The sequence below is a fragment of the Pempheris klunzingeri genome, chromosome 12 (genome assembly GCF_042242105.1).
Source record: "Pempheris klunzingeri isolate RE-2024b chromosome 12, fPemKlu1.hap1, whole genome shotgun sequence".
Classification (NCBI taxonomy): Eukaryota; Metazoa; Chordata; class Actinopteri; order Acropomatiformes; family Pempheridae; genus Pempheris; species Pempheris klunzingeri.
Window position 1 is genome coordinate 10689651 of NC_092023.1, and position 124433 is coordinate 10814083.

The 124433-nt window shown below is 40.3% G+C and overlaps 4 protein-coding genes across 4 annotated transcripts; 2 read left to right on the plus strand and 2 right to left on the minus strand.

Moving 5' to 3' along the window:
• Window positions 1-1432: 1432 nt before the first annotated feature.
• Window positions 1433-49177, minus strand: srbd1 (S1 RNA binding domain 1). The gene is made up of 21 exons (XM_070841166.1): window positions 49113-49177; window positions 48599-48663; window positions 47970-48369; window positions 47397-47636; window positions 46586-46752; window positions 46158-46275; window positions 45717-45855; window positions 45220-45316; window positions 44890-45076; window positions 39307-39410; window positions 38857-38964; window positions 38444-38601; window positions 37457-37547; window positions 36651-36758; window positions 25006-25097; window positions 22345-22427; window positions 11701-11807; window positions 10381-10548; window positions 9450-9599; window positions 3838-4022; window positions 1433-2352 (listed from the first exon to the last, which is right to left on the minus strand). Exons 2-21 carry the CDS (start codon window positions 48661-48663, stop codon window positions 2060-2062), a joined length of 3060 nt encoding a protein of 1019 aa, XP_070697267.1. The 5' UTR covers window positions 49113-49177; the 3' UTR covers window positions 1433-2059.
• A 3017-nt stretch (window positions 49178-52194) lies between these two features.
• On the plus strand, window positions 52195-57378 carry cd74b (CD74 molecule, major histocompatibility complex, class II invariant chain b). The gene is made up of 8 exons (XM_070840833.1): window positions 52195-52275; window positions 52414-52505; window positions 54228-54397; window positions 54830-54900; window positions 55134-55164; window positions 55725-55937; window positions 56566-56616; window positions 56755-57378. Exons 2-7 carry the CDS (start codon window positions 52432-52434, stop codon window positions 56607-56609), a joined length of 603 nt encoding a protein of 200 aa, XP_070696934.1. The 5' UTR covers window positions 52195-52275; window positions 52414-52431; the 3' UTR covers window positions 56610-56616; window positions 56755-57378.
• On the minus strand, window positions 56880-60949 carry LOC139210705 (SLC35A4 upstream open reading frame protein-like). The gene is made up of 3 exons (XM_070840834.1): window positions 60873-60949; window positions 59870-59968; window positions 56880-59719 (listed from the first exon to the last, which is right to left on the minus strand). The coding sequence occupies exons 1-3, from the start codon at window positions 60885-60887 to the stop codon at window positions 59522-59524; spliced, it is 312 nt and encodes a 103-aa protein (XP_070696935.1). The 5' UTR covers window positions 60888-60949; the 3' UTR covers window positions 56880-59521.
• A 20031-nt stretch (window positions 60950-80980) lies between these two features.
• LOC139210995 (inactive phospholipase D5-like) lies at window positions 80981-121354 on the plus strand. The gene is made up of 10 exons (XM_070841228.1): window positions 80981-81064; window positions 106297-106433; window positions 112574-112760; window positions 115484-115592; window positions 115842-115969; window positions 117283-117480; window positions 119140-119276; window positions 119452-119617; window positions 119716-119806; window positions 120634-121354. Exons 1-10 carry the CDS (start codon window positions 81059-81061, stop codon window positions 121179-121181), a joined length of 1707 nt encoding a protein of 568 aa, XP_070697329.1. The 5' UTR covers window positions 80981-81058; the 3' UTR covers window positions 121182-121354.
• Window positions 121355-124433: the final 3079 nt, after the last annotated feature.

Consider the following 124433-nt stretch of genomic DNA (forward strand, 5'->3'; position numbering starts at 1 on the left):
CTAAAGGGAGCCCTGCATGACAGGTTGGGAAAATGTTCTTTGTTAGCTTGAACTTTAATAGTCCAGAACTCAAGAAACAAACCATCGCGAAGATGTTTCATGAGCGAAAGTGTGTCATTCATTTAATTGCTTGCTTACCATCAATTTTCTTCACATTTCACCAAAATCTCAAGGCGCACCTGAGCTCACTCCTTAACACAACAGAGAACTATACAACTACACCTGCAGCCGCTCTTCTTATCGCTGGCTCATTACTGGTCAGTGTTTGACAAAAACTCCAAGGGGCAGCAGTAGCTGGCTGCCAGATTGCCTGTCCCATCTGTGTGCTCACGTCCAGTAGAGGGAGGGAAATTAAAGGCTGGAAAAGCAGGAATGATGCTGAGGGACGCTGTGCCCTCTTGTACGAATACACGTGTTCTACAACACAAAAACACTGGAAACATTAAAACAAGACACTGTGCCAAGCTACAGTATATGAGATCAAAACAAACAAAAAACAACAAAATGACAAAGGCAGTTAATGTCAAATGAATTAAGGCACCTTGATTAGAAAATGGAATGAGTGCGTTGAAGAAAGACAATAAAATACAGAATGTAAATCTAGTTTGTATTTCTATTTTCTCAGATCATCACTAAGCAAACTGCCACTTCTGATTAATCCTGATTGAACATCTCTTTGTGTGTCTAGAATATATTCTATTTGTTCCCCCAAGGGGAGATAGTGAAGCAGCAGCACTAACAGCGGTGAGGTATTCTGTATTCAGTATAATGTTTAGCACAGGAGACCTCAGGCTTTCTCAGAACCATATTTTATGTATTTCTTTTTTATTTATTCCAGTTTCATAAAAACAAACAAATTAGATAATGTGGATGGGGAGTCTGGGATTAATTTTGAAGCAGCTGATTACTCTGTGTGTGTGTGTGTGTGTGTGTGTCTTGGGATAATTGTGTCTGGGACCATGTCTAAAAAGCCTTCAGGCTTTACTGCAGTCTGGGAGATAGAAATACTCCCCACTCCTCCTCCTCCTCCTCCCCCCATACCCGTTTCCACCCATCCTCCCAAATGCTCACTCATTCTGTCTTTTCACATTTTCCTGTTGTCTAGAAGAAAAAGTTGTTCTTTAACCAGTGTCTTCTTTCCTCTTTCCATCACTTACCACATATGCTTCTCTCTTTCTCACACCTTCCTTTTCTCCCCGTTTTATGCAGTCCTCCCTCTTTCTATTCTCATCTATTTCCTTCCTCTCTGATGTGAATCTGATCAAACTGCTGAGTGTGCAATTTGCTGAATTCTTCATTTTGCGAAAATGGACATCAGGAGTGCAAGGTATACAGAACACATTTTAATGCCAAAACCTCACCAGCAGATGAAGCCAGTATTTTAACAAAATTTGTTAAAGATTACTTGTTGACTACTAAAGTCATCTTTACAACGGTACAAAACAATAAATACCTTGAGTTGAAGGTGAATAAGAATGCAAATAATATTTTAAATGAACAATTGCTGCTCAACTTTAAAGCCATCAGCACTCCTGCTAAAGTGCAAATTATTTATTACTGTTTCATTAGTGTCTCCTCTAATGATCAGTGGATGGCAGTGTGTGCAGACTGCCAGCCAGGAAATTGACAAACAAAAAAGGACAAATTTTCAGGTTTGGTCCTAAATCCTAAGCATTACTACAACTACTCCCAATGATACACAGCAAGCATATGCAAACTGAGAGTAAGGGGAAAGTACGAAAGTATCCCAGCTGGTAACATAACTGTAAGGAGATTGATTTTATTTCACTGAACTTGAGACACCTGTTTGAGTTGGATTATTTCTTTTGATTTGAACATTTTTGCAGAACAAATTGCAGGAGCTGAATAGGAGAGAACAGGTTGCCTGCTAACTTGCTTTATTCAGCTCTTGCTTATCTGCTTATCAGATTCTAGTCTCATTCTCATCCACGTGACTGTTACTATCATGAAGTAATTTGCCTGTCAGTAGCTGTCTGTGTAATTTCCTGTCATAAATCCAGGTCAGTTGTCCAGCATTATTTATGGGAATTAAGTGAGTCTATTCCAGGACCCTGATCAGGTCCAGGCCGATTCGGCCCCTCTGAGGGTCCACATTTAGAACCCGGACCTCCACCCGTTCCCCGGGTCCCAGAGCCAGGCTGCGGCGGCGCTGTCTGACAGGGAGTTTGTCTGGGGTGATGTATTTCTTGTGGATAAGGCCCGAGCGGCCAACACCGATATCGACAAAAGCACCGAACAGAGCTGTGTTGTCCACCCGGCCCGTCAGCACTGTTCCCACCCGCAGATCGCTCATTGACACAATGCCCCGCTTAAAGTCCTCCTGCCCAAAATCTGGAGATAGCAAAAAGAGAGAAATATCAAAAAAAATGAGGGAGCTGAGAGGGAGTCAGGTATGGGTGGCAGCTAGCACAAATGTTTGGGAGGAGAGAAGGGAAAGGGGATGCAGAAAGCACGGGGCGGGGCAGAAATGACAAATAGATATTAGATTTCAAGCAGCAACCCAATACTTGTGCCTGCATACTTCCACATTTCTCAGCATTCAATTCTACCCCACTTTCCACTTGGTCTGTTCATAAGAGAGATCTTTTTCCTTTCTGTAGCATTAACACAAACAAGGAAGGCTCGCACCCCAGGAAATAGTCCGGTCCAATTATCCTCCCCACAGCACTGATTTCATGTGGTAGCCTCGGCCCATCTGTTTACTCAGCTGAGCACTGGCTAGGACGCCAAGCGTAATGTGCTGCAACCGAATAGGGCCAACCTGAGAATGAACCTTGAAGCTGTGTTCCTTAATTTTAGGAGGAGTTAGCCAGCACTGACTGGGTATCCGTCCTTGACTTTTTTCCCTGTCCACATGAAATTGTATGAAAAAGGAAAGCCTGGTAATAAGGCATGGAAATTATTTTGTATTTAACTGACAAGACTGGAAATCAGACATTAATTGTAAAAATACTTTACAAACCCAAGCTCATTCATTTTCTTTTTTTGGCAGTTGTTTTGCATGAGAACACTAAGCCAAGTAACCTTGTCTTATCTTTCTTTATGATTTAGGACAAAGCTAATTACCGGATTCTTTTTCCTGAATTGATCATTCTTAAGATCGATGCTGTCCAACAACACAGTCTGCAGGACCGATCACACTCAGTCAGAAACATACTGGCTGCATTGTTGGGCTACAGGGAGGAATCCCCAACACTGTCAGATCCTATCAAGTTACACTGCCAGGACATGCCTATTATAATAAAGACACAAGAAAAGTCAGTGTGTGTTTTAACTGGCAAAGCAGCCAAAGAACTGGACAAATACCAGTTCAACCTTCTATCAGTGGGACCAATAAATGGTCAGGGGACCAATAAAAGACATTAAAAGACTGAGAGAAGTTACTGCGACTGAAAGGTTGCAGATAAGTGCCGTCTATGAAATTTTATACGATTCAAAAACACTAAGATTTTTGTACACAAATATGCTTAGTACTAACACATGTATGACCTTAGAAGTAAGAGTTTGTGTTTTCTGTGGTTTTTCTTGTATAAAAAGAGGAGGGTGATGAACATAAACACATGTGTATAAGTGATGTATTAGATTGTGAAAGGAATCAAATAAACCATGTAGAAAATGTTGAGTTTAAATGGATAAATATGCTGTATTTTTTCCTCCTGCTGATATATTTCTATTCTTGTTTTACTTAAGAGTAAATTCTACGTATATATTTATTTATTTTCTTACTTACATATTATTTACTTCCATATTGATTTGTACTCAAAAAATGAGTACATATCAATATTTCAGCATGACCGCGAGTGGCGGGAGTCTTACTTTGTCGTATGTCGAACCCAGGAGGCTGCGTGATGCCATCTATGATGAGTTTGAGGGTCTCAACTGTGGTGTCCACTGTCCTGGCCAGTTCCTCGATACTGCTGGCCCTAACCTTGCTCTCCACACACTGTTGTAGGCCTGCACTCCCAATCTGGTCTGCACTCCCACCAACAATGGACAGAAATCTAGAAAAAAAAGAGTAAAACACATAGCATAGAGTGTGAAAATTCAACTTTTAAAACTTCAAACTTTAAAACTGACAGCAAATAAACAAGATAAACTATTTGTATGTTTTGTGAACACAAACAGTGTCTGTATTTGCTAGCAAGAGACAAAGCGTTCATAAGGGAGTTTAATACAGATTGTTGTAGTTGGTCTAAAGCACAAGCACCATATTCCTGGCCGACTGAAGGACAGACCCTGGTCTATGAGGGATGGCGTAAGAGAGAAGCAAAGAGGAAAGGATGGAGGGAGGGTGAAAAGGGATGACTGGAAAGAATGATGAGGAAAGGAAAAGTGTTACTGTTAAAAATAACAGAAGATAAAAGATAAGAAAAGCCAAGAAGCAGGGAGGAGGGAGAGAAAAGCTAAGCTAATGCAGGTAAAGTGAGTGGGTGCTGGGGGAAAGGAGGGAGGCTAGGAGAGGTGTGGGAGTAATTACAAGTAAAGCCATGAGCTGCTAAGGCGGGGCTTTCTGTTCTAAAAGCACATACAAGCACACATACATGCATTTATTTAACCCCCTATTAAATCAGGTAAATCCACAGTGGGCTGTAAACACTCTGACACCTTGTCTCATGAAACTGCCTCCACTTTCCTAAGGTTGGACTGTTTGTCCATCTGTCAACTGCCTGGAAAAATCTCCCTCTATCACTTTATTCTAGCAGGATGTCCCACCTCCAAAATGTCTAGACAGTCAGTCAGGTTGCACCACTTAAAATTAACTGAGCCTGGAATTTAAATCCAAACTAATTAGCTAGTCTAAATTCTAAATAGACTTTTAAAGCCTAAGTAACAAATGGGGTTGCGGAAAAATATGGGATGCCTGTGTCGGTGTGAGTATTGTACGTACTGTATATATTATTTACAGTAGGCACTTTCCACAGCTGGTGATAGATGTGAATGCATTTGCCTCTATGTGTGGACCAGCTGGGTAGCGTCCATGATGGATGTCGCTCACTGGCAGCCTGACGCCAAACAGACTCCGCAGCTGTCCCCCCCATGATGGACAGAACAGGTGGACGCACACATACAAGAACATACACACACGCGAAGTTGATTCATACACAATGTTGTTCAGAAATGCTCATTTGGCAGTGGCAGGGACAGTGCGGATGTAACGGGACACGGCTTGTGTACAAACTATGTATGAGACAGCTGTGAGCGGAGAGGCCCCTGCCAGCAAAGTCACCGTCTACCATCCAAAAGGGGGAGACAAGAGGAATCAATCCCTCAACACCAGCAAGCCAGATCAGTACAAAATAGAAGTTGAGTATGTGCCAGAAATGGCTTAGTGGTGAGGAAACAGCACCTTTGGACTAAAATGGATGCCTGCCTAACACTAGGATCTTCTTCGCTGTGTCTCCATAGGCTTCTTAGCTTTCCAACCATATATCTTTTTACAGGAAAAGAAATACTTGCGTCTTGGTGGCCTAGTGGTATAAGGCGCATACCACATAGCCCCGATGGGTTGAATCCAGCCTGAGACCTCCCATCTCTCTTTTTCCTCTCTTACATACAATATCTCCCCTCTCTCTAGACTCTCAAAAGTGTTGGGTGTTTAGCTTTAGCACTCACTGGAGTATAGAATTTTGCTTAAAAAGTCATATTTTTCCCTTACTGAAGTGCAGCAAGCAAAAGTATATCATAAATCAGATTTTTCGCTCCCTAACAGACATCCACAGAGTGACTTATCTAACTGGAAATGTAGAAAAAGCAGTGTATGGCAATATTACGATCAGTGCCACTGAGGATTTCAATCAAGCTTTCCTGCTCTTGTCCAATGAGGAAGAGCTCCATACTTTTCTCAGTGGATACCCACTAATAGCAGAGAGAATAGAACCTCAAACCATTCAAACATCGGACCTCTAAACATAAGAGCACACAGATCTGAGCGGGGACAGATCAGCAGTTTCAAGACTGAATTTAGGAACATCCCTTTAAGTGGCAAAAAATATAGAGGAGAGGAGAAGTTTTGGTGGGTTCTACTTTCAGGTGTGTGTGTGTCTGTGTGTGTGTGTCTGTGTGTGCATGTGCGTGGTCTTGCCCATCTCATTTTTCCAAGGGTATGTTAGTATTTAAGGGGTACCAGCAGCCCAGAGGCCTCCACCACTGTTGGGTTCATACTCCTATAATTACTACCAACACCGAGTGTGTGTGTGTGTGAGAGAGAGAGAGAATGTGGTGATGGGTGGGCTAGGATTTAGATTTTATCCAGGCCCACAGCAAGAACCCACTCTGTCTTGTATTATAGAAATATTGGGCCCCGACTGTTACATATCAGAGAAGTATTCGTCACAGAGTGGACCCCCTCTGTCTCATATCAGAGTGATACTGTATTTTTCATGGAATGGACCCAGCTGCCTAACAACAATATGCTTCATTGATATTTTGATGTGAAATACTGTAACAGAGTAGATCCTCTACAGCTGAATATTAACATTCCTTAGAGAAAAGTTTCAGCGTTACATATCAGATATTTTTTTAGGCAAACATATCCCACTATTTCTGAAACTGAGGTGGGCAAATTGTGTCCTTGTGTGTGTGTGTGTGTGTGTGTGTGTGTGTGTGTGTGTGTGTGTGTGTGTGTGTGTGTTGTATATGGTTTCAAAAAGGGGGTGATGTGTGGGTTGTGAGCAGTAATGGAGGATCCAGTTTCACTAATGTGATGAACATGATATTCCTTATACACCATGAAGAGACAGACAGACACTCACTCACTCACACACACAAACAGCATTCCTCGACAATCCTCCCTTCAGCCCCCTGTTTTCATCGGTTGTAGGTGAGGACGTGAGAAGAGCAGCGAGGCATCTCAGTGATGCCCTAACATCTAACGCTCACTGAGACTTTCATTTAGTGAGGGGTCAAATGTGCCCCATTAGTGACTCTAAAGAAGAGTGTTTTCAAAATAAAATTCACTTTCAAAATGTAACACTGACTTGCTTGCATGACACAAAGGGGGAAAAAGTCGTAAACAGTTTACTGCAATATGTTTTTATTTTAAGATCAAATTAAACCATTACTTCTTCTATGAATGACATCAAAAGTCACAAAGACAGCAAGCTTCTTTCTTAAACAGATAAGTCAACGTGTAAGATTATAACCGTTATGTTGAGGGAAAATGTAAATGACCCCAAGAAGTTTGTGCTTTTAATGCATTTGACATATTGTTCTTATAGCGTTTCCTGTGAACACGGAAGTTTGGAGTTGTTTGGAGTAAAGGAAGGAAGTAAAAATGGTGCAAATAAGACGGAGTGAAAGTAACAGTAACGGAGCACGGGGAGATTAACAAGCGTAGTAAGCTGGAACAGGAGTTTAGCTCCAGTCGAGAGTGGCAACAAGGTATATTGGATTATTAGTGTTTATTTTGTGAATTAGCTATCTTCTCAAGACTCACAGAGTTCACTTTATTAATTTGCATTTTTGTTTGTTTAATCTTTGTTTAGCTCTTACATGGTCTATGAACTACAAGAAAGTTGAATAAAGGACATTAGACCATCAGCCCAGGCTTAACTACTCATTTTTCAGCTGGGACGCTACAGATTATGTGATGAGACAGCCAAACCAGCCTCAATTATACACACATACATACGAGCACGATGGTGTATTGTGCAGAAGCCTGACGTACCCTCTGATGCAAAGCTTAGCGGCAGATGATTTATTTTCCATTGCATCAAAACTACACCACACCATCTAAATTCCAAGGAACAGCAAGTGCTGACGTGCATGACTTTTCCTGCATGTCATCAGACCTCATCCCCACTTATCATCATTAAAAAAGGGATGTGACACACTGTAAAACCACGAGACACACTTTGGGATCTTCTAAAATATTTGCTCTTCATATTCTGCAAGAGTTTGTGAAATTGAGACTATAAAAAAAATATCTGTGCAAGCACGTGAGAAATGAATTTGCACTGAAGTGAGTAAATTGCCAGACGTGGATTATATGATAGTCATAACAAAGGATACAGTATTTGCCAACACAGTGCGAAGAATACTGAACAGCAGGAAAAGTAGAAAAGCAGAGAATGATAAGTGGTGGTGGTGAAAAACAGGAGAAAGATTCAATGATGGAGAGGGAAAAAAATGGGTAAGGGGCAAGATTGGTGGTTTTCTACCACTTATGCCACCTACTTTGTAAATGTAGGATATTTAGTGTACAAATACAGCAGTCAAAATATGAGAGAGCAGAGCAAAGCAAAACATTCAGACTTATCAAAAAGGTAGACTTACACAGTCAGTCTCTCTGCCCCAGATTACATTTTTACCAGTATTCCTAAAATTCAACTGAACTAAATGGGATAGAGACTTTTTTTCTGTTTTAACTGTCAAACTTAATTGTTAAAAGTAATATTTCAAATTAAAATTCAACAGCAGATAAAACAATCGGTTTAACTTTAGCCCTGACTGAAGAGGAAGACAATTAAATTGGGACACACACACGGACACGGACACACGGACACACGGACTCTCTCTGTCTGACCGGTGTGAGTAATGGTGACTGACATTTAAGAAAGCCTCATTAGACCAGCAGCATTTGGGTACCTTACTGAGCTGTGATAAACACCACTAAGGAAGAAAGACAGACAGTGAAAAAGAGGACTGGATGGATGGATGGATGGATGAGAAAGAGAAAGGTGTTTGCACAGAAAAAAAAAAAGAATAGTAACAGAAAATGAAACAGAAATAGAAGGGGAGTTGATTTGTCTTTTTTTCTTAACAGCTCTTTGATTGACAACAGTACAGTACAGTCTATGCTGAACACACAGACACCCACAAACACACATGGTCACTTAGTTGAAGTAGGAAAGATACATAAAAACATACAAGCTTCCCATACAAGCTCCATCAATCTATTTTCACACATGTGCACATAGAGACACACATGCTCACACACATGTACTGAGGCCATTAAAGGCGCATCAACATGAGGGGAGCGATGCTTAGAGCCTCTAGTGTCAGAACGTATGTAGACTAAACACAGTTGAGTGACTACAGCTGTGGGAGAGAGGGCTCGCTCTATACCACACACACACACACACACACACACACACACACACACGGACAAGACGTATAAGTCTTAGGCAGATGCACAATGTGCTTTTGATATCAGCATCAGCACCGCTAACAATCATTTCTCACACAAGGACACACACACACAAACACACAGCAACACAGACATACACACATACAAAGCCAACGCCTCCTCTCTTGTATCCCATGTCTGTGTAAATCAAATCCGAGGCCTCCACCACCATAACCAGCCCCATATGAGACGGTGTCAAAATCAACTCCATCTTAGCCCGAACATGCTTTGGCCAGTGGGGTAGGCTGCCGCGCAAGTGTGTGTGTGTGTCTGTGTGTTTGCATGTTTGTGTGTACTGTACCTCTGTGCCACATGGTAGGACTCTGGGTGTATACAGGTCTGGTCAAGGGGGTCAAATGAGGTTGGTATGTTGACGCAAGCTTTTCCTTTGCCCTTCTTAGCTGCTGGTTTCTCTGGTGCTGCGGATGGAGGGTGAGGTGAGGATGTGGCACTGTTTTGACAAGAAAGACCGACATTTTACATTCATGAGGAAGTCCAAGTACTAGAGAGCCCTCGTATCAAAACAAGGGGGGGTCAATTCAACAAATAAAAAAAAAATTTCCTCCTTAGCTAAGAATCCTTCTTAGCTAATTTTGTTTGCACCACTCACTGTATTAAAATTTCAACAGCAAAGTGCCTGTCTAGAAACAGTGTTTTTGTTACTCTGGATAATCCAGATAATCCTGTCAACATTTATTCAGTACTATTTCAGAGCTATACTTCCAGAGTCTTAAAGTCTGTGGATCAGCCAGAGTAACTGACTCCGTATATTGCACATTCAACTACATACACTGTAAATGCTTTCATTGCATCTGTGAATTTTGCTGTTATTTCTTTGCACTAGAACTTTACATTCATAATTTACATATGTATGTACTGAATACTGTAAATTGCGTGTTTATCTAAATTTAGATATATGTTTTTATCTTTGACCTACTTTATTTTCTATTCTTATCTTTAATTTAGTTTTGTGTGTGTGTGTGTGTGTGTGTGTGTGACATGGACAGGGCTACAACTGCTTTTCATTGTGAAATCCTGTAGTTTAAAAGTAAGTTTAAGGCTTTGAGCAACACAAATGAAATTCCAGTGAGGTAATCTCAGACAAGTATATCTCAAAACCTGGGAAAATTCAATCTGAACTACTTGTTTAGCTAGATAACACTAAATGTGAAATAATGTTTTTCTGCCATTTGTGCAAGCTGACCCTTTAATAAGAACATACGAGTGTGTACCTATGTAGGGTTTGCGGGTTGATTCTAATGAAGCCAGCACACTGCTGGTAGCTCTTGGGCCCCATGCCTTTGACCAGTTTCAGTTGCTCCCTGTTGATGAAGGGACCATTTTGCTCTCTCCACTCTGCAATACTCCTCGCCCTGCCCGCATTTAGGCCTGCTACATGCCTTGGAGACAAAACAATAAATGAAAAGGGAAAAAGCAACACAACACATCATCTGTTAATCAATATCATTTCTGGAAGTTTATTTGAGGTCTGTATATTAATTTCTGAGGTCCCTGTTCTGCATGCTGATGTGTTCCTCACATTAACGTGAGGGTAAACCACAGGTTAGCTTCATTATAAGATACACTGTAACTACACAATACTCTGTAGCACTTGCTTTCCATGCGGTGCATGACAGATTTCTACAATACACACAGAGCAGATTATGCAGAATGCAACCTGGGATTTAAACAGGCAATAGCAACATTGGCAAGGGACACACATGAGCCAATATCTGATGTGTGTATTTGTCCAGTTTTTGGCCGAGCAATGATGGGAGGTGAGTTGAAACTCAATTAGGTCTGCTCTGTTAATGTCCACAGTGACTCACTCACACTAAAACACACAGCAATGTCAACACTCTACATAATACCTCAGTCATCAACACGTCTGTGTGTGTTTAACGTGTGTATGCATGTATGTGTAGCAAAACCTCTGGCAGGGATGGAAAAAGCTCACTTGCAGAGCAGACAGGTAAACAGATGACCTGATGCCTGCCCTGCAACTCATGCCAGCTCATTTTATACTGTTTGTAACTAATATGTGTGTGTATGAATATATCAAATTTGTGCACTTCATGTACTTTTAAATCATGTGTATGTCTACTGCACTTGCTGCTCTGTATTCTACCAAAGATATTATGAATATGTACATTTCTATGTGTGTTACAGTGTGTGTGTGTGTGTGTGTGTGTGTGTGTGTGTCTACCTTGCTAATGTGTGTTGATTGCAGTCAGCCTAGTAAGTGAGGCCAGGGTGTGAAGCATTAGTCTCAACAGAAAGCTGGCAGGCCATTTGTGTGTGTGTGTGTGTGTGTGTGTGTGTGTGTGTGTGTGTGTGTGTGTGTGTGTGTGTGTGTGTGTGTATATCAAGCATGCGCCTATGCATGAGTGTGAATGAAGCTTTGCCATGTTGTGACTGCTAAGGGAAAGTATGTCAGAGGTCTAAGCCCTACTTCATCTGTTTCACAATTTGCATGTGTGTATGTAGGAGAGAGTGCTGCTGTGCACACACGCAATTGGTTGTGTATATATGGATCTTTATGTGTCGCCTACCTCATCAGTGTCTCGGAGCAGATGTTGATGTCAACTCCCACGAAGCTCACACACTCCTGCACCACACTGTCCAGTGCTGCTTTCAGAGCTCCAGCTGACACATCATGCTAGAAACACATATTTAGCAAACCCACACGCACATTTACACACAGGAGACAGACAGAAAGACACAAACAGACAAGAGGTGTCAAGACGAAAGTTGCATTAGCAGAGAAAACAACATTAGATTACTGTTTTCATCAGTTGCACAGGGAGAAAACACTCTGAAACACATACAAACATATGGCATATGATCACTCTTAAAGCATTTTAGTGGTTTAAGATTTTTATAATCTTTTAGAGATGGACTCACAGTAAACAGTGGTAGAAAAAACAAAAAAAAAATTGTATTCTAAAGCTAATACTGCTGCCTTTGCCTGTTACATTGCTGTAATTTGTCATCATATTTAAACATGTCTATCCAATATGTTTTATTGTGAGCTTTTAAATGGACTTAAGATAATCATGTTCTGTTTATATAATCCCCATGCTGTATATTTTTTCACCATTATATTCCATTTTTACTATATACTACTATTTGGTCCTGTGCAGGCACAATTTCCCCTGAGGGGGTAATTAAAATTCCATCCTCAAACAGATAAACAGCAGCAGAGACGGTTAGCAATAAAAAACCTGACAAACTGAGAGGGAGATTTGATCGACAAGTAGTACGGCAACTAAAACGCAGACAGAAAAAGCAGGAGAGAGAAGGAGAGGCGAAGGGAAACTAGACACAGAGAATGTTTAGTTTGGCTTGTCAGCTATCTCTCGCTCTCTCTCTTGCTAACACAGCACTCTCATTAGTGTAGCTCGCTGTCGAGAAAGATCCTCCAAATGAACTTTTCACACTTCTCAACCATCAGCCAATCAACCATTAATCAGGATGTATTTTCCAAAAGTACATGAATCTTTTTCCTAATAAGGAGCAGGTGGGACAGCCAAGGAGAGGAGACCAGACGAGCGGTTGAATGTAACATAAAGCAACATGTCAAATGAAATTTTTGCAAATATCAAATGACAAAATATTACCAAAAATAAACTTGATCTAAACAAAACACCAAAATAAAATTTAAGATATTCTAAGAGGTCCAGCCCCAAGACAAACAGAAGCCCTGGGCTGCTGGAGGGGGCCAAAAACCAAGGAGTTCAGCTGGAGACTGATGTCTCAGCAATTGCTCAAGGATTAGATAGCAGTCTAAACTAGACTACTGTTGGGGTATACTTTTCTATGTGTGTGTGTGTGTGTGTGTCAATATGACTGAGACTGGCATGAGCTGTCCTGTAACATGATCAAGCTGTGACAAACACTGGCGTGTAAATGGATAACAACAATGCCAGCTAGCAAGCGCATCCTTCTCTGTCGGCAATAACAAGACAGATGAGGGAGGGAGGGAGGGAGAGGTATGTACAGGCGAAAGAACACATGGGACATAGGTCACATGGGACTTTGGCTTGGCCATCTAACTCAATGCACAGGTTCAGTACTGAACTATATTCACAAGTACAATCCATTTTTATGAATGAAACAATCATTGGTATGATTGGTATGGCATGTACAAGCTGTTGGTATGTTCCTATTATTACCTGAAAGACATGAGATTAGCATACTATGTGTTAATAATCAATAATAATCAAGGCACAGCTGAGAAGGAGAAAATACTCTCACCTCAATTACTTTTACTCACTTACATGTAAGAAGATCTAAAACTATTCACATTTTTTTCATTATTTAAGAAGATGTCATTGCATGGATTGGGGGCAATATAGGATGCTCAGTTTGGGTCTTGTACGCTGCCCAAAGCAGTCACCCAGAGGGGCATGTTATCAGTCTGAAACTGTGTTACAAGATTTCACTCAGGTATTTTTCAGAACTGCCAAAGCAAATAACTTCCACTCCATTTAACGGCTGTCAACAAGTATTATAATTACAGGATGAGCACATGTGGATGATTAAACATACTTCACGGATTAGATACTGACATGACATCCCTCCTCTCAACATCGCATCTTGGCAATATGAATATGATGAAAATATTTTGAAGTAATGCATTCAATATGTTTAATCTAGGAATTTAATGTAAATGAATAAGCATTGTAAGTTTTACGCTGAAATGACATAACAGAACTGAGCATAAATGAATGTGAAATCAGACAACTGAATCGGAATCATTAATAATCATTAATCATTTAAGAAACACTTCATTGCTGTAAAGAAACACCAATGCTGGCATTTTGCCCAATTACCCAAGATTCATGTATTTAATGAATCTGTTGTACTTTAAGTTTCAGGTTTCAAGTGTTGAATGAATTACTGTAGCATCCGCAACACAACAGTTAATTTAAATTGTGTGTATTGGATTATAAACACTGTGATTCAGCAGAGGTGAAGACGGATAAAAACAGTAGGAGCAATGGAGAGACAGCACAGCACCCCTGGTGACTCCTCATGTGACCTGCAGTCTGATTCTTAGTGGACAGGCAGAGGCATTTCTGAGACAATAAAAATAATTTTCCAAACAATAAGCAGTTCCCATAAAACTACGACTGAAAGATTTATGATTTTCCGGCGAGAGGATATAAAGGAAAGTGACGGAGATAGTCAGAGGAGAGAGGAAATCACCTGTAATGTCACACCGGAGAAGAATGTTTTCACACGAGAAAGGTGGAGGTGTGCGAGGCAGTGTGAGTTTTAATCTGCAGTAAAACCCTAATTAATGTGTTCTCACATTCTTCTTGAAACCCTATAGAGGTGGGAGCAGCATGAGAGGTTTTCAGGTATTGTAACTGCTAACACAGAGGGTGCACGTGTAGCTCAGTGCATCGCATCTCTGCTCAATTACAGATTGGGAAAAGCTGAACTGAAACTGTAGCTTTACTTTAATAAGTATTTACTTTTTTCCAAAGAAGTGAAGAAAAAAAAAAAAAAAAAGCCACAATCACACAGGTGACAAACACCAGACCAAATGTTTCTGGTCCCAACACAGTCCTCGCCAAGTTGGGTTTTTTTAAGCAAAGTCTACCCAATGCAAATATTTTATTCCAAATGACTAGTGTTTTTAATGTTGACCTGAACAACACTTGAATTTTATTTAACAACCCTGTGTTGTATTGTGCATAATACATGTTAACTGTTAGCAGAGTATGTATTTATGTCTGTATGTACAGTATGTGTATACAGTTTTAAAGTTAATGGTTTCCTGCGAAGCACACTGTGTTTTCCATGAAATGTGCTCTACTGTAAAAATAAAGTTTTACTTGCTTGCTGATGATTTTATAATGATTTGCTAAAAGACAAGAAGTTCAGGATTAACTTCTGCGGCATAGAGTGCCTTCGTTCACTTTGCAAAAACAAAACTTACAGTCGTGTTAGGTTAAATGTTATCCAGAGCATTGTAAACGGCCTGTTTTAAATATCATTTATTACCAAAAGAAAAAATACTGCACAAATTAGCAAAGGTGATGTCAGCGAGCTGGGAAATAACTCAAGTTTCTTCATCCTTCATTTATCACGTGTATGTTGCAAAACCCAGCTATGTATCATAAAATCACATTAGCATGTCTGGCTTTCATACTTCACTTCAAATTTACCCCCAGCCAACCACTAGCTGAGGCCAAGACTAGATTTCTAAACCAGATGTGAAAAGCTACATTTGTCAATTCTTGTATTGTAAATAGATGCTACTGGCTGATCTGGTTCAAAGATGAGTCTGACCTTAGCTGACCACTGCTACTCATTGAAAATGTATTGTTATACATGCAAATATGAAGTAAAAACAATCATAAAAATGCTGCCCAAACACACAAGACAGAAAGTAAAGGGGAAAAAAACTGAAGAAAAACAGGACAATCAAGCAAAACAACAGACATAGATTTAGAAAAGCGCATCTTTGGCACCAACAGCGATGATATACTGTGCCAGAGTCGGAGTGGAAGAGAGTAACTGTTACAGAAAACAAGCAAGTTCTGCTCTATTAAACATACTTACACACAGTCTAGTGTGTGTGTGTGCGTGTGTGTGTGTGTGTGTGTGTGTGTGTGTGTGTGTGTGTGTGTGTGTGTGTGTGTGTGTGTGTGTGTGTGTGTGTGTGTGTGAGTGTGTGAGTGTGTGTGTGTGTCTGTCCTGACATCCAGACAGCAGAGGCCCTCATGGTGCTCTACTCAGTTTACAGTGGCACTAAGTGCACCAATGGAGCATGTCGTTCTGTATCTTTCTTTCTCTCAGTGCATGTATCCCTTTTTTCTCCCCCTTGTTTTCATTAATCTCACCTAGAGGTAAACAGGATAATGGATGTCACAACTGCAACTCACAAAACGCAGAATTACCATCTTCGCCATCATTTATTTTTTCAGATGACTCTGTGGCATTCACAGACATGCTACCATCCACTTTCAGAAATCACCTCCACTCCCCCATCTCTTCCCATTGCACGGACCCCCAAACCTCAAAATCATCCAGAGCAAATGGACTGGATCCCTATGTGTGAAGGTCATGTTTGGATTGGCCGGAAACCAGCTGAAGCCAGCCAACCAATACGCAAGAACAAAGTGCTTCTGTCTGCACCTCGAGTACTTAAATGCTGCTGAGTTACCGCATGTCAATCAGAGATAGATAGAGAAAAGCAGAGTGGTGAGAAATACAGAGCAGGAGAGAAAGACAGAAAATGAAAACAAGCCTCTTTGTGAGTTATTTTGCTGAGAACCTGAAAAACATTAATATCCTTTTCTCTGATACAGAAACACATACAGGTTTCTTTTTTAAACACAAAGTATGTACTGTGAATAATCTAAATCCAAAAATTATAAATATAGCAGACGAGAAAGTGAGAGAGCCAGAGAGGAAATAGGGAGGTGAAGCAGCTGCAGTGAGTTGAGGTGTTGACTAACAAAGATCTTCAGACTGACAGCAGGCGAAATGCCATTTAAGAATGATGCCACTAAGAGACTGGCAACTGGAATCATGCTGGAGCCAGAATGGCTGCTAGTACCAAGAGCCTGAGGACAGTAAATAATGGAAGGACAACTGTAAGAGGATCACTGTAGGATCAAAGGGCATTCGGCCTCAGACATTGGGAAAATTTGGGTTATTTTTAATCTTTATTTTCTTTTCATGTGGGGTCCAGCAGCTAGTGGGATTCCTCACCCACGATTTAACAATCAGGTTGATGCAAGTTACTATTAGTCTGATATAAACACAATACACATTTTGATGAATTTAGTGTATTTTGAGGAGATTCCTTCATTATTAAATTCAAAGGCATGTTGATTTTCAGTATGGTAGTTTTCTTTGGCAATGGTTGAACACATTCCAGAAGTACTCAGAAATTTCTACATGAGTGTGACCGAAAAACACTCAACTTCCACCGTGAAGTCACCTGCTGTATGAATGTTTCCGGATTTGAGTACTGGTAAGCCTCACTTGAGAAAAGCTGTCAATGCTAGCAAGGAGCCGAAAAATGTGCCCACATGCAGTGTTTTCATAAGAAACAACTTTACAAAATATTGGTACAAGTGACAAGTGAAGCTGCAGGGGAGATTGTTCACAGGAGGAGAGAGACAGAAAGGGGCATCTGAACTCCCATAATCCTATGCAGTATGTAACTCCAGTCCTCTGGCTATAGATGTAGTGGCTTTCATGAGAGGAAAGAGTAGAAGCTGAAATCGTCCTGAGAAATGTTAGGAGTTTGCTTTAATTCTGAAGCTAAAATGTTTATGACTTCTGAAAAGAAAAAAAATAGAGGCCAGGATTTGAGGTGTATTCTCTCCAAATGTGTGCTTCATTGTCTTTGTGTGTGACAACACAGTGAAACTTCTACTTGACATATTTCACTCTCAGATAATCAATAGATAAACTAACAGGGTGCCTGAGGTTATCTGCAGGTCATGTGCTCCTTGACTGACAGCTTCGATAAAAGCCTCTGAGACCTCAAGCTGTATACAATTCCAAGCTCGTAGGCCTAGCGCAGAGTTTGTATGTATGTATGTGTATGTGCGTGTGTGTGCGTGCGTGAATAGGTGCATAGTTAAATACCAGTTGTAAATCAGCAGCTGAAAGTGATATGACAGCATGGAGATGGTTTTATGTTTTTCCAACACCTTTCACAAATGTCTAATGGCTATTTCTCAACTTCCTGCAAAACAATCACGCGCGCGCACACACACACTACCTGAGGGACTGCACAGCAGAGCATGAGAAAATAAAAACAGAGTAAGGTTCAAGCTGGGTACAGGAAGTCCAAATGACACACTGACTTGAGCAGGATTTCTGACTTAGAATAAAATAAGTTAAGGCAAAAAGAAAAAGGAAAGAGGGTTTTCCCAGTAATGTAAGCTCAGACCGGCCGATTTCAGATCATCATTCTAAACATCCAAAATACGCTTTTCATAGTACTTCTTAACTTTTTGATATCTTGTTTCACCATCCTGATAATAACCTGATTGATCTTATTTTACACTGTAAATATCTATGTTTTATCCTTCAACCACTGGTTACATTTCATTCCTTATAAACCATGTGACAACCTTGGTATTACATGCTACCCAAAAAAATAAAGGTTTACTTACTACAAACTTTACTGCTGAAACACAAACATCCTCACTCAATATAAACTGTACAGCACTAGAATTAGCAGCCTGACATGACAACAGCCGGTAAATGTTTTCTAAATTGTTGATTAAGTAGAGAATTGGCATGGGCCTACTTAGATCCATTATACCAGCGAAGATACAAGTTTGACTCATCTCCCAACCTCACTCAACACACAAACACACTGACACATGCTGTGACACACCTAAGGGAAATAATTAAAATAGTAGCAGATAATGTTTGCACCGATCAAGCCTTTAAGAGTTCTTTTTTCCCACACCTCAGAACTGTGGGGAGGAACTATCAATCACTGTCAGCCCTCCATTTCTTGCTGTCCTTCCCTCTCTCAGCTCTGTCTGCTCCTGTCTCCCCTGTGGGCATTACCATTCAAGAGTGAAACATTGCACGCTCAAGTGCACACGTACACATTTGCACGGCTGTGCAGTCACAAAGCACTATGGGCATAGCAGCTTTGGTGTGAAAAGTGACATCACTTGCACTAGCTGTAGGTGAACGCCTCAAAGTCTTCTGACAAGTCAATGGACACATGCCAGAAGTTACCATTGACCTGGCTGGCACTAAAGATAAATGTACGTTGTCAAAGGAAAAGCCCATCAACTCACCTGTGGAAATATAAAAATAACATTTTGAAATGAAACAGCTTAACATCCTTTTTCCACAAGGTCTTAAAAACGATAATTTGGCATGCAACGCCATTCTATAGGCAGATTTTTCATAAATATGCTGATATCTGCAGGTGTGTCACCACACAACTGCAGCACAGAAATGCCAAAGATATATTTTTTTGGTTAATATATTGCTATTAGTTTTTTTTTCCATGACTCTAATTGGTCTTTGCGGTTGCAGTTTCCTCGCCTGACCAGACCCTTAATTTCCTGACCACATTCGGATTCTTTGCTTCAGACCAATGACACCGTGGTCCCTTCAGCAACATCTGATGCTATCTTCTATAGTGTTTGCAGTGCATGTCCACAATACATGTTCTGCCACTTGAACGAGAGAAGAAAATACGGCATGAAAGGAAAGCAGAGGAAGGGGGAGTCATTGAATGAAAACCAAGAAACTTTTATCAAAAAGATGTGAGAGAGAGTGAGAAAGAACATTTGAAAGAGGTGAGGGAAAGAGTGACAGTTTCTTTAATATCCGGCTTGTGGGCAATGTTTTCTTACGCAGCAGTGTGTGTCTCTGTGTGTATTTTCCAGTAGCAGTTAGTTTCACAGCACTGGGAATTACCCAGCTGTCAACAGACCATAGGAACGTAAAGACCTGATTGACAGATGAAGGAGCTGTGCGAAGGCCACACCCACTAACTGGCTAAAGGACACAAGACTCCTGAAATTCTGGACCTTAAAATGTATGTATGTATGATTTATCTCAAACCTGTAGTATCAGTAGCCTGTTAAAAGTGTTGTACTGCACTATAGGTAACCATTAATATTAAAAAAAAAAAGTGTTAAAAGACATATATCTGGCAAACTTAGTATCCAGAAAAACCTGTCAGCCAGTGGTGTTGTAGTGAAAACAGTGTTCCCACACCAACAGTTACATCCAATCTGATTTTAATGGGCCTCACTTTTTTAGCCCTCAGCTCATTTCCTCCTTTCTTCCAGAGCTGTCACTCACTGGGTCAGCAGAGGGGGAGAGAAAGAGAGCACGCTGTGCCAGCTGTCTAGAGTTACATCTGCCCTTATGCTTTTTGGGTCTAATGGCAATAAACCTTCAGAAAACTCAAAATGCCATGAATCACACAAAAGAACTTGCAAGAAAAAAAAACACACGTATGCATGAGTGCACTTTTCTCACCCTCATTCTCCCGTATATACATTCACGCATAGACTTATACAAATGTATACACACACCATGCAAGCAAGCACGCAAGCACACACACACACACACACACACACACACACACACACACACACACACTTAACCCTTAGACTCTGAAAAGGGATGGGGTTGACAGTGTGTACATGTGTGTGTGTGTGTGTGTGTGTGTTTGTGTGAGCTGACATGCAGGTCAAAGTGATGTCCAATATCCTATCTGTCAGCACCCAGAGTTTATTTACCTGGTTACATTATCATTTGTTGACCTAGTCACATGATCTGAGAGCGGGGGGTGCAGAACCTCAGCCACCCCAGGGAGCCCAGTCAGGACGTGATGAGAGACACCGGCCTGTGACCCAACACATTCAGCCACACATTCGTGAGCACAAGCACTTGCACAATACGACCTCCTCCTTTCTTTCAAATTTCCACTTTACCTCCCTCACCCTTAAAGTTCCCCATCATAACTTTGACATTTGTCACCCTCTGCTGTCCTTTTTTAACCTCCTCTCCTTGTCTTCATCCTCTCATTTAGAGTGGTTGTCAATTGGGAATTTCTCTTTACACTGTTGGATTCCCTTTCTTGGTTGCTATGTCAGCCAACACCAACAAAATGGCAATGCTCTTACACACCCTGCATGTCAGATGCTAAACAGTTTGACATTGAGGAAATTTATGTTAGCTACAGTTACATGCTGTGAATAATTAGCTTAGTGTGCAAGAGGAGCATCCTATCAGTAATCCTAATGTATAGAGCTTCCCTCAATCCCTGCACTTCATTACCACCACAGCAGAAACAGTAGTCCATGATTATTAGTTGATCAACAAAATAGTTATTAACAACAATTTTGATAATAGATTAATTGTTAGTCGCTTCTTATCAAGCAAATGATCCAAATGTTCTGATTCTAGCCTCTGAGTTCTGAAGATTTTCTGCTTTTCTCATCATTGTGGACTAAAAAAGTGTGAAAAACGCCTTTTTAACCATAGAAACTAAGTGAAAAAATAAGATTAATCAATCATGACAATAATCATTTGTTGCTGCCCAATCATTAAGTGCCTTGCTATTATCTAACCACTGCATTACTTACTAATTCAAATGGCTGCCTCAGATAAAGCTGCCAGTCTGATCATTTGTCCTTATTCTAGTTGCCCTCGTCATCCTGAATCCTTTTTGTTTTGTTGCTATGTCCATTCTCTCATACCCTTTTCCCCATAACCTACCATATATGGAGAATATTGCTTTAATAGCTGGTGTAAATAGTAGACAGGCTGACCTAATGCTTGTTTTGCCTTTGTCACACAATTGCACATACACAAGCAATGAACAAAATCAACACTGAGCTAACTGTTGTTTCATCTGCACACACACTTGAACACAAATGGACCAAGAGTGGCAAGCACACTAGAAAAAATGTCCAAACATACGTCATGCCTGATTCCCTTTAATTCAATTAGCTGTCATCCGTAGCATCATCTGTTGACACAGACCTAAGCCAAGTTCATCTGCTTCCATGCTTGCCTCTTCTTGCTGAACCTGTTTAAGTTTTTCTCATTTGTGCTGTCGCATCTTCAATCTCTCACTCACATTCGCTTTATGCGTCAAGTTGCAATTTCTGCCCTTTGTTTTGGCTTAAATGCAAAAGTAAAACCTAAAATCAGCAAGAAGTCTGAGTGAAAATAATCAAAACTAACAGCAGACTGAAGCATTCTGTACATACTGTGTTTTAGGGAGACAGACAAGTATAATTTTTTAATGTTTAGTTTCAGTTTTTGTTGTGAAATACTGTGGTTGTAAGGAGTTGTAATGTTTAATGTTCTCTTCCCTTCACTACTCTTATTCCCTCTGTGAATGGTAGTTGTGTGTTGGTTAATTAAGATAGTAATGTTGCCATTTTTGACAAAGCTCTATTAAAAAGACAATAATGCTTAAACAAATAAGAGAAGAAAGAGGGAAATTTAAAAATACATATGCCGTATGCTTGCTGTTTCAGAGCAAGTAAATAACAATACAGCTGTCGGTGCTATAATAATATGAATGCAAGCGAACAAACATGGCCTATTGCCACGCACACACACACACACTCTGCTCTTTGCTTCAGTCTAACTCACAGCAGATGTTCCAGTGGCCAGGGACAAGAAACGCTCATCCACATGAACAACACACACACACTTACCTGGTATGTTCCGATGCCTATGTGTTTAGGATCAATTTTCACAAGCTCAGCGAGTGGATCTTGGACACGTCTTCCTATGGACACTGTTGACACACACACACACACACAGGGGAAACAAACATGAGATTGTATATCTCATGACATTCTGTGGTTTGTGTTTTTCATGAACTTGCTATCTGAATACACTTATTGAATATGCAAATCAATATCATTCATAATTACTGAATATGCAAATTGCCTGCATATTATCACGCTGGCCTGAGGGCAGGCCAAACCTAATTGTCATTCCTACACCCCCTATAATAATAATGATAATAATTAAAGCTGGCTTTCAACTGGAGACTTTGCACCTGTCATTTAGCTTCCTGATAGATGGTGCAGCCGTGAACCTTTAAACCTGTGCACACTGGCACACGGAGCCAAATGTAGCACACAAATAAACACACGCAGTCTGTATCCACCAAAGTAGGGTTTGCTTTTAACGATGGAGTCTGTAAGGTTTCAGCCTGCTGCTGCACATGAAGCCAAATGTCTTTTCCATGAATATGCTGGCAGAGCTCTGTGACAAGGAGAAAAATTACAAACAACCTTACTCACATACTCTTACTCCATAATACATGACATCACCGCCCAACACACACACACACGCACACACACACACAGGGAGAGCATAACAACCAAATTACTGCTCAAATGTATGTCCTTGTGAAAGACAAAGGACGTGGCAGCTCTGAGTTGTTGTTATTTTCAAAGTTGGAACGACGGTCATATATTTCAGAAAATAACTACTGGTTTGAGTTTGATCAAGAAATACGTGCATCAAATCTATGCTTCTCATACAAACTATATGATGAATTAAGAAATGACAGAACACAGTTTGTCTCCCTTCCTGTCCCTCCTGTGCTGCTGCTTGCTGCCGCTGTATGTGTGCATTATGTACATGTTTGAATTTCAGTGGTCAGCGGTGTAGTGCACTGCATGACACGTTTCAGACTTAGATCTCTGAGGCGGAACAGGCAGACAAAGAGAAAGAGCAGGATGGGATGCAACAGAGGGAGTATGTCTGGAATCAATGGCTCGGCTCTCCTCTCCTCTCTCTCCTCTGGCTGTGGTGGGAGGCTGCTGCCTGAGATAATATTTAGACAGGGATGGAGTTTCAACCCTCCAATACGCTTTCAATCTATTCTGTCTCTGACTCTCTCTGAGAGCAGCCGATTTGTAAATGGAGTCCAGCATAACTCATCAGCACTTAGTGAAAGTTTATGAGCCAAATCCAGTACTACAAAAATGGGAAGCAATGAAGAAAGCAAAGCAAGGGAGGAAGGCCCCTTTCAGACACAGACACATCGCTCAGGAGAACTGGAAGAATGTGACGTTGAGGCATTTAAGGCTAGCTGTAATGTGGCTCCACTGAATTTGTAGCAGGGTAAGAGGTGAATAAGTCTGATCAAAATAGTTCTGCTTTTGAGAAGATACAATATGGATTGCATATCATACTGCAACAGGGCATCAGTGAGTGACAGATCTGTTTCTCGGACTAATTTTTCTTTGTGGCCACTATCAACTAATCTGTTACCCTGTCTTAAATCGAAGATGAGCACAGAAGCAAGCTGCACACAAAAACAGTCCTCTTAAAGAATGGCTGAAATATGGCCTATCACCACTAGGTGTCCCTAGATTCCTCAACAATAGATGGCGCAGACAGAAGGTGCCTTTAACACACAGTTCCCAACATGCTGTGTTATATTATCATTTAGGCAGAAACACACACACACACACCCCAAAGGTAAAACACACAAACACTCTTGTCGCCACATGTGACTGTAACCATAGTGTCCTGGCTCAGCACCCCCTCTTTTTGTATCCATCCAAAGTCAAAAGCTGTAGACTTTTCATGGCTTTCATTAGGGGTATAAATATGGCTCTCCGCGGCTCTCAGTGCTGCTGACCACAGGAAACTAGTGAGGAATAATCCAGCCTTGCTTGATTTATGGCTTTTATAGAGGAAGTCTGCTGGAAACATTGGTTCTCCAAAACTCTGTGCGATTGTTTTTATTCTGCTGTGTTTTCAGTGATGTAGCATATGGACATGCATAAAGAATAGCAATGCCAGAAATTCATTGATAGTGTGACAATACTGTATGTTTACTGTAAATTAAAATGTGTGGGAGAATTTTCTGACAGAAATTTAGAAGACTGCTTGCATTAATCAAATTTCTTTAAGGCTGCTCACATTATACAATGAATTGTGATTTGTTAGTATGTAAAAAACAGAACATTTAGTGGTTGTTTTCAACTTGTCCCCATCTGTATTATCATCTCTTGGTGTTAAACCAAACATCAAAAAATAAAGTAGCATAACAATGGTCCATACTGGTCCATGGGGGTGTCTAGTGTGTTAATAAGCAATTCACTATTGGAGATGAAACAACTAAACTGAACTCAATTTCCTATAATGTTCTTTATGATTGTAAACTCATTATCTTTAGGCTTTATCTATTTATTGGCAAAACAATGAATCAAGAAAATAAGCAACAGTTTAAACAACTATTAAAATAACCCTTAGCTGTACTCATACACACAGTGTCTTTCACAACACCAGTAACGTTGACAAAGGCCCACTAAAAGCATGGCCAAGAACAACAATAATGGCCAGTGTACCTGCACTCCTGAGGTTGGGATCCAAGTCTGGCATCTCTTTGACCGCCTCAGGACTGACACTGTAGATGGAAGCTCCTGCCTCATTGGTTATACTGGGGGAAAGAAAGGGAAAGAAAGAAAGACAGGGATGAGGATGAGGGAAAGAGAAAAAGGGAGGGGGAGTTGATCACTGTTTGAAAGGCATAATGGCAACACTCTTAAGAATCTGGATCTTAAATAATCTAAAATAATTTTGTAACGCCTTTAGGATTTCCTATTCAACTGACTGGTGGTAGGTGAAAAGAACTACATGGATCCCTATTCCATATATGAACCACTGGCTTAGTATGTGACCACGAACATATTCAGAATAAGTATCTTAGTGAGGTAACTGAGTGATATAAATGTGCCCACTTAAAAGTATGGCAGTGATTAAGAGTGGATTAACAGCATCTGTTTTTCTCCAAATGTTGTTTAGAGTATGACCAGCTTTTCACACTGAAACGACTGGCAGTTTATCACACACACAACCAATCCACTCTGTCATCTGCAATGCACTCGCCATTTATGTGACACTACTGCCATCTAGAGGTCATTTGAGTGTACTGAACAGTGTTTCCCAAAACCGGCTCATTATCAGGCCTCTGCAGAGCTTGATGATGAGCTGATCATTTGTTGGAGCAGAGAAACATCTAAAACCTGCAGGGCCTCCAGGAGCAGGACTGGAAAACTCCGATCTAGAATATAATTGTCATGAGTCAGACTGAGAAATAGGTGTATGACTCTATGACTGATTTTAAAACTTAACTGTCCACCAACATTTTTGAGGTTAAATAATTGGCACCGCAGTTGCTGAATTGAAAGGTTTGTCTCTGTGGTGTGTGTGTCGTGTTTCTACAGACACTGCCTGCTGCCACAAACACATCACTGGCATTCCACCGTTAACGAAGAAACATTTTTCAACATCAATCGTGGTACATAAAAATGTAAAGATGAATGCACGTGTATAATGTTTGTCCTACTTCTACCTGAGATATTTTCTACCTGAGGCGGATGTTGGTGGAATGTTTAGGTGAAAAGAAACATTTCTGAAAGTACAATGACATAAAACGAGGGACAGGCTTAACCAATTTAATTAACCAGCTAACAACTTGGTTGTACGAGCTAGCGTTCAAGTCAAATGTTGAAGTAGGGATTGCAAAAGTGACTGTTATACCTTCATTCCTAATAATTATTCATTTTTGTGTTGTTTAGTTTAATGTACATTTTAGTGCCCTATAATTATAAAACTATTTAGACATAATTTTAGAATCTGTTTAAGTTAATACTAAAGCTGTATATTCCTGTGAACAGATGACAGGCTGGAATTTACGATCATTAGTAAATTATGTCTTTAATTCAGCTGGAATTTCTGCATTATTGGAGTTTTTAACATCTACATTTTGAGAATGAAGAAGGAGAACAGATTCTACGTGGTAACAAATGACCATTTCCCATGTTAATGTATTCAGTCTCAAGTAGGCCGCTTATCATCCATCACTACACAGACAGCATGGTGGTACAACAAAGCCACTGATACCCGTGTTAATGCTGCTGACATACAACTGAAGCTGTCATCTTGTTTAGTCCTTCTATTCTCTCGGGTGGAAGGAGAGAGGGAGGGAGGGAGGGAGAAAGGGAGAAAAGGGGGCTTTTTCCTCAAGGCTGACCAATATGACAAGGGGGTCAGCACCACCCCAATGTCCACAACTCAGAATGAGGCCTTCTTTGGTACACGCTCACTCTCACACACACACACACACACACACACACACGCAATCCCAGAGGCCTGGACCGTGCCACAACAACCTTGCCAATTACAAGTATCTTGTTAATGAGGAGTGGCAGAGGCCTTCTGATGAGAATCACATTTAAATGAACTTGTCCTCCCTCCCTCTTTTTCCCATCCTCTCTATTCACCCCATCCTCCGCCTCACTGTTCTTTTTGTCAGCTCCACATCTATCGTGCTGACAGCTGACATATCGCCATAGTGACAAACAAGCACTGGCACATGACCTTCAAGGAGGTCATAGCAGAGCTGGCCATTACCCTGACACACACTGTCTCACGCACACAAAGACACACACACACACATTAATTTATGCTGAGTAATACGCAGAGGACATAATACGAATATAATTCCAAAAAATCCACTCTACCCAAATCTCATGCAGCTCTCGCTACTCTTAAAGAGGATGAAGATAGACAGTGCTTTCAATTATGCCGCATGTTAAGAAAACACAGAACACACACATCTAACCTCCCTCTCTGCTCTCATTCAGAGACTGGGGGACAATGGAGGTCAAGTAAAAGACTGGCAGTGCTTTATGTTGCCTTTTGTTCAAGAAATGACAAAAAGACAGAAAAGGGGAAATGGGGCGGATAAAAGTAAAAAAAAAGTGAAAAGATATCATTAAGAATATAGAAAAATAGAACACAAGAGGACATGAAGAGAAAAGAAAGAAAGAAGGGCCACTAGCCCCTATCATGTCCAACTTAATTAAGGCTGCCGCTGGGGCAGCTGGGTAACAGCCCTGTCATGGATACAGCTCTGAGCCCTCATCGCCATAGCGTCCATGGCTGTCGCAATAGTGAGGGCATCATCCTGGCAGCCAGCAGAAGGTTGTCTGCTAACCAGCTCTCTGGCCTAAGTGGGTGGATGGTCGAAGCGTGGACACACACACAAAGTCAATGGTTGCCTCTTGGTGTAAAGTGATGACTTGGTGGCCCTGTAGGGTTATCATTTACTCACAGTCACACACAGACACACACACACACACACACACACACACACACACACCATTGGCCCTGTCCCATCCTGGGGCAAAGTCACAAACTGGCTCCCCTATCTATTCCCCTACCGGACGTCTTTGAGACACACCCTTGGGCCTGACACGCAAACACACACATCATGACTGCCCCCCTGCTGCCCCTCAAGAAACCTAACATCGGAAGAGATGGATACACACTTTGATACCTCATTACAGCCTTCTGGCTCACGCAGCCCTAATCTAAATTAAAAACAGCTCATCAGATCAGTCAGAAAAGAAGAAGGGCAATAATATCAGCAACTAATCTGATACACAGGACAAAAAGTTGGAGGGAGGGAGAGGGGGCAAGGGGTGAAAGGTAGTGAGCACAGAAATACAAAAATGTTGTAAATGAAGATTTTCAGGCTAAGATATACAAAAGGCCCATATCTTAATTTCTCAATGGTACTACAGTGTAAATCAGTGCTAGCATAGCACAAACGGCAATACAGTTTTTACAAGATCTGCTCCTAAATTGAAAACATATATATGTTCAAAATTGGATATGTGGAACTTTTTTTTTTTTCAAATTTAGAAGGATTAGAGAAATTGCTGTATTTATTCTGGACCCATTGACACACACAAAGGGTGAAAGAAGTTCAACAGATCATATCACAATATACACTTTCTAAAGCCCTATATTAATGATGTATCAAGTGGGTTTCTTAAACAATGCATAGAAACTAGTGTGAGAACTCTAACTGAACCACAATTTCCATTCAATGCAAAGTCACTGACAAGTGGAGTTACATGAGCAACTGAATCAAGCAAAATGTTATCTAGAAGTAATCTTCATTGGACATTATCTACTAGCCATTTGAAGTACAACATTTCAAATGGTTTAGCTCAAAGTTGGAAAGTTGAGAATTTCATACACACATACCTTCATAGTGTCATACTATAATGGCTCAATCTGCCACTTTCTTTGTCCACAACTCAGTTTGTGTTCTGGATACTTTGACTGGCCTCGTTTTACTGCCTTAGAGGGAGCTGTGATGTCACATATTACCAGCCCAAAATATATTCATACAAAAAACATGCAGACACACATAAGTTTTCTCTGTCCCAGCTGCTCAAACAGCTTGGGTCCATTGTTCAGTCAGCTGCAAAGCTTGACCTCAGGGAGGAAAATTGAGGGACGGCCCATCTCTCTGTCTCACACAAACAGACACATCGTGCGCACACACACGCACACACACACACAAACACACGTCGGGTCTGAAGACGATGACATTTTTCACAGAGAAAAGCGTCCAAATGGCAGGTGTCAAGGGCCGTCAGTCTCTAGCGAGGCGCTAGAAGGCAGGCAGGCACACGCACACACACACAAACTCCAACTGCCAGTGTGAGGCACGTCTGAAAAGAGCAAAGCCTCACAGACACTCATGTCAATCTGGTAGCAGGAAAGGCCTGCACTTGTGTCACGCACAAACGCATACACACCAGCATTCACACACACACCCCAAATCACAAATATACACATGACATGTCACACAGACTCATCACACATGTTTGTCACACGCAGGACCGTCGCAGTGAACACTGGAACCCTAGGGGAGGATGTCATGGAGGGCGGGTGGAGAGAGGGGAGAAGAAGGGACAGAGCTGACCACCAGTGAGGCATGGTGGGAAGAGAGTGAGGGCTGTGGGTGATATGGATGAGGATGGCATATAGCCACTGTCCACCACCTGCAAATGCCAAAGGTCCTCAGCCTGACACTACATCCATACCCAAGACGAGCTACACAAGCACAAGTTTACCTTTGTCAAGGAAACACTGTGCAGCGGTAAAACAAAGCTGATATTGGGCTATATACATAAAATTGACTTGACTTTTCAATTCCAGTTATCAATCATGAGGCTGCTTTTTCTAGCAATAAACTAAGCTATATATCCTTTATAGCTCCCAGAAAATGTTGCAGTTTCTTTCTTAAATTTACGTGTTAAACATTTCCAAAATGCTTTTACCTTCCTCAACCCATCCTGTATGAAGATATAACCTTTTCATGTACCCATAGGTTCATTGTCTTCCTCTGAAATGAAGATACACCCCACAGCCAGGCTGAGGCCTTTCCATGCCTCTAAATCCATCTGTCCCCCTTCTCCTCATTCTATCCAACCTTCAAACCTTCGGTGAGGCCTTAGTGCCTTGATCTCACTCAGTCATCGCTGGTCCTGCCACTGTATGTTCATCATTCACTCGGCCTGGCCCTGGGAGCATGCCTGGTCACAGGACATGACAGGGGATACACACCCCGGCACACCCGCACCCACACACAGTCATAAATACAGTCTACACCACTGTCCTTCCAGGTCCATCAGCTAGCCAGTAATAATGATCTCATCCCACCAGGAGTGAGCTGGAGGGCAAGACAGTCAAGGACTTATTGTAAGCATGTCTGTGTGTCAGTGCAGACGTACACTGTTGGCTATTTGAGTATGTTTCCTGCTCCAACGGCTTGTATTGCTCTCAGACAACTCCAAGTATGAACCAGTCAAGGAGAGAACGATGACTACTACTAGAAAGACAAATGGCCTAAACCTCTTTTCAGCTACAGGGTACAACATCAGGCAAAGACATAGCTACTTGTAGGAAACAAGCATTAATAAACTGGCAGCACAGCAGGTTACACTGTACAACGTTTATATATTGTAGTTTATATAGGACTGTGTAATGTCATGTAGTTCACTTAAAATTTGATTAATTTCATATCAATACATTTCTCAAATAATTCATTCAATGTAAACTGGATTTCTGACTTGGTCAAGAAAGTGGATATTTTACCACTTTGCTTTACCTGCGGTCCTGTGTGTATATGTTAGGCTACCTTTGATGACAAATGTCAGACCTAAAACCAATCAATTTGAGACAGCTTGTCTATTTGGGGAAGAAACCCACACATTGGTAAAACATTGATTTTTGGGTCAGTATTTAAGGTTAGGGCAAGTCCAGGAAATTAACAGAAGATGTAAATACCCCAAAAGTGACTAGTGACATGCGTGTGTGTGTGTGTGTGTGTGTGTGTGTGTGTGTGTGTGTATCATCACCATAGCCCAAAGATGTCCCTAACCTTACCCCCACATGTTCTTGCCCTGTGATATCATTAACATCACAATACTGTCAACTTGTCAGTTTTCATACACACAGCCCCAAACACACATAATCAGGACAGTGTTACTAATAAACAATAAATATGTCCTCTTACTTTGTTGAAAAAATCAGCAGTGTTCTCTGCTCTGAAAAGCTAGGGTGTGTCCGCTGAGGGCACTGAACCCAGGAAGACTGGTGTTTGGGGGTAGCCTTGTTAGCTTAACCTAGCCTAGAAACTACAGATCTAGGCTACACTAAGCCTGGTAACAAGCCTGCAGCTAAAACAATCTGGTGAGTGTCAAGGATGAGAGTCAGCACCTCCAAGTTGGAGGCCATGGTTCTCCGCCAGAAAACTCTGAATTGCTCCCAGCGGGTTGGGAGTGAGTTGCTGCCCCAGGTAGGGGAGTTCAAGTATCAAGACTGAGGATAAAAGGAAGTGGGATATGGACGGACAGATTGGTGCAGCAGTGATACAGGCGCTGTATCGGATCATTGTGGTGAAGAGAGAGTTGAGTTGGAAGGCAAAGCTCTCAATTTACATGTCGATCTACATTCCAAGCATCAGCTATGGCCATGAGCTTTAGATAATGACCGAAACAGCAGCCAAAATGAGTTCCCCCCAGCAGGGTGACCAGATGGATGGATGGATGGATGGACGGGACTGTGATGACAAGCCAAAACTAGTAAGTTAAGCTAAGTTAGGGTTGCTGGCAAGTATTTACTGCCTTCCCATGGCCGAAGCTTCTAACATAGAGGTATTCTTCGATATAGTACTGCGTAGCTTAGCTTTAAGTTTCTCTACAGACACATTTCTACTGTTGCATCATATATTAGTTCAGCACAGTGGTTGGCAGAGGTTGGCAGCAGCTTACAATACAGTTTCTAGAGATTGGAAAAAGGACTGTTAACTGCAGATTAGTGTAAACACTACCCCTTTCAGGAATATTATCTGATTCATGTAGAGGGAAACAAAGAAATGGGAGTCAACGACAGGTGGATCTCTGTGTGCTGCCACAAGATAGATCAGGACTCATAGTCGTATGTGTGTGTTTGTATGTGTATGTGTGTCTTCCCCACCAATCAGCTCCTCTCAAATCCAGAAATCTTATAAGGGTGACACAGACCACTGCACGTCATCAAGCAAAGCACTGCAAACCACACACACACACACACTCCTATGCAGACATTTGTCTGGCTGGTGCTGAGCACTCTTATAAGTTTTGACAAAGCCTGCATGCTCTGCCAGTCAGGGCTAAAGCACAATGACAGCCAAGGTCATGCTGCACTGGCCTGTCAAAGAGCCATGCACACACACACGGACACACACACACACACACACAAAAAAAAGTGGAGTTTGTTTTCTAAACCAGTGTGTCACAAACTAATGTCCAGCAGGAGGTCTTTAAATTACTGGGACACAGCTGTATGGCAAATAACCTAATGTGCATTCAGTGGGGGCCATCACAGGCACAGACAAACCTTGTCAGCTAAATCATACCTCATGCTGTATAATGTCCTGCAGGATGCTGGTCATTCATAGAGGCATTGTTCAAGCTTAATCATGTAAGGTTACTCTGTTGTAACTCTAATGGGGGATGACGAGTCGAATCTGGTGCTTTATTACTCACTTAGCAAAGACAACAGTACAGGGATATAGCAGACTATTATATCTGATCCCGTTGAAAATGTGTCAGACTTTATGCTGCAATTATACTCACCCATCTAAATGTAAAAATCTATGTCTTATGCTATCATAATATTACAATGTACATGTATTGAACTACCTTTATGCCTGTAAATAGCCATGTAAAATGTGATCACATTACTTTTTATTTCAGTAGTCTCGTTTGACTGACGTTCAAATTCTAAGCTCTGTGTATAATATTTTTTTGTGTTTTTCATTAGTGTTTCTCTGATATAAAAAAATGACTGTAATTTGAGACAACTACTTGAGCTGATTCAATTATTATTCAGTACAGCCGAGTTGATTCATACATACTAAATTAATAACGGGCTGACCCAATAGCCGAGTGGTTAGCCTGAGCAGCGAGTCCCCAGTTTGATTCCAAGTTTGCCGGACCATTTGCTGCATGTGCATGTTTGAGGGGTCTGTGATGTAGGTCAATATATTAAAATTGAAGACAAGCGAGTATTAACCCTTTGTTTGGCCAGCCACACTCCCTACAAAGTACGGAGGAGGTGACTTCGAGGTGAGCACAATGAGTCTAGTCAGACAGGACTAAGGCACTGAAAACTGCATACACACACAAACACATGCACAGAAAAGATACAAGTAAGGATATCCCGCAGGCTGCCATTTCTGGCTGTCATTCCAGCTGAGCACTGAGGCAGAAGGACAGAGAGAGAGAGAGAGACAGGCGGATGGAGAAGAAAAGGTGGAGAATGGTGGGGGTGGTGACACAATGAAGGCTCACAGGGAGACAGGAAGCAGATGGTGCAAATGAGGCTGAGGTCTTTAATGAACTACTGCGCTAAGAGGAGAGGAGAGGAGAGGAGAGGAGAGGAGAGGAGAGGAGAGGAGAGGAGAGGAGAGGAGAGGATATAAACCACAGCCATATAATACCCCTAACAGTGCGTTGACCAAAAAAATAACAAAAACCTTTCAGCACTGGCAATGTTACATTCTAATGGCTGATCCCACCTAACAAGGTAATGATGTTAAAATCCACATAAAATCAAACTCCAGTCTGGTCAAATAACACAATGAAGACAAAATATAACTTCTCCCTCTCTCTCTCTCACACACACACACACTTCTGTGGATATTTGTTTTTGAGCCAAAATACATATTTCTAAATTCATTGGCTGCTTTCAGTGGCTGAGGGTGACAAAGAGGGAGCAGAAAAAACAAGCATGATGAGGCTGAGATGGAAGGAGTCAGTGCCTTTATAAATACAGTGAAACAGGCCACCACCATGACTTCGCCAGCTTCCTCTGAGTGAGCTGCCTGAAACATTTTTTACACCTGTCGATCAAACACTGTTTGAACTGCTTGTCTATAAGGTCCGCTGAGAAATGCTCACACATATAGAAAATGCACAAAGTCACAAAGTATACCAGAAACTGGGTCAATTAATTATACTGGAGACATTCGCAGCAAGCACTACGACCCCTTGCTGTGTCTGATGCTACATAGCTATTTTCCGTCATTGCCATCATCCTTGTTTTGCCGTGGTAATGAGGTTTCCCTAATGGCAGGTCAGGGTCAGCTGTGGGTCAGTCAGCGGGGGACCAAAAACCGTCACTACTTGTGGCCAATCATCTTTCCCTGCCATCCCATCATCACCATTATGTATAACGGGATATTTTGGTCCAAATTGGCACTTTGGAGGCCATTATTCACCCACAGCAGAGTCTTACTTATATACTTTAGTAACATATTCAATGCAGGACTTTTACTATGTAGTATTTTCACAGTGTGGTTTTAGTTCTTTTACTGAACTAAGGGAGACTTAGATAAAGAAAATTAAACACAGTTTAATCAGCCACCCCTACTATATCCTTAAGAAAGGCACACACCTCCAAAGCTGCCAGGCTACTTGACGCAATGTCTGACAAACGGAATTCGTGTCTGAATTGTTATTTGGGATGTTAACGGTCAGTTTATCACCGTATCACGGTTTGAGCAATCAAGAATATATGGACCAACTTCCAGGGGGTACCATTTCCACATTCCACCATTTTCCTTTCATACTGCCAGAGTGACTTTCCATATGACAGGAAAAGAACAGTAAAAAAAAAAAAATGACAAGTTGGAAAGTGACTTTAGTTTCACCTTATGTCTGCACACCAGAAAAGCGAATACACTGCAAAACATTGCTTAATCTTTTTCATCATGCTAGAATGTTTTCTTGAATAACAACAGGCGGAGTGACAGCACATTTTTGTTTTACTTAATTGATTCAAATTAGCTTCATATAATTAATTACGATCATTAATGTGGACAAGTGACAGAGGAAAGAGCTTAAAACGTACTATACATGTGTTATTCACCACATAATGACCCGAGGACACTGGTTATTTTTTTTATTTTAGCTTTGATGGCTTATTCAAATAACAGAATAATTAACACATAATTCCCTGCATCATAACACTGAAGACTGTTTTATGGTATTCATTAATAGGTTACTAATATGATGGGCTTTGTAAATGTGATAAACAAATGTGAAAAGTGATGTATGCAATTTTAAAAGACCACCCAGTCACATACTGTATACCCCAGTGTGTGTAATGGCAATACTGATGTGCAAAATGGGGCCATTCCCCCGAGTCTTATATTTCAAAGGCATATGTTGGGGAGAGCCCTACCTCAGAGGCAACACTGGGAGTAGTTATTCAACGACCAGCATTTGGATTTTGCAGTGGATTTCAAACATGCATTTGTTTGATCAAGCTTTTATGAAGGAATTATTCGAAGGACAGTTGATGGAAACAAAGACAGAAAGAATGAGACAGAAGATAGAGAGAGAGAGAGAAAGAGGACAGAGAAGAGAAACCTGCAGTGTGTGTGTACATTTTAATACAGATACACACAGACTCTCCTTTAACATCTCTGTGTCTGAGGCTACATCAGCCACGGTCCAAAGAAACTAAAATGAGGCATAAGACCAGACGACTCCAGAGCGATATCATTATAACAACCATACTTCTTTGGCCAACGCCAAAATAACATCTCTTTGCTCCCCCTCAGTTCATGCACTTGCAAAAGCCTTCATTTCATAAACCCCATTAAGGCAAAGGCAGACCATTTACACATGTGTTATTTTCTGGAAAAATACAGTTAATCATATCAGGTGATATGGGACATTCAGCCAGCACCACATCAAACACAAGTCCAACATTCTTAAATGTTGGGAAAAGTACGAATGTCATCAGTTCCAGTAAAAGAATGAACAAGAGAGACTTTATATCAAGATATGAAATTTTGTTGCTCTGGAGGTGCTCAAGTCTGCTCAAAAGAAAAAAAAATGTCTGTCGTGAAAATAATCAAGTGGAAGTTAACTTAATAAACACCCCACTTTGAGAGTTTCTGTTCTTGCACATAGACAGAAAATTGACTTTTAGTGACGAAATGTGGGCTATTACACCAAAGGTATGACCTCTGAAGTGTACATGTGCATATGAACTCAAAGATAGAGAAAACTCTCATATGCAGACACACTCACACACAGCTCAGAATCATTCTAGGCTGTGGTCCCAATGCTAACCTCAAGTCAACAAACACACATGGAACTCAGCAGAGAGAGAAAGAGACGGAGCAGGGAGAGGCCAGTGGTTATTATGCTTGGACCGAGGTTCTGTGCTGTTGTATTCTGAAGTGTGGACTGGGCCTGGTTACAGACACAATGTGGACCGCAAAACGTCTCATTAATTGGGCCAAACTGAAACAAAGTCCAGATGGCTTTAATAGACAATATTCGCTAAGGGGACGCATTCAAATTTGTCTCTCTCTCCTTCTGTGTCCCACTCTCTCGCTCCCACATTTTCCTCTCACATTGCTAACCCCCTTTATTCATCTGCCCTTTTCTCTCCATACACTTCACCTTCTCCATTTCTGTACAGTGGCCATTATTTTTTCTTCATCTCACTGCATTCCTCATCCATACACACTTTTCTTTATTCTTCCATTTTCTAAACCCACTTATTTCTATTAAGGATTATGGGTAACTGGGTCCTGTAACACGCATTGGATGAAAGACCTTACCAGTAGGACACGTCCAGGGGGTGAAAAAAACGCCTAGAGATGAGGTCAGCGAAGAAGGACTCCGTCTCACGGCACGCCGTCCCGTTGCCAATGACAACCCTGGTACAACTAGTATGGACAAGAGGAGAAGTGCAATGAGGTTTAGGAAAGCAACCACCAGGGTTTCAAACTGATGTTAGATTCACAATTCACTTTCATCGTTTATAATTCAGCAACACATTAGAAAACAGACAAGATGATTTTGCACTCAAGTCTCATTCGACACAAACATCAACCATTAATGCTACATTTTTTGAAATACAGTAGTCCCTCGCTATAACGCGGTTCACCTTTCACGGCCTCGCTGTTTCGCGAATTTTTTTTGTGCAATTTTGCATGCATTTTTTTTTTACAGTGTATGAACGCGCATTGTGTTCTGTGTCCTGATTGGCTAAGGGACTGTAGACCAATGTCAATCAATCTCCTCCGTGTCGTGTCTCTGTACAGTACAGAATGCGTTCGGCTTTACATAAATGTTCAATCGCTAGCAGTGTGACTTTTAAGTGCTGCCTGTTTGCAAGACAAACAAACAAGTCAAACAAGAGATAAATGTGAGAAAATGTTAATGCCTGTCTGAGAAAAGTGTATAAACTGTATGGTGAGGGGTTTTACAGCCTTAGAATATATATAGTAATTGTAAAAAATAAAGCTGACTACTTCGCGGATTTCGCCTATTGCGGGTTAGTTTTAGAACGTAACGCCCGCAGTAAACGAGGGACCACTGTAGTGTACTTTAAAAGTGACTTATCACACACACGCAGTAGTACCTGTATTTCGTCATAAGGTGGCGCAGTTTGTCTGCTTCTTTTTGCTGGCCTGAATTATGCAGGTACACAACATCAGTATAGAGAATCTGACCTGAGAGCACAGAAATAAAAGACAAAGAGAAGGAGAGAGCAAATATAATGTTGCTGATAAGGTATTATATAGTATCAGCTAACAATTCTCTGCTGAATGACGCAGCAATGCCGTAAACACAAACACACACACACACACACGCATCTCACGGGTGTAAAAATCCCATTTCTCTAATGTAGCACTTGGAGCAGTTTGCTTACTTGATGAATTTTATGTACTCACATGATTCTTGCAATTTTTAGGTTGTATCTTCATGGTTGAATGCACTTAGTGTGAGTCGCTTTGGATAAAAGCGTCAGCTAAATAAACGTAATGCAATGTAAGAATGTACTAGTTGCATGGCATGATCTCAGAGAGAATATTGGCTGCATTACTGCTTGAGTAAATAATCTGTGTAACACGTAGAGGAGATATAGTGTGTGAGTTTGAAACAGCATTAGCAATAGAGCAAGAGGAAAGAGGAAAATAGCCATTTAGCATGAATTTGATTTGGCACCTTAGTTTGCAAAGTGTGATACAATAGAAAATCTTCAAATAATTGACTACAATTCAGGACAATGGTTTTGTTTATAAAAACGTGACAAAAGTGGAGCTTTCATTCATATTACAGTGACAAATCTAAGGCCTATGAGCTGCACTTTCTTTTTTTTTAGATCATCACTGCGACACAGGATAAACCTTGATCAACATACATCATTAAAACAGATGTTGCAGCCTCTCAGACTCAGCTGCCTTTCCAAGGTTTTATGCACTGCAATATCTTTGTGATATGGTCTTATGAGAATTATTGCTAGGACTGTTCTGGATGCCAAAGTAAGTGTTATAATGTGAACATGCCTTTTATCGTGAATACTGACTGCATACAGATGAGTTCAGAGCACTATGTGGTTACTCACTAGTGTGGGAGAGAACTGCCAGCTTACAGCCATGTCTAAAACCAGGGTCCACCCCCATGATGACACAGCCCCGGACTGGACGCACCAACAGGCGTTGCCGGAGGTTCTGCACAAACATGGCGATTGACTCTTTCTCTGCTGCACTTGTCAGTTTAGTCCTAAAGAGATGGAATAAGGGAGGACGATATGAACCAAAAGAGTGGAGAAAGAGACAGAGAGATGTACAGGTTAGTTGTATGGTGAGAGTAAAAAGAAAGAGAAAAAAAGAGGAGGAAAGAAAGAGGAGAGGGATGGGGAAGGAAGAAGAGGGAATAGGGACACAGTGGAAATGAATTATTATCAAAGGAAAAATAGCCCTAAGAGTGCGCCCACACCCACCTACGCACACATAAACACAGTCACACTTAGAATACCTGTAACTCCGAGTGAGGAAAGGCAGAATAAGCCTTTTATAAGAGTCCTCTACTGCATTCCTGATGACTGCTTGTAGCTCTGCTCTTGCAAATGTCCTTGGCCTCCACCTGCATTAAAATATTCCATTGATAAATACAATCTATTTATCAGTCTTTTTGCACATTTGGTGTTATATAACAGATCATTCCTGTCAAACAAAAGCCTCATCATAATTACATAAAAAGTGCAATGTTATTTCTTTAACCTTTATCTTTATAAGATTAGTCAACTTAGGACCACTCTAAAATTCAAACAAATATCAAAGTGTAGTTAAAACTAAACGTTAAAACTAATGTTAGAATTCAAAACAGATTTTTTTCAACTTAAATACACACTTCTTTAAACTGTACCAAACTCTTAAGAGTTAAGTGTGTGTGTGTGTGTGTGTACTGTGTTGTTGTGTTTCTGACCTGTTGTTGATGCACCACCTAGTGAAGTCACTCTTCACCCTGTCAGGAATGTTCACCTTCACTGTCAAAATCTTCAGACTCTCCCCTCGGTTAATGGCCAGGGTCTGCACACAATGCACATGCACGTAAGCATGGAAGCGCATACACACATGGACAACATGCCCGCACATTTCCCTTGTTTAATGCATGAATCAACTGTATAAAAAGTGCACAGGTGCACATGAACACACAGAGGAAAGACCCACTTCCTTCCCAAATGCTCTCAACATACACAGGTCACACACTAAAAGGATAAACAATAACAGCAGGTCTAAATCCACATGGTAAATTACTATGTAGTTGGTGGTGCTAATTAATTGTTAAGTAAGGCTTAATTTAGTAGTCTGATAAGTTTGCTTATGCAATTACAGTTAAATCAGATGCAGTTGAATTTAAACAACAAAACTTGTTCACAAAACCACAAATCTAAATGTGATGTTCTGAATTTTCAGTCTTTTGTTGCCATTCAGCAGAACCATAGAAAGGACGGAAAAAATTTGTACACATAGGGCTTAGTGTGGGTTAGACAAGGTTATTGTATACACAATGTGCATGTATAAAAAAATGCATATACTGAAATCTCAACACGTTAGCACAAAAACAAAATCTTTTCACTCTCCACACACATGCATGTAAAAGTGATAAGCCTAGGAGTATATCCTGTGGCCAGGCCTGTTGTGTTGTGTGCTGGTCCCCCCTCAGAGGAACTGTTACATGCTGTTAAGCAAACAGTAGTAAGTGTCTGACCTTTTCAGTGGGGAACCTTTATCCCGCCACAGAACAGGGCCAAGAAACAAGACGTCAATCTGGAAACCAAGCGGAAGAAGCAAGCTGACAAATGCCACCAGTGCGCCACCATCAGCGCTGAGACCGCAAGGCCTACCCCCACCCACACCCACACATGTGGTGCCACAACTATTATGGCTCAGCAGCACCCTAAGATGTGCTGCACTATATGCAACGCACACACACAAAAATAAAAACATAAACACAGCTAATGGCGCAGTAGAGGCAAGAATTAATGCAGCAGGCTTGCTTGAATTATGATTAAAAGTTAGATTTCTCTTCGGTTGGCATGTTTCTGCCCTGGGCTGCCACACTGACTGTGACGAGATTTCTCAAACAATCTTCATCAAAGCGCTGAAGTTTAACGTGCTGTCGAGGGAACAAAGCAAAACACTTTGTGAATGCTCTGAACATCTGGGAGAGCCCATGAGTGAAATGAAAGCAGTAAATACAAACTTGCCTTGTTAAATCTGTGTTCTCAGGGTTCGCCGTTCAATCTTTTTAAGATCATTTTGTGTTGTGAAGAGTGACATACAGTTTTTACAGAATTGTCATGTACTGCAGGCTAATTCCTTTACTTCCAACAACTAGCACGCCGTCTGATTGTTGAATGTGGGGATGAAAAAGTATTTAAAAACTGAATATGACCATCATCAATTAAAAATGAGGAATGGTTGATAAGCCAATGTTAAGAAAATCAAGAAAAATAGCAAAAAAGTTCAAAAGGTGTCAAACCAAAAAAATATCTATTGTAGGTCACAGTAACATAGGTAAACACTCAAAGAAGATAGAGGCCAAACAGAAAAACGTGATTAAATGGAAAACAGATGATTTAAAATCATTAAAGCCCATTCACCCATTTCATGATAAATATCGATTTTAAGGCAATACAGGTAGTCACTGCTGCAAATCCACGAACCCTAACCTAAATGTTTAACTACCAAAAAAAACTTACTATATATCATATACATATATAAAACTTCAAATAAATCTCCTCTTACTAACTGTGAGTGTAACTATGCCCCACCAAAACTTCCATCCTTGTCCTTGCTCTGTTTTCCTCGGTAGCTGGCCACTGTCCTCGCTGCTGACAAATAACCTGGAGTCTGTCTGAGCGTCTCTCAGTTTCTGCCTGGGTTGGGTCACTGGTGGGTGACAGAGGGTGATCTGAACAGAAGGGTGATGTGAGACAGAGTGAGACGTGTGTGTTTGTGTGTTAGATGGGCCACGAGTGACATGTCACAAAGTACTGGCCAAACTCTGACAAGACCAGACAGAATGTCTTTCCTAGATGTCCCTTCATCCTCCCACCAGCCCCTAAGGGAGGGCAGTCAGCCAACAACTGTCCTCTCTCTATCTGTCTCCATCTCTCTCTCACTGTTTCTTTAGAGGAATACTATCATCAACACATCTATCCATCCGACATATCAAGGATAAACAAACATATGCTCCACACATACTGGCAGATTCGACTTACAGACCTGGCTGACACACATGGGGCACACTGTGCTGTACGAGTGGTAAATGCACTTATATGTAAACAGCTGAACAACGCTGCCAACGCTTTGCCTTATACTCCTTATACTGATCTCATAGCTGGCAAAGCATTCAGAATGTAAGCGACATTTAGTGACTCTTTAAACAGTGTGGTTCCAGATACATATAGACTCTCTATCAAAAAAAAATACCAATATCAGTCACCTGAGGGGATCATGGTCCACCATTATTCATGGATCTTCTACTCAAACATACTAACTGCTCCAGGAGAACTCAGTACTCCTTTTGACCCTTTTTCACTGTTGCACTCTCTCCAAAAACAAACACACAATGAGGTCTGTTCATGGAACAACAAACTTCAGACCAGAATGAAGAAGGAGAGATAAGTAAACCATTGCAATTAGCACTTGCAGTACTTCATAATTTAAGATTCGGCTTTTCCAAATGTTTTATTATTCATTTATCTCAGTTGTAAATATTTAATACTATTAAAACCATGAAAACGAAGGCAGAATGGGATTAAACAGACCAGAAAGAACTAATTTTAATAGTTTTAACTATGCTACAAATAATTTATGTTTTTACATTTTTACATGGGGGACTTATTCTCCCAATTGTTAATAGTGCTTATATATTGTTATAAACATTATTAATTGTTAATCAAGCGCAAAAACTGCTGCTGTATGTTGGTGTCAATTCTACAGATTATTTATCATGTTTTACATTAAAGACAAATGAATTGTGTACTACATCAGCATACCACAAGAAGTAATAAAGTGTTATCACATACTTTAAGGATCTGTTTTAACAGCAATACACTCAGAGTGTGTGTGTGTGTGTGTGTGTGTGTGTGTGTGTGTGTGTGTGTGTGTGTGTGTGTGTGTGTGTGTGTGTGTGTGTGTGTGTGTGTGTGTGTGTGTGTGTGTGTGTGAGTGTGTGTGAGTGAGTGAGAGACTGCAAATAAACTTGTTTTTCCCCACCTGTCCATCAAGAAGACGTGTTTAATTGATGAAACAGTTCCATTTACCCAAGATCCTCTGTAGGCGAGCCCCACACTGAAGCGCTAAACTACCACTTGATCACAACGCAAATCGCATTACAAATCCCCACTGCGCATTCAACAAATCTGCCCTGGCATACTCAAGAGCGTACCGGCTGCTAATAGCTATAAGGTAAATGCGTACCATTCGAAGAAGGCCTCAAATCAAATTTGATGGAATTAAATCTGAGCTGAGCATCTCAACTAGATGACTAATGCTTTAAGGCGTACTGATACCAGGTCTTTCTCTACACTAAACTTAGATAAATCTATAAAACTGTTACATAAGTCATGCATTGTGGAACTTCCATATTCCATAAACTATTCCATAAAACGACATAACAGAAAAGTCTTTTTTAGTGCTGAATGATTAGTTGATAAATACATTACAACAGTAATATATTTATCTAAATATTACAACTATTATTACAACTACTATATTGCCACTATTTAAATTATTGATTATATCAGTTTCAGTCATTTTCCAAGCACTCACAGATTACAGCCTCTAAATTAAGAGAATTTGCCACTTTTTCTTTGCAACAAAATGGTTTGTGGTTTTGAACCGGACGAGGTCTGATGTGGGGTTTTGTCGGTCGAAACAAACTGTTTAATGTCATCACCTAGCCTAGAGCAATTTTATAGACCAAACGATTAATAAATGAATCCAGGCAGATTCACTGAATATGAAAATTAACATCAGTTGAAGCTTTATTTACTTTTTAAAGTGAATGATCGATAAAAACTAGGCAATACCTCAATTCAAATTTTATTTCAAAGATGTATCATTTTTGTAAATTGTCATTTCTTTACCACTTAAATTTGTCTGCCACCACAGGGTCTTACTTCCCATCTAGGGGTGAACTTCCATGTTCAATGGACCAACTCTTAACATCTTTCCATTTCTCCCTTCGCACAATGCCCCGTCCTTTTCCTTTAACAAACCACCAGAGCTGGGGCTTAATAAAATGTGCTTTAGCAAACGGGCATGTGTGTGCTCACACACATGTCTCCTGTCAAAACACATCTCCCACCTGCTCCCCCTTCCCGACAACTTGACGGCTAGAAAAGGTTCATTTTAGCCGGAATCCGACAGCTCGCAGGGTCACAGCAGCCTGTGGATTAACGCTCCATGACACGGGCGAGTCATCGAATTAAAGGCCTCTCTTAAACTGGCGAGGAGAGGCGGAAAGGGGAAGTGTGGAGTTGATTGGAGGGCTGAGGTTTAGTCAGGAAAAGAGGGAGGGAGGCAGATCAGAGCGGAGGGAGAGAGATAAGTGACGGACGCACCTCAACGTCGCTCATCTGTTCACTCTCTCCCTCCCTTTTACCACCCCCACTCCCTCGTCCCATCCTTCCGTCCGCCTGTGGGCCCAGCAGCAGTAGCTGTCACTACACGAGAGCGCCTGTCAATCAAAGCTTCCTAATCCAATGGCATGTCAGCAGGGGACATGTCACATATGTTAAGGGGAGAGAATGAGGGGACTTGCAGGGTATGCTTGTGTGTGAGCAAGTGTGTGCGCATGCATGTATGTGTATGTGATTGTATGACTGTAGGGCACAGCGCGGTTGCCAGAGAGTGTGGTGTGGCAGAGAAGCAGCGGGTGATGGAAGCTGTGATGACACATGAGGCCTGGGACCAACTCTGAGTAACCCACTAGTCACTAGAGAGACAGAGGGGGAGCAGAGGAGGCAGAGTAGGGCACAGGAGGGGTAAATACGAAGGCACAGACAAGCCTAACTGCGACTGACATGGCTAACATATAGAAACAGCGCACATGAAGCAGACTGATTGACACAAACACATGGTGTACATTTGTTTGTGTGTGTGTGTGTGTGTGTGTGTGTGTGTGTACAGGTAAGTCCAAGCACACCAAACACACGTAAATGACCTTTAACATGGTCCTGCTTACTTAAAGAATTTGTTGTTGATGAGGACATTCATTTCCCATTTATTTCATAGGGTTCTTATTTATCGCCATACTTAAGCTATAAAAGTTGGTACATTTATTTTGAGGGAGTAATGCTGTTAGAAGGTAGAAAGGTATGTAGCATCAATAAAGCTTTTGTGAAACAGTCAGACCATCATTCAGCCGAGGATGGTACTTTAAGAATTAATGCAAACTATTAGTGGAAATACAATATTAAGGAAAGGAAGGGAATAAGGGAATGACAGGTGAACGGACACATCATCAGACTGATAAACTGGTCTGTACTGCTACCTGATGGGACTGGATGCGCTGGATGTTGCAGTTGAAGTTAAAGTAGAGGTGAAACTTGTCCATGTCCTTGTTTTTGTTTTGCTGGGCCTGTGGTTGTTTTTGGCTTCGGCCAGATTTGTCCTGTTCTTTTTCCTTTAGCGCCGACTTGGACACAGAGGACTGGATAGTGACGTAGCTGTTCTCACACCTGACATGAGGAGAGAGAAACACATAGGGAAAGAAATAGGTTATTTTTTTATTATTATTAAAAAATTGGTCTGGCTTAGAAATCAATGAAACAAACCACTGTGGAAATTAAATCAATTTAATCACATGTGTGCATGTTCTCACAATGTCTTTACGTAGGTGAGAGTCTCAGGGTCTTTGGCCATCATATCAGACAAGATATGCTCCACACCTGTGGTCACTTCTTCCACCGATGACAGACCTGACAGACAGAGACATGCATACAGTACTCATGGAGCTTTAATGGCCTCTATAAATCTATAACAGCAAATATAATGTCAACAATGTGTGGTTACATTTTTCACAATTCAAGTGTGCGTGTATGTTTGTGTGTCTGAATCTGTACATGTTAGGTATTTGAATTAAAGCTGAAATAAATGTGTGCTATGCTACAGGGCTAAAAATCTGTCAATAATAAATCACTGCTGTCAGTAATTTCAGGAAACATGATCTGAGATGAACATCTTCTCTTTGTGAGTATGATACAAGAAAGGGCCAACAGGCCTCAGGGGTTCTTGTCCAAATATAAAGTTATTTTCAGTGCTGCATAATTTCATGCCTTCAAAAATGTTTCATTGTGTTTGTATGTGTTTATGACGTACCCTCAGTACTAGGCTTTACCCATGCCCTTAAATCCAGAGTGTGTGGTGTGTCCATCAGTGCAGAGGCGGCAACCTCAAGGCCAAGTGCTTTGGCCCTGCGAGCCTTCGTCAGCTTACTGCCCTTTTTATAGGGAGCATACTGCAGACAAAGACAGAGGCACCAGACTGTGATGATTGGTAAGGACAGGTGTTCGAGCCACAATCAAGTGTGGATAAATAAAATAAATAAATACATTTGTAGTATAGTTAGAACTATTAAAGTTAGTTCTTTCTGGTCTGTTTAATCCCATTCGGCCTTCGTTTTCATAGTTTTAATAGTATTAAATGTTTACAACTGAGACAAATGAATAATAAAACATTTGGAAAAGCCGAATCTTAAAGAATGAGAGATTCAAATCACACTTAAATGATATATCACTAGCATAAAAATGTGATTCTGACCACGTGATCCAGTTCATCAGCTGATCGGCAGCTCCTCAGGTTTCCTTCCAATTCAGGAGTCAAAACCCCATCCTTCTTAAGGGTCTGAATCACAGATTGGGTCTTCTTGGCTAGAGAACTGAAGCGACACACCCCCATACACAAATACACAAACATAAACAACATAAAGAAGAGCAGATTATATACAGAGTAAAATCATCACACACATACACACAGAATAAACAAAGACTTCAAAGCTTGACCAATAGCACCATCTACTGGCCAATGTCAAAACATGCTGTCTGGAAAGGACCATTCTGCAAAAAACATTTCATCTCTACAGCTGTGCATATGAAACTTTGTATTAACATGTATTTAGTGAATGTTGGAAAGAGTATGAATGGGTGATATGGCGCATTAGTTTCTTTTTCCATGTTTCATTTTCTCACCATATTTCTTCATATACCAGCTGGACGTCTCTGACTGCATCAGCGTCCATGTGGTTAATCATCTCTTTGCGGTAGCGCACCATGAACGGCACCGTGTTCTCCTCACGAAGCAGTGCAATGATATTTACACACACCCACCTCTCCACACATGTAAAGGTGGACAGCAACTGAGGGGAAAGACATACAAAGATATTCAAAAAAAAACATATATAAATACATATAATTCAACATATATAAACAAATTAGATAAGACACTGCCTATATAACCCCCCCCATTAACCAACTGACATACAAACAGTTGGTATATTGTTAATATATCGGAGCCAGTAATTTTGGGTGCATTTATAGTATAGAGAGCCTGTAGGAAAAAAATTGTGGGCACAACAAACAGTTACTCTTTTTCTCTTTGAGGTATTAACATACTTTGTCCATCTGCTTCTCGGCAGTGGGTCATTTTACAGTTTTAGACTAGTTTTGTAACTATCAAAACTTGTACACCCACTATAGGTGTTGCATTTCCTGACTGGATAGCTACTAGAAGCAGAGAGTTTATAGAAATTATGCTAAAAAGGGTCATGTTCTCATCAATAGCTTAATACTGAAATCCATAAAAAGTGCTGCCGTTTGTCCAACAACTGGTTGTAGCAGTTTCGTGGGTGCCGACTGGCCACCTGCAAACTGTCAGTATATTTCAGCATTGTGTGTCTGCCAGTCAGTCAGTCAGTGAAGGGGCTGTCACTGCAGATGCTTCCACCATCTGACAAAGATATAAACACTATAAATAAAACGCACCCAAAGAACCCAACAATACCTCTATCAAGTCCCAGTTCATATTGAGTTCATTCCTTAGAGCTTGTGCTCCTGATGATGGAAAAGTACTTGGTTGTCCCAGGTAGACACCATCAGTCTTCTGTTTCTTTTGACAGGGCTCATCAAACGTGAAATCCTCCTCCTCCACTTCCTCCTTCTTTGGTCTAAGCCCAGCTTGTGATGACCCCTCGTCTGCAACTCGCTCTGCCTGATGGGCTTCTGACACGATAAATGACACTCTCTACAAGACAATACAAGATAAAGATAAACACAGAGCGAAAAAATAAAAAAGGATTGAAAGAATTTGCCATCAGTGACGGGATATATACTTTGTTAGAGAGTAACATCAGCTGTAGACAAAGTAGACCTTTGCTGACTTTTAGAAAGTGTTGCATAGAGAACGACAACTCAAGGAAAATAGCTTCATTATGTGCGAGAGATATTCTGAGATCAGTTACAAACTAGCAGTAAATTATACAAACAATCTTGTGGTTATAATTGTTGCCAACTCCATTTTATGTTCTTGTATGTGTGTGTGCAGATAAACTCTCATTAAAATGGCCATTAGTGTTACCTCTTCCTTCATTCGAATACTTGGCCCACTCTCTTCCGCCCTCTCTCCTTCTGTACAGTCTGTTTGTTTTTCTCCTTTGTCTTCTCCAATCTTTTCATCGTTTGTGCCCTCATCTTTTTTTTTCCTCTTCGTTCCAGCCAACCTAGGTGCACCAGAGTCCTTCTGTGCCGGTGCTTTTCGCCCTGCTGCAGGCTTGCGTGGCACCCTTGGTTTAGGTTCTTTGGGAGCTTTAGGCTGTTTTGGTGCTTTGGGCTCCTTTGGTTTAGCAGCTCTCTTAGCCGGTGCTTTCTTCTCCTCAGCTGCAGGAGCTCTGGCAGTCTTTCTGGGGGCTTTTAGCTTTGGCTCTGCTGGCCTCCATTCCTCACTATCGTCATCACTACTCACTGTCTGGTTAAAGGACCTGTCAGAGTTGGCAGAGTTGGAACAAAGTGAAAAACCAGGTAATTCTTATGCCAGACTAGGATTGAGATCTTTCTGTTAAATGTTGTTCGTTTTCCTACAGGTTTGCCTGTTCTCCTCCAAACGTTATAAACACAGAATATTGTCATCAAGCAGTAGAGACTCTTATGCACATAGTTTAACGATGTGAGTATGAACATGACCGCTATTAATGAATGGAAATCACTTACAGGTCGGAGTCCATATCTCTGTAATTGGCAACTTTGACGGTTGTTGCTCGGGGTCTTCGTGACATCTGTTAGAGAAGGTGTTTATTTAGCTAGCTTTGTATCAAAGCTGTGCCGTTAAAATCATACAATTTAACTGATCAGCAATGGCAGAAGTGGTTATAAAAAGTAGCGTTAATTGTTGAAGTGTGGCGTTAACAGTAACCTTTACCCACAGGCAAGCTAGCTAACATAACCTAATATGCAAATTAGTTATTTTAACAAAAAGCAAGATTATTGTATGTGTGCTAACGTTAACTGTAACGGGATCATTAAATTTACTGAAGCCGACGTGAACTTGCAAAAGTTTGTTATGATAACCAAGGTTATGTTAGCTGGTGTTTCAAATTTGGCGCTTCACGCTGATGCTAGCAAAGTTAGCTGGCTGGATGGCGCTACAACGTAGCATATTCATTTAGCTTATGACACTATCTTCCCGCACGGTGTGAAGCGTAAAAGATCATTTGTACTTCTTTACCTTTGAAAATGCTCAGTATTTGTGGGTATTCCGCTGGAAATTGTTGCTAGTGAGGCAGCGTTATCTGCTTCCTGCAACAGCATGAGTTCAGCCAATGACAACGTCCCGTCTTCTTCTTCTTCTTTGGTCTTTAACGGCAGCTTGCGTCCCTAGCGTTGTTTTACTGCCATCTACTGGAGATAGTCCTACAATGTCTAGACTCTAGGCTGAAGATTTATTTCAGTCAAGTTCTGTTTTAGGAAGCTGACCAAACATCTTCTGCCTTCCAGCACAGCCTTGTGCTGGAAGCACAGTTCCTTGATCCTCATTACCTCCAACATGTCCCTTCTCTCTGATATATTTTCCTGCAACAAACAATCACATGCTCTACATTTTCTGATACCCAACAGTGTTCACAAAAACCGGTTGGACGCTTCTCTGTAATGTGAAAAGTCCCTTTCAGGTGACTGTGTCCCAGCCACGTCATATCTTTAGTCTTTTCTACTTCCTCCTGTATGTTTCTTACTCACAGCCCACTTTATTTTGACTTAAATGTAAGTGCTTTCTTCTTATCTCCTGGTTCCAATGCTGCTGCCACTCTTTATTCATTTCTTTCCATACAATGTGCTTATCCTCTAATTTTCAAGTTTCAGTTTTTTTCTGATATCTATGTTTTCATTTCATTAATATAGTAATATAATATAATTAAAAGGCAAAAACTTCTTCAGGCAACACTTACAGGCTCCTTACCGCCACCCATTGGACTGGATTGTATTGCAATTGACTGGTTATAAAAATCTCCTATAGGTTTCACACTGATAATTCATTAGATTCTGCTCGTCTCAGTCTGTAAATTATCCAACTCATAACTCATATGAGAGGACAGGGAAGCTTTTTATAATTTGAGCCAATTCCTACCATAAATGACACTATATAAGTTTGCATTTAAACCTGATCATAAGAACTCTTACTGGAACTGTTCAACTGTTTCACTATATTTCCCTGTACCCTCCCACTGTGCTCTCACTTCCTTTTAGCCACTGCTTGTCATCTGTCAGAACAGATGAAAAACTCCAATACTTGCACTGGCACAATAATTGTTTAATACTTTGTTTTGATGCCCATGTTGTGAGAAGCAGGCCAGTATCCATCAGATGCTTTGAACCAATCTGGGGCAAATTTCCAAATATTTGGGAAATGGGGAATGCTATAATTGTGAAGCAGCTCCACCAAAAGTATTATTAGCTTTGTTTTAACACATTTAGGATGTTGGATTAATTCAGTAGACCAAAATTTGCGAGGACAACATGGGAACAGATTTACACACATGTACATATCTAGAATAAGTATACAGAGTGCTAAGAGGGCTTGATCACAGCAGAATATTTACAGATATTTATTTAAAGTGTGCATGAAAATATTAATGAAATCTATCATTGTTTCTGTATGGTCCTTGTGGCTCTTCTTTCATGGAACAGATATGATAATTACATACCATAACATTTTGGTAACTATCAATTTAATAAATGATGGACCTAAAGACTGAGTCAGAGGCTATAGCAGGGGGCAAGAAAACATTAAAAAGATAGTGACCTAAGGATTTATCACTTCTGAACTTCAAGATTATAAATTTAATTCTATGGCAAACAGGGATCCACAGCCCAGAAATTCCAGCACAGGTGTAATAGTTGCTGACAGTTCTCAGTGAAGCCTTCTAATCATCAGAAATGGTGTGCCACAGGGGTCTACCATTGGTCCATTGCTGTTTAACTAACTGGTTAAATATATAAATATTACATTCTAACAAATACTTCATTGTCCACTTTTTTGTTGATGATACCATTTTATATGCTCAGGGCTCCACCCCAGCCCAGGCCTGAAGGCTAGTTTTCAGTGCACATTTGATTCTTTTCAAGTAGCACTTTTTAAATGCAGGAAAGACTAAGTACACCTCCACCTGGGACTCTGACTATCCTGCCATTAAAATGTAAGAGCACCCATATCACTCTTGTGGAGACATATAGATACTTAGGAATCTGGCTTGACAGCAGGCTCAGTCAACATTTGACTCAAAAAATAAGAATCAAGCTGGGTTTCTCATATAGGATTAAAGGGTGTCCAAATTCTTCCATCTGTTGAATTATTGCACAATCAACCTTTATGTCTGTTCTGGACTATGGAGATATTGTGTATTTTCATGCTGCCCCATCAACTCTTCAGCAGTTAAACCCTGTGAATCACAGTGCATTACGCTTTATGACAAATTACAAATTCAGGACTCATTGTTTTCTGTACTAGAAGGTTGGATGGACTTCTTTACAGGCAAGAAGAAACAGTCACCTCATGTTATTCAATTATAAAGCTCTTCGGCTGAACCTTCCAGACTACCTCACATCTCTTCTCTCATTTTAATCCCCTAACTACAGTACAGGATCCAATGTCTAACTAGATATCTCTCATGTTTGCACTAATGTTGACCAAACTGATTTCAGATTAAACACACCTTTAAATGGAATGAACTACAATCTGCCCTCAAACTTGAGCCATTTAAAACCCCTAGAGATTTTAAAACCTTATTAGCTGATGTCTTAAATGATTCATGTAACTGTTTCATGCAACGGCTTCTTTGTGTACTGTGTAATTTTCTTGTTCTATTTGTGTTTTTGTGAATGTTCCTCTTTTTTGTTGTCTTGCTGTCTTTGAAAATAGATACTAATCTCAATGAGACTGACTGATGAAAGAAATACTGAATTCCCCTATCCAGAAATGGTCTTGGTACTCGAAATTAACAGAACACAACAGCTAATATAGAAACAGAAATATTAATGCCTGCGTTATTTCTTTGTATTTTATTTATTTAATCAGTTCCCTATGCAGAACTGTATCATTGTCAACAAATCCCCAGTTGATTAAAAATGTAACACAAATATATAAAGGTTATATAGGCCATATATCTCAACCTGCTGTTTTATGATTGTTAAGTATCACATCCTCTGCCCCTGGTAACAGATGATGCGGCAAACTGAGGCACCAATCAAAAATTCAGAGAGAAGAATTGGGAGTGTTGGTTTTCACCGCCTGTAGTTTTCAGTTCCTTCTGTCTCTGCTCTGCCTTAAAGGTGAAACCCTCTCTTAACTCGGTCATTGATTTTTGCGAAACAGCTTACGCCTGAGGGAAGATAAGGTATATCCTTATCCTATCCTATCCTATTTATATATGTACAGTTTCTGTGTATGTGTTTGTTTACTGTACGTATATGTATGCATGTACGTTATTGTATATTTAAACTCAAAATGTGGATATTTATTTGTGTGTTTACAGGTTTGTGTTTGTGTGAAAATGTCGGAGCCAGAGACTCAAACTCTCATCTCGGCTACCAGCCAGCAGACAGCCATCAATGTACCAGCACAGGGGTAAGGATTGTGTGTTTTTCTATATTCATGGGGGTTAGGGTTAGGGTTAGGGTTAAAAACACTATAGGACCATAAAGCTGGTTGGTCCCCACAAAGTTAACCATTAACTGTAAATTACTTCAAGACATTTTCCTAATTGGTGTATTGGCTTTTGTTAAAAATCTTCACAACGATAGAAAAATAATTCTGGTGTGTGTTTTTGTTTGTGCTTGTTTCTCAACTGTAGATATCAGTGTTGTCTTAACCCCTTGAAGGTCCTCAGAAATAATCACGTTAAAGATCCTTACACACATAAATGTGTATGCATAAAAACAAGCCATAAAAATGTTAAAAATCTTTCTTTTTTTTAATTTAGACCAGCATCAGCCCTAATCATACATATCAAATTTTAATTAGTTTTTAAAAAAATTAACCCTTAAATTGCCATGTTTTTGTCATGATGCGCATCATTTTATGGTCTAAAATACACAAAAATTGAGAACTCTGAAAAATTCACCATCTTGCAAAATTATAAGCAATATGCATGAAAAACTGATAAAATATGCTAAAAATAAAAATCATAACACACTAGAAAGTGCTGAAGACCCTCAAAGGGTTAATCATTTCTGAGGTTGAACTGAACTAAAGTTTGCAAACCATATCAGTGATTGTTCATGTTTAATATTTATTTTAATCTTCAGATTTTTTATGTATGTTTTCTGTCCTCCTGTCAGCCATTGGTTTCCATTAAACACTATTAAAATCAATCAGCAGACTCTTTAAACTCAGTTTGTCATACTGAACATGTAGACAGGTTTGTCTAATCTGTTTAAAAAAACATCAATAATGGAAAAGTGATGGGGTAAAAATCCATAACAAATATCTAGAAAATATTTTCATGTAGTACAAAAGTAAATAGAAAACAATGTTTATGTGAAAAGCAAGGAAAGTGCATTAAGAATAATAAAAATACATTTCAAAAACTGTCACCAGTGACATAAGCCTTTATGGTATCCTGTATTTCATGCATTGTCTTTTGTTTTCATGAGTAAAAAACAACTTCAATATGAAGTATCTTTAATGGTACAAGAACAAGACTGTATTTCATTATTTGAGAATCAAATTAATACATGATGGACACAGCTAGTTGAGATTTTAAAGTCGTCTCAGAAAGGACACACCGTTTTTATTAATGGGAATTTCCAAATGAGGCCTTTGTGGGAACTAAAAGCCTGTGAAAGGCGTAATTGAGTTTTGGAAATGCCTAAACTTTCACTTAAGTGTCTGCTTGGCAACAGCTGATCAGTTGATGGTGACGTTTAGTATACAGTAACCTGCAAACCATTTCTTAGGTTCCTGTTTCAGAGAATTTCTCTAAATCTCAGTCAAGCATCAGACCCTGTTCCTCATCCTCTGCTCCTTCACCTTCCTGTTAACTGCTTCTCTTACCTACCAAAGGATTTAGTCATCATGACCTCAGAGTCAGTGGCAGATATCAGTGTTTTTTTTGCCTGTATTAAATCTTATAATTATTAATAAGGAAAAATACCAGAGCAGGTCAACTACATACTGATCCTTGAGGAGTTGAAATAGCTTATGATTTTACACAACAGGTCTCCATGATATCAAATAATTCTTCTTCATGCTGCCAAGAAATCCTCCAGATTAAACATGTTTCTCCTCTCCTTCTCCATCTCTTCTCAACTCACCTCCTCCCTCCTTCTTCCTCTTATTGCGCTCCAGTGGCCGCCCCTCCCGGGCCTATAAGGTGGCAGGCTTGACCCTGCTGGCCTGTGTCCTGATTGCCGGCCAGGCGATGATTGCCTACTTCCTCCTCACCCAGAGGAGCGACATCAGATCTCTGGAGGAGCAGAGCACCAACCTGAAGACAGAGCTGTCAAGGGGAAACTCTGGTGGGCAGGCCAACTTCAGATCAGTTCAGGAGAGGTCTGCTGCACGCTACTGTGTACAGCAGATGCTGTTTAAGTATAACTTCATTTGAAAACAGTCTTGTGAGCAGCTAGACAAAAATATCAAATGTCAGCAAAATCCCTGGTGAGCTACATAATGACATTTCTTCCCCTCTTTTTTTATAAAAATCTAAGCCCATCTAGTTATTTGTAGAAAAAAATTAAATATAATCTTTGTCCTAAACAAACTATACTGTATGTCTTCCAAAGCAGGACAGAATTGCAGATCAAGCTACATCAAGAGAAGCTGTGCTCCTACTTTGGCTTTAAATTCAGTCCAGAGCGGATCCAAGTTTCTGTTGTCTAACTTTCATTTCCTCAGTCTGGCTTGGTCTTTCTCTACTTCACACACACCGTTTCTGTTTCTGTCCATAGCTTCTGTTCCCATGCGGATGCACATACCCATGAAAGCCCTGCCCAACCTAATGGACGACTCTGTGGATGAGGTAAAATAGTGCATCTGATGTAGAAGGCAAACTGTTTCAGGCTGTAGTTATGACGGAGGTGCAGGTATATTATTTGAATTTAATGATGCAATTAAAAAAAAATTGATCCAGCTTTCATACATTTAATCCATTCATCCATTTGTGGGATGAATCCTGTCATATTCTTGTAAAATCAAATGTAAGCTGTCATATTTTTCTCAGTTCTCTGTTTTGTCTCACTGATTGTATTGCAGGATTCTTCCACCGGTGCCCCAGAAAAATCTGGTACGTTCAATACATATTTACTGTGTTCATATGCATGACTGTATATAATATGTCTTCACTTCCTCCCACTGCACACAATCTTGCACTGGCGAGCTAGAGTCTGCACGGTAATGGTCGGGGGCTGGAGTATCGAGGTCACATACATCCCTACATACATACATACATCCGCCCTACTTAATCACAGGGTAGAATTAGCTGTCAATCACAATGTCACACCACACTTGAAACGTCAGTGTGATAACAACCACCAACAGAAACCATCCCCGGGAAACTCATGTGACTTTCACGTGTCACCTGTCCTGCAGCCAGCCACCGGGGAGCGATCGAGCCATTTTGTGATGCTGTCAAGTTGTCCACCTTTGAATACAATCTGTGATACGTACAATGTGCAAATTAATCATCACAATGTGTCTACTCATTAGAAGACATTTAATGTCAATATGATTACAATTACACATCTCCCTTTTTTCCTGCAAAGTTCATTAGTCTTATGTTCACATTGGTTTTTCTGTTATTGCTCCAGTTTTCTGTCATTTAACTCCCCTCCCCTCCCCTCCCAGACCGTCAACAGGCCACTCAGTGCCAGCTGGAGGCCGCTGGTCTGGTCTCCGTGCAGGTGCCGGGCTTCCACCCCGCCTGTGACGAGCGTGGCCTCTACCAGGCCCAGCAGTGCTTTATGGGGAGCTGCTGGTGTGTGAGCCCAGTCAACGGGCAACAGATCCCTGGATCCTTGAGCAATGGCCCGGCTATTTGCAGGGCCATGGCCCGCACTGGTGAGACAAGTTAGCTGATCGTGAAGCTTGATAGAGAACAGATTCTAATGGCCACCACACTCGCTTAAAGGAATAACTTTAATGTTACACACACACCCTTTGTTACCAGAGAAAATTGGTTCGGTCATGAGCAAAGGAACAAGCATTTGTTTTACTGATGCAGATACAAGTACTTTTTTAAAATTATTCATTATTGCAAGATTTTTGACATTAAAGAAATTAAATGGTGCACGTAACCGTTTATAAAAGAAAACGTGGCATATGTAATTCCATTATTGTTAGTCAACTGTGGCTCAGACGCAGAGCGTGTTGTCCATCAATCGTCAGATCAATGGTTCGATCCCCAGCTCCTCCAAGTCCACATGATGCGTCTGTGTGTGAATGTATATGAAAGAATAGTTTCCTCCAACTTAGATTCCACCTTTGTGAATGAGGATGTAATGTAAAAGCGCTTTGAGTAGTAAAAATGACTAGAAAGGCGCCACACAAATACATACAGACCATTTATCACTGTTTTTTCTTTGAAGCAGATTTATAAAATCTAAAACATTTCTACTATTGAAATAGTGATTATTTTGTAACCATTATTTAAGCAACAACGTTGACAGTCAAGTTTGTGTCTTTGAAGGTGGCCAGATGAAAGCGTTGAGCCTGCCTGATTCTGCTGTCTGACACTGTGGTGAGTTCACACACAGTATTACTGTGAGAGCAGAATTTTTTGACATCTGGAAAGGGACATTTTTAAGGGGAGATTAGTTTATATTGTTGTTAAAACCTTGAATTAACTGTATTTCTTGTGTTTTTGTTTGTTTCTTAGGTAACTGAAGCGGAGACAAGCAATGGTTCAAATTATTCTGGCTTCTCTTCTCTTTTAATCGCAATCATATTTGCAGTACTTGCTGGGATTTTATATACTGCTGATAAATTGACAAATTCTAACCATTTATTTGCTTGCTATCATCTTGCAAACCAATATTATATGGACAGAGGTGACTTTTGCTATTAATAACATCTTTCAGTTTTTAAATGGCGTGTAAAAGTTAAGGATTTTATAGTTCTTTGATTTGCAGATTTAAATGTTTTTTAATTGAAATTTTGCCCCATGTCACATTTGCTAAAAAAGAACCTATTTGCAATGTTTGGAAGTGAGCAGTGAAGTGAAAAGTAATAACAAGGAACGAGGGGCATTCAATTCAATGTGTGGGTAGATGGTAATTATTCATTTATTTAATATATTTTGTAAACATTAGACACATGTAAATGGAAACCTGATCTGTCTACTGCCCCTTTATATTTATTTTTAAAAGAATATTCAGATAAACAGTACGGTCGCTTGATGATTCAAAATATTAACACACACTGGGGTAAAATCAGGAACTGGGACACTGAACTGTATTCTCCCCATTTATTTGAACAACCCAATTAAACCTTTTAAAGACAGCGTCGCTGGTTTTCTTTTACAAGACTACAATGGAAAAATCCAAAGTGTTGAAACGAATACTTCAACACTGATGAATCGACTGACCCGCCATTTTCTATAATCCACAGCATTGAGTGTTTAAAGAAAGGTATTACTTAAAAAACGAAAAAAAACATGCATAGACATAATACACAGGAAACTAAGAGCATGCAACACACAAAAAAAAAAAAAAAAAAACACCACAATGATTGTCAATAGGCACAGGTTGTTTTTGGATCCACTTACCCAACATACAGTACGCATTGCTTTCTAATACACTTTCCAGTGAAAGTAAAAGCTAAAATGAGCACAACCTCCATGAACTCAATATATTGCTCCTTTATGGCTTTTATGTCCAACACTTGTTACAGGTCTAACTTTGTACATTAGCATTGTGTGTTGGTTTCAATGACAGTAATACAGTACCAGGGGTAACTACTGTTACCGTCATGTGAAAACCATCTTAGTGCACGTTTACATTTCTCTCCTTAGATATAATATACTTTTGAATAAATTGCAGACAAAAGATTTTATTCTCTCAAATCAGTGTGTCAGCCAGTCAGACAGGTTATGTGTATAAAACTGTATATTTTGTGGAGAATCAGGGTTTTATTCAGACAGAAACTCATTTTGAAATACATGACTGTATTTCAAAAGCGGAACTGGTGCAGAACCAACCAGCTAATAGAGAAGAACGTAATTTAGGTTTAGGCAAAAATATGTACATTTTCCAGTTGTCCACCCAAGTGAAATACCTGCTCAACAAAATGAAGAATTCAAAATCTAATGCTAGTACTATTTTATCAAATGTGCTACTGTTTTTCTGTGCATTTGGTTTTAGAAGCAGCAACAGCATTGTTTATCGACGTAATGTTTGACAATTTTACAATTAAAATCTCTCCCAAAAAGAAATAAAGCCTTACAGTACATATAACTCATCAAAACATGATGCAGACAACACAATTTAAATAAGTAGAATTTTTACTATTTACCTTTTTCTTTGACAGATTTTGATATTCTTGGAACAAAAAAACAAAATTATTGATTGATGAATGAGAACATAACAGCTTTAAATTCCTAAAACTTGTGCAAAAGATTTACTAGTTTCCAGCATATGAAATAGGCAGCCAAATCCCATTAGGAGAGGCTATTGCACACATGGCATGAGATGATAATATCAAGTCCAGACCAAAGTAGGCACTCTTATATATACTTTATATAAAACACTTGAACACACACCCTGTTTTGCTGAAATTTCCAAGTGTAATTAAAACTATATGTGAAAACAAAAATTTCACTTTGGCGTACATTTTCGCTTGAAAAAGTGACCTATAATCACATGAAGGAGAATTTCAAAAAGGATAATAAACTAAGCTAAGCTAATTGACACACCACAGACGTTTGCTCTGACACGTGCAAACGATGTGAAAACTAATAAGAGCCGTGAAGTGTTTTGACAAGTGACATGTTGAAGAGTACCATGGGATGCTCCCATCAAGCCCTGAGCAAAAAGTGCAAATTAGTCAAGGCTGCTTTAATTGATTTCTAACCGCTGGATGGCAGAAGACAACACAGAAGTCAATACTCGTTATGTCTTGAATAGCAAAGGAGATGTGGTGTATTTCTCCCCTGAGAACCTCCTTAAGAAAGGAGGTGCAATAACCATCACAGCTGGCCTGCACGGGTGGATATTGGTTGGTTTCATTTTGTAGAAATAAATCTGAAGAAAACATCTATTATGGTTTCAGGCCGGACAGCAGTGAAGTCAGAAATAAGTTATAGCAGCTGTATTGACTATTGTAGGTAGCAGTTTGTGGCTACATTGGGATGAAATGTGGGGCCTCCTGTGTTTTAAGTAATTCATTTGTAATCCTTTTTACATGCTTGTTAATATGTTCACTTTATGGAAATATATATTTCAGCCACCTATTCAAAGCACTCCTGTAGGAAGGGTTCAGATGAATATATCTATGAAATTAATCACTGTTTCACTGTACTCCATACATTTGTCTATCTAATCATTCATGTGGAAGGCGAAAATAATAAGTACTTTTGAAATACATATCTGTTCCCATATGCTGCACTGGTACTGTAGGTGTCTCTCTTCCTCCTCCTTCCTTTCATCTCATTTGCTTCCTCCTCTCAGGTTGCGAATGTAGTCTTTGATGGAGTTTTCAATGTTGGGAACGGCGTAGTTTTGTGCTGCGTAGATTCCTGTACACGTTCCTACGGCAACACCCATCAGTGCTGAGGAGCGTAGCCTTGCAACAATGTACCCGGCCAGAAACCCCTTCAGGAAAGGAGAGGCCAGCAGACTGCCTCCCTACGGGGGACAGGACAGGAGAGATTACACCTGGTACTGGGTAGTCTGACCAGACTACATTCTCATGTTTCTAAAACTGCCTGGCCTGTGAACTAAATTCAACCAGGAGTAACCTGTGCGTGTACGCATTAGTGTCAGTGTGAGCCTTACTGGAGGAACCCCAGCCTGTATCTCATCCTCCACCCGCCTCTGAATGTCCTCCAGCTGGTCCTTCAGCTCCACCAGGTCTTTGAGCTGGCTCAGAGGACTCTGCACACACGTGCACGAATACACACAGAGACAAACAACAGGTCAGTGTCCCAGAAAATTGTAACTCATGTCTTGTGATAATAATGAAACCTGTGGTAGTAATTCTCATGAAATATACCATAGTAGACCAAAGACAGAGCAAATCAGTTACTATGCTACTAAAGGTTAAAAGTTGCCTCTTGATTTATATCGGCCAAAGTCCCCTTGAGAACAACTTAATCATATTCGGTATAAACCAGACTTTACCATAAAGAAATACAACACAGGTGTACCATTAATCAAGAGTGGTCCGCATGGTTATTAATGTTGGTGTATACTGTTTAAACGCGTTGACATTCACAAACTTAGTTGAGAGGCAACTAGTTCAGACTGTAGCTAGCACACACAGACTTTTGTCTTGTGAACGGTACCATATTAATTTACATTTTGAGATAGTCCATCTAATCTAAGCTGTTTCGAAACTGCCTGCCTCCCCATCAAAGTAAACAAACGCTGCTGTTGGTCTCTTTAGCAGTCAAACTTTACAAAGTCCTTAAAGTTAGCTAGCGTTAGCCAGTAGGCTAATTGAGGGTTGGATTAGCAGCTAGCCACCACTTCATTCTTTCCTTTAACCACTTCAATAGCTTGTTAATGTTTGATCTGGTCACAGCACAGTGACTATATTTCAAACACCCCCAATAAAATAAAGAGTAGTTATATTCATATACTGTAACTAGTTAGCCAACTACTTGACACTTAATGCTAGCTGAGCTAAGCTAACCAAAACGATAGCGTGCAAACTTTTATTTCATCAGCTAATGACTGCTGACAGACACTGTGAGTGAAGCGGGTTGTTATGATACAATATCAAAGACAAATATCTAGTTATGATGTAAAAGTAGCGTACAACGTTGAGGGCACCTACCTTGTCATCTGCCATAGCTTCACTTAAGCTAGTGTGTTGATAGCTAGCTAGCTAGCTAGCTTAGCTGTATTTCTTCTTCTTCTTGCAGCTGTGTTGAAAATGAACCCCACTGCCCTCCACTGGTTACCCACGGAGATTTTAGATTTTCCTCATCCTAGAGCCCGGTAAGTTTTAGCAAGGCCGAAGATGAAGCACGTCTTACTCACGTTATCGTGCTCGCAGTATAAAACAACATAGAGCCAGTCATTCATTTCTCCTGCACAACCTGTGCAGCCTGAGCTTTTTGCTTAAAACTGGGAGAGCCTGCAGGAGAGAGTTCAGCGGATGAGACACTTAGACAAGAAAAAAAGAGTAAGAAAGATTTGGAGTAAGTAAATAGAGACAGAAGGATAGAGTGCCTTAAAATTGGTGTCACATTCATTAAACTGAGTTGTTAATTTTGCACTATTTTGTAACCATCACTGCAACAACTCAAAGCCTGAAGAAGGAAGGTTGATTGTGAGGATTAAAGACAGGAATCACAGAGTGGTGAGACGGGCGTGTTCTCTCAGAAATGCCATCACATTATTTTAGTCATTACAACTGACAGAAGCCTTTAAAGTTGAAAGTTCGCTTTTTTTCCCAGCAAGTATTGCAAGCCTGGATGACGGGTCACAAGTGTGATTCGAAGGGAGACTGTGAAAGTGAGAGCAGGTGGCAGAGCTCGGAGTCACAGGGACAGGGCTAATATTTGAGACTTGACGGAGAACAAGACAGTGATTTGGTGTGGTAGAGACATAGGAGGAGACAGTAACTGCAGTAGAGAATTTTAAAAGATCCATCTTGCCTGAACATAAACAATTAATTCTTAGACACCACTTCCTCTGCAGCACTTTGTTACTCTAGAGGGCCTGAAAGTATTTAATCCTCACACTCGGTAGGAGAGATAGTCTATTAACCTTTCCTCATTCAGTGTTATCGCAGGACCAACCTGATATGGACCAAAGTATTTAACAGTCTGTTCAAGCTGGAATAAAAAATCTTTTGCATTTTCGTCTTGCATGAGACGAAACACCACTCACTCACACCCCCTGGACAGCAGACATTCAAGAGCTGAAGGGAGCGATGGAGGTAAGGTGTCTATGATCTTCTGATCTTCAAAGCTGTTGATGGTTGTGGGGGGGCGTTATTGATTTTGGCTGGGGCATATTTGGCTGACTAATCTTTGGATGCCACTGTACAGTAAAGGTCATTGAAGCTTATGGTGCAATCATCCCAGTGATGTGCTTGGGGCGAAATGTCTATTCATATACCATATATAACTTCAGGGGCTGATATGGAGTCGATTCATGTTTGGACTGTTGGCTTGAGTTGAGGACAATCTGCCATATTGTCATAAGACAAAAAGTATTGGAAATAAGCAGTGAAATAAATATAAAAGCTTTAATATTCAGTGAACAAAAAAAAAAAAAAAAAAAAATTTAAAAATACTTTTATAGCTTTATGACTAAAGCATCATCTGTTATTCAATAAGCCTCCCAATTTTCACTCTTATGTAATGAAAAGGATTTGTATTAAGACTCCATATTGCGAGGGTTGTTTATGCAGATGTAACTATTATAATTCAAAGGATGGGGAGAGAAATCCCTGCACACATTATAAACATAGCATTCACAACATAAAGGCAGTTTATCTGTTTAACAGAAGGCTTTTTGAGGACTAATTCAAAATGTACAATTAATTCAGCTGAGAATTAACTGAAAACAGGACAAAAGTGGTGTTAATAAGCTACCCTGGGTATATTTTGCATTTCAGTGATAAACGCATAAATTATATTATATAATTTCAGCTTCAGCAGCTTCATGCATACTAGGTCACATACTGTACTGAAGAACATGCAATGAACATACATACTGTTAATTAATCATTTCTGGTGGATATTCGCTATATTTGATGTCACTTTCTCAACAGTGGTGAGACACTGAGTGCCTCCGAGTTTATTACTGTAACTTATCAAATACTAAAAATGCATTTACCTGAGCTTGATACTATGAGCTGTTATATTTGTCAACCTCTGACAAATAGGTGGTAAGCTTGAAGCTCTCTTGTTTCCAAGAGCAAAGGAGGCACGCTGTCAAAAGCAACTTATACCTTAGTAGGAGAATATTATTGATTGTTTTTGTCACTCAGTGTGTATACAAATCGCTCCCTGTTTCCCCATGTATGAAAAGCACTGAGTTATAGTTTCATGAAGTGTGCCCCGCCTCAGCAGTGCTGCAGCTTGAACACTCCTGTGTGCTGCTGGCTCTGTCGTATGCTCCGCTCCGCTGAGTCTGGCTGCACTGGATTGTGCTGGGTGTTGTTTGTGTTATTAAAGATAAGATGATCCTTGTGTATGAACGATGTTGCTCACTGTGTTTAGCTGCACTGCACATGCTTTATTGAATGTTGAAGTTGTTGTTATGTCTTTTTTTTTGTTGTTGTGGATATCTGTGATGCATTGTCTCATTGCTGGTTTGAACATGCTAAATGTAATTCGTGGAAAGTTATAGTTCAGAGATCACTTTGATTCAATATTGTGTAATGAAAGCTTTTCATCAATCAGACAGCTTTGAATCTGCCAGAAAACGGGATGCATTTCTCCGTGGCTTAAACCCTGAAAGCCTTTTAGAGCGGCTCAGTGTTGTTGTGGGTTGAGTTGGTGCGTGTTCAGTTAAATTTCCTCATTAACCTCAGTGTTCAGTATTCTGCCAGCGTCTCCACTGATGGCTACTGATATTGTGCGCTCGAGCAGAGAGAGAGAGACGCGATTGGCATACAACCTGAGTGGATAAGAGGGAATAGGATTTTGTAGAAAGACCAAGATATTTTGAGAAGTGAGCTTCCTCACAAATGTGCATGACTCAGCACTGCTGAGATGGCACATTGTGCCACCAAATAATTATAGTTAAATGCCAATTATGCCACTTGGAAAAATGAGGAACACTACATTAAAAATATTAAAAATGAAATGTGGATTTTTTTGTCTTATTTAACAGATGAGTAAAACAAGACAATATTTGCCCCCAGCTATGGTCAGAGATTCTTCCAGACCTTTAGGAGAACAGAAGATCGTGGCAAAATTGACGTAATATACACCAATGTTTTCAGCCTGCATGTAAATCATAGTCCAGGATCACATATATGGACAGTTGGAGCTTCTTGTTCCAGATTGTGATACAGATTGTTTATATGGAAAGAATGATAATCTAAAACTACAGTATGCTTCTCTTCAAACAAAACAAAATATGCACACACAAACACAAAAAAAAAACCATGGCTGCAATTATTCATATTTATAAATTCTTATTATTTATAATTATATTCAATGGTTTCTGCGCAGTAATCCAGAGGGAAAAGTTTGAATGTATTTTTTCCAGCATTCCAGCAATAACATCTTGACAGATGAATTATATAAGAAGGAGACTGAACTCCATTCAGGTCAAAACCATGCCACCTGAAAATAAATACTCATTCTGACAGCATCCTGAAAACTAAATACCAATGTGGCACCAGTTATTATTATATATTTTTTTTACATATAATAGAGTATCTTTGCATTGGTATAGGCTATTATTACTGTTGACTGAAAGCATTTCAACGGCAGCAGCTTGGAGTCAATGCATGCAATTAAAATGGATTGTTTCCATTTTAAAAAGTTAAGGTGCACTGGCTGTGTGCCACTAATGATTTCCACATTTAGATGGTGTGTGTGTGTATGTGTATATGTGTGAGTGTGTGTGTGTGTATAGCATGTATGGGTTTGCCTTGATGCCAGTTATAAGCCAATTAAAGTTTTTAAGCTCTGTTGCTTTTCTGTCAAGCCAAGGTAAAGGAAGCGAGGTACTGCAGCCTCACTGCACCACTCACACGCAGTGATGTGCCAAGGTGTGTGTGTGTATGTGTGTTTGTCAGGTACATGTGTGTAGTCAGGGATATCACCCTGTGTAAAGGGTGAGACGTGATGTTAATTTCCAGTTGGGAGTGGTGGGAAGAAAGGAAGAACGTGACTGTACATGAAGGCAGCAAAGAGAGTTGGAACCACATCGAAGGAGGAAAAGAGAGATATAGTGAGAGAGGGAAGGATGTCCTGAAAGAAGTGAAAGTTGCTATTGTCAAGGGGCTGCAAGGTGTTTCTCTGTGTTTCTCTACCCCTCCCTCTCCTCTCTCTCCTCCTCTTGCTCACACATACGCTCCTACACCGGGGATGCCTGAATCGGTGGAAGTCCTGATCAGAGTCGTCTGTGTCTCTGGTCTGCTGAGGGATGAGCCTAACAGATCTGCGCTCAGCTAAACCCAGTCCAGCCTAGCCCAGCAAACACTGAGGAGATGAAGCCTTGCATTCTAGAGGAACATTGAAAGAGGATTTCCTAAAGCCTGTGGACATTTTCCAATAGTGGTGAAGACAGGGATGCTCCTACTTCATGAACACGGGTATGATGACAATGAGAGCTGTTTTGTGATACTTTTGAAGAGTGTAAAGCTGATCTTGTGTGTTTAAGTACATTTTTGATAAAAGGAGGTGAGGTCGAGGCTAATACTGAAAGCTTTGTCACACGACAACTCACTGGAGCTAAATGCTTGCAGCAAATTGCTTAGAATTTGCTGGACAGTTACATCAGCGTATTAATTTTTTCATCATGTGCAAAGAAAGTAAAAGGTGTCATCCGGCTAAATGCACACAAAGCATCCCAAAAAGGCTATTAACAGGAGATCAACAAGTTAATTGATTATTTTGCCAATACTGAGAGACCATCGCACCATCCAACCAACCACCTTGATAAATGGAGCTACGAGGGACCCGTGGGCCATCGGGTGGCCAGGACCTGAGGAGTCAGGGGTTAGGGTACTCCATCCCAGCCTCCGCGGTGCCAGCCAATTCCATAATAACGGCAGTGCGGCAGCAGGACTACTCAGCCAGCGTCTGGCTTCGCAGGAGGGACAAACTGGAACATGTAAGTTCTTAATACTGGAGCTGAGGTCTGAGAAACAGATGGAGAGAGACGATGAAAAGTGGGAAGCTAAAGTGTTGGGCCTAAAGCTTTTCAGTTATAGTGACATTCAGTACTTTTTTGTTTAGGATAAAATATTAAATCCTTTAATATAAGGCTTGTGCAATGGGGACAACTGAATAAGTTATTCTGCTAATGCTCAGTGGAGGTGAAATTGTTTTAGCCAAAACATTCTGGTGTGTTGTAGAAAATGGTGAATTCATACACTTTCTTCAACTAAAATATTTATTTGTGACAATTCTTTTAGGTTCTTCTATGTTCTTCTACACTGACCACTGGATTATTTAGGGAGGGATCCCTAACAGTAAAGTTTAAATTCTTGGATAAAACAGGAGAGAAGGTGTTTATGGTGTTGGCACTGAATGTGATGATGTGTGAGAGGAATTGTTTCTGGAGTGTTTAACTATTGAACTAAATGTCGCTTTGGTATTCAGCGAAGAAGAAGTGGTCTACGTTTAAGTGCTGGAAGTCAGGGCTTGGTTTGGAGGCACTACTGGACAGAACATGACATACACTTTTTTAAGGACATTATGTGGAGATAGAATCCAGAATTACATGAGAAACTGAAACAATTAGGAGAATAGCTGACTGACAGAAATCAATTTCAGTCATTTTTCAAGCTAAGAATGTCACATATTTTCTGGTTGCACCATCTTCAGTTTGAGTTTTTGCTGCTCTCTCTGTTTTCTAGCATTGTGAAATGAATATCTTGGGACTGATGTTTGGATAAAAAAAAAGCCATTTGATTTTATCCCTTTGAGCTCTGGGAAAATAGAATTGTAATTCTTCATTGTATTCTGATGTTTGACAGACAAAATGATTACTGAATTAGCTGATCAAATGAATCAATAATTTAAACAGTTGTTAGTTGTAGACCTATTTTTCGTGTCCCTTTTAAACTGTCTCTTGTTTAGATAAAATATTAAGTGTACGTTTCTAAATGTTGCATGTTTTGGGAGATCTGCTGTTATCGCTGGAGGAACAAGCTGTTTTTCACTTTAAACTCCACACTTCATGCCTTTTTTTTTTTGTAGATTTGTGATATTCAACAGTCACCTTTCTTTTCTATTACAAAGGCCCTTAAGAGACTCGCTGCTAGCAGGTAAACAGCATCAGCATTCTCCAGAGAGCTTCAAGGTGTAGAGATTTAGCGACGGGGGAAAGGACTGGAAAAGGTGTGTGCTGAATATTTGATGTTGGAGGGGAACAGTGCCATGTCCAGAGAGCTGCTTTCTAAGCCTGTCTGCATAACCAACTAGGATGATGAATCAGCCTGTCCCCTTTCTGCAAACCTAAACACACACACATACAGTGCACACTGTAAGGGTGCTTTTGCAGACAACAGACCACAGACAGACACGCGCTATTTTTCAGACAAGTCTGCAGCAGTCGCTTAACAGACAAGGGATTTATGCCAAACCGACACACATACACACACACACACACACACACACACACACACACACACACACACACACACACACACACACAATGCAACATCATGCATAAATTATTTAAAACAAATGAAAACCTTATGGTCTGTTGGTAACAACACTGAAATGCTGTTTAGTCTGTCTCTTGCTTCTACAAAGTATCTAGTCTTCTAGTCACATCTAATGCCCAGGATGCAACATCTGACTGATTAGATTTCACTTTCTAGTCACAAAAAACCTCTTACATAATGGAATTAACTTCAACTGATTCAGCTTGGACATACATTTAATGAAAGAGCAAGAGTCACCCTGCTGACACCGATGATAAGTGGGGAGTAGGTAGGAGGAGAATGAGGTAAGACATGGGTTACAGAGCTTCAGGCACATTGAGTGCAGCTGTCAGTGACAGTGATTCAAGTCACTTGTTCAGACTCGACTTGCGTCACTCTGAATCAGTCACAAGTCTCAGGAAATCCTGCATTACACTTTTAATGAAACTGGGATCCACTTCATCATCACCTTCTTGGCACAGCAGAGGTCTTCTGTTGCAAACGTGTTAACACTTTCTCATTGGCTTCACACTTTTTTCCAAACACTTAACACTGATCTCATAGAAAGACACCAAACTCTATTGGATTGATCGTGTTAAACAAAAGGAAAACATCTACTAACGCCTGAAAGAAGTTACTTGGATAGTTATGAATCTTGTCACCTCTGTGTTGCTATTTGCAAGCATGGATCAAAGAGGCCAAAGACATGTCAGGAGAGTGCGAGATCATGGCAGAGGGGCTTGAGGAAGACGAGCTGGCAAGCACTGTTTCAAATAAGATTCTGGGAACAGTTATTGCCCATATCATCAATCATGGCTTGTCCTTTAGAGAGGCTGGACAGCTCATTCTGAGTCAAAGCAGTCTGGCATCTATTGTCAGACTTTTGTGGAATGAGAGTAGTTCAGTCATAATGTTACTGTACACTACTTTATATTACAGTTTTACATTAATGGCCTGTTGGCAGAGCAAACTGTTTTTTGTTGCAGTTGCTTCATCAATCTCATTTATGCGACCATCATATATCAGTTTTGAAAGGCTTTTTGAATTCACTTTATAGAATCCAAGGACTATCACACACTGGTGGCAGTGGAAAGAGCTTTATAGTGCAACAGGAGGCGGCCATTGTAGATATGGTTTTGTTAACACAAATGTGATCAGAGAGTCCAGAGAGCAGTAATTGCAGATCAGGAGCATTTAGGAATATCAAATATGTGAGTTTGGATACTGTACACAAATCTATGTTGGACCGAAGCAGTTGTACATTCAAAAGAAACTCTGACATCCTGAAAGAGAAAGGAGGAATGTGCAGGTGAGGATTTGCTGTGGTAAAACCTTGTCATATCAAACAGTTGCAACTGGAATAATATTTTCTATAAATTTGCCTCGACCTTAGAGAACAATGGATCTTGAGGTTGAAGGGACACATCACATATTTATTTATGTGGATAAAGCCGGCTTCAACCTCTCTAAAGTGATGAGACACAGGTGGAACATCAGGTCAGTAGGGTGCAAATATCACCATGTGTGCTGCCATCTCCAATGATAGTGTTCTCTGCCACATACCAACCGAGTGCCTCACTAGTTTTCGTGATGCACTGAATGAAACTCTGGTTCCGCCTGAAGAGAAATGGCTGTAGAGGCCTGGTATGACTTCCCCTTACGCCTTGTGAATGAACGGTTTGCAGCACAGCCCTGTAAGATGATAGAATTCCTGCCTGAGTACTTTGCTTTTCTGAACCCAGTTGAAGAATTATTCTGTGTTTGGAGATGGAAGGTACATGATGTCCCTCCTGCCAGGGGTGGATACGCCATGCAAGGAGGTTTTTACCTTGATTGATGAGAACCTGTGGCCTAACTGTATTTCAACTCTTTATTTTGATTCTTGGATATCCTCAACCAAAATGTTTCCTTTGGTTGCTTTTATGTCTGTGTCATTCTCATTCACAGTATTCAGCATTTTTGAGTTTGAATGGAATTCTTTGGTGATGAAAGAATGCAGTACAAAAGCTGTAATTAATGAAACTGTCTATTCTCGGTGCTTTCTGTAGGTCTTACAGTTCATTGGCATGGAAAGACCTGCACAAATGAATTTAAAATGTGAAGAAAATCTCTTAGATTTCTTAGAAATGTCTCCTTAGTTTACAGTATTTCAACAGGGCATTAAAAGTATAAAAGGTGTTGGTGCAGAGCACAGTAGGATTTGTCCAACTCAATCTAAATCATATTTGGAGCAAAGAATACAGTCAATGCTGTGAATGTGTAATGATTGATTGAAAGAATTCATTAATTTGACCATAAGTTTTGTTGATTGTCTGATAATTTCTGATAATTCTGATAACTTTCACTTCAGGCCTGTGTTTGAACTGTTTTGAAATTGTAACTCATTGTGGCTGTTGCCACGTCATGTCTCTTTTTCTTCTGTAAAGCCTTGTAGGGCCTTCATCATACCATCTCAAATGCCTTAATTATTCTATGCCATATTTTACAAGTATTGGTAAGTATCTTACAGGTTCACAGAGTAAACAGTGAACAGTATTTGGCCCTTTAAGCAGTCAGCTGAGTATCAGCACCAATGTTATTATTTTATTTACTCACCACTCACACTTTCCTGTTACATCAATCTATGCTGACCCATTTTAGCTCATGGGCAGTAAATTATGTAAGTGCATGAAAGTGGACTTAATAGGAGTCTGTGGATGATGTATGGACAATCCATTATTCTGTATTAGCATGGTTCTATGCTTTGTAGTCACTAATGTTTTCCTGTATTTTGCTTCTTTGATTTAAAATGCAGATTGCAGTGAGGTTAGTAAATCACCATTTCAAGTTTCTATCGAGGTAATCACTGGATCTACAGTGTGAAGACAGACTTAAAGTAGATGAGGCAGCAGCTTACAGCCAGGTTTGGAGGCTACCTCTGGATCAAAGGTATTAAAGTGCCCCAGCTGAATTTGAAGGGTTGGCAGCCCAGAGTAGAGCTGGCTCCCCACGGTGGTTGCATTTCCAATTTCATGGTGACTGTGCTGATGCATAGACCCAGGTCTGTGGTAATTTAGGCCAAACTATGTCGGCCCTGAGGCTTTCTCTCCTTGACACAAGCTGGTCTAAGTGCTTTATTTCATTTTCATCTCATGCTGTTGGACACTGAGGTTCATGAAGACTGTAAAGAAGAGAGTTGAGGACCTTTAGAATTTTTACTCGTCTCAAACTTTAACACAAAGGATTCAATTACTGATGCAGAATAGCCTTTGTATGAATTAGAAGTGTTGAATATATGCTGTTAAAATTTCTACAAATAACCTTTTAAAGAGATTTATCCTCTGGAATTCATAAATGGATCCTAATGACTTGGTTGAAAAGCAAAAGCAAGGGACATTTTACGTGATGATGATGATAAAACAGCAATTTAGCTACCTGAGAAATCAAAGTACTTCCTCACAATTGTACATTAAACAACATTAAAATGAAATATTTCTATAAAACAGTCTTACTCATGGATTTGAAGCATTGCCCTAAATAGCCCATAGTACCCAGGGATACTAGCAGGATAGATACCAGTTCATAAACCAGTGGTTCTCAAACTATGAACCATGGGATGTGAGTGTTTCAGTGAGTCACTGTTTTACATCTTACATTTTTTGTCCAGCTTCCATGGGAATACTTTTGATGGAAGAAATTAAACAATATGGCAGAATCTCAGATGGTTGACAAATGTATATCTTCTCATGTACTGTATCACCATATGTCACAGCATTTAGATTTCACTTTTAAAAAGATCCACGGCAATTTCTCTTTCCAGAACAATTCAGGATGATCCATAACACTGTCAGTCAACTGCATGTCACACTGTTCATACATACTACACTGTAGAGTAGAAATAATCTTAAAACTCACTTTAATCTCTAAAAAAACCTCCGGTGCAGGGCGGTTACTCTGTGAAGGCACCAGAGCCTCATTAATGCTGCTGCCTTTTGTGGGCATTGTGAACAAAGCTCTGCCGTTCATCCCCATTTTCTGTTTAAGTCCTTGGGCTTTGTCTCCTCTCTCTCAAAGCAGCACAGACCTGACTTTTTTCTGTTAAAGATGGACATGCTTGCAGACGTTTGTGCTCCTTTCATTTTTAATTGGCGAGTCCTATCTGACAGTTATTCAGCAGGAGGTAATACTCACCTTGAGCTTTGCGCTGTAGCTGTCTCTCAGCACTTAAATTCAGACACAAAGCAGCTTCCCCATAATGCCTTTAGATGGCTTTGATCTTTCAGTAAGATGTTCCACTGACGTCGTTTTGCTCTTAAATATTACTGACTCACTTTCTGCTGCACATCATGTGCAGTGGAAATGTTTCCGTGAACAGTGTGATTGGTTAATTAAGGGTGTTTTTTCATACCAATTAGATAGGATACTATCTGTATGTGGAGGATGGAAGACAGACAGTGAAGGGAAGCTAGTAAAATGAAAGAGGGCACTCTTCCATGCCTGCAGGGGCTGATTAAAGTTAGGCGAGGCTTCACATATTAGGATTTTTTTCCTATCCAACTTACAAGGGTTTTTTACCAGGAAGTGAGACAAGAAGAGAGAGATGTCATTATTTCTGTGAGAGGGATGTGTTGCTTGTTTTAATGGAATCAGATTTTATAGTCAGAAAAACATCCAGATATATGTACATGGGGATGCCCTTGGCCAGAAGCTTACCATCGTAAATCACCCGACATACTCTTGTTAATGTGTTTGATACTGGGTACCAATTAAATTGATGCTTGGGGTGTTTGGCTCCTTGTTTAACAGCCTGGCTCAAGTTCAGCTTCACGTAACTTCAGCAGCAACTTAACTTTGTGCCCTGGCTTTTATTAAAGTTTTTCTCGTTCCTGTCTGTTTGCTGCTAAAAATCCGTCATGCTGCATCAAAGTGATAATTCACTCACCGTCCATCTGCACAGTTGTAGCAGCTAAACCAATCAGGCACATGAATCAGCACCCTTACCATTCATTCTCTTTGTCAGTCATCGTGCAGTTATCTAATGGCCACCCACGACTGCCAGTCAGACATATATGAATCACTGTATGTTGGTCTCTCTTGCTGTAAGTTTAGGCAGAAAACCATCTGCAGTGAAGTGCACTGTGTAGGATTTTGGGAGATGTTTTGGCAGAAAAATTGAGTAAAATGTTCAGTATTATGTTTTTAATGTGTGTAATCACCTGGAACTCATTGTGTTTTCAGTAGCTTAGAATGAGCTGTTTATATCTGCATACAGAAAAGGGCCTTTTCCACAGAGTCCGCTATGTTGCACCCCCAAGTTTCTACAGTAGCCCAGAACAGACAAACCGAGGGCCTTCCATGTTTTTAACGTTGAACTGGCAGCTTGAATTTGGTGGTGCGAATGCACCGGTCAGAGAAGAAAGAAGAGGAATAAGTGGTTGCTGATGCTGGCTAACCATTTTGTGAAAGAGTTTGTGAACCCATATTTTGACAAATTGAGGATCATACCATTCTTACCCATTACATGTTTACCTGACGGCCACCGTAGTTCCTTCTGGGGGAGGAGTGAGGAGTATTCAGTTGGTCGTAATCAGCAATCTCAATGTTAGATACCACTAAATCCTACACAATTCACCTTTAAGTACTTGTTGGGCATAATGCCCCAATTTGAATACTGCTGTATGTTATTATGTTGTGTATTATGCTGCCAAATTATCATTACTGATGCGTTAATGTGTTAACAGCATTTTAATGTCCAGCAGAGGTGGAGATAATTTTACGTGTTTTGGTAACACTTTTCTTTAATGTTCTCGGTTTTACATTCAAAAGCAGTATACAAACATTTAATGAATGGTTTTTAACACACTATAATGTAGTTGTACACAGCTTTAAGCACACTGGTAAGTGTTCATTGATGTACAGTATTTCTCAACAACTGTGACGTCTCTTAACCCTTTATAGGGCACTGATTGAAATACTTAGAAATTCAAAATTTCAACTCTAGACCAATGAAGGCCAATGAAGTTACCATATATGGTTTCTTGCTGGTCTGTCATGTAGCCTGATTGTCGCTGATTGGCTTGGAGAAATCTCATAGTTGCCCCATGGTGAGGCAAGGGGTGGCATTTTGAATATGGATCAGCTGTTGACTTGCGTAATCTAATGCATTGCATTATACTGCATTTTATAAGCCTATCACATGTTTTATTTAAATCTTGATCTGCAAAGATAGTGGAGTAAAAAGTACAATATGTAGAATATAGGTGTGAAGTAGCATAACATGGAAATACTCAAGTATATGTACCTTAGACCTGCACTAAAGAGCTGTTTACAGTCATCTTTATACAGAAGTTTATGAAGTATAGCTTCTGTTTGTTAACCATTTTTGTCATGGTGATATTATGATGGCCTACAGTAAAATTAGTGGCTTGAGATAAAATCATCTCTTCATGTTTAAACCATTTGTTTAGTAGTTGAATTCCGATTGAAGCATGTCATTGTTAATCATGTTATCCACAGAAGCTTTATGAAAGATCAGTGTGTGAATGGCCGTGTACTGTATACTGTAAAAAAATTATTCTTAGTGCAGTGATTGGATCTCCACCATTTTGACCTTAAGAGCAGTAGAGGGAGCTATTGTCTAATCTGAATTAAAGTTTTGTGTGTTTTTGTGCACATACTGTTCATTTTCAACACTAACTAACTACAATTAACACTAGTATTCTGGCTGTCAGTTCCCCATGTATGAGTTCAGACATGGGTAGAAATCACAGACTGTGTGAAGGAAGAGGACCTACCCTCTGTATCTGATAAATGAAGCCAATAGAGAAGCACCATAAACCTGCATTCTTCCAACAGGGCCAACAGGGGGGCGACTCAACTGGACCAAAAAAAGAAGTCAGAATGTTTTCTTTTTGTTTAAACCTCTTGATTAAAATTTGTCTCCTATATAGGATAAAGAATACGTTACAAATTACATCTTATTTTTTTCTGTTCAGCAACAAGTTACAAAATAAAGAAATTACATTTTCCATGTTTGTTTCCCTTCTTGGAGCATTTTTTTTTCTCTGTGGCATCTCAGACTGCATACCATACCTCTCTCTCGCTTTATTTGTTTTTACACACACACATACACACACCACTCACCCACATGCTGCGACAGATTAATGGTGAAAACTCAGTGGAAGCCATGCCCAGGCCTTTTCATGAGGTGAACTAATTAGGCAATTAGTTTAAACTCATTAAACTTCAGTCGCACTCTTTTGGAAGTTATTTTTGTGAAAAAGGTGTTACACAAGTGTGACCGTGGGGTGCTAAATGATTTGTAGAATTCATATGTCATCAAAATGTCGGAGGGTTGAAAACCTGGCATAAATATCTAAGTGGCATAATCTCTGCATTTCATATTAAGGAGCTCTCAGGCTCTTTGAACGCTCGCAGCACTGAGCTCAGAACAGACGTTAAATAGCAATTTTTCATGTTGGCATTTCATAATCCAAGTTAATATTCCCTCCAGCCTTCTCTCATATCTTGATTTGTAGAAATGTTTTGTATTGAATTTCCCAGTTGAACAATTTGCCGCTAATGGTCGTAATAGTGGATGCTTGGTACACGCTTACTGCTCAGAAATCTTCAGTAAAGAGGATGAAGCAGAGCTACGGATTGTGCTACTGAAGTGCAATATCTTTGTATGCGCTAGGAGGGACTTGTTCATGGTTTATCACTTGATGCCTTTATTACAGAGGCTCTTCCTCAACAGCTGTGCAGTTGTGTGTATCTGGTTTCAGATGGTGTGCTGACTGCGTGATGATTCATTAAAGGGGGTCGTTGCATCTGAGCAGTCAGGTCAGGAGTCCTTCCAGTACAAGATTACTTCCTGTCCACAGGATGTTATTTAATTTCCACTGTTTATCTGATGTTTACACTCAGAGCAAACTAACATGCAGGTACTGTAGTAGCCCAGTGATGCTTTGGCTGTACACGTAGTCAGTGAAAGAGACGCTCAGTGGCTCTGACAACTGTACCCTTTAGACTGCAGGTGCCACTGGCCAAATTCATCTTGGTTAACCACTGAGAAAAAGCCCAAATCAACAGATGTATAGGCTAGAATTAGGATATCTTGGGTTTAGTAGATACCTCTGTGATAGACTTGGAGCAATAGGTCAACATTTTGGGAAATACTTTATTCACTTGCTGAGAATTAGATGAGAAGATCGACACCACTCTTTCTGTCTGTGTGTTCACTTCTGAGCTGAGACCAAAGGCCCATAAGCTTAGCAATAAGGGATGGCAAAAGGAGGGAAACAGCTACACTTTCTTACCTGCTCCAAATTTCTAAAAGACATCAAGCAGCACCTCTTAAAGCTTACCAATAACATCCTGTATGTCTTTATCTTGTTCAGTTAAATGTTGCAATTTTCCTAGTCGGCAGCAGTACGGTGGTGAAATTAGTTTTAAGTTGAATATTTGACAGACATTCGCTCCAGACCCAGCGGCGTCTTCTTACTCTGTTTCCCCCGAGTGTTGGCAGCAGGTGGACGGTTATCTCACCTCCCAGAACCTCACGCTCAACCGCTGGAGACTGACTCAGGAACTGTTAATTGTGATAAAATGTGAAGTTTTGAGGTGAAGTGAAGATTTTTATAGAAAATTCATGATAATGAGAAATAGCAGCTCCAGTTCAATACCAGAGATTATTATTGCTCTAAATAGGACACACCTCTTCATTTTGGATTTAAGTGCTACTTCTGTTTTTATACATATCTTTATGGAAATAGCTTCTATGTAATGTGACCCAGTGACTCTATCAATCAATATCACAATGTATCACTAAACTGTACAAATAGGAGGCACCTCTTCATATTGGATTGTAGTGCTTCCTGTATTTTATATCAACATTTTTACTTAAAAAAACTACTTAAATTGCTTAATTGTGATTATCACTAAAAACAACTATGTGCAGAAATCAGTGCTTTGAGTGAAGAGGCAGTGATTCATACTGGATGTTGTATGTGCTACTATGTACAGTGCAGTAAGCACTCAAGCAGTGTGGACAATAGCTGTCAGGATGCCCTTTATCAGCTGAAGTATAGTCGTCACGTGCTGCTGCAAGAGATTCTGCTCACTTTTATTTTATGGTTGGTAATAGAGAGCTAAACCACAAAGCAGCGCTGTCACAGCAGAGTTAGCTTCATTTACGGGGCACCTGCAAACTACAGTCGATCATGCCATGACGTACAGCATACATCTAGTAGATATGTGTCGTTTGTCACAGGAGCTCAGGTTCCCCGTCATGACGAATGGTTCTTTCAATGTGATGACCCATGAGGCATTGCAATAACCAGGCCTTTACTGGGGAAAAGTGTAAATCATGCACCAGAGAAAGACGTCAACCTTTGAGCAGTCTTTACATTTCTTTTCTAATTTTTTGTAGTCTGCAAGATGATCCTCCGAGATACTGGTAAGCATTTTTTTATATAAAATCTGAAGTACATACAGTGCGTGGATTATGGGGGACAATGATGTTGCTTCCCCATAAACAGGGATATGTAATAATTCCTAATATCATATTTTGTGACTTAAAATGGGATAATGAAAACACAGGTTAAAACTTTTTAGGTTGAAGCAGCTATAAAACGTAGAATTTTGCTCATTTGTCTCAGTTCATTTCAAATATTTTCTCCAGAAAACACATCAACACATTTTAGGGGTGGCTGTTTCCTCCATTAAAGTAATCAGTTGGCAGTCTGAACCCTGACTTTTCCTGCCGATATGTTGAAGTGTGTTTTTGCAATACACTGAATCCAAAATTGCTCCCAAGAGCTCCCTCTCAGTGCCTTGAATGGTAGCTCTGCCGACATTGGTGCGTAATAAATGCAGTCCATTTACCATTTGTTTATTCAGAGAATGAATTCACTGACGGTATTTGTCACCACTTCCTCAGACTGTGTGTCCCCATTGGTTCACTCCGATCTATTCGCAGCTGAGGATTCTTTAAATCTTGATGCGTTTCATGCACTGATACATTATGTGCAAGAAAAAGAGAGCAAGTTTGCAACTTGTGCATCTGTCTTATCACTCAGAATTAGCATCTGTATCTTGCCTTCACACCCCTGAGATCTTGCAGTAAAATGATTTTAAAGCCACTGGAGTATTTCTGTAACAAACTGCCATCTGGTCCAGATAAATGTTGGTAAAATCACATCAAGCAGCTGACGTTTTTGTTGGTACAACTCTTTTTCAGGCTGTCACTTTCTGGCAGTAAATGCTGGTTTCTCTGAAACTTTTTTCCTCTCTTTTCACAGTATTTACTCCTTTTGTGTTTCAGCCTAAGCTGTAAATAAGAGCCAGAGTATATAACCTCGGTTACATCCATAACTTGTTATTGAATGTAGCCTGTACAATAGTATTGCATCCCTGTGGGATAAGATGGAAACTGTACCCAAGAAAACTGACATATCAAACCAATTTACAGACTAGTGCTCTAGCTTGGCTGCTGGCCTTTTTGCTATAAATGCCAAAAGTGTGACTTTAGGGCAAAATAAACCCAGAAAATAACACTAATATTGTGTGTTTTAAACATGGACTTTAGAGAATCTATGAGCACCAGTATTCTTAGTATGAAATGGAAGTGATGATATGTGTAGAGAGACCCTACTGGTCCTGAGTGTAACATGTTTTGTTGCCACAGTACTGTTGAGATTCATGTTGGTTATAATGTTAACAACCAAAGAAATTTGGCTGTGACACAAAACATTAAAACATTTAATCCAAGCAGTTCCTGAGCTTCACAACTGCAGTTAGAGCATCAAAAAATGGAGTGATGCACAAAAACCATTCAAATAGACTACAGCTGGTAGTTGAAGGGTAAAATAAAAAACACATCAGCATGCTGCCTGGCTTCTAACAGTGTTAGCTGACACTGACCAGAGGGAGGCAGCAGCTTGACCCTTCAAGAAGCCCAGAATCTGACGGCTCCACACCACCGGCCCAGAGGACATGGCAAAGGAGAGCTGGAGCTGATGCTTGAAGACTGGCTGTGAAATGACCTGAGCCAGTTGGTTTTACACAAACACACACACATGCACACAATGTTCTTACTTTCCAATAACGTCCTCACTTGCAAGGTTTGAAAGTAAAAATGGTTCTCACAAAGATAGCTGTAGATGCACACACACACACGCACACACACGCACGCACACATACACACACTGAATATAAGACAAGGCCAGGTGAAGTCTCCCTTTTTCTTTGTTAAGAGTTGTGTTAACTCAGCTAGAAACTCATAGTTCTGCAGTGTAATACAGCAAAAAAAAAAGCTGTCCAACTTCTACAGATGGATGGCAGAGATGAGTGCTGATACTGCATCAGTAATGATGTGACAAATACAACACAGTAATAACCCTGTATCCCCTCAGCTGTGAAATCTCTTCTGATGTGGAGCTCAAAAACTCACCCAGAGAGAAATTTTAGAAGTTCAGAGTTTAGTCACAGTAAGTAGGAATGATGTTGAAGAAATAAATCGGCCTCAGAGAAATGATCGGCTATTGATCTGGCCTACAGCTAAAATCAATACATCAGATGTTCTAAATGAGATATGCAGATATATGTTAACATTAGACGACATGGATGAGATGAATGCTTTAGGGTTTATGAGTCCATCTGTTGGCATTTCTGTGCTGTTAAGGAGTCAGGATGATTTACTGTGAGTTAGGATAATCTTAGTGGATTTATTCAGTGACTGTGTTCCTTTCACCATCTGTAGAAATAAACAAGAGAATATTCCGTAATACAGATGAGCGGACAAGTACAACAATCTTAAACGTGAGCTAAAGGTTGCACTTACAACTTGCAAGTGATTTGTGAAAGTTGGCTGTGTTAAGTGTACGTTACACTAATGGCTTTTGTTTATGGGCTTTTATTGGGAATGCAGTACAGTTGTTGTTAGATAGAGGGTAGTGAGCTGCAGGTGGGTACTCCATAAAAGACGTGAAGACAATGTATTCATAAGGGCTTTGGCAGTGATATTGTCTTTAGTTTTCTCTGCTTTTCTTTTCATTATTTTTATTTCATATAGCTTCATATAGCCTCTGAATCTTGTCTGCTAGTCCACTGAGTTATGAGAGACCGTTTTAAACAGTTCTGCCATTCTTACAAATGATGACTGACTGATTTTAGGCCAAAAAAGTGACACCTCTACTAATGCCCAGGTTATCTGAGAGTTTAGAGCTGTATTTCCATAATACACTGACAACTGACAAACAAAAAATGAAATCAAGCGGAGTAAGCAGTAAGATGGCATTTTCATAGAGAGACCATCTATTTACTTATTCTAAACTACAGTCCTGTTTATATTTTCTCTTCCTTTATGGCTACGGCATCACAAATAGCTCTGACAGATGAAGTACAATACCGCCCTCTGTTGGCCTTTTAATGCCAATACACAGCTGCAGGGCAGACCCTACTCTGCATCCGAACAGGAGCTGCATTGCATTTCAATGTGCTGCCAATATTGCAATCGCATGCTAAAAAGTGTGAAGTTAACCTTCTAAGGATGATCTGGGTTTGGTGTTCCTGAACTCACCGATATTCAGTCTAAAATACCGTGTAGTATCTCTTTCTTTACCCTACAGCTTACTGTCACAGAGGCAGATAGGATCAGGAAATAGGACACCCTTGTTAGTTACTGCACACTTGCTGACTGAATCAGATGTGATCAAACAGAGTACAGGAGAATTAAATAAAACGTGGGGTGATATAATACTTTGTAATAGTTTACAATAGTATTAATATTTATGGATGTAATATTTGTGTTTTAATGTGCCTACTCATCAATTTCTTGTACATTTATTGTATTTCTTACTAAATATCTGTGCAAACGTAAGTAATCTTGAGACGCATAGGTGTGTATGGTGTGTGTTTTTTTAATCACATGGAGATGACAGGAGATGAGCAGGACAGAAAAATGGGTAGACGGTGAAAAAAGAGGAAAGCCACCTATTTATTCTCTCTTCCTCCCTCTTTCTGTGTCTATATGGGAGAACAGAGAAATGTGAGCTTTCTATTAGATGGAGGGAGGGAGAGAGGGAGGGAGAGAGGGAGGGGGGGGGTGGAGAGGGAGAGTTAGAAGGAGGTGGACGAACACACGATATGGTGAGGCGAGATGAGAGGAGGAAAGTGAGACAGAGAGGAGAAGGGAGGACAGGAAACATAGAGGAGAGGAGAGCCAGATGATAGAAAAATGTAGATAGATAGATAGATAGATAGATAGATAGATAGATAGATAGATAGATAGATAGATAGATAGATAGATAGATAGATAGATAGATAGATAGATAGATAGATAGATAGATAGATAGATAGATAGCATCATGTTAGGATTTAGGTGTGTCCCTTTGTGTTAGAGTTTTAATCCATATAACAGGCAGTAGAGGCTTTGAGCAGCAGCACTTTTCCTCTCCACACACACACTGATCTCAAACACATACACGTGCATTTACAAACCAACATTTGTGCTGCAGAGAGGGACCGACTCCCCTCCCCTGTAACTCCAGGGGAAGCGACAGATTTTATAGCTCACTCACATAGACGCACACACACACACACACACACACACACACTTCTCTTTCTGTTTCTGTCATCACACACACCCAGACGAACACGTGTTTTACAGCGGACCAGCAACAGAGGGATGCATCATGAAGGTGAGCTCTCTTTACTATACAAGTAGTTTAGTGACTGTGACTGTGTGTGTGTGTGTGTGTGTGTGTGCGTGTGTGTGTGTGTGTGTTACTGGGCTCTCAGCCAGAAGCATGTTCATGAATTGGTTTCACTGTTCTTTTTCATCTAACTGCTATTATTTTGACATCTATCTGCCAACTTGTCTGTCTGTCTACATGTCTGTCTGTCTTTTTGTCTTTGTACCTGATGGTCTTGCACTGAGAATAATGATGTGCTCTCGACCTGTGTGCTGCAGATGAGAAACTGATAATGTTTCTCTCTGGAAGTGTCCGGTGTGTGCTGACTGCAAGTACTTCACACCCAAGTGGCTTTTAAACTGTGAGTGTGAGTGTGTGTCTGTGTGTGCAGGGAGGAAAGAGAGAACCTTGAAGTTTTGTTTAAGACAGTTGTGTCTGTGCTGTTTTTCCATATTTTGCCTTGTTTCTAAGAATAAGAGCGAATAATGTCCAAATCTTGGTGCCTCCATTTATAACTGTCACAATGATATTTTTATGAAGTGTAGTAGTGCGAATCTTGTGTTTATCCCTGTATGTTAGTCTGTGTATGCCAACAGTGCAGTGTATACTCGTGCAGACTTGAGTAAATCTAGGAGATATTGACTTGGTCGTGTGAATATTTCATTCAGTAGCTAACACAGTTTGCTCCTGCTGACTGTTGTGCGCCTGATAAACATGGCATACAACCAACCCTGTTGTAACACCATCTCAGCCTTTTAATACTTTTGGAAGCACTGAAGTGCTCCTCTGCTGCTGGGCAGGACCAGCAAGACATTTAATGACAGGTGCGATCTGAATGAAGAGATTAACCCTTTTTTGTTTTTGTTGTTGGATATCAAGCATATTTTCAAAGAATCATGGCGATCCAACTAAAAACACATTGTTCAGTACATAGTTTGCTTACATGCAGACATGCTTACAAGCTCAAACAACTACAGGAGCTGAAGGCGTAGTAGTTTGTATGGATTTCTGAATGAATTGCTATTATTCCTTTGTTATTTATTAGACAGAAATGATAATGTAACCCTCAGCATTAGTGTGGGTGGATTTCTCTATATTCATAATACTCATCCCATATACATCTAGGAGACAGGAGTGTGATATTATGATAAGAATAATAAGAAACTGCAGTACATAAATGCAAAAATATGTTTGAGGTTATTTGAAAACAGTGTTTCATAGTGTGTCCTCCAGAAAACACTGACAAAGACTTTTACTTTGAACTGTGTCACTCAAATTCAGCTCAAACAAATTTAAGGAATCCTTATCATATATGTTTACATTAAATGTTTATGGTAAAATACTTTTTTTAAACTCAGTATCACTATCAACCTTTAATCCAGTGTAAAAAGTAACAAAGGTAATATAGGATACATGTCAGCATGCCTTACAAACTGCATCCAGAAGCACACAAAAAAAGTATCCATACACTTGTGTCACTAACATGATAACACAAATCCCTAAAACGTGAAATATCCCTTTAACTGCACACAGGAGATCTAATTTCGTAGCACACCTCATCGTATCACAAATCAAACCAAAGAATGATGGAGGACATCCAGCCTAAGCTCGCCCAGTCTCACCCCACTATCAACTGACCAGCTCTCATTGGCTGTTTCAGAATGAATCACTGATCAGTGCACGACACAGGACTCAGACCCATGCAGATATCAGGCTCTAAGTATTACTGTCACTGTGTTTTACTGTAATTTAATCCAGTGGCTGTAATGAGATGACATAAGATATTCTTGGCCAGCTATAAATCAGCTCAAGACCTTTACAACAAGAATCTCCTTTACAATCATTCCTTCTTTCTCTCTGTCTTTCCTCCTCCTTTTCTCTGTCTCTCTCTGCCTCTTGGCCCCATCAATCTTTCACCCTGGAAGCTCAGAGCATCGTCTGACTGGTGGGCAGCTGGTCCAAAATGGACTGGCCGAGTCTGACCTACTACACTATGTCTATCTGTGGGGAGGAGGGGAGAGAGGAGGGAAGTATTGATGGGAACTGAGGGAGATCAAAAGAGCCTAGGTAAAGAGGGAATGGGAGGGGTGGCAGTGTGGAGAAGAGAAGAGAAGAGAAAAGAAGAGAAGAGAAGAGAGGGATGTGGAGAAAAGAGCATTACAGAGACAGAAGAGTCTTTCGAAATTCTGCTCACAGACAGACATATGCCGGGTACACAGACACTCCCACATCAGTGCACACACACAGACAGACCCAGAAGCCATCAGACCATAGTGTTATGCGCCAGCAGGCAGTACAACCCAAAACACCTGAAAATGTATCCATGGCAACCAAACTACTGGCTCCTGTGTGTCGGTCAAAAACAGTGGGACAGATCCAGAGTCAGTGCCTTCACTGTGCGTGATATTTCTTCGAAGACGGGTCGTGCTGGCCAGACCTCACTTCTTGAAGGGGCGTGTTTATGTTGAAGGTTAGAGTTTGGATCGGCTGAAGTTCAGGGTTAAAGCAGTCTGACTCTGTGCGTGTTGTCTCTGCAGAGACCGTGGTGTCATACCGCTCTCCCTCTCTGTTGCCATCCTCACTGAGAAACAGCATGCGGTAGACCCACCTCCCAAACTGACATGTATTTGACTCTGACATGTATTTGAATTGTGCATAAGAATGGTGCAGATTGAGTCTCCATGTGGACATTTAGCGCGCATATTTAGAAGCGACATACCTTTTTTCCATAATTACTGTAATTCTAGTACACAACCCTAATATTGCAGCACAAGATTTATTCCTGTACTGGTTTATTATGATGGCGGCTTGAGATGCAAATTAATTAGCTTCAAACATTTTCTGTTATTAACATACTGGAACAAATTTGAAGGATTGTGCAGCAGTGTGTGCTCTCTGAGTGCTAACTAGTAGCGCTGCATTACTCCATTTAATTGAATGCTGTTTCTGATGTATAAACATCAGGTGATGTATATGTTTATTACTACACTATGGTGGCGTATGTGTGGAGTGCTCTTATGCAGGTACCTGTTGTGTCAGTGAATGTTTGATTCTATGAAACATTTCAAATTGCATTACACACATGTGGATATGTTTTTTAGGCTAATACATTTCATATTTTTTAACCTTGCCACTTCAGGACAGAACTCTGCTACCTGTACGCTGAGGGCTTACTGCAGTGTGGAACAAAGGCTCATATCATTACATAAGCTCTGGTGGAAGAAAAGGGAGTAAAAGGCGGAAAAAATGAAAACGTACTATGCAATCGATGCCTTTCATGCAGTTGTTTGTGCTGTCATCACCGTCACTCTGAGAGCTGCTCAGAGAGTTTGATATTCTGTGAAGGTAACATCTCAGCAGGATTTCTTTTTGTTCTGCAGCTAGGGGCGAGTTATTGACAAGCTTAGCAGAGGAATAATATAAAATCCATGGACCAGATTGAACTCTGATCTAGATTTGTAGACGCATTGAAATCAGTGTTTGGTATGACCTGAGGAGCTTTTGTGGCGTTCATTTTCTGCATCTCTTTTTAACTCAATTACACACAAGATATCATGTAGTATTAAGTAAATCCACAGGAGCCTCCTTACACTAGCACAGTGACAGGGGTCCTCACTCGGAAACAAGGAAAGAGTCAAAATTTAGACCAGCGTCACTCAACGTCTTATACAGACTTTATTGATGTGTTCAGATTTAAACTTTAAGGAGCATGTGTCCTTTTTGTCCCGGGTTTCCTCGAGAAGCTCAGACTTATGCATCATATGTTAAAAAACAAAGTGTTGTTGCAGTTGCCAGCATAACATTACCTAATTACCGTTAACAATGGAAGTCACAACCTCTGTATGGTGTGTGTGTGTGTGTGTGTGTGTCTGTGTGAATTTAAATATGTTTACATGGGTAAAAACATCAATACTCGTTGGCTAATGCTAATCCACTGATACGTGCACGCTGGCACACACACACACACACACACACTCATATGCACATACACACGCAGACACTCTCATACACATACATACACACATGCACACTCACCCGTACTGAAGTCACTGATTCTGCACTGTGGACAGACACATTATCCATCATCCTGTGCTAACAAGGGTTTAACCAGGCAAAACAAATGACACCTCTCAGAACATTACAAGATCTTAGCGGAGAACGCAGGGTCTGATTTATCAAAGCATTAATTATGGGTGGACCTTTATTACATCAGATGCGTAGGAGAGGAGAGGAGAGGAGAGGAGAGGAGAGGAGGAGAGTTGTTGACTCTTGGTCGGTGCTCATCAAGGATTCATCACTTTCCTCTCATTAATCACTTTTTAGAGCATAATATATTCACATTTCTACTCGACACACGTTTCATAAATGTTTGTAATGATATGGATTAACTTGATAGTTTTGAAACAAAGGTGAGCCAGATTATATTTCACTACAGTGATAATACATCAGTATACATTTACAGTTTTATGGATGTTGTCTGTGTGACAGATGGCATTGTTGTGAAACCAGCGGCATACATTTTTCAGAGCTGTAAACCCAGCACCTATGTAGATGTGCATGTCTGTCTATGATTTTCAGTGCGTTTTCAGAACAGGCTCTTCAGTTGCATTCATGTCTCTGATAGTTCAGTGTTTTGTACAACAGAAGTGTGAGAGCTCATCTGTTTCATTACTGCGACATCTTCACTCTGCATCAATTCTCATTAGGCCGTTGTCACTCTCTAATTAACAGCAACATTCATCTCGTGTAAATTAACTAGGGTTGATACAACATGCATAGAGATTACCAATTTGTTTTTGTTATCTTGAAAAGATATGTGGAAATGTCTGATTAGTTGCTTTGCAGATAGAAATTTTGTCAAACGTTTGTATTTCAGCCCTTTTACACACCAGACATTTTCATGAGTCATGGGAGGAACAGCACAGGGGGAAATAATAACATTAATGATGGCTCTGCTGCGTTCAAGTGACATATCAGTGACCTGTCACGCACAATATCAAGAGGATGATACAGGCAGAATTATGTGGGATGCAGCCATTATTTAAAAAAAAACAACCAAAAAAACAATGACCATTGTGATTATTCTGCCTGTTCATATTAGCTGTTAAGAGAACCCTCCCTAATGCAATTTCAATATAAGAGATGGACGACAAAATCCTCAGTCCACAGTGTATCCATAGTTCTGAGTAAAATGCTAATGATGAGGATTCAGCAGTGTGAGTCAGACTAATCGAGTGCGTATCCTCCAAAGTTTCAGTCTTTTAGCTTATTAATTCCATCTTTTTCTTACTTTAAGGGTTTAAGGGCCTTGGTATTATATATACATGCTGATTCACTGACCATTTCACAGGTTATTGCTGAAAAGAGAAAAATAAAATTAAAAAAGAAATAAATGACCTCCTCTTTGTCTCTCGGGGCAGAGCGATTTTATGTACACAATAAAAAAAAACGAACTCGTACCTTTTAATGACCACATCTGTATGAGGCTCAGTAAGACTGCAGATGACTTGCAGGAGGTAAAGTATTTTTGTGACTTCTTTTTAGTCTTATTATGAGTGCAGAAAAGTCTAGAGTCAGTGATTTTAGAGTGAGCTCCCTGTCCTGGTGTTAACTCTGCCGCTAAACTTCTTGACGAGCCAGCTCATTACTGTGAGCATCAGCATCCCTGGTGTCTGCATGAGAGACAGAAGGGACAGCAGGCTGACAGACTGTCAAGGCCACACACACAACAAAATTCATACACTCTGCTTGAGGTAAAACGCAGGGTCAAGCAAAAGTAAGTGTATCAATGACTATCAGTGCAGCCTGTTCTACAGTAAAGGATAGACAATTGTAAAATGCCTCTTCAGCTGTTGGCGAATAAAGAATGGTCTAGAGCCATGATTGTGGCTGTGCTTTACAGCTTTGTGCTAAATGCTAACATCGGCATGCTAACATGCTCACAATGACGCTACAGTACATCAGATATGTTAGGAGAGGAATTGTCGGTGTTCATCCCCATGGGCACCATGTCTGAAATTTCATGGCAATTCATCCAATAGCTGTTGAGATATTTACTCAGAAACCTCATGGTGATGCTTGATGAAAAGCCACAGAATCATCCAAGTCACTATACGTCATCTTCTTGATACCCTTTATGTCTGTACATTACACAGATTGTTATGGAAATCAGTGGACTGACCGACAGGCACTTTCATCCCTGTAGCCATGCTGCCATCAACCCATCCATTGTCTATACCTCTTATTCTTAAGGGTCGCAGCGGGGCTGGAGCCAATCCGAGGTGACTTTGGGCAAGAGGCAGGGTACACCCTGGACTGACCACCAATTTAGTGCAGTGCAGACGCGTAGAGACAGACAACCTCACGCTCACACTCACACAGGGCAACACAACAGGCAATTTAGAGTCACTGAATAACCTAATCTGCATGTCATTGGACTGTGGGTGAAAACCTGGAGAGAACCTACGCAAGCTCAGGGAAAACATGCAAACCCCACACAGAAAGACTCCAGGTTCTAACTGTAAAATGCATTTTTGCCGGCAGTTTTTTTGACAGTGCTAACCTCTGCACCACCGTGCTGCCTGCTATGCTGTTAGCGTGGCTAAAATTTCTACCACTAAGTCATCATCAGACAAACTAAACAGTGATGATGACTCTGTGTCGGAAGGTCTGTTCTTTGATCTGCAGCTGTAAAATAAACATTTGAAGAGGCTTTTGGAACTTCTTCATCCTTTCACACACACACACACACACACACACACACACACACACACACACAGACAAACACTCTCACACTTACATTTACGCACAAATAAAAGGCTTATGAGCTGACAGCACTACACAGACACCCCCACGTATAAGCCACTCATACCAGGACCAATAAACACACACACACGTATTGTTCCTGTCAACTGACACATTGTCAAAGAGCTGCCGTGGGTGTTTATGTTTGTGCAAGAAAGACACACACGTATTTTGTCACCGCACACACACACACACACACACACACACACACACACACAGATGCGCAGACAAAAAGCTGCTGTACTTCACAAAGTTCTGCATAGTGATAAGTTGCGGGGGCTACAAGTCTACAAGAAAAAGGTCACGGTGAAGAGTTGTTGCTCAGCTTTATTTTAGCTGCACTGCAGATATTGTGCCGAAGCCCCTTTTGGTGAACACTTAATCTCTCTGTCCCCAAGGTGATAACTTTATTCAGCTATGAAAAAAAAAATGTGACTTTAGCTCTTCAGAGTCTCGGACAGCCCGTCGGCGTCAAAGACACAAACACAAAGAAAGCAAGCTAAACAGTTTTAATGGGAAACACAAAGGTAAAATGAAAAGTAGTAAAAAACGGCCATTTTACCCCAAGACTCTGGAGGGTTAATGCAGGTCCTGAATTAGGTTTAAGCAACTGAGTTTTGCTGGGTATATCTGTGTTTGTGTCATGTTTATTTGTCTGAATGTTTTAGTTACCACATAGACATCTGTTTCATCAGCTTCTAGAATAAAACAGTTCTTTAAAAGTTCAAATACAAGATTTATTGCTTTGATTATTGGTTGGCTGATATGCTGTTTACTGTTGGTCACCAAGAGTTTGGTCATCCAGTCAAAGTGGACAAGAGGAGACGGGGAACAGAGTCTCTATTGTGATCTTTCTTTCTTTCTCTCTCGCTCTCTCTCTGTCTTTGTTCCTTGCTATTGTGGTAATTTTGCCGAGGCCTGTGGCTTGTCAAGGGATCAAGCCCATGCAGCTCTACTGGCGCAGCTTTAATGAAACACTTTTGGCTCACAATGGATGTGTGTGCTTGAGTGTGTATGTGTGAGTGCATGGGTGCTCAGTAAACCATCCTCCCTGTCTATACCTGAGCCAGTGTAATATAACATCCTGCTGATTCCACCACAAACACATAGGGTCTCACACACACGCAATACGTGCACAAGCAGTGACGTGTAGCTGGCAGTGACATGACCGAGGGCAATGGGATACTCTCGCTATTATGAATATGCAGAGGAGAGCAGTGGCAGGAAAACGCCATCGGCTGGACGGAAGTGTGGAGTAAAATGCAGAGTTGTGCAAAAACATCTACTTTTTAGTAAGACGAGAACACTGTGATAGCTAGAGTACTGTAGTCAACAGTTCTGTGTAGAACGTATAGAAATTGCAAAAGAGGGTGGGCCCAGCAGCAGGTAGTGTGTTTGTAGGTTTTTATATTTCATGTTTTTGTGTGAATGTGTGTATAACGGAGGGAACAGGGCAGAGTCAACTGCAGAATAGTAATAATGACTGTAAAGAATGATCATTTGTACAGACAAAGTGCTTTCCAAAGAAAAGAAAAACATGCACATGTAAGTAGAATCATAAAACATAGGGACAATAAAATATTGTGAAATGCAGACAAAGAAAACATAAAATGGCAAAAGAGATATAAAAGCAAATTAAACAGATTTAATATTCACAAAGGGCACAAAGAATGTGTGTTTTTGTGTGCATGTGTGTGAGGAGGAGTGAATGGGGAGGCACAGTCAATTGCACTAAACATATTGGAGAATTTCACAGCCAAAGAGCCACATGTTTTTTCTCAGGAGTTGTCAGAGACCAAAAACAGAGCAAAAAGAGAGTAAATATTGAACTTAAGTTCGCCAGATGGCCTGAAATACGACTCCATAATTGCTGGATATGTACACACTGAAGCGACTGTTAACCATATCAATTTAAAATGTGATGCTGTTGTTAATGTTCTTATTGCTGAACCAGCGAAAAAATAAGTCTGCAAGTCTTTCCAGTCAATGCTATGCTTACATCTAAATATTTAAAGTATCCGAGCTGACAAAGACTTTCTGTGGCTTAGACGATGCATGCAGTGCTGTTGTGTGAGTCTTACACAACCAAGTGGTCACAGCTAAAGAGAGAGAGATCAAGAGGCAGGGCTGGACAGGGCAGACTAAACAGAGTGACAGAGGGTTGATTGGGTGTGAAAATGGTGGGCTCAGGTCTCATCATGGACAGCAAGGCTCTCATGTCATTTCAACCGAACTATTATTGAATTATTGATTTTGAGAACCTGGCCTGGATCAATGGGAACAGCTGCTTTGGAAGACATAAAGAGAAAGAGAGAGAGAGAGTAAGAGAAAGTAGGAGTGCTGCACTGTACTGTTGCAAAAAGAGACAGCAGTGACATTTTATTAATTACCAACACAGAATGTGATATCTTGTGATTTCACTGCAGAGTTTCCAGAATGTGTGCTGAGAAAAAAAAAAAAAGGTTGCCTGAATACAAAGCTGTGGTTCAGTTAATGTCGAAGGTACAGAGACTTCTTGTGAGAGAAGTAACGGCCTTGGTCTGATTGTACAACACTTCAATGGCAAAAGTAACGGTCACTTAAACCCAGTGGGTCTGTTCTGCAACAGTCTGTTTTAGTACAAGGGTGAAGTGTCATCGTTAGAGATTTAAAGGGCTAGTTCACCCAAACTAGAGAGAAGCATATTATCTCACTTACTCCCAGTGGGGTTGAGCCATACAGATCATCATCAAGAGTCTGTAATCTGTGTTTAAGGTGGCATAAACACATAATACCTTAGTAGCCAGTGAAAAAGTTACAATACAAGAGAATGGGGATGTATGTCTTATAGATTGAAAGTTGGGGACAAATATAAGGGTCTCTTGCTGGAGAGAGCTCGCAAAATATTCCCCTTACAGTGAATTCTTAGTTATGTCCTGCCCTCAAAAATGCCTCATTTCCACTCAGGTACTTAAAAGGCAGCACACTTATGTACATGAACAAACACACATATAAATGTCGAATTTCACCCTGTCTTAAGATGTGATGGTAGGTGAACTGGAAACCCCCATGGGTGTAATTCTTTCTTTTCACGGGATCTAAGAATCATCAGGAGTCTCAGGAGCACACGCTATGTGTGCAGAAGATTAAACTTTCCTCTGTAGTGCCAATTTCAAAGTCCTTGCTAAAAACTCATCTGTATTAAAATTTGCGATTTGGATCGTCAGTCTCAGTTTTAGTACATGACATAAATTATTTGACATGCATCGAAGATAAGTGTAAGCTATAGGTAGGCTATCACTGCGTTTCTAAATCACTCATCGCAGCTATCATGTAACCATTAATCAGGCCTGATTGGCTGGGACAAGCCACAAGTATCCACAAGAATGGCACTAGATGTCTTCTCACAAGATCACAGAAACCAATCAGCTTCAGTGTTCTCTGGATAGAAACGTGCATCAGTCACAGTCCCTGTTGTCGAGCCTGTTGGCCCTTCAGACATCAATTACTCTCTGGTCCAAACTGAATGTCAGCCAGGATACATTTTGCTACCAGTGTGCTGCAATTGAAATCGTAAATTACGGTTATCATTGCAACAGAGAGGTTCCTGCACGTATCACACTCACACATAAGATACACAGCTTCACTAACCCAGCCTCCCTTGTCAAAACATGACATAGTGGATTACAGTGGATGATGGATAATTTCAGCAGGCCTCTGAACAATCTAATGTGCTAACCTTCAGTGCAGACGAGCCCCAAGTGGGAATCGGGGAGTAGATCCGGGGATGAAGGGTGTGGATAAAGAGATGGAATGAACAGATTGAGAGACGGGGGCACAGTTCCCAGCTGGAAGAAGCTGATGAGTTTTTTTTTTTTATTATCAGGTATGAGGCTACATGACTGTCAGAGTAAATCTGGGCGAGATTGGAGCTGCTGAGACTGTCTAGCTCAAATTCGCTGGTCCCCAGACTGCCTCAAGAAGTGATGGATGGCCTTGCCTTCAGCTTCTACAGAGGAATGGACTCTTTAATTGTCACAGAAGCGGTTCAATTTAGAGGAACTTTATTTATAAGCCTCACAGGTACGAGAGCATAGAGACAAAACAGGCTCATACCATGAGTCACTTTTTTTTATAAAAGTCGTTTGTCACATAGTTTAAATCAAGGGACACTAACCAAATGTATATAGCATGATATATAACAGTGTCAACCCCAAGAAATAGTGTAGCAGTGTACATGTATCTGTAGCTGTGTGAATTAAATTCTTTTTTGTGGACACCTGAAGCATACAGTATGAATGAGTGTATGTGTTTACCTGGCAATACAAATAAGAAGTTGAGAGTTATGACAGTTTCATCTATGCTGAATTTTACAGCGTGTAATCACAAATTCAATTTCAGGCTTACTTATTACCATTGAGCTCGAATCAATATTTTTGTATTAACAATGGATTATCACAGACTCTGCATTTATCAGCATGCAGCTGTCTCAGCACATTTCATTGTATAGCTTAGCTGGTCTGCAGACCTCTCTCCACACTTTATTTCTGGAGAAAGGTCTGGCTCAACTCATTATTATTCTGATGTACGGTTCTGGCTTGTTTGTATCAGGCCAGGATAAAGATATGGTGATCTTGCAAAATAGTATCAGGGGAGGAAACTTGTTTTGGTGGAACATTTGCACAACATGGGAAGGGGAGCCCTGCAGTAAAATGGCTTAATCCCAGTAAAAACATCACATAAAACAGTAAAAGATGTTCAACCAGATCAACTATGTGATACGACTTTTACTGATAAAAAGACAAACATAACATGATCATTGTTGTCCTAGACGTGGAGCCTGTCTATACTTTACCTCTGGAAGAGCTCATTGGACTCACTGAAACCACAGATGATAGTTTTGTATTGCTTTTGCAGAACGCTATTAAACTGATATCACAGACGCTCAAGTGAAGGTGAGAACGGCTAACAACAGCTTGTGAACGCACCTTTGAAAAGCCCTGACTCCATCTCACAAGACTCTCATTCCCGATGCTGATCCGTTTTCGCCACTGACTTAGCCAATAAACCTGACACAAGCATCTGTGATATCGGTTTAATGCGATTATTAAGCTCTGTTTCTCTTGTTGTTATATTACATTGCGACATGGACTTTGAAAGAGTAACACACACGACAGAACCAGAACTCTGAAATAGTTCTGATAGTCCTGTATGACAGACTGTCTGGTCCTGTACTGTTACTGTGTTAGGTCCCTCTTAGTGCTAACACAGCATTGCTTTTGGCTGCAGTAGGCAGCTGTTTTCAGCAAATATGTTCTAAAACCCCACTGTACACTAGCTGTTCAACATCAAAATGTAGACAGATACAGTTAGCGACTAGCTGGTGAACATAGTGGAGCATTTAGCAGCAAAAGAAACAGATATTTTCCTCAGGAGTTGGTGGAGACCAAAACAGAGCTAAAAGGAGAGGGCATATTGGACATTCATGTTTATAAGGTAATAATACTTAATGTCCAGGTTGTGTTTACAGCCTGTTGTGTTGCCCCCAAGAAGCCATAAAATCAGTTAATGCAGATTTAATAATTAGGTAATACCATAACAAACTTTTTGTTTATAGTACCACTGGACAAAAGGTTTTCTTTTCCCTTGAACATTCAACCTCCTAGGACCACATGAAAGCACCAAAGTTTCTGGCCATAGAGAATATACAGTTAACACATATTCAGGAGTCCATCTCTGTGAATGTTAAGTGAGAGCAGCTGCTTGTGCAACATGACTAAATCACCTGAGACATAATTGCATTCACACACATTCATAACGTGTACATGTACGTGAATGTGATCATCACCACCATTACATGCCACCTTGGAAACCAGGACTTTTATAGAGAATGGAAGAAATGACAAGGACATTTTGTCAGAATTAGTGGAAATTTTGAAATTTTTGTCTTATGAAAAACACATTTCAACTCATAGAATCATGTCACTTACAATAATACACTGCCTGCCTTTTAACCTAGCATCTGACACACTTCAAAATGTGAGATAGTTTCTCTAGAAATTCTCTTGTGGCCTTGTTGGTTTAGCTGAAGGGAACTAAAGTTTTATTTCTTATATGTTGAATCTTCCCCTTCAGTATTCCAGAACATACCCTCATTCCTGTGTGTGTACCCATCAAAAAGATGGATGATATTCTTGTGCTATCGATTGCCTCCAACCATGTTGTATGCATCCAGACTGAAAATTACAAAGACAAAAGTTGGCAGTGCGTCAGGCACTTTCTCGGTCAGAAAGAAGATTTTTACAACACATGCTGTTTAGAAGCAGATGACAGATAAAGTGGAGAAAAGTGAATAATGGTGTAAGTTTGTGTATTTTTTGTATACATTCTCTATGAGCATGTCCTAGAGGACTTTGTAGAGAAAGATTAATGGCACCACCAGCCTTTTACCATCATGCATAAAAAAAAATCTCCAAAACAAAAGCTATAGGAACTAAAAGGAACCTTTACATAATTCTTGCTCATGATAAATAGCACATTATCCGTTGTTATGCCGTGTAAGCTGAAGACCATCTGGACCCTTGGGTGCATCACAGTGTTTGTTAATCACATCTGAGTCTGCAAGAACAAAAAGCATCAAAATACCATGACACAGTGTGTAATTAACATAAAGCAAAGCAGAGCAATAATTAAAAAGCACAATGAAAGGACATGTAACACATGACAGGAGAAGTGGAAGAACATAACAAATGAAGATGCTTCCACACAGGGTTTGGGGCATCACTGGATGGTTTGATGACTTCGAAAACGATGTGAATCGTAAGTTAGGGCCTTCACACTTGAGATCTATAGGTGTTCACACTTATAGGAGATTTGAACCAACGTGTTACACCACCATCACCATAACACCAAGTGAAGGAAAATCTTGTAGAGGAACGGTGCTCAACCCTTCAGTCCACGCTAAGGCACTTAAATGAAGCATAAAATACATTCACCTTAAAGACGCTATGTGGTCTAAAAAGTTGTGAGCAGTAATCTCCTGGCATCTTGTTGTCTCTGTGAGGTTGACAGAGACAGGCTCACTGTTTCCCCCTGCTCCCTTTCTTTAAATTAAGATAAGATAATAGTTTCCTGGCTCTGGAGTCACATTCAGCAGACATGAGAGTATATTGATCTTCTCTTCTATTCTCAGCATTAAAACCAATGACAATATTTCCCAAAGTGTCAAACTACTTAAAATGACGTTGTTGGGTTGGGATACGTCACTTCTACTGATTAGTCAGGTCAAAACACAACATTTAGTTCCACCTCCCACGCATAAATTGGCTCTGTCTAATAACACTCTGCCAGGCCAAATGAATTAAGTGAAACAAAATGGCAGTTCAGTTTTATCACCAGGCCAGCTGCCATTAGATCTGACATTAAATGTGCCCAGTTTGTCTTCTCACCTCAGAGTTAGTATGGGAGGTTTGGAACACTGGAGACATGTTATGTATACAAGTAAGTTGTATATGTATGGCTTACATCTTGTTGGTTAAATGAATTGTTGCTACAAGGGTTTCTAGGAACAGTTCCTGTTCTACAGTCATCAGCATGAAAGTGAGCAGATCCACAAATGCACAAGACTTAACAGAGCTGTCAAACAGACCGATAGTGGAAAATCTTCAAAGACACGTAGGTCTGGGCTTCCTGCCATTACAGACCAAGCGCCAACAATCTGGTCATCCATTTTATTTCTTTTATTTGACCAGTGGCATCAAGCTGATATTATCACTACTTTTTTCGAATTAACCAGAGGTGGAAAAAGATCCCTCACCCAATCAGCAACTGCAGTCTGTAGTTCAAAGTCAACTGGATTTGCTTTGTTGTCTGAAAGACATTTCTTACTTGTCTAAGAGGCTTTATCAGTTGTTCTTTATCCACAACTCTGTTCAACTTTGTGCAAAACATGAGCAGTTTTTCTTATTAGAAATCCGATGATCTTCATGGGCAAAGCACTCTTTCTCTGTGAAGGCGAGCCTTATTATTACGAGACGACATCCTTATAAAGCTGCCATGATTGTGCTTGAGTAAGCGCAGATATGTTTGACTGCTCATCCGGCTGGCAGAGCACTTGGAGCCCTGGGTTCACTCAGGAGACCTGAACAGACAGCCAGCGAGATGAACTAAGAGCACACTGTCTCCCTGGAGAGGAGCACTCGAAGTCTCTTTCCATAAGGCAGGAGCAGGCAGCGGCTCAAAGGTGACAAGCTGTGACAGCACGAATGGAGCAGCACACTACATAGAGAGAACCACGTAACTCCTTTTTTTCCCCTGCCTTTCTGCACTGCATTTTTCAGAGTGCATGCAATGGCACTGACTCATCTTGGTTAAAAATTGCTACGAAAGCATACCAGAAAACCCCAAATTAAAAAAAATTCTGCCCATTTTTGGAATCAATGCGGAACTAGATAGATGGCAGGGGAAAGCAATATGCTGCAGTGACAAAGCAATGGATGGTGAAATGTCTTTGAAACTGTTCATGGTACGCATGACAATGTGCAGTTTTGCCATTATTGTACTGAAAGAAAGCAGCAAGGGAGAATCATCGTCTTCGTTGCTTCATTAACAGAAATTACCTGTGCATATTTCAAACAATCCCAAAAACAGAACACTGTTAACAGGCCACATTAAAAAGTTTGCGTTGATCTACCTTATTACCTGGAATAATTGACAAATGACCATCAATGATAATAGACTTTAATTAGATTGTGAAATGCTAATGCTAATCAGACAGTTTTCACCTCATGTTATTCATGCAAATTTGACCTCTGGACTGTTTGGGTTTTTGCCCCAAACATCCATAGACGTGCCATCCATACGTCTCCTTGCATTCTGTCTGAACACATAATGCCTTAATGGTAATTGGTAAGGCTTCCAGCACATACACGCATCCCAGGCGCTCACGTGAACTCAAATTTACAATATCAACTGCAACCAAAAACAAATGAAATCAGTGTTCACAATGTTCAAGTTACATAGCCACATTGATTCTAGCTTGTTTGTTACGACACGAGTTTTCCATTTCCATCCCAAATTGTACAGAAGTGTGACCATAACTCATACACATACTCATATTCTGTGCATGTAAAAAAGCACCAATGCCATTTCAATGACAAGTTTCACTCCGGCTGCCACTCTCCTGTCACTCTGTGTTGCTTTCTATGTCTGTCACCTGTGTGCACACTCAGCCTTTCAGCAGCAGACAGGCCAACGGGTTTTGTCCTATCTGTTGCTCAGTCTGTCATTGTGAACCCCTACTTGTTTTAGATTTTGACCATATCTACATTTAATGCTTACTAATCAACGTGGCACACTCTGAGGAGACATATTCTGCTCATTTTCAGGTTCTTAGTTGTATCTGGGTGTCCTGCTAGAATATGTTAACATACTGTGATGTTGGAAAAACACATGATGTTTCTCATAGTGTGCTCTTTTCACCATCTTTCTGAATGCTCCATTTTTGCTCTGCTGTGTCTTCACTACCTCAGATGATGAGAGGACATGAAGATGGTGTTTTACAGAATATTTACGACATCTTATTACCAGAGCTGCTGTTGGTGACATAGCGACATTGTTGGACAGCTAAGTAGATCCAGGTTTTCATTCAGCGGCGGTCATCAGTATGCTGAAGGGGTGAAGGAGTTCACACATTGAACAAATCCCTGCATTAAGAAGAGGGGCTGAATCTAAATGGTGTGTTTTCACAAACATTTATTGAAAGATGGAGCAGGAGGAGAGAGAGAGAGGCCAGTCTTTTCTCATAGTCTGACACATTTTTATGCTGGAAAGACAGTAAAATGTGCATTTTGCAAAATATGTCACCTCTGATATCTTTCAACATCCCTCATTTCAGCTTTGATGACTTTTTCGGGGGCAAAACTCTCGCCACCGACTGGACTGAAACATCACTGTCACCTTGATCACAGACAATAAAAAAGATTCATGACACTTATGACACCCGATGAAGATGAGTCTCTTTTAACCTGTCCCAGTCTAAATCATCATCAAATCATCTGGCTCTGTGTCATAACAGCATCTCTTCAGGCAATGACCAGACAGTAGCACAGCCAGACAGGGTCTACGGCCTGAGAACAGGAAGGAGAACTCTATGGTGAACTTGGCTGTGTGTGGATCAAAACCTCTCAAAATCACTCCACAAAAGTTGTTTCTTGAGAATGCCTGAGGCTAGAGCTTGCACTTTGAAAGAGCAAATTACATATTTACATTAGTCACACAGAATTGGCAGGTTTTTGGAGCGTGCATCAGGGGAACAGCATCTGCATTTCCACCTTGCAACAGTAGTGGTTGTTGCTTTAATTGGAGATGAGATTAAAATTAGAAAAGCTAAACCCACAACATTTGGGTAGTTTGAGTTCAGTTTTTACATGAATTAAACAGAAATCTAAAATGTTAATTAGTCAGCTTTAGCTTTAGCTTTTTATTTTTTTCATTTTTGGCTTTTTATTTTTTGTCAGAGCCAAGCTAGTTTTTTTCTCTAGTTTCAAGTCTTAATGCTAAGCTAAGCTAACTGGCTACTGGCTGTAGCATATTATTTACCATATGACAGTTGTATCTATAGTCTTATTTAACTCTCCACCAGAAATGAATAAGCCATTTCCCATATTGCCTTTTTTTTGTTTGCTTTAAGCACTACATGCATAAATCCACACCAGTTTCCACTGATGGAAGACTTAACAAACAGGAACATTTCACTGTTTTTCTGAGTGTATCCTCTTTCTTTATGTGTGATACCTGGAATGATAAGCAGAGGGAGAATGCACTGAAAAAACAGAGGAGAAACAGAGACAGAAATAGACAGAAGAGACAGGACACAGACACCAACTTGGGCAGTAAACACAGTATAATGACGAGCATAACTTAATGAGATCTGGCTCAACTCATTGCAAAGAGCTAAAGAGAAATGGCAAGTGAGGGAGAGAAAGAGAGAGAGAGAGAGAGCAACCAGACAGTTTATTGGAAATGAACTGTGTTCCCATCATTTTGCTCCAAGCATCAACACACACACACACACACACACACACACACACACACACACACACACACACACATAAAGAAACTTGCTTCCTTAGCATTGACAGCATGACAGCACACGGTCTGACTGCTCTTGCTGTCTGATATTGCTCTCTAGCTGTCACTCATTCTGCACCTCAGGCGTTCAAAAGCCACTGTACTGTAATAATGTTTCCTACCTAGTTTGGTCATTATTGCTGTTACTTCATCTTCATTAAACATTTATCATTCTGATTGAGTGGACAATGACATTTAATAACGATTCCAGACCAGACTCACACACTGTACCACATTATTGAAGGACGACTGATTGATTTCAACCGCTCAGTGGTAGTGAATGCTGTGGTAGCAGTGGTCTTGAACTCAGAGATGTCAGTTCAGTTTTGAATGTTGTACAATGTAGCTTGTTTTTAGTGGTCACTGTCTACATCAAAAGTTACAAAAACACTCTCTATGTACACATCACATGAGCCAGCAGTGTACAGTCAGGTCATATGATTGTCATACTTCCTTTAGAAATTAAAATTAGTCTGTGGTCAAAAAGCGAAAAAGCTTCAAATGTTCCACATATGTCCACTTTTCTGCACCGTGTATTGTATTCAGATTCACTTGACTTAACCGCATTGCATTCATTTAACTTTACACGATTGTTGCCTAAGTGTTATAAATGAGTTCATAGTAAGCCTTGCGATGAAGCCAAGACTCAGGTCGCACCAGGCGGCTTTGAGGTACGAGAGTGTGGGTTTTCCATCATCCTTTTCCTCTGCAACTGCTCCTCCAGATCCCCGCTGTGAAGAATGTGAAGGTTGAATAATGACAACTTCAGTTGAATAACCATTAAAGCGCTTTCCTTATGCGGAGGTGTATTGATCAGAAGCAATGTCACCTGTCACTCAAACTTTATTCGTATTCCACAGATACAACAATCCATAGTTAACTTAACTGAAAGCTCGCAATGTCTCAAAAAACAATTCAGCACGTTAAATGTCTGCACACACTCCGTTCAGTCGCGCCATGATTGCCGCTTTCTGCCACAATTACTGAAACAACGGAAATACACCAGCTGCACAGAAAGTCTCTTATTGAATCATGAGGTAAGGCTTAATAAAAGTTACTGGGATGATCTGACACTTCTCTAAGTTCATGCTCAACTCACTGTCACTCTAGTGTATGATACAAAGTAAATGAAAGAATTTAATACTACCTTAGACACTCCTCCACACACACACACACATACACATGCTCAGCCGAACATATTGAGACCTTTTCAATTGTGATTTTTTGGAATTCAGTCTGACAGATGAGTATTATTAAACTATTGCGTATGTTTAAGTTGTCCAATTAGACAGTATTATTTGAAACAGTCAAAATCAGTGTTCAAGCCTCCGTATCTGCAACAAAATGATCAACCTCACACCACAAAACCATCAACAGTTCATCAGTAATCCATGAACTGTTTTCATACCTATCAACAAGGTGAGGACGGGGTAAAAAAAATGCCATGCAGGTGTGTGCCAGAATGACATGTGTGTGTTATGAGTGTGTGTGTGTGTTAGTGCAGCTCATACACATTACAGATTGTATTGTGCACATACCGTCACTGTTAGCATGATTAGCTGTCGTCAGGTTTCCAGCAGCTGTGTGAACCATCTGCTTTTGCTGGCAGGATAAGCCCAAAACGTGACATGTGTTTTTTCACTTAGGGCACTTTGCTCATCACAAATGTGATTAAATGGATGCAGCAAAGAGGGGAAAATGGTGATGGTGAGACAGAGATGAAAAGGTAACGGTTGAAGGAGAGACAGAAACTAGCGATCTGCATGCACCTCACATATTTGTTGTTATGATGAGTGTAAAATCTTCTTTTATCTTATTTAATGTTGCATAATTTTATTGCACTAACAAACTAATGGTACCAACTATTATGAATAATGATGTCACTACAAAAAAATCCAGGTGGATTTACAGTCTGCGCTACATGACATCCTATCATAAGACCATAAATTTGAATAAGCAAACAAACAATTGATATTTAGTAACAACTAATCTCCTTATTCAAGTCAGTTACAGTAGGGGAGATGGGCGACCCCATTGCTTGTTGAAAATCTATTTGTAAAATGAAATAAGTGCTGCCAAGGCGCAGTTTAAGCAGCCAGATGATATGATCAAAATAGGTTGGTTTATCCTGGTGGTTATCGTGCCAGCCAAGGTGGGAATGCTTGTTAACAGGGCACTGACATCACAGGATGCTTTCAAGTCCTCGATCGTTTGGTCAAAATCACCTGCATCCTCAACATGACCGTCTGTGCATCCAAAGGTCTACTCACTAGCTTTTTCTGGGCTTTAACTGCATCTCACAGATTTCTTTGTTGTATGGAGGTGGCTGAGGATGTGACAGCATGCAACACTGATCACGTTACAGTAATTCAATGTAAAGTCATCTGCAGTGTCTATGTTTGATTATCCTGTCTGATAGTGGGGTAAAAGAGCACCTTCTTAATGTCAGTATGTAGATGATGATCCTGACCCAATCCAATACAGTGACAAAAGCCTCAACTGCCTCTTCTCTTCCTCTTTCTCTTCTTTCTCTTTCTTTTTCCCTTCTTCTCCACAAACATCTGTGTGCGCAGATAGAAACTGGCTGCACTGAGAACTGTCTGTTGAAATGCCAGCAAAACACCTCCTGCCAGGCTTGTAGTGATCTTGTGCTCTACACATCCCCCAAGATCTCACACCACATCTGCAGCGCTCCACACGCTCATAAGACCAATTAGACCAGTATATGTAGCTGGTAGTTGTCCCAGACGTCTGTTGTGAAGTTGGTATGGTGTAACCCCTGAGCAGCATGGCTCCTTGTTCTCACCATGCCTTGACAAGGGAGCCACTCATAAGAGGATAATTGGGCCCCTGACACTTTTCACAGGCTGCACTGTGGAGGAACTCATTCTGCTTCTCTGTAGGCGCTCTCATAATTTCCTTAAATGTGCTTCCAAAGCCGGAGGGGCCGTATGACTTCTGCATCGTGTTCACAAACATCAGTCTCTGCAATATTTCTCGTGTCCTTCTGCTTTCCTTCAGCAGGCTATATGGTGACATAACAACACAACACAACATAAGAAAAATAGAGCCTACTTTAGGCATGCTGCACACTGCCTGCTCTCTGTAAAGCAGATAGTTTTCCATCTCACAAGTAGATGAGTAGAATGTGCCAATCCTTTAACAGATAGCAGCGTAGACTTAAAACAACTTAGAGGTTTGGCAGAGAGTTGAAGAGAGAGGGGCAGACAGCCTCTGTTTAAAAAAGCTCTGCCTCTGATCTGAGGATATAAAAATCCACCCTCCCTGCTCTGGCCTTCACCTCTGTCTGCGTGTTTGTGTGCAAAGAGAGACACAACAGAGACAGTAACGGTGACTGTGTTTGTGTGGGCATGTGTGTGAGTTTTACATCAACACAGACAGTTTTAGATGGACTTTGGGGAGCTTTTTTAAACAGCCTGCTCGCAATCTCGCTAGATCATGTTATTTATGTATATATTTTTGTAAGTCACTCAAGGCTATTTTTGCCTCTGATAGAAGATTAGAATTGTCTAGCATATGTTACTGTAATTAACTGTAACTGGACACAGCCAAAATGCCTCTTGGAAGCGCGGATGCATAAAAACAGCTCAAACGTTTGCATGTGTTGGCTTAGGAAAAGAGTTGTTTAAGAGTTATTGCTTTGGTAATGATACTGACTCAGTTTGCAGTGAGGCAGCAACATGGTAAAGAGAGGCAACAGTACCATGAACTACCTCAGAAATGCAATGTTAAAGGGTCAGTTCACCCAAATTACAAAAACACATGAACTCCTTGTGTAATCTTATCATAAAATAGTTTAATCTGTCCTGGTTTTGAGACACAATGGAGGTAAATTATTGTATTTATGGTGTTCACTGCATTGGAAATGAAATGCTTGTAGCCTATATGTTTTTACCCTTTTTATGACTATTACACTATTAGTCTCAGTACTTTTAAACAGGTACTGTGAGGCAGATTACTTCCTGTAATTGAAGGTGTATTGATCCGTCGCTGTGCTCCAGTGTCATGTAACAGTGAGCAGTAATGTGCACTTGAAGTCTGACCTCTTCATATATCTGCCGTAATGCACATACACGTCCGACCGTATGTGAATGCAGCAGCTGGTAGGCAAATACTGGTAATGTGAGAAGTGTGGTATAAGACCCAGGAGATGATTGACAGATTTTATTTAACCTCCATTTACCCTGTGAGTGTTTGCTGAGTATGCTTTTGTCAAGTGCCTGAGGTTCTTTCGCAGCAGATGTTCAGAGGTAGAGATGAATATTTCTTTTTTACTTCACCTACATTTTTCCAGTCAGGTCTGTTGATGTGACCTTGTGAATTGCCTTATGGTCAGGAGGTCATTCCTTTAACCTTCATGCTGCTGTCAACCTTTCAGATCACTTTTGCTGCCAGTGTGGGACACAGATAATTGAGAGTGAACAAATTGTTTGAGCAGGCTGTGGCTGCACATAGGAAATAATATTCCACCCACTATCACTGCCAGGAAATAGAAAACAATTCCCATGTCAGACATCAGCTCAGACAGATGATTGTGTGAGGATGAGAGTGTGAAGCTGATTATCCCCACCAGTGTCTCCTTGGTCCACTGGGGATCCTCCATTGACTGGCTGGTAGATTAATGGAATTCCCACATGAGATCTCATGGGCACACATATGTTTAGCAACGATAAACACATTAAAATAACCATGGCTTTGTGTTGCTGTAGCTCTCAGGGGTCGATGGTGTATGATATGAGACTTGTCTCTGAGGATAATGAGTGGAGTCCAGCTGACTTGGCAAATGATCTGCTGTGTTCAAGGATAATTAGTTTTGGCCCTTCTGGCAGGTTTCAAAGGGATCAGGATACATTTGTTATTGTTTTACAAATAGTTGGGGCGTTTTCCAATAACTGAATCAAATCTATTCTACATCAGCATGTTACTATATTGGACGAATGAGTGAGGACACCCTGAGGCTGCAATAGAAAACACTCATTGAACTGTGTGTTTGATAAAAATGTAAATACAATGTAATGAGATACATAGATAATGGTACACTGTTTGCATTTATAAATAGGAACCATAGGTAGTGTTAAAAACTAAACAATGAAAGTTTACATTTTATCCACCACTGGCAAATATAGTATAATAATCACTTTTCACAGCATTGATATTATGCAAAATGCAATTTTAATGTCTCTTCAGCATAAATATGTCGCCACTTTGCCTAATGATGATAAAGAACCATCCTATATTTTTCTTGTGCTCCTTCTTTCAGTAAATGTGTGTGAAAACATGCAGTTTAGATTTTGCTCCCCTTATGATTGCTGTCTGCCATTGTTTTCGCTCACTAACACCAGCTCCTGATAATGGTGAAGGAAAGAGCAAAGCAGCAGACTGTTGCTCTGTTCCTCTAAAACAATCGTGCAGAAACAGGCTGAGAACAGCTGCAGCAGCCATGTCCAGTGTGAAAAAATCAATTTGTTTTTTGAACACTAAACCATGCAAACCTGTTCTAGTAGGACTACCAAATACAAGTATAAACTTGAGAAAGAGCGTAATATAGGACCTTTAATAACAATTGCATTCATTTGGTAAAAATAAATAGAGAAGAGCCATAATCATTGTTATTAGTTACATCTGTATCTTTGCTGTTGTAACTCAAAACATGCAGTCTGCAACAGAAAATACATTTCTAGGGTCATAATGCACCCAAATTAAGTTTTTTTCAACATAATGAGGAAACTTTAATGAACTTTTATGAATTTAATGATGTGTCGCAGGAGTTGCAAATTGTTTTTACAGAACCGTAAATGACGACATACATCATTTGTTTTCCCTCACAGCAACTATAGCGAAATTAACGTTTCTTATGGTTTAGATTTGGGCACGCAAAGCACTTGGTTGAGTGTAGAGAAAGTCTGTGATCTTGGTAAAATAATCGTAAGGTTGACCCTGACCTGATGCACAACAAGACCTGACTAGTTTACTTTAACCAAAGCTATGATCTTACCTTAACCTTAACCAAAGTGACCCACACCATTTGTGCGTTACAGGAGCACAGCAGAAAGAAATTAGCAGCGCTTAAACACAATTTACAGCAGACATGGTTGGTGAAAAAGGTATGTTCTATTCTCAGATTTCAAGCCTGTGTAATACAGAAAATGAAATCCCTCTGGCAGGGCCCTCTCATCTCCACCAGAGCACCACAGACATGTAAATGACCTAAGCTGAGGTGCCACACAGAGTCAATGACATGAAGGTGAGAGGAAATTAACCTGCTTAAGGCGCAGGTGTTCATACAATAGTTATGTCTTCAATTAAATACTATTCATAGCTTCGTGAAAGACATATTGAAGGAAAGACATGCAAAATAACCTCTCTACAAAGTAGGAATCCTTGAGCTGGAAATACTATATACTACTATATAATATATATACTCTATAATAGTCTGCAGTTTTGAGGACTCATGAATTTTTATAGTTGGTAACTGGGCAAAAAAACCTGTTTCATTTATCTGTTCTAGCCTGAAGGTGTAATATTTAAATTTTTTCCCAGCAGCTCCTCCAAAGGGCCACAAACCCCCTTGGACGCAGTCATAGTAGGAAGCAGGAACCCATTATTACCTCCTGTCTACAGTAATGGATATTGGAGGGTAATTTTGTTCCCAGAGGGTTTGTTTGATTGATGAGTCACAGAAATTGTTAACACTAGTTGTGAAATTTCTGAAGCTGCAAGTCACAGAGGGTTGATTGGACAGCAATCTTTAAATGTGAGTTTAATCTTTCACCCTTAATTATAAACCAAAAAGGTCTGATGGTATTGGACTTCTTTTGAGCCTCATGCTCTGTAAGCAGATGGACCAAAATGAACAGCTGTGAACAGTCTCCTTCATATCCTCACTAGCTTTATAGAACATAATGACCCTAACTTCATTTTCAGCCATATGTAGTAATTTGGACTTTGTCCAAAAATTCAATGATAATGGTTAACTATAAGGTCAAAGCCAAAAATGGTCTTTTTTTCAGTTTGCTTCAATTAATCGCTTTGTTTTTGCCTCCTTTCTTTTCTGTCTCTCTTCTTGCTCTTTACTCATCTTTCCTGCCTCATGATCTTTATATGAAAACTTGAACCTGGAAGGTCATGTAGAGCCCACCACATGTTTGTGATAAATTCTCATCATGTTATGACCTGCTGAGCTGTGCATTAAATCAGCCAGAACTGCCAGCTAATAGGAGCCAAGGTTGGAGCACTTTGGCCTTGTTTTTACAGTAGAAAAAACACCTTGTAAATCAATGTTGCTCTCCTTCTCTCTTTTGCAGTCTCAGCAGAAGTGCATTGTGATCTTTGCCTTGGTGTGCTGCTTTGCCGTACTGATGGCGCTGATTTTCTCAGCTGTGGACATTTGGGGTGAAGACGAAGACGGGATCACAGAAGATAACTGTAACAGAGACTGCAGGTGAGAAGTGCAGAACCGCAAACGCACAATTCATTGTCGGTTGTTTCCACTGTTTTTGGTTTGCAACCTCCCATCACAAGTTCTGGCCTTAGCCGGCGTTCAGATCGAAATCAGCCCTACAATCAGTTGTGTTTGTTGGGGTGTGCATCGTTTCCAGAGCCCTCTGTGTTGGCACCCCACTGCACCACTGTGATCTTTTTCAGTACATCCAGCTGTGTTGCTGGATGTGTATCTTCTATTTTCTGTTTCTATTTTCTTTTCCTGTAAGTCATTTCTGGGAAGTTTGGTTTGAATTCTTAGAAATTACCACTTAACACCACATTACCACCGTCTTACTCAGTTCATAAATTACATGAATTATGATGAATTATGTCTTTATGCCTTTATTCATTATCTTTAATTCACCTGCCTTGCCTTTACTCTGCTCTGTGTCCAGTTTTGAACTTTAATCTGTTCATTCATCCCATCTGCTTCCATTGCAATAAACTTTGATTGTTTTTAGCTCAGTTATGAATCATAAAGCAGACCCAGTTCATGCCATGCTGTAATCCAGTAGGTCTAACCCACTGGTAATATACTGCAGTGTAGAGGCTGCAGACCCCACTGCACTGCCTGCATTAATTTAGAGAGAGAGCGAGAGAGTAATGTAGTTTCAAACATAATGTGGCAAAGTAAAAAAACGGTTACATGCCAAGTAGTACCAATATGCTTTATATAATAAATCTTTGTTCACTCAACCTGACCCTATTGTGGCCTCCCCCGCTGCCCTGAAATGATTACCAGGCTCTTCTGGAAGTTACTTTATACCAGACTTTAGCAAGTTTCTACAGTCTGTTTAAGTTTTAAGACAATGAATCCGCAAATGCCAGATGCAGAATGTTCTGGTGATCCACAGAGAAACTAGCTGATCAGCTGTGGTTTTCTCTGATACAGCAGTCCCCATTCACATTGCTCTCCACTTCCTATAGGTTCCCCTCCATTAGACTCTTATCATCCAATTTGCCATTCAGCCCTGAAGCTCTCTCTCTCTTTCTTTATGTCTGTGTCCATCTACTCTCTCTCTCTCTCTCTCTCTTCTTCCCCAAATCATCCATTTAACAACCTTTCAGAAAGCTCCGTCAGGCATCCCTCTCTTCCACTCAAGGCTGAAAGTGTAATCCCAGTTTGTAAAGCTGAATTGGACTCCTGTCTTGCTCTGAAGCACCCCCACAGTTTGGGGGTAGAATGAAGGCTAAATGTGAAGGCTGAGGGCGGGATAATGTGAGTGAGGATGAACCAGATGGAGGGAGAAGAAGTAGATGATATCTGGGTAGATTTAGGGTTGCATTGAATGAGTGGGTGAATAAATTCATCAGCTCTTAATGGCTTACTGTCTACTGGCTAACATCAGGAATGCATGCTGTCGTTTGTCCAAGTGTGCACTGTTATTTATATCCCAAAGGCTCAGTGATGAACTTTTACTGTGACATGCATCATCTCAAAGACCCATGAGGTGTGCAAGTCTAACATAATTAATGATTTCACAAAGTATTTTGCTCAAAGCAAGTTTCAGTACAAAATAGGAAAAGTGATAGATTACCATGAGACTGACACATTTATAATGGGGTGCACTGAGGCTGGTTCACGCTCACTTAAATTCCTAAAGGTACTTGTAATTCATCAAAGGAAACGCATACACAGCCCTTTTCAGTAATTGTCATTTGTTTTTAAATGACTGTGATTAACTTACAAATGAAATCCGAGGATATTTCTACTGAATAATGTAAATACAGTAGACTGATCCTCCATCTTTCCTTCCTTTCCAGCCATTACTCTCCTGTCATTAAAAAAAACTCTCTTTGAGCCTTTTAGCCGTCCAAATAATGACTCAGCAGCTTTTTTGTTTGTGATGTTGTAATTTAAACACGCCAAACGCAGCTGGTTGTGTTGTAGATTTCCCTTTAATCTATTTTTGTCTGCATAATGAATAATGCTAATGTTTTACGTGTCAGGGACAGGAGACATGAGATGTGTTGCTGCTGCTCTGCATCCATGTAAAATAACAAATAAAACATCCCCCACTGATGCAGACAGATGCTTCATCTATTTGTCTGGTAGTGCAACCAAATACATAATTAATTGGATTTATATATTTCCCTCTAAGAGCCTCAGTTATTATTGCAGTAAAGCATAATTCCTCTTAAGGCTTCCAATAGTGTGTGTTGCTTGGTTGTTGGAGTACAGTGGCAGCTGTCTCTGCCCCCTCATCTGATCCAATCCAAATGACATGTATCCAGGATGTACATGTGTAATTGCCTGCTGTCAGATGGCTGATGAGCAGGTTAGTATTGATCCACAGCTGCCTTGTGGAAGCACCAGAAACACTGCTTGGAGAACCACACTTGCCACATGCCACAATTGCCACAATTTTTTCATAGCTTTTAGCACCTCCTGGCCAGTCAGCTGCTTACAGCAACAACATTTTTGAGTGCAAAATGTTCCTTCCTTCCTTCCATCAGTAGTTTTCTATCAGCTTAGGACTTCGAACAAACACATAAACCATTCAAATTAATTTGAACACATCTCACACAGTATAAGCGTGATGCTTGAGTCTGACATACAGTGTTGTGGTTGTGTGGACAGCGATGTCCATATTTATATAAACACACACACAAATATATACACACATCTCTATATATATATATATATATATATATAGATGTGTGTGTGTGTGTGTGCGTGTAATTGTATACCTTGTTGTTGAGTGTTGCTGAGTGTCAGAGATGCAATGCCAAGCTACCTTTGCCCCAGTCAGATCTGCCTAATTTTTCTTGTGTTGTCTTCAGCACAAACTATTGTAACTGTAGTAAGTTTTTTGAAAACTATCAGCCATCACTCAAAATGTCAGCACCCAGGACAGCAGTCGTGACAGATGTGGAACAGTGCAATTAACTAAGTACTGGCAGCCTACATTCATTTGCATAAAACACAGAAGATATTTTAAAATAAATATCCTGAAGTGGTTCAAGTTCCAAGTAATAGATTGAAATTTACATAGTAAGTGTGTTTACGATGACAAATAGTGTTTTGGTTTTGACTAGTGAAACATTTACATTTAAGATGAGCAGGATGCATGGAGCAGAACAGCAGCAGCCCCTGTGATGCCCATATTAATGTCCTGCTGCACACCCAGAGCTCAGGGCAGCTGAGAGGATGGATCATTTATATCAGATGTCAGGGGCTGACTTTGGCACGCTGCATGATCCCATGATGTTACTCTAAGTGAGCTACGGCAGGCACACAGTATCACAGTTGTGTAATTGGCATTACTACATACATTGTCCTAGCATGCTGTGGTGAGTTTATATGATCTTAATTATATGTTTAACAAGTAAACCTGTCTCAGCCTGGACAGCTCTTAAATGGTGTGAAATATTTTGTCGTGTTCAGCTTTTTGGAATAAAACATGGGGAGGAGCAGAGAGTAAACAGAGTGATCCCACTGAGTTCACCTATCATACTGTGAGGATGGGAATACATTAACTTTGGGAGTGAGAGATTTTACATTCAGACACACACACTCTCTCTGCTTCTGTGTCTCATGCATGCACACACGCACTGTGAAGTTTACACCACGTCGGTATTGACTGCTGGGGCTGAATCACACCCATAAGAGCACAGATGGTTTACAATGGAGGGGGACCAGCAGTGGACACCACAGACTGCTTGGATCGATGAATCCCTTACAGGCAGAAACTACTGCCTCCCTGTTTTCTCCACTTTTAATACCAAAGCCTGTCTGGCTGTTTGAACGACTCAGAATCACCATTCATCATACCTCACAGACATTAGAGTGGACTGAGAGGATTTCTTTCAGAATAAGATTACCCCTCCTCTTCTTAATGTTTTCCATCTATTTCTTGCTTTTCCTCTTTGTGAGATGTTTCCTGTAGCTGTCCTAGTTTTTGCTGTCTTTTCAGAACAAAGGCGCTGTATGTAACGTTAATCTTCTCTATAATTTCATCGCAGCTCGCTATTTTGGTTTCTTTGGGCTTTTTTATACTTTTCATTTCATGTTTCTCAAACCTCTGTCCTACAATTCTGTTACTGACAAATGGAAGAATACCCACTAAAATAAAACCCGCAGCATACAAGCCAGCTTTGGAAGTGATTCTCCCAAACTCCGCTTCACCACAAACATTGACTGTCATTTCCATGGGGAGAACTCAGCATGTTGTGATCACAGAGGGTGTGAGTCCTGCAGTTTGACCCTTGGCCGCTTTCCAGAACCTGAGTTGGCTTTACTTTGGCCGTGAATACATTTTCAAACTGTGAGCTGGCAACTGTCCTCCCAATATGATGCCAGTACATTATCACCTGCAGCACATGCTCACGGCAGTGTGCCCTTGAGGGAAGCAAAACCCCCCGAGCTGTCACACGTTGGCTGACCCTGTGCTCTGACTGGCCCGAGTGCTAAAATCCGTTTGGTATCACAGAGCCCACGCCAGGGAGTTCGCCAGCACAGACTCCACTGTGTCTTTAAGATAGTTTACTGGAAAATAACACAATGAAAGCTGGATCAACTACATTCCTTTAAAATGCAACTATACAGCATGTGCCAACACTTTTTACTAGAGTTGTAAACTCCATTATCAGGTCACGAGAAACAACAAAACTGCTCTAAACTACTCCCTGAGCTAATTTTAAACTTGGACTAATTAATAGTGTTATGTTAACATGGATCAAATGACTCTGACCACCTGGGCAGCTACCCTTAAGTCTTTCAGCTTGTTTTGGTTTTTCGACCTAACAATAACATCATGTTTAATAAGATTACTGATGTATAAGACTGTGGTGAAAAGGCATACACCCAACTTCACTCCTACCACGCACTCATTCACGATGACTTAGTTATGAGTTCAGATTGTTTGTTATAGCTTAACACCATGCTCTACCCATCGGGCCACTAACCTAATCTGCAGTAATATTTACCACTACATTTCACATGAAGTTCATCCTCTCACATGTAATATAAGGACATTCTTGTTCAGAAGTGGTTCTGTTAGTCACTTGGACAATGTTTTAACCAGAGATTTAATCAGCCACAGAGGTGCTGCGGAATTCTGAGCCGTTCACCCTCACTGACCACCGTCCCCCCTTTTCTATTTCCCTTTTAAAATCCAGTCGGCAGAAATCTATGTTGAAGCCAGATGCAGAGAGAATATGGTGAGCACTGGAGCTTGATAATAGCCCTGTTCTGTTTGGCTGCAGATCTAGGGCTGCCACGGCTGATTCAATCTATTGACTCCGGTGCTAATGCGACTGTCATTTTCAGGCATCCTGGCGGGGTAAAATGAGAACTGGAGATACATGTGGGACAACTCAGAGTGGTGGTTAGACAGATAAATTGACATTACACCTTGGCGGAAAGTGCAAAGATATTCACAGTGATATATACAAAACATTAGAATTCAAAACAACCATCACTGAGAACATTTTCCCCATCATTTAACTTTCAGCTTGGTGGTAAGGCTGTTCTGCTCTCCATGCAATCCACTGCATCTGCTATACAGTATATTGGTTTTGCCCCTGTATATGATTTCATTTTATGCTCCTTGCTCACCACAGTATATTACCCTAGACAGCTGATGATTACATTGAAATGTAGCATGTGATAGCATAGGGAGTAGTGTATATGAGAAAACAACAGGAATACAGCCAAAATGAGTCACTTTTTCACGTCTAAGTGTAATTAAATTTGCATGGTTGACAACTTTTCACTTCAACTTTCAACTATTCTCAGTCCTTGCCTGAGGCAACCTGTATAAGAACTAATGATGCTTGATGAAATCTAAGTGGTTCAGAAATCTTGATAACTCTCATTAAGCTAACGATCCAGAGAAGAAGAGTGCAGTTACCTAATTTGTAACCTCATATCAGTGGCACCCAGGCTCATAATAACTCTGCCACTAATGCAAACAGATAACTGCCTTGTGAAAGACCATGAATCTTCTGCATTTTCCCATTAACAGGTCTATCTGGCTTAGCCTAATGATGTTTTTTGAGCTTTTTGCAGCTTTTTTAAATGGAGATCCTAAATTTGTTTTTCACTTACATGTTTCTTTGTTACTCAGTTTTTCTCTCGTTTTTTTTCCTCCACAGAGTGGTGCTTGTGGAAAACATCCCAGAGGACATCTCTTTCTTAGACAATGGTACTTCCCACCTCCCTCTGTCAGTGGGCCTGTACAGCTTACTAGACCGAGCTACCCGGGTTGTCGAGATAGTCTCCCCACTGTGGCTCCTCAACTCCTCCGATTATGAATCCAGCTTCCAGCCTGCTGCCAGACAGGTAAAACCAGGGCAATCCAACAGAGACCTGACTTTGAAGAAGTTGTGCCATTTATTTAGATTTTGTGTCTGTTTTACCTTTTTTTATGTCTCCTCTGTGTGTCTTTGTGACTGAATTGCCCTCTACAAAATAATCAGTGGGGGAGGAGTACTCAGGTCCTCTACTTAAAGGGGTAGTTCAGCAGTTTAGCATTATACGTACATGTGCATCCATCCATCTGTCCGTTATATATATACTGCCTTGGGGGATTGGTGGGGTGGTTTGAGTCGCACACTGGTAGAGGCACTTGTTCACCTGGACAGACCACCAGTCAATCTCAATGCTGATACATAGAGACAGACAGCCATTCACGCTCGCATTAATTAATTGCCCTCCATATCTTTTGGACTGTGGGAGGAAGCCAGAATACCCAGACTGGACTAGACAGATTTCAAAATGGAATATTATGAAGGAGACACCATGTAAAATCTGTGGAGTGCCACTTTAAGTAAAAGTTGCTATCAATGCATCAAAGCATAAGCAGCATTTAGTGTTATAGCTGGTCAGGGTGGAGATAGTAAATTACTTTAGATACAGTCAGGTTTCGTCCAATCGTAGTCAACATAGGGGTCGGGCCCCCTCCAAAGGGTTACTACATAAGTCTGAGGGGTTGATACAAATGATGACCAAAGTATGAAACCAATAGCTGTCCTTTTAGGATTGTATTTGTGGATAAAATACTAGTCTGGAGTATTTTTCAGCAATGAGCTATTCATTTCGACAGGATGTGTGTTATTGACAGTCGCCTGAAGGGTTAGCAATACAGTGTACACACACACACACACACACAGTTTTGTTTTAAACATTAAAGTATGTCCGGACTAATGAAATCCAGAGGCTGCTGATTGGAAAGCAATATCTCAGCACAGAGGAGCTAAAGGCCTTTCAGCCTGCAGCTCTCTTTCTCATGCTGTCTTCTCAAACAACAACAACAACAAAGCAGACATATCATTGGAGGGGAGGCTGGACCAGTAAATTCAATATACTGTAAAGGCTGAAAAAGTGATAAGAGGTGGAGGTGGAGATGCTTGCGTAGTAGGCACATGCACTGCATGTCTGTTTTTATCTGTTTGTGTCCTCTTAAACATTGTGAACATCAAACAAAAAGTTGTTTTGCAACCACAACAAGAAAGATTGTGATCAATTCTGCAGACATTTTAAAAGGGTGATAACTGAAGTCTGTGATATTCAAAAGTTTAGCTATACTTTACTTTTTCTCACATGCAAATGTCCAAAAAGGCAATATATCAACCTGTATCATAAAAAATAGAAGGAATTCCAGAGTTTAGTGAAATGTGGTCTGCAAGTCAATGAGCTTCCCTCTAATGTCGCTGCTACATGAATGTGGTTGCTGCAAAGGCATTTAATCCTCATTTGATAAGGCAGTCTCATTAAAATTAAGATTTCTTTGCCAGGAGTGACCTGAGAACACAATCAGCAAAACAGAAACAACACAACTACATAACAGACATGGACTTACTGTTTATTACAGATTAGGAATTAGAATCCTAAAAACATCAGATAATACAGATTTAAAATCCAAGTAGTAAGTTTGATGGCAGTTTGCAGTGCATTTCATTTAAAATGTAAATATTATCTGAAACCAATTCTGCCAGCATTAGTGAGGACATGAGAGATATCTAAGGTGAAGTAGCTACAATGTTGTGCACTGCAGTTATTAGATTTAAATGAGATTGTAAATTTCCCCCGATGGGGGATCAATAAAGTCCATCTTATTCTAAATGTGAGGTAGTTTATAAATGATGACTCATCTCAAAGTTTTCTGCGTAAAAGCCTGAAATCAACCTTGTTTAAACCACATGCTCTTAACAACACAGGCTGTATGCCAAAAAGTCAGATTAGCCTGATGACATCATCGAGGTTAGATGCTCAGACTTTTAAAACCTCCCTCCAGAGCTACAGAGGATATTATAAAACACATTAAGTTTATTACTCGTCAGGACAATTCAGCCTGTGATGTTTTCACGGGCTGAATTGTACTATATTGAATTTCTGCATTTTAAAAGAGCTCTAACAGTCATTCCATAAAATTTCAATATGATATGAAACAACAATGCTCCCAATGTCAACAGTGTCTCCTCTGGCAGGTTTGGTGTAAAGTGATCTATACTGATGGTACAAAATAAGACACAAAATATCATATGCGTCTTCCGGATATTGAAATGAAGCCTATTTTACCAAACTGATATCTCACTTCATCTGTAACTCTGCTTCTCTTCATCTGCATTTGTGATTGGTATGTATTTAAGGTCAAATCATCAAGGGATGATGGGTTTTACATCTACTTACCTCCTCAGTGTATTCATCATTTCATTATTCTCAGTGTATTTTAGTTTCAAAACTGTAACAGAGGGTTCACTGTTACTTCAAATGATCTGATTACTATGACTCATCATACTCATAGTTTATGGTTGTATTGTATGTGTCACGCACAAATATGGATGCTTGATCAAATAAATTGATCAGATAAATTGAACAAGGCATCACAGTTGCTGGCTTTAGACAAAGGACCTCTGGGAATGTAGCACAAAAATAGCACATAAATGGCTGCTGATGGTGCCGGAATATTAAAGGAAATCTAAGCAATACACAAGAATCTTGTCTGAATACACAGTGCATGGGTTTCATTTGACAGCAGAGGTTTTATGATATATTTCCCTCAGGGCAGGGCTCTGCTGTCCAGGCTGCAGGGGCTGAAAGCTAAAGGAATCCAGCTGAAGATCTCCAGTGGGATGATCGACTCGACTGAGCTCAGGACGCTCGCCAAATACAGTCAGCTCTCACTTTCACTGTATTATACATTCTGTGTGTCTGTGTCCAAACGTGTTGTAGCTTTGCTCTGTCTGTTGACTATTCTCTCTCCCTGTTTGTCCTGCTCACTTTCCATTTTCCATTCATTTTCTTGTTAGTCCTGTTTCTGTCTATGTCCAGATCTAGTTTCATCCTTCTCCTTGTCTCACATGTAACTTCCTTTTCTGTATTTCTTTTTCTTGCTGCCTTTCTCTCACTCTCCTTTTCTAGACGCTGAGGTCCACTACGTGAACATGACCGCGCTGACCAAAGGCCACCTCCACTCCTCCTTCTGGGTGGTCGACAGGAGACATTTCTACATCGGCAGCTCCAGCATGGACTGGAGATCCCTTGCCACAGTATTTAAGATCCACCACACATCACAGCACACATGGAAACACTCATACTCCCTCACACACATCCATATTTAATCACACAAAAACAGGTATTTGAGAAAAAGCACCGTCACAATCTCAATCCAGTGAATTCTGAAGCTGTATTGTAACACAAATTATGCAAATTGTTACAGTTACAAATCAGTTTGCACCCTCTGCTGTCACTTTGTTTCTTAATTTACACAAGATTTAATTACATAGCATAAGTTCTGTATCCTCTAATGTGAAGTGCTTTGAGAATGTTCTCCTGGCTCAGACTCAAAAGTACAGCATTTTATTTGAAGTTCACATCTCTCCTATGCAAAAGGGTGCCCCTCTTGAAAACTGCATCATCTGAAATAAGATGTATCATGACCACAGGTTAAGTTTTACATTAAATCAGATAATTTATGTTTACAGATTGCTTAAAGGTTGCATTTAGGTATATAAAGATTCACGTGATGTATTTAGTGACACACAATACATATGCACACTTGCATGTGTGTATTTGTAAATTATGAACCCAATTCTAACACATTTGTGTAGATGGTTGACATACTTGCACATAAGTAACATGTCAGTGTCATTTTCTTCAAAAAGTCATATATAAGGGGCATGTAAGGTGAGGCATTCAGAAATAGAAAGTGGCCATTCTTTCATCTTCTTCTTCAAAGCAGAGTTTCTTGCATGGTTCATTAACACGTGGAGCCCTTTTTTAAGACAGTTTGATCTATCTTTAGACACCAGATGTACAAAAGGCCTTCATTTAGAGAGATGAATTGCAAGGAGCTCAAAGTAGCCACACCAAAAATTGAAAAATGGAAAAACAAAATGGACTATTTCAGAGTGCGCAAATTATGTATAGAATAGGTTGTGTCAAATGAAATTTTAGTAAGTGGAATGTAAACTTTATTAGGAGTGTTTTCTTCATGTAAACACTGCTGGGAAGAATGAATGTGCAGGGTGAAAGAGAAAAAGAGTCGACAGTTTAGGAGGCACAAGCTGAGAACCTGAGTTCTCTTTTTTCAAGCCTTTTTGAAATGAAAATGATGCAGGGAGCAAAGAAAGAAAATTGAGAAGAGAGAGGAGAAACACTGTAGTGCCCTTGCATCTTCTTGCTGCTGTGGCTGCTGACGATGGGCGAAGCCCTGTCATTGGATGAGACTGGTGGACGAGTAAAAAGAGTAAAAAGGTTCAAATTACTTGGAAAAGAAATGTGATTGTATGGAGATGATGGGCATTATGTTGATGTAAATCTTAGTTACGATGATCTAACAGAGATTCTGTTTGTTCTCCAGAGGAAGGAGCTGGGTGTGTTGGTGTACAACTGCAGCTGTCTGGCTCTGGACCTCCACAGAGTGTTCAGCCTCTACTGGGGGCTCCAGTATAAAGACTTCATCCCCTCCTTCTGGTCCAAGCGCCTTTTCGCCCTCTTCAACAGAGACACACCGCTGGAGCTCACTTTCAACAGCACCAAGGCTCAGGCCTACATCTCTGTAAGTTAGACTTACGAACAAGATAAACACACCAACCCACAATTTAGGAGATATTTCATACTGGCAGCAAGTAAAGGGAACACAAAACTTTTATTTAAATTAATGTTTATAATAATCATTTAAAACAGAAGAGATATCTCTCATTCTTGACTCTGCAACCAATGCTAAGTATTTATGGTCTGAAGTTATACTTTACAGGCTCAAGTGCACCTAGTCAGCCATGAAACATCTATATTAAATTTGCCCTCCATTACTTAACTCTCAAAAGGATATCACATATAACTGGTGCCTCGCATAATTGAATGTCATTGCCTTGAAAATGGGATGTTAGAACAGACCATTCAAAAGTGACCTTCAGTGCCTGACTAAGATGTTGAGACAAGTCTGAATTTCAGTTGTGGAGAACTGACAGTCCTTTGTCATGACATTTTATCTTAAATTTCATCTTAAATCATCTTAAAGCACTTGTGTAATTAACAGCTACTGCATGCCAATTAGGTGAGCTTGTTTTACAGCTTTAATATTGTGCATGATGGCTCACTGGCACACCTCATGGAACTGACTTAATGAAATGTACTTGTTAACACAAGTCAAGATATCTGAAAAAGTTTTTTGTGCACAAAGTTTCACTTACCAAAGCTGTGCGTGAAATCACACATTCACTCATCCACAAGTGTTTACTCTACAGTGAACAGTAAATGGAGATCTCACAACTTTCATTTTTTCATCCATAAATTATATCGCATTGTGGGATTGCGGCGTCAGCTCAGGTTGAAGTTGGGCGAGGCTATTCTGGGAGTTATGTGAGGTCACTAAGTAGAAGGATTAAGCTATAATGTGTCCCAAATCAACAGATACAGTAGGGCACTGTTTTAGATGTCAGTCAAGTATCATGTGTACACACTCACACAGTCCCACAAGGAGGTCAAAATACCTGAAAACACCTGTGAGGGTGTAACATACGTGTGCCATTGTTAAGGATATCAGTCCTAGCTGTGCTTTTGCTGATATGGCAAGTCAAAATGTCTGCTGTGCTATTCATGTTTTTTAACAAGGAAGGAACTCAAACTTTTTAAACAATGAAGACTGTAAATGTATACAGCACGTCTCCTGTGGAGGTGACAGTTAGGAGGAAGAGTTCATTTTTCATATTAAGTGTCCCTGCAGGACACTGTGTCTCCCAGTACCATCTTTTTCCTGGACATGAATGATGGGAATGTCACCCTACCTGCAGCAGAAAACAGATGATCTGGCTGGGCCGTCCATCGCGAGGAGATTAATATCAACACAAAAAGCACAAAGAAAGCACACACTTGCAGTTAAATATTCACCAGTTCCTGTCAACATGAAGTTAAAACCAAAACTTCAAGGCTTTTCAAACAGCAGCCACAGATTTAACACACATACATAAAACTACAAATCCCAATGGTCGTTTAGGTGAACAGTAACGATGACACCTGAGTTGGTTGTTATGATAGTAACAGTGTCAAAGATCCTGATGGTAATTCAGCAAATTATCAAGATCCCTGTCTGGTAACAAACATCTGTTTACAAAATGTTCTGACCATCTGTCATGTGTGTTTCTTCAGAGAGGAGCACACTTTGCCCAACAACACCACATCTTAACTGTCTTCGCTGTCTTTCCTCTTCTGATGACAGAGCTCTCCAGATGTTTTCATCCCCAAAGATCGCAGCAATGATCTTGAAGCCATTTCCAGGGTCATCCAGGAGGCCCACCATTTCATATATATCTCCATCATCGACTACCTTCCCCTCCTCGGCAGCAGCTCTCACAGGTTTGAACCACTGCCATTGTTGGAGTTGCTTTCTTTGGAATGATTTGTCAGGCATTTATCATCAAAAGCTTGGATGCCTTGCTTTGATTCAAGTGATTAAACTCCGTTGTATGCCCATGTGTCCATCTGGCTGTGTGCCCACATTTTGTGTGTGTGCGTTTGTGTCTGTGCCAAGGTACTGGTCTCGTATCGACGGCCTCATCCGAGAGGCTCTGATCCTGAGGAAGGTCCGGGTTCGTCTTTTGATAAGTTGCTGGGAAAAGACTCATCCACTTACTTTCAACTTCATCTGGTCCCTGAGGAGTCTGTGCATGGAGCAGGCCAACTGCTCACTGGAAGCTGTAAGCACAAGGCCACTGTGTACTATTTTCAACCCTATAGATATCCTTTGTCAGTGCTCACTTCACTACTGTGCCATTGTTTGTGTGTATGTGTGTAGAAGTTCTTCAACCCCAGAGTGCAGAGAGATGGCAGCCTCCAGGGAATAAACCACAACAGGTTTATGGTGACAGACAGAGCACTTTATTTAGGTGAGCTCATCGACTAGACTTCATAAATGTGTCCTGTATACTGTACCTCTGCTCACTCCGCTCACAGATCTCATTTTTAGCTGACTTAAAAGTAGAGTTCAGCCTTTTTGGAAGTACAGTTAATTCTTTACAAGAGCAGATTAGCCTATTTGATTTAGCCTGTTTCCAACTGGAGTGGAAACAGAAGGGGGCACAGCTAACCTGTCTCTCTTAAAGGGTCAAAAATACACCTGCCAGCAATTAACAGGATGTATGCCTCCACGAACAATAATGTAAAAATGATATTAAATAATTGTGGTCTAAGAATGAATTACATGGTGCACCTATTACTCTGCTGAGTACTCCAGGAGGTCAAGCAATGCAATGTTCACCAAGAAACTGTCACAGGACTTAAATCTAATGACACCATTAATTGTTGTTTTTACATTACCGTTTAATATTTGTTTATTTTTAATGAAGCAATACACAAAGAATTAATTAGTGAGCTTGAGAAGCACTGATACTAATATTTTTAAAGTTTGGACAGAGTCGGGCTAGTTGTTGTTGCTTCCAGTCTTAATGCTGAGTGAAGGTAATCACCTCCTGTCTCCAACTCCTTACTTAGCAGACATAAAAGTAGTATTGATCTTTTCATCATCTCTTCATCATCTAACTCTCAGAAAGAAAGCAAAGTATTTCCCTTAGTGGTCAACGATTCCTTTAAAAACATATTTTTTCAGGAAGTTGAGGACAGGGCACTTTACAGAGCATTAAGCTCTGCAGCTGTTAATTATTTAGAGCATTTGTTTATTTGTTTCTTGGTTGTTTCTTCATCTGTGTCCTGACAGGTAACCTTGACTGGGTGGGGAATGAGTTTACCTTTAATGCAGGAGCAGGCCTGGTGATCAGCCAGCCAGAGGGCATCGAGGAGAGGAACTCTACGGTGGTGGAGCAGTTACGGGCTGCATTTGAGAGAGACTGGTTTTCGCGTTACACCCGCTCACTGCAGGCCAATAAGGTCCCCATCTGCAACAAGCACCAGATCAACAGGCTGGTGTCAGTCAAAGCTAATCACTTGGACAATGGACCAGTGCCTATCAGAACAGGTCAGCATGATCATGGACCGGCACCAATGAGAAACAGTCACAAAGACAATGAACAGACGGCAGTTAAAACACAGCACCATGACAACAGACAACAGAGCAAAATCAGTCGCCAAGGCTTGGCCAATGGGCTGGTGCCAATTATAGACAGTTACCCAGAGAGGAGACAAGTCAAAATGAGTCACCTTGACAACAGACAGGTACAAATCAAAGGTAATTACAATCCAATGGATCCACTCAGTCAGTCAGCTGAGAGCAGCGGCAGCAGAGAGATCTCCAACGGGTCCCTGTGACCACAAAGCACGATCGGTTCCTTTGCACGGAATGATGTTTGGAGAGCTGCTCTTTTCCAGTAACAATAGACTCACTGGGTCTTTGTAGCATTTTATTATTGCCATTTTGAAGAAAACCATGTAATGTTGAAGATTTAAGTCTATGTCATCTGGTTTGCAGGACTTGATAATGTGTGTGGATGAAGTGAACGCTCTGTTTTTGATGGATTTCTGACACCCAAACATTTTGGTTTAGAGGAAATACTGATTAATACACTGTAATAATAACTTACTGTACAGTGAGCTACCTTGCTACTTATTTAATATTTTTTCTCTTCTTCTTGAGGTCTCTCAAGCAAAGGTAACAGTTGAACTCTTATTGATTGTCTAATTATTGTATGTTACTGAAAGCTGTTTGGCAGTCATGATGTATCACCCTTTAAAAGGAACAATGACACCTGCATGCCTATGCAGAGACGGGAGGTAGTGCAGCACGTGTAGCTACACTAGTTACATTTAGCATTACAATTACACTCCAAAGTAGTGGAGATTTACTTCACAGCTTTACATGTTGTGGATCTCTCACTGCCTCTGTAGTCAGATTGGTAGTGGATACTCTGGCCTCTTATAAATAGTTTTATGCATCTCCAGCAGTAATCTGAGTAAATTATTCAATCATTACGCAATATTACATCACTACTTTAAATTGTAAAGTTATGTATTACCACCAATTACCACCAGATCTTCATCCCAGACCAAATTAACCTCAAATCATCAGTTTAATAACCTGTTACATCAGGTCTAATGACATTAATAGAAACAAACAACCTCATGTGGCTCTGCTGCCTAATTTCTTCAGCTGTCACCAGACATAAAGAGACATAATCAGAATCAACGTTTTTCTGCAGAAATATGTTGAAATATTTGCTTTAAAATTTATTACAAGTGACAAGTATTAACACTCTCTAAAGGGTTTTTAAATGTCTGCATTGGGGAGCCAAAATTTCATTTCACTTACACTGACCGAACCACCCTAATGAAAACAGCCCCGTAACTCATTTTTAGTGCCGAATCACAGTTGAGGAACTGGGGATATAAAGGGATCAATCAAATTATGTCCACTATGTTTTCATCTCAATGCCATACGCTAAACAGTGTACAGCAGCAGTTACAGTTTCTCTCCACAGCGGGATGGTGTATATCAAAATGTCTTATTTTATTGAGGTCATTATTGAAGTAGATGATGCACCTATTCTGCAACACCAAGTGTTGTATGGTCTGGAATTTTCTATTGGCCTTCATTAGTTAAGTTAGAGGGCAGCTGTGTTTCCCCCGGAGAGAGAGGGGCTATTGATCTGAAAGGGTTCGTTTAGATAATCATTCCAGGCCCCATATACAATCCTATGAAATGAGGAATTGAATGGATATCTATAACATTCTTCTAAATGCGCTGTTGTGACTTATTGAACAAATACTAAAGGAGCAGTTAGAAGAAGGGGCCAGAGGGTCTCTGCTGTCAGCCAAATCAATACAATGAATTTTTAACACAGCTTGACAATTGCAGGTGCTGCAGTTTAACCTCAAGGACATGATGGCCTGTAATGTCACTGCCTGTGACTGAATATATATTACCTTTACCATGTGGAGTTAGAGCTACAAATACATGATTGTTAGTAAAGAGCAACTATTAACACAGAGAAAGCTTGTAGCAACTTTCATTTGCATTTTGAATGATTGCATGTCAGTTTTACGACCTTTACAACTCTGCTGTGAGTGCAACATTTTGTAATGATGCTTGTGAGATTATAATGTAGAAATATTTTTTATTTAATTCCGAAGCCATTAATCAAGGAAATGGGAAAGCATTTGCAGAGAAGGCTATGTGGTGATGTCTTCATCAACAATATACAGGGTGTTATGGTCTGTGCTTTAATGTAAAAGCACCACATGTGTAGTCAATGTTTTGTCAGGATTCACATAGCAGGATGAACAATGATGACTTTATTTCTGAAGTAAAACTAAAACTGTTACAGTCAATGTAACCAGAAAACAGGCGGTCATTGTGGTAAGACTTATATTTGTCACGATATTTGGTGGATATCACTACTATTCTTTATACAGTTTATAGTATTTGTGCTACAGGCCAAATGTAAGCCAATTTCTGTCTTGCACTGAGTAATAACATGTCCCCTATATGTACACGCAGGATGCATGTAACTGAACCAGTGGTACCAGTCAAAAACACAGCGCCTTACAATGGTAATCTAGTCATGATGAATAACTTCTGCCATCTAGAGGACTTCATGAGAAAGAACATTTCTTTTCGCTTATCTGCGGCAAAATAGGACGTGATTTTTTAAGATTATATGTTGGTTCACAACTGTTTATATGTCAATATATATAAAAATGTATAAACGGAAGCGACATGGGAATGTAAGTTGTCTTCCGGCTAAAGCTGGAACTGGAATCATGTTGACTGTTGCTATTTCTACTATTTCTGATCTGAGGTGATCAGAGGATTATTCAGTCTTTAAAAACAACGCATATTGTGCTCACAGTATGGTATGGGCAGTAAATACATGATATATTAAAGAATATAAAAGAATAATGTCATGAAATGATAGCTAGTTGTTTAGTTCTAACATGCAAAAAGCAAAAATATAACACGTTCTTTCATTCTGTGTAAAACACAACCATTAAGTCATCCATAAACTAGTTCATAATTTATATCAATGCAAACACATCATCTGTCTCTCAAGTAACAGTTTCTCCATCCAGAAAGAGTAGAACTGGAAAAGTATTATATCAATAATGATGCTTATATTTTCTTGTAAAGCATTACATCACCACACTGTATTGCTTGTAATATGGCAGCTGGTCTGAGGTCAGATTTATTACTTTACATTGGTATTATCTGCGATTGTCGTACAGAGGCAGGAAGGCTGCTGAAGCACCCTGTGTTCATGTCCTCATATACTTTGTTTTCAAACTACTCTGACACTGACTGTTTTCCAGTTAGCAGGGACCATGACTACACTTTTAATGGCATATTTTTAACAGAGACTTATTGTAGCTTTGAAACACAGAACACACAGTTCGTAGATTCAGCAACAGTTTACAATGTGCTACATTAAAAAAAAATTCTAAATCCATGCAAACAAAAACAGGAATGTTGTCCATCTGTCCATCCCTCCACTGAGATTCAAGAAATTTTAATAATTTTCAGTGAATATTCTGTGAAAGACACTGGTTTTCTTGAAATCAGACAGGTAG

Coding starts and splice junctions, on each gene's coding strand:
- LOC139210995 (XM_070841228.1), top strand. Junction 112,761..115,483: donor TCCAGCCTGCTGCCAGACAG/GTAAAACCAGGG, acceptor TATTTCCCTCAG/GGCAGGGCTCTGCTGTCCAG. Junction 119,807..120,633: donor AGACAGAGCACTTTATTTAG/GTGAGCTCATCG, acceptor GTGTCCTGACAG/GTAACCTTGACTGGGTGGGG.
- cd74b (XM_070840833.1), top strand. CDS start 52,432: ATGTCGGAGCCAGAGACTCAAACTCTCATCTCGGCTACCAGCCAGCAG. Junction 52,506..54,227: donor ATCAATGTACCAGCACAGGG/GTAAGGATTGTG, acceptor ATTGCGCTCCAG/TGGCCGCCCCTCCCGGGCCT. Junction 54,901..55,133: donor TGGACGACTCTGTGGATGAG/GTAAAATAGTGC, acceptor ATTGTATTGCAG/GATTCTTCCACCGGTGCCCC.
- LOC139210705 (XM_070840834.1), bottom strand. Junction 59,720..59,869: donor TACAGGCTGGGGTTCCTCCA/GTAAGGCTCACA, acceptor TGTCCCCCGTAG/GGAGGCAGTCTGCTGGCCTC.
- srbd1 (XM_070841166.1), bottom strand. CDS start 48,663: ATGTCACGAAGACCCCGAGCAACAACCGTCAAAGTTGCCAATTACAGA. Junction 46,276..46,585: donor CTGGTATATGAAGAAATATG/GTGAGAAAATGA, acceptor GTGTCGCTTCAG/TTCTCTAGCCAAGAAGACCC. Junction 9,600..10,380: donor AACCCGCAAACCCTACATAG/GTACACACTCGT, acceptor TTGTCAAAACAG/TGCCACATCCTCACCTCACC.